The following is a 116,364-nucleotide window of genomic DNA, read 5'->3' as shown; positions in this document are numbered from 1 at the left end:
AGGTGTGGGTCCCCTGCTCCCTACCCCCTCCCCTCCCCCAGCTTAGAAACTGCGAAGTCATTCTACCACCCCTGTCTCCCCAGGTAGGCACCGCCCAGACCACGGGCCTTGCCCTGTGGCATGAAGCCAACCTCCTGAGGGCCACCAGGAGCTGCACTGCGTTCGATGTTCAGCAACTTCCAGGCCTGACCCTGCCGGGAAGGGGAGCAGATGATCTCTGACCTCTGCGTAGGGCAAGCCCGGCCCAGGAGACCGCCCCTCCTCTGTCCCCTGTCCAGGATGCACAAGGCTCCTTTTACCCTGTTGAGACAGGCCTATAGATCAAGACAGGGAGCAGGAGCAGGCAAAGATAGTGGGGGCCTGGTGGAGGGGAGGGGCCCTGAAGGGCCTCTGTCTACACTTCCTTCTTCCCTGCTTGCCAGCCCTGGGGGGCGGGCCAGGCTGGCACCAGGCAGTGGTCCTCTGTGTCCCCCTCCTCACCAATGTCTCACCAACACCCCACAGCTACTTGCTCATGAGGCCTGTCAGGGGCCTCTGGACTTGTCCCCACTTCCCTTCAAGGCCTCCCGGCTCTCCACTTTGCTGCACTCACAGAGGTGCTGGGGGCTGCAGTTAGAAGGGGCTGGGCACAGGTGGCCAGCAGCTTAGTTCTCAAACTAGGAGCAGGAGGCCAGGGAGGGTGAGCTGCCCTGCATATGCAACAGTGACTACTCTACAGCACCTTCAAAAAATAGTTAAGACAAACACAGGAGGAGGAGGACTAGCATAGCAAACCCATGTGACATTCTAGGTAAAATGAATCTTATGCAGGTGGCTTGGCAGGATGCCCTTTTGGATCTTATTTGCCCTCAGATGTTTGGGGGTGGCGGGTTGGGGGAAAGGTCTGAGACCCGCCCCCATGGTGAGAATTGGTATCCCCTCCTCTCCCAGACACCTGTGCTAGCACATGATCACCAATCACTGCAGGCACGGTTCTGTCTCCTGCCAAGGGATTTCAGGGCTGGGCAGAGTGGTATTGAGCAGTGAGACTCTGGATGAGCCCGAGGTCACGGATCTGTTCTCTGAACCCCCCCCCCCTTCTCGCCAGGTGGGTCTGGGCGAGCTGCAGGGCTCTGGGTCCCTGGCATAAGCCAGCCCTCGGCACAGTGACTCCCGTGGGCTTGACTTAGCACAGGCGTGCTTGGGGCATGGTCTCTCTATGCTGCACAGCAACTCCAAGTACATCCCTCGTGGTCTTGGGCAAACAAGAATATCTGGCCAGGCCTAATGACAGAAATATTGTGAGAAATTAAGCATCTGTCATTTAGATATTAGACTCTATTTTAAGTTGAACCTGTTTAAGGATTATGTTTCTTTCATCCTCAGTGTGCTCTCGAAGATACTTTAAAGCTTTTGGGACAAGCTCTGGGGGTCTTGTCTGAGATTCCAGGGAACAGGCTGAGACCCCTACTCAGCTGATGCTTACAGCTCCCAGTGCCCAGCTAGTCCCAGAGAATTTCCTCCATTTCTTGGTACCTCCCCTCCACATGCCCGCTCGCCCCTGCTTCCATTGTCCACCTAGGTCCGAGGGCTAATGATGCTCAGAGCCTTCTGATTTTGCCTTGACAGTGGGTGTTGTAAGGGAGGGAGGTGCTGGAGGCTTCTCCACTCTTGTCTGACAGAGAAGATCCTGGGACCCCACACCAATGAGTCTGAGAAACAAGGGCTCTCCATCTCACCTCTGGGCCGGGGACTGAGCAGGAGCACCAACCCTGAACCAGGCTGAAGAGGCTGAGGCCACCCTAGCACATGGCATAGCCCCCTCGAGGCTGGTCAAAACCTGTCCTTCCACAGCCCGCATCCCCCACCCGCCACCCCCCGGTGTCCAACACACTGCACCCCCCTTCACGGGGTGGCCTGGTGGCCTCATATTCCCAGAAAAGATCCAGTGACTTGACTGGCCCAGGGACCTCGCACCTCACATGCTTTGTGCGTGACTTGCTCTCTGCTGCACAGTTGAGAAAGGACAGGTGAACTGTGCCTTCCCTGGCCATTTCCCAGTCCCTGACCTCAGCCATTCCTCTAGCCTCGAGTAGGTACTCGAGTAGCCACACCTGTAACCATAAGTGTCCCGCTCTGGGGAAAAGTCCCGGAGGCCTGCTCTGCGGAAGCTCCTTCCTGGTGAGCCGGACTCAGGGCTGGGTTGAGGGGCACCCGTGACTCTCCAGCGAGGCTGCACATGGCACTGGGCACGATGAACCATGTCTCCTAGCCCTCACACACCCTGTTGCCCAGTCTGGATGGATAACACAGCCCCTGGACATCCTTTTCCTTTCCTGGTGGCTTGCGGTGCCCTTCCGCTCTCCCAGCAACCTGTGCGCCATGTGGCTGTGTTTATTCATTTGTCCACAGAGCTTCCTACTAAAGCCGTGAACTTCTTGGGGTGCAACACGGCTGCAAGGGGCCCAGCCCCGAGCTCACAACATCCGCTGTGGCCTGCCCACAGCCTCTGCTCCACAGTGTCCCTCACCCCACATCAAGCGCATAGAAAGACCCAGACTAGGTATTGGTGGGGGTGGGAGGGGGGCTGGGGAGGGTAAGACAATTTCCAAGCCCAGAAGCCGCTCTTGCTTTCCCTTTCCCTGAATAGGGAGGCAGCCACTGTGAGTTCCCGTGGAGCCCCGGTGAGAGGGGGATAGGTGAGAGGGGGATAGGCTAAGCTTCAGGAGCCCTCAATGGGGGCCTCTCTGCGCTGCTCTGGGCACATCCCCTTCAGTCACCATTACCACCCTTATCCACAGACTTGAAAAGGGTTAAAATCTTGGGAGAATCAGGCCCAGTTAGAAAGGCCTTCTGGTGTTTTTTTGTTTTGTTTTGTTTTTTAAAGCTTAATGGAAATCCAACTCGAAGAGAAAACAAACCTATTGGAGAGTATTTTTTTCCTAAATTAATTAATTAAATTGCTGCGTCATTCAAAAAGAAGAACCAAAACAGACATCCCCCAGCATTTGTTTCTTAAACACTTTAGTGAATGAAAAGCATTGTTCCTGCTAGGCCTTTTTAGGGATAACCCCACACTCTGGATGTTCCTTCCAAATAGCCTAATCTGGTAGGGGCTAGCTCAGGCCTGGGAGAACCACTCACCGGGTCTGGAGGTCAGTCAGGTCCCCGCAGAGCCCTGTGACGGGGGGTCTCCGGCTGCAGGGGCCCAGAAGGATTCCACAGCTGGGCAGCAGCAGCAGATGGACTGTCCCCTCCTGTCCACACCGAGCGGCCACCCCCACCAGGCAGCGGATTGTCTGTGCCTTCGGGCTGAGGGGCCCCTGCTTCCCTCAGGTCAGGCTGAGTTACTCCGACGAGATGCATCTCCCTTCCCCCCACAACACTCAGGCGAGTCCCCAGGTAAAGACCCCCCAGTACCACCTTATCCTCCAAGGGAAGAACTGAAGAGGGGTCTCCCCGTCCAGGGTCACAGCTCATCCTGGCTCCCAACTCTGGCCTGACTCCCCCACTCTGTTCACCCAGGCTAGAGGAGACCAGGCTGTGCAGGAGGCATGCGAGGCTGACAAGGGTAGGCGTGAATGGGAGGACATGACCTTCCCCTCTGGGCACACACTTCACCATACCTTGCTCAGTGATTCAGTCCGAAGCGAGGCACCTCATCTGTCAGTACTCTCCTCAGTCCAGAGGGGAGAAGGCCCTGGGTGGAGGGAAACCCCTTCTCCAGTGCCAGCTTCTGGAAACTCTGGAGCATCTCACACTGGGAGGCCTCCCACAGCGGTCCAACGGCTCACCAAGCGCCCTTTGGCAAGACCCCAGCCAGCCCCAGCCAGCACTGTAATGTCAGCATTTGGGGGCTTCATGAAACAACTCTGTGTTGAAGAGGGATGAAGATAGGGTTGCTAATTTTTTATTTTTATTTTTTATTTTAGTGTGTCTACTATATAATCATTTCATTAAAAAAAAAAAAAAAGGATGTTTTAATGTCAGGAGAAAACCTTCTGTTACAAACCGGATACATTCAGCTTTATAAAAATCGACCAGGCTGCTCTGGTTGTCCTGTTATATCTGAGACCGGGGGCTCTATTGTGCACCCCAAGGTACGCCCTGCGAGTCTGGGGGGACTGATGGCCAGGCATCCGTTGCAGGTTGCCTCTTCCCCAGACACAGCCCCCAGGGTCCCAGGTGTCATTAGGAGCAGCCCGACCAGCCCAGGTGTTTCCTGGAGAGCCGCTGGCCTAGGGCCCTGGAGGCTTGAACTGGGCGCATCCTTCCTCCCAGGCAACTCCGGCCTCACGGCGGGCCCCACCGGCTGGCCAGGGCTCCCCAGACACGCGGCGCCCGTTCTGAGCCAGCGGCCGCACAAGGCTGCATTGTGGGCCTCCGCCTGGCTGGCGAGCACGTGACCGCAGAGGGTGGGCGTGGGGCCGGATGGGTGTGCTCCGTCGCCTTCCTTCTGATCAGGACTCTGCATCCTCGCATCTGACCCCGCGCAGCTGGAGCCGGGCCAGGCAGGGTTCGGGGGACCATGGAAACAGAAGAAAACACAGACTTGTGAAACAAGAAAGGGCCTCTTGTCCAGGGTGCGCTGACGGGGCTCCTTCTGGGGTCTGCCTGGCACCTAGGTCCGGACTTGACCCCAGCCACATCCTTTTGTCTCTGTCATGGGCCCCTTCTCTGTGAGAGGGCCTCTGAGCCCTGTGCTCTCAGAAACTGTGCCCTAAGGCACAGTGAAGGGCTGTGAGGTCGCCTTAGCCCCGGGTGTCAGGACCAGGGCCTGCCGCCTTCCCGGAACTCCCACACACTCCCTTTTCCCTCCCAGTCCACAGGTGGTCTTGACCTAGGGCCACCAGCCTGGGCCACAGTTGACTACAGTGAGGACAGGAGGAAAGGGAGCCCCTGAACCCAGGGCTCCAGCCACCCACAGCGACCCCTAGGAGTGTGGCTTTTATATAGAAAAGAGCAAGAATGCTCTGCCCATGTCCATGGACTCCTTTCCTGCCTACACAGATCCACTCGAGACTCTCACAATTGAGAAACAAAACAAAACAAAATATCCAGACAAAAGACCAGAGGCTCTCCCCTGGGCCCAGTGTACATATGCCCACCACTGTGTTCCTCTCCTTCCCAAATCCCAGACTAATGGGGAAATGGTTGGTGAGTCAAGGCACGTTCTGCAAAATGTGATACGAGGCTGTCTAAAAAGATCCCCCCCAAAAATGTGGAAAGCATGTACCCCAGCTGTTTCCCTAAAGAGTTCCATCTTGGTGAAGGAACTACCATCCTCTTCGTGGCCCAGAGCAGACCCCAGGGTGTCCCTCTAGAGTCCTTCCTTCCCTCATTCCCTGGATCCCTATATCACACTGTTCAGGGACCCCTGCCCCCTTCAGAGCCCACGGGAGAAACCCTGTTCCAGAGCCTTCCTCCAGCTGTGCCCCTCCCCACAGGCCAGGGATCTGGAGACCCAGAGGACATGCTCACTCAGAGCCCCTGTCCCTTACAGGCCACGTAGCACATACCAGAGACCTGGAAGTTCCCTGGCAAATGCCCCCACTGCCTCCTGAGCCTTCCCGGGCCTTCCCACCATCACTTCTCCAATAGCTGTCCATACTTGGGGGCCCAGGGTTTCCAGTGAAGGAAGGAGTGTGCCAGGTGGGGAGCAGGAACAAAGGGGAACAGGCCAGGATTACTTCCTTGGGTTTATAAGGGAGTCTAGGAGGCTGCATTGGAGCCTGGCTTCCAGGTGGTTGTGAAGATGTGAGCACGTCCAGGTGAACAGATAGAAAGCGTGTCATCAGTAAAGCATCTGCTGGACCCATCACTTCCCCCATCAGGAGGTAGAGCAGGTAGGCTTTCCCTGATGCTCTGCCCTGCAGGCATGAAGGGCACCTTGGCCCTGTAGATTTCAGATCTGTCCCCCGCTTTGCTGGCGTTGTTGCCTGAGCTGGGGGCCATATGCCTCCCGCCTCCTTCTACTTGTGCTAACACAGGGGACAGGCCCTGCTCCGTGCCTGAGGCTCTGCATGCAACCAGAACAGCTCCAGCCAGGAGGAACCTTGGGGCCTGGTTCCCACCATGCACCCTTCCCCTCATTTTCAAGGCACATTAATTTCTCTTGGTGGTCTCCACCCCGTACCCTTACACGCCCCCACCCCCGCCAGGTTTGCGAAATGACCTTCCCTCTTTGTCCCCACCACTCCCTTCTCCCTGCCCCTGGAGAGCACAATGGGTTGCTTACCCCCCAACTGTCCCCCTTTCCTTGCTGTTTGGGGTCTATTTTGATCCAGGTCCTCCTCTCCTGGCCAATGACTCTGGGCTCCGTCCGCTGGGCCCTGGCTAGCCATTCTGCCCTGACCCCCCTGGCCAGGGGACCGATGACCTGGGGTAAGGTTTCCTCTCTGATAAACTAGACGCACTGAGAGAAATGGTCTAGCACGTTCTGCTGGGCTTTGCCATGTCAGGATGTCCCATCTTTTACCAGCTGAGGGAGAAGCCACACCCCGAGGAGGGCTGTGTGGGGCATATGGCGCTTCCCATTGTGAGCTGCTCTGGTCTGGATGCTGTACCCCGCTTGAGCCTTGGGTCTTTGCCACTCACAGCCCAGTGCACCTGTCACCCCTGTAGAGTCTCCCCCTCCCTGGGGACCCTAGCAGGGGCAGTCTGCCATGTGACACACTCAGCACCCCACAGTGTGTCTCTGGAGAGTGGGGGTTATCTCTTACCCAGTGCCACGCCCTGCTCCCTGCCACCCTGTCCCCACATGCTGGCTGCAGACCAGACACATCTGAGACTGTTCCACAGAGCTGGCTGAAACAATGCATTTCTTATAAAACGTCCACGGGTGAACCCGCCTGTTTCATTGTGCAATATTCTTCAGGTCCATGAGGTATTAGATTTCTGAACTAGGAAAACATTTCTCCCTCCCTTGAGATTAATTAACGGCTTCTATTACAGGCCTCTAGTCTCTTATGCACCGTTCCAGAAATCTAAATATTTCTGAAAACGAAGACTTTTTCCATAAGTGAGTGGTAAACGCATTTGGTGGCAAAACCTGACCTGGTCAGATAGAAGGATAATTCAAGTCTCAGAGTGAATATTTATATGTTTCACTGCAGAAAAGTGAATATGCTTGGTAATGGGTTGTTGCCCCCAATCCTGTTAGAGTATAACTTAATATATAGTACAGACACACTACTAATGTTCTGAATTCAGAAAAACATCCCCCTCCAAGGGCTTCTGATAAGGAGTCATGGGACAGGGTTAGAAAGCAAGAGCTTTGCAATATACTTTCTTTTCTTTTCTTTTTTTTTTTTGTCCTGGCTGCCAGGAAACTAAAATTTAAATAATTAAACTTATTCACAGCAACTAGCTTTTGTCTAAAATTTCTTCTTTTTAAAAGATTTTATTTATTTATTTATTTGACAGAGAGAGAGAACACAAGTAGGCAGAGAGGCAGGCAGAGAAAGAGGGGGAAGCGGGCTCCCTGCTGAGCAGAGAGCCCGATGCGGGGCTCGATCCCAGGACCATGACCAGAGCCAAAGGCAGAGGCTTAACCCACTGAGCCACCCAGGTGCCCCTAAAGTTTCTTAATACAACTAGTCTGTCCTTTTGTAACTTGTCTTTAAAAAATTATCTGAGCCCGATAATAGCTTTCTTGAATTTGTGTCTTTTATTTTAGCTGACTTCACATTATTATTTTTAACGTGAAATGGATATAAATTTATTGTGAATGAGTGATTCCAGAGGATTCTGTGGACTAATGGGACAGATGGTCCATAATGTCCGTGTCTGCATCCTGCCTCCCAGGGGGTATGGATGGGGATGGGGCTGACATGCTTATGGATTCTCTCTGTGTCTCACCACATGCCCAGAGGAGACAACAGACACTCCCTTGCCATCCCCGATGACCTCCATCCTTGGTGGCTTCTCACTCAATCCATTCACTCTTGACATACATCCAGCCACCACCCAGATGCAGGGACAGCCCACTCAAATCAGTGCAGCAGAGAGCTTGCTTGCAGATTTGCATTGTGACAAGCTTCTCCCGCATATTCCCATCAGATTCCCCCTACATGGGAACCTCAGAAGTAATGTTTGCACAAGTCATATATTAGGAGTCGATTTTCATATAAAATTATTTGTGTGGACATACAGGTCATAGAATACACATGCTTATTTATTGCAATAATAAGAAGATAATTGCTAAATGATGGGAATTATGGGTGATTCTTTTCTTTTTACTTGTCATATCCTAAATTTTCAATGATGAGTATTCCTTTTGTAATAACAATAAGAACTACAAGTTTGCTTTTAATCCCCTTTGCAGATACTACTATAGAGCAGTTTCTTAGAGTATGGTAGTTTTTTCCTAATCAAAAGCTTCACGGGACTTTCATAAAGCACATTCACAGGAATATGCCAGAAATCTATCTTAAAAGGAAATCCAACCACACAAAAATTACTATAGTTCAAGTTTCTAGAACTGTCTCCTTTAGGAGGTAACATTTTTAAAAACTGGCAAGAGCTTTGTCGAAATGATGTCAAAGCAGTCAGATAATTCAATATTCCAGTGGAAATAAGCAGACTTGTACTTCCGGATATGACAGAGTGACTGGCAGCAGACGAGCCCTCCTGATGTAAACACTTTGAAAACCAGGGCAAAAACCACAGAATGACTATTTGCAGACATTGGACAACAGGCAGTATAGCAGTGTGATTCCACAGAGAAGCTAAACAAGTAACAAGATCCCTGTAATCTACCTGGCCTCCTGCCTACAGGCATTTACCCGACCCTGGTCAGAGAAGGAACCCCAGTAGAGAAGAGCAGTCTCGCTGAGCTGAGAAGACAAAACTGTGGTTTAGGGAGGTTGAAGAAGCTGGACTCTGTGGGGGTAGAGAATTCAATAGGAGGGATCCAACCAGGAAAAGGGCATGGGGATCTGCAGAGGGTCCTTTTGAGTCTTTGGATGAATAGTAACATGACTTACATAAGGTGAATGGGACAGAACAGAGACCAAGTCCAGGTGCAGTTGCCAGAACTCACATAGAGTTGGGAGGCACTTCCGTTCTGACTGGTTAGAGCAGGGAGTCCTCACTGAACACCAAATTAATTCAACAAAAACCCCAGAGAGGCCACATCTTAAGAATACAGGTGAAATGACCCTGGGTAAAGGCTTAGCAAAGTTTAAAAACAAATCCTGAAAGGTTCAAGTTGGTACACAAAGGAACTAAATGCTTGTCAGAACAAAATGCCAGAAAACTCTGTAAAGGAAGACAACAAAATCCAGGCATTCAACAATATAATCATCTCAAGTTTAACATTAAATAAAAATTATTAGCCGTGCAAAAAGGTGGGGGATTATAACCCAAAAGCAAAAGAAAAATGTGTCAATAGTAACAGACTGAAAAATAACAGAGATGATGGAATTAGAAGTCAGTAATGTTTTAAAAAGCCCTTATAAACATACTCAAGGATTTAAAGAGAAATGAAAACAATGACAGGAGATATTGAAATCATAAAGAGACAGAAACAAATGAAAAATCCGGGAGGGGGTGGAGATCTGGAATGAAAAATTTACTGGGTGGGGATTCCTGATCTGGGGCAGATGGAATACTTACATTTCATCTTGTCTCTCCACGGAACAAAACTAGGATCCCTGGACAGAAGGCATGGAGCAGTTATCTGGGGAGTCTGGAAAGCAAATGGTAAGCAGAAGGAGAATGAGCCCAAAATTTGAAATGCCAAGCAAATTGGTGGTAGGCTGCCTGTTTACTTTTCCTCCATTGTTGCCCAGCCTGGACTCAAAGGCACTCAAGAACCTGGAAGGGCACAGTGGGAGTAGATAAAAACAACTCCATGAAAAACCCTCTCTTCCTAGTCTAAAGAGCAGGAAAGGGGACTCCTGTCAGAGAGTAAGGACAATATCCTGGTCATCTTTCTTTTTTCTCTTTCTCCAGAGCCAAGTGGTAATTGTGGCAGTAGTGACAACAGCAGCAGTGGCTATAGGGAGGGTGCCCAAAGCTCTAAATGAGGCAAAACCTTCTCTGTGACCAGAAGAGCTGTGGTGTCAAGAGTGTGGGACAAAGTCTTAACTGCTTTTTCTCTAGCTGTGCCCTCCCATAAATTGGTCCTATGCACTGTTGCAGTCATGGGAAGTGTGTAGCAGAGTGGAAAACTAAACCCTGGCTTTCTGGCCACAAGATGAGAAAGGGAGACTCTAGAGGTCTGGAGATAATGAGGAGGAAGGAGCTCAAGAAAGCAATCCCAAGGAGTTATGTGTGAATTCCTGGTTCACCTATGAGCTGCATATGCATGACTCTCTCCATAAATAGGCTTTGAGAAATGAGCTAAAATGTAGACCACCACCCAGATCCTACAGGATGATCTGAAGGATGTATAGGAAGAGCAGATCCAAATAACATTGCAAAGTCCTTAAAAACACTGAGGTGGCTTTGGAACCAAAGCCCACAGAGGGTGGGTCAGAACTTGCAGCCCGAATCTAACTGGGTCAGTGGTCTGCTAAAACAAAAATATCAACATTCTATTTCAGATTAAAGAAGTCACAGAGTAATATAACATAATATTCAAAATGTTCAGGATGTAACACAAAATGCTTTGTATTAAAGAACTGGAAAAATCTCAACCTGAAAGGAAAAAGAGACAATCAAAACACATCAACCTATTAACACAGACATTGGAATTACCAAAGACTTAAAGCAGTTATTATAACCAGGGCTCAATAAATAAGGGGAAATTCCCTTGAGATAAAAGGGAAGATAGAAAATTTCAGCAAAGAAATAGAAAATATAAACAAAAACCAAATGAAAATTTTAGAACTGAGAGCTACAATAAGTGAAATTAAAATTCACAGGGTGGGCTCAATATCAGAATGAAGAACAGAGGAAGGAGTCAGTAAACATAAAGATAGAGCAGTGGAAATAATCTAATCTGAACAACAGAGAGGAAAAATTAATTAACAGAGCATCAGAATTGTGTGGGGTAATACCAAAAGATCCAACGTTTATACCAGTAGAGTTTCAGAAGGAGAAGATAAAGACTGTGGTATTAAAACAATATTTGGTTGAAAACTCCCCAAATTGGTATAAGATAGAAACATACAGATTCAAGAATCTCAGTGAACCCCAAGCAGATAAAACTCAAACAAAAAATCCATGACTAAATGTCATAATCAAAGTGCTAAATATAAACAAAGAAAAAATCTTGAACACATCCAGAGAAAAATGATACCTAAGTAGGGGCACACATTTAAATGACAGCGGATTTTTCATCAGAAACCATAGAAAATAGAAGGACATGCTACAAAGTTTTATAGTGCTGAAAGAAAGAAAAAAAATGTACTGTCCATCTAGAATTCTGTATCTAGTGAAAACATCCTTCAAAAATGAAAGTGAAATAAAGACATTGTAAGGTGAAGCAAAAACTAAGAAAATTTATTACCAGTAGATCAGCCCTAAAAAAAGAAAAAATTCTGAAGGAAAATTTTTAGATGGGAGGGAAATGATGCTGGAGAACACTTGAAGGATCAGGATTGAGGAAAAATACATATCTGAGGAAATTTAAAAGACTACTTTGATCTCCTTAAATTCTTTAAATATGGCCTATTTCACATACATACATACATACATACATACAAACATACAAGTTTAACACTGTCTGATGGATTTTTAATGTAGGCAGATGTAATACATATTACAACTACAGCATTAAGAGAGAAAGGTAAAGAGACCTATATGATGGTAAGATTTTAAAATTCCACTCAAAGTGGTAAAATATTAATTCTATGTAGAGTTTGAAAAGTTAAGAATATGCATTGTTCTTGGAACACTGCATCAAAACTAATGATGTATTTTATGGTGACTAACATAACACAATAAAAAGAAAAGAATATGCATTGTAATGCATAGTGTAAGCCACTTTCTACAAGTTCAAGAGATAGAGTAAAAAACTCAAAATTAAAATGAAATATTATATACTAAAATACATTCAAATAATCCAAATGAAAGAAGAAAAGGAGAAACACAAAAACAACACAAAACAACAGCAACAACAACAAGCAACCAAAAAGAACAAACAGAAGATAAATAATGAAATGTAGGCCTCAAAAACAAGTGTGTCAGACAATTCCATTAATTGTAAATGGTCTAAAACACACAAAGAGATCAGAATGGAATAAAAAAAAAACCCACGAAGAACCAATTCTATGCTACTAATAAGAAACCATCTTTAAATATGATGCTATAATAAGATAAAAGTAAATGGATGCAAAGTGATATACCACGCAAATATTAATAATAAAAATGGAGTGGATATACAAGTATCAGAAAAAGTAGACATCATAACAATGATAAAAGGTCATTACACCAAGAAAATATGAGTCTTAACAATGTACGCATCTAACAAGAGAGTTTTGAATACATGGAGCAAAAATGGATAAAACTAAAGGAAGAAATGGACATACATAATTATAATTTGAGACCACAAGATCCCTCTCTCAGTAATCAATATAACAAGTAGAACAGAAAATCAGTAAGGATTTAGAAGAATTGAACATCACTATTTACCAAAGGGATCTAAATGACATTTATAGAATATTCCATCCAACAATATCGGGACATAAATTCTTTTTTCTTTTAATGTACTTAGAAGATTTGCCAAAATCATGTCTTGTGTCATAAGACAACCTTAACAAACTTAAAAGAATTTAAATAATTCAAAGCATATTATCTGACAATAACAGAGTAAAACTGGAAATCAATAACAAAAAGATAACTAGAAAATCAACAAACACTTTTAAATTAACACTTCCAAATAACCCATGTGACAAGAAAATGTCTCAAGGGAAATTAGAAAAATACTTTTAAAAGAAATTGAAAATACAGTATGTCCAAATTTGGAGGATACACCTAAAGCACTGGTTAGAGGAAATTTTTTAGCATTTAATGCTTTTATTAGAAAAGAAAAAATATTCACGTCAAAAATCTAAGTTTCTACCTTAGTAAAGTGACAAAGTAGAGGAAAATATATGAAAAGCAAGCAGAAGGAAATAAAATAAATCAGTGAAACCGAAAAGAGAAAAACAATAGAGAAAAATCAATGAACAGAGAGATGATTCTTTTAAAAGAGTCAATAATTCATTAATATGGCTAATAATTCATTAGCCTCTAACCAAACTCTTTCTCTCTCTCTCTCTCTCTCTCTCACACACACACACACACACACAGAGAACAAGTACTGTATCAGTACTTAAAGAGGGGATACCTCTACAGTCCCCACAGACATTACAAGGGAATTCTAGGAACAGCTCTATGCATCTAAATTTGATAATTTAGACAAAATGAACAAACTCTTTGGAAGCTACAAACTAACAAAACCCACCAAAGGAGAAACAGACAACCTGAATAGTTCTAAGTCATTTGAAGAAATTGAATTTTCAGTTAAAATTTTTTTTTGGAAAAGAAATCTTCAGATCTAAAAGTTTTCATTGGTAAATTCTACTAAACTTTACAGAAGAAATAAAAAATGTTACATAATCTCTTACCAAAAGAATAATATAATAGGAGGAGAAATTTTTCAATTTATAAGGCCAGTATTACTTTGATACTAAAACCAAACAATAATACAGGAAAAGCAAACTACAGATTACAATACCTCACAAAAATAGACACAAATAATCTCAAGAAAATATTGACAAATAGCATCCAAAAGTATATTTTTAAAATTACTTCATGCATAAGAGGGGAGGATTATCCCAGGAGTACAAGGCTGGTTCAATGTTTGGAAATCAATCAGTATAATTTACCATACTAACATATTAAGGAAGAAAAACTGTATGATCATATCAATTGTTGCAGAAAATATTTTAAAATTTCTTTTTTTTAAAGATTTTATTTATTTATTTATTTATTTAACAGAGAGAGAGAAAGAGAGAGAGAGAGAGATCACAAGTAGGCAGAGAGAGAGGGGGAAGCGGGATCCCTGCTGAACAGAGAGCCTGATGTGGGGCTCAATCCCAGGACCCTGAGATCATGACCTGAGTCGAAAGCAGAGGCTTAACCCACTGAGCCATCCAGGTGCCCAATAATATTTTAGAATTTCTAACAGCCATTCAGTTTTCACAAACTACTAATATGGGGGAACTTCCCTAATTAGATAGTATTTAAAAAACTACAGGTAACTTCATATTTAATAGTAAAAGACTGAATGCATCCTCTTAAGATCAGGAATAAGTCAAAGATCTGCTCTTACTACTCCTATTCAACACTATATTGGAATTAATAGCCAGTGCACTTAGGCAAGAAAAAGATGTGAAACCATACAGATTTTATAAGAAGATATAAAGCTGTCCTTATTCACAGGCAGCATGTTTGTCTGTGAACAAAATTCTAATGACTACATGCAAAAGAGATCCTAGAATTAATAAATTAGTTTTTCAGGGTTTCAGGATAAAAGATCAACATGTAAAAATAAATAGTATGTTTTTATATAGTGGCAATGAACAATTAACAACAAAAATATTTTTTTAAGATTTTATTTACTGAGGGCACGTGGGTGGCTCAGTGGGTTAAGCCTCTGCTTTTGGCTCAGGTCATGATCTCAGAGTCCTGGGATCCAGCCCCATATGGGGCTCTCTGCTCAACAGGGAGCCTGCTTCCCCTTCTCTCTCTCTGCCTGCCTCTCTGCCTACTTGTGATTTCTGTCAAATAAATAAATAAAATATTTCAAAAACATTTTATTTACTGAGAGAGAGGGAGTGAGAGAGAAAAAGCTGAATGGGGGAGGTGCAGGGAGAGAAGCAGCCTCCCTACTGAGCAGGAAACCCAATGCAGGAATCTTTCCTGGGACTCCAGGATCATGACTTGAGCCAAAGGCAGACACTTAACCAACTGAGCTACCCAGCTGCTCCAACAACAAAATTTTTTTTTTCAACAACAAAATTTTTTAAAAACATACATTGTAGCTCCAAAAATGAAATACATACTATAAATATACAAAACATTTGTATCTATATGCTGACAATTAAAATATTGGTAAAGGAAATAAAATATTTCTACATATAGGTATATAAGGATATACCATCCTCATGAATTACAAGACTCAATAATGTAATTTACATGTCAATTTTCCCAGAATTGACCTATAGATCCAATGCCATTCCAATAAAAATCCCAGCAAGAGATTAAATAAAGATCAAATATCTTTATTTTACAGATAAGTGAAATATAATATATTTCAAATATTTTATATATGTATATGTAGACAAGATAATTCTAAAATTTATATGGAAATGAAAAGAAGCTATGATACCCCCAAAAAATTTTTGAGAAAGAGGAATAAAGTTCAAGGATTTGCACTACTCAGTTTTGAATCTTCCTATAAAGATATAGCAGTCAAGATGGTATTTATTAGGGAAGGGATAGAAACACAGATCAGTGGTATGGATTCTGGAGTCCAGAAATAAACGCACATAAGTTTGGCCAATTGATTTGCTAAATTATTTCTCAATTTTAAAAACGGAGATATAATTCACATAGCATAAAATCTACCATTTTATTTTATTATTTTAGTTACTATTTTATTTCTTTATTTGAGAGAGAGAAAGTGAGCACAGGGAGGAGCAGAGGAAGAGAGACAAGCAGACTCCACACTGAGCACAGAACCTAATGTCGGGCTCAATCTCACATCACCGAGATCATGACTGAGATCAAGAGTTGGATGCTTAACTGACTAAGCCACACAGGCACCCCCAAATCCACCATTTTAAAGCATCATTTGTTTTTAGCGTATTAACAAGTTTATGCAAACATCATCATTCTTTTGTTCCAGAACATTTTCATCATCCCTAGAAAAAGCTGCACTCCCCATTCCTTCACCCACCAGTCCCCGGAAATCTCAAATTTCCCTTTTGTCGCTATGGATTTGCCTATTCTGGATATTTCATATAAATGGAAACATAATACATAATACATAAGCTAGATTCCTTCACTTTTCTAACTTTTTTCAAGATTCATCCGTGTTGTCACATGTATCAGTACTTAATTCCTTTTTATGGTTGAATAATAATCCATCGTATAGATATACCACATTTCGTGTATCCATTCATCAGCTGGTGGATGTTTGGGTGATTTCTACTTTGGCTCCTTGAGTAATGCTGCTATAAACATCAGTGTACACTTTTTTTTTTTTAAAGAGTTTATTTATTTATTTGACAGAGAGAAATCACAAGTAGGCAGAGAGGCAGGCAGAGAGAGAGGAGGAAGCAGGCTCCCTGATGAGCAGAAAGCCCGATGTGGGGCTCGAACCCAGGACCTGGGATCATGACCTGAGCCGAAGGCAGCGGCCCAACCCACTGAACCACCCAGGCGCCCCCAGTGTACAAGTTTTCGTGTGGACATATGTTTTCATTTTTCTTGGGACTATATTTATCAGTGTAATTGTTGGATTATATGGTAGCTCTATGTTTAACTGTTTGAGAAACTGCCAGACAGTTTTCTAAGGCAGCTGCACCACCCAACACTCCCACTAGCAGTGATGAAAGCTCTCATATCTCAACATCGTTGCCACTACTTATTATTTACCGAGATATTTGATTATAGCACCCTAGTGGGCATGAAGTGGTATCTCATTGTGGTTTTGATTTACATTTCCCTAATGACTAATGAAGCTGAGTATTTTTACTGATCATTTTAGTATATTTTATATGTTTGTATATTTGGGAAAATGCTTAAATCCTTTCCCATAGTTTAATTACTTGGGTTTCTTTCTTTCGTTGAGCTGTAAGAGTACATGACACACATATTCTAGACAGTTGATGCTTACCCGTATATGGTGTGCAATTTTTTCTCCAATTCTGCAGGCTGCCTTTTCACTTTGTGTTAATGTCTTATGAAACACAGTAGTTTTACATTTTGATAAGGTCCAATTTATCTAATTTTTCTTTTGTCATTTGTGCTTTACATGTTTTCATATCTAAGAAACCATTGTCTAATCCAAAGTGATAAGGATTTACATCTATGGTTTCTTCCAAGAGTTTTATAGTTTTAGCCATGACATTTAGATATTTGATACATTTAGATATTTGATACATTTAGATATTTGATAGTTAATTTTTGTAAATGGTATGAGATAGGCATACAAATTCATTCTTCTGTCTATGAATATGCAGTTGTCACAGCACATTCACTGAAAAAATAATTTTTCCCCACTAAGTTGTCTTGGAATCCTTGTTGAAAATGAATTGCTCATAAATGTGTAGGTTTATTTCTGGACAATCAATTCTATTACATTAATCTATGCATCTATCGCTATTCCAGGCCTGCAAAGTGTTGGTTACTAGCTTTAAAATAGGTTTTGAAATTGGAAATTGGAATTCCCTTAACTTTATTATTTATGAAATTGTTTTATATATTTTGGGTTTCTTGTATTTTCCTATGAATTTTAGGACTAGCACATCAATTTTTGCAGAAAAACCAGCTGGGATTTTGATAAGGACTGTGATGGATTTGCAGATCAGGAGAGTATTGCCCTCTTAATAACATCAAGTCTTCCATCAATGAATATGTGGTATCTTTTCACTTATTTATGCCTTCTTTAATGTCTTTCAATGATGTTTTGTAATTTTCAGTGAAGAAATATTGCACTTCCATCATTAAACGTATTCCTAAGTATTTTTTATATATAATCATAAGTTGAATTGTTTTTATTAACTTTCTTTTTAGAGTATACAGGAATGCAATTGATTTGGTATATTGATCTCATATCTTACAAACTTGCTGAGCTCATTATTAGTTGTTATAGTTTTTTAGTGAATTTCTTATGATTTTCTATATATAAGATCATATGCAAATAGAGATAGTTTAACTTTTTTCTTTTCAGTCTGGATGTCTTTCGTTTTCATTTCCTTGGTTTATTTCTCTGGCTAGAACCCAGATTATAATGTTGAATAGAGGGGGTCAGAGTATACATCCTTGCTTTGTCCCTCATCTTAAGAGGTAAGCATTCAGTCTTCCATCACTAAACGTGATGTTAGCTGTGTTTTTAAAAGACTTGTTTATTTATTTTAGAGTGTGGGGAGGGGCAGAGGGAGAGAATCTTCAAGCAGACTCCCTGCTGAGCACAGAGCCAGATGCGGTGGCTTCATCTCACAACTCATGAGATCATGACCTGAGCTGAATCCAAAAGTCAGATGTCAACCGAATGAGGCACACAGGTGTCCCAGCTGTGGGTTTTATTAGTGGAGGAAGATCCTTATAGTCTTAGTTTGTTGACTGGTTTCTTTTTTTAATCATGGAAATGTGTCAGATTTTGTCAAATGCTCTTTCTCTATCTATTGAGATCACATGGGCTTTGTCTTTTATTCTATTACATGGTATACAATATAATATTTACATATACACTAATTGATTTTATATGGTGGACCAACCTTGCATCCCTGGGATAGATCCAATTTTGTCATGGTGCAAAGTTTTTTACATGTTGCTACTTTTGATTTATTCGTATTTTGTTAAGAATTTTTGCATCTATATTCATAAGGTATACCGGCCTATCCTTTTCTTGTGATGTCTTTGGTTTCAGAATCAGAGTAATCCTGGCTTCATAGAATGAGTTGGAAAGTGTTTTCACTTCTTCTATTTTTTGGACAAGTTTGTAAAAATTACTATTAATTTTCTTTAAAAGGTGTGGCAGAGTTCACCAGTGTAAGCATCTAGTCTGGACTTTTCTTTGTGGAAGGTTTTTGGTTACCAGTTCAATTTCTCCACTTGGCATAGGTAAGTCTATACAGATTTCCTATTTCTTACTGCATTTGTTTCAGTAGTTCACCCCTTTCTAGTAACTTGTCTATTTCATCTGGGTTATTTAGTTTATTGCCATGCAATTGTTCGTAACATTTCCTTATAATCCTTTCTACTTCCGTATGATAGTAAAGTCTCTTTTCATTCCTGACTTAGTCATTTGAATCCTCTTTTTTTTTCTTTTTTCAGCTTATCTAAAAGTGTGTTGATTCTGTTGGTCTTTTCAAACAATCAACTTGTGTTTTTCTGTACTGTTTTTCTATTATCGCTTTCATTTTTTTCAGCTCTAGTCTTCATTATTTCCTTCCTCTGCTTGATTTGTGTTTAGTTTTCTTTTCCTATATTCTTAAGGTGGAAGTTTAGGTTTTCCAACTTGAGATCTTTCTTCTTCTTCAATATGGTGTTTATAGCTATACATTTCCCTCTAAATTCTGGTTTCATTGCATCTATAAGTTTGGGTATCATTTGTTTTCATTTGACTGATCTCAAGGAATTTTCTAATATTCTTTTGATGTCTTTTTTAACACTTTGGTTATTTAGGAGTGTTTTGTTTTGTTTCCATTATTTGTGATTTTATCAAATTTTCTTCCAAATATTTTTGACAACTGTACAAAGGCAATTCAGTGAAGAAAAGATAGTTGTTTCAACAAACAGTAATGTAACAATGGGACATTAATATACACAAAAATAAACCTAAACCTAATCTTTACATGTTATAAAAATTTATCCAACATTGATCATGAATCTAAGTGTAAACTGCATTACTGTAAGCTTTTAGGTGTAAATAAAGGAAAACATCTCCCTGACCTGTCATTTAGGTAGAAAGTTCTTGGACTTGACACTCAAAATACATTAAAAAAAATCCAGAAATTAAAGTGTGCCAAAATTTAAAACTTTTACTCTACATAAGGCACTAAAAAAAATTGTCCTTTAGAAAGGATAGTTTAGAAACTATTCTCAGTCCTTTCTGCATCAAGAATTTCAATCATTGATTCTATTCAAGTTAGAACTTTACTGTAAGCTCACAAGTTATTCTTCAACTTGTGTGTCATTTTTTTCATCTGCTATAGTCAGTAGCTGAGCCAAACAGTGCCTTGAGATGACTTCCCTAAGCCATCCTAGATAAATACACAACCTAAATAAAAATAAGTTTTTATGGGGCGCCTGTGTGGCTCAGTGGGTTAAAGCCTCTGCCTTCGGCTCAGGTCATGATCCCAGGGTCCTGGGATCGAGCCCCACGTCCAGCTCTCTGCTCAGCGGGGAGCCTGCTTCCTTCCTCTCTCTCTGCCTGCCTCTCTGCCTACTTGTGATCTCTGTCTGCCAAATAAATAAATAAAATCTTAAAAAAAAAAAAAGTTCTTACTATTCTCAATCAGCTTCAAGACAATTTCCCCAGCATCTACTTCCAACAGATTGTCAACCCCCAGGGTCTGCCTGTACAGAAAGACTTGAATTGCCCCAGGTTCCTTGGAGGTCTTAGAGGACATGCCGTGGAGTACTGTAAGGTATTGTTAAGAGAATTAAAAGACAAGCTACCTAATGATAGAAAATTGCAACTCACATATCTGACCTACATCTAGAATATATGAAGAACTCAAAACTCAACATGGTGAAACTGAACACTAAGAAACCAACAGCTCGGTTTTTAAAAATGGGTATTACCAGTATTGGTGAGTAAGTAGAGCAACAGGAACTCTCATTCACTGCTGGTGGGAATGTGAAGTGGGCCAACCACTGTGAGGAGCAGGCTAGTCTATTTATATAAATTTAAGTCTTTACATTTACCATATGACCCAGTAATTCCACTTGTAGGTATTTTCTAGAGAAGAAAACCTTATGCTTACACCTCTACACAAATGGCTGTAGCATGCTTTTTCATAGTCATCCGAAACTAGAAACAACCAAATGTCCTTCAGTGCATGAAAGGGTAGGCATCTATACAATGGAATACTTCTCAACAATGAAAAGGTAGAAATCCTGGTACATGCAAGAGTCCTGGGATTGAGCCCTGCAGGGAGCCTGCTTCTCCCTCTCCCTCTGCCTGCTGCTCTCCCCATTTGTGCTTTCTCTCTCTCAAATAAATACATAAAATCTTAAAAAAAAAAAAAGAAAGAAAACTAAGAAGAATAACACAAAGACAACCACATCAAAGATCATTTTACTCAAATCACGAAAACTCCGTGATGAAGAGAAAATCTTAAAATCAGACCATCAGAAACAATGCAGGGGAGAAGACAGTCAAAGGGATGTCTTTAAAATGCTGGAGAGGGAGTGTTCCACTTTTGGCCTCAAAATATTTCTTCAGAAGAAAATTGGCTGTTTACGACAACAATTATCAATGTATAATGGGATTTGTTACTTATGGGAAAGCCACATATCTGATGACAATAGACTGGAAAGATATCAACAACAGGATGACAGAATAGAGGAGGGAAAAAAAGTAGACAGTTGTAAGGTTTACATTTATGTGAGTAAGTATACTATTATTTGCTAAATTAATTTTGTAAATCCAAAGCAACTAGTGAAAGGATAAAGATAACAGATAATAGCTAGTAAGCCAATAGAGGAGATAAAAATGGAATATTTAAAAATATATAATTCCAAAAACGGCAAGAAGAGGAAAAAAAGAACAGACAAAAAAAGGATAAATAGCAAGATGGCAAATTTTAAGCCAACCATATCAGTCATTTTTTTTTAAAGATTTTATTTATTTATTTGAGAAAGAGAGAGAGACAGAGTGAGAGAGCATGAGAGGCGAGGTCAGAGGGAGAAGCAGACTCCCCATGGAGCTGGGAGGCTGATGTGGGACCTGATCCCAGGACTCCGGGATCATGACCTGAGCTGAAGGCAGTCATTTAACCAACTGAGCCACCCAGGCACCCCCATATCAATAACTTAAAAAAAAAAAAAATAAGGCAATCCACAAGGCAAATTAAAAGGCAGACAACATTGTGTTGAATTTTTAAAAATACCCAAATAGGGGCGCCTGTGTGGCTCAGTGGGGTAAAGCCTGCTTCCTCCTCTCTCTCTGCCTGCCTCTCTGCCTACTTGTGATCTCTCTCTGTCAAATAAATAAATAAAATCTTTAAAAAAAAAAAAAAACCCATGCAACATGGGGGGTTAAGGGGGTAGGAAAAGAGTAAACGAAACAAGATGGGATTGGGAAGGAGACAAACCATAAGTGACTCTTAATCTCACAAAACAAACTGAGGGGTGATGGGGGAGGGGGGTTGGGAGAGGGGGGTGGGGTTATGGACATTGGGGAGGGTATGTGCTGTGGTGAGTGCTGTGAAGTGTGTAAACCTGGCGATTCACAGACCTCTACCCCTGGGGATAAAAATATATTATATGTTTATAAAAAAATAAAATAAAATAGAAAAAAAAACCCCAAATAATACGTTATCTATAAAAGGTGCACTTTTAATTTAAATCCCAGAGAGATAAACAGTAAAAGGATAGGAAAATATGTATTATAAACACTAATTATAGATAATATGAATTGATTCATTAATAACAGCCAAAGTAGACTTCAGATAGAGGAATCTTACTACAAGTTAGGAGAAGCATTTCATGATATATGTGCTGCCATATACAGCACAGGAGCATTTCATACTAATAAATGCATCCATTCATCAAAAAGACAATCAACTGCCATGAACTCAATTGTATCTCCCCAAAATTCAGATGTTGAACTCCTAGCCCCCAGTGTGACTGTATCTGGGCATAGGATCTTTAAAAGGCAGTTACGTTTGGGGGCGTCTGGGTGGCTCAGTCGGTTGGGCATCTGCCTTTGGCTAAGGTCATGATCCCTGGGTCCTGGGATCGAGCCCTAGGCTGGGCTTCCCGCTTGGCTGGAGCCTGTTTTTTCCCTGTCCCTCTGACCCTCCTTTCTGCTCATGGTTTTGCTCTCCCTCTCTCTCTGTCAAATAAATAAATAAGAATAAAAATCTACTGCCTGTCCTCCCACACAAGCCATGACTCTCTTGCATTATTGCCACTCTAGTCTCACAGGATTTGCTTGTGACTCCTACTGTGTGAATAAAGCTTCCTGGTTCAGTACCTAGAAAAGAGAAAAAGAAAAAAAAAAAGAACTCTAAAAAAATTTTAAATAAAATAAAATAAAATAATTAAAAATAAAATAAAATTTAAATGATGACATAAAGGTGGGCCCTAATCTAATAGAACCTTATAAGAAGAGAAAGAGACCCCACAGCTCTCTCTCTCCCTCTCTTCATGTGCACAGAGGTAGGACTATGAGTAAACACACTAAGAAGGCAGCCATAAACAAGTCAAGGAGAGAGGCTTCTCCAGAAATCAAACCCTGTTGGGCCTTAATCTTGGACTTTCCAGCCTCCAGAATAAATTTCTATTGCTTAAGCCACCCAGTCTATGGTATTTGTTAGGGCAGCCAGAGCAGACCAAGACACTATCTTAAATGCGTATGTACATAATAAGAAAGCTTCAAAAACCACAAGGCAAAAACAAAACTGAAGAGAGAAGTAGACAAATCCATTATGAGAGTTGGACATTTCAACACACGATATCTAGAAAATCAGTCAGGATACGGAAAACTTGAATGACACTATCAACCAACTTGACCTAATTGACATTTAACCCCACAACTGCTAGCGGCCCATTAGTTTCATGCGCACGTGGAGCATTCACCAAAACAGAACATAATGCTAGATCATAAGACAAACCTCAATACATTTAAAAGGGTTGGAAATACTACAAGGACTGTCCTCTGGCCACAGTGGAATGAAAGATGTCTAGATATTTCCCAAATATTTGGAAGTTAAACAAAAATCCTCCTAGAAATTCCATGGGTCAAAGAAAAAATAACGAGGAGAGTTAGAAAGTCTTCAGAATGGCATGACAGTAAAAACACAACCCTATCAAAAATATTAGGATACAGTTAGCATTTAGACGGAAACTTACGGCTTTAAGTACTTGTATGGAAAGGAGAAAGATGGGTAATAGCTATGTTTGAGGGACACTTTGGGAGAGGCTCTGAGAGGCTCGAAGGCAGTATGTGAAGATGAACATGTGGCATTACAAGGGACAAGTCACGGGGTCCTGAGCAAACAAAGGGAGCCAGAGAAATAAGTCAGTGCCTTGTGGGAGAGCAGGCATGGGAGGCCTGAGCTCCTCCACCCCCAGAGAATTCCCTCGACTGCGCTTTCTGCCTGAAAATGGAGTAAGTACGCTTTCCATTGATTACCACCCCCAAACGTCCAGAGAAGCCTGAACGGCAGTTTGGCTGGTGCAGGAAGAGGGAGGTCGGATCTGATGGGGGATGGGCATGGGCAGTTCTGGAGGTGCAGGCCCTGACACCCAGCCCCAGCGTCTGTCTGAATCTCCATGGCCTCCCTCCTGGAACTGACTCCCTCAGCGTTCCCCTTCTCGGCTCTCTGAGTGGGGGCAGGACGGGCTGCTGTGTTCTGACCTCGCCGTAAAATCTGAATAATTGATGCCCCAGTCTAATGTTTCACCCAATTGTCATAAAGCAAGAAACACAAGCCCAGTGTGTAGCAAACGAGGTTCTGGACAAAGGGCTGTTTTCATCGCCCCCTTTCCCCCTCCCCGGCCTCCAGCACATGATCTGTGACAATCGTCCTGTGTTCTCCCACCCCTCCCCAGGGGAGCTAAGGGAGGAATTATCGGGGAGGTAGCTCCCCCAGGACGTGGAGGAGGGCTGCCTCCCTGCCCCCACCTTGGCGTGTATCATCTGGAGCAAGTGCCCAGCTGTTGCTGGATACCCACTTGGCACCACTTTTGCTTAGAGCTGCTGCAAGGCCTCTATAAACACAGAGCTCTCACCCAAACACACAGTGCCGATGGGCCCCCAGGGGCCTTCAGGCTCCCTGTGCGGCGGTGGGCAGGAATATGGAGAAAGGAGTGGGGACATCCTAGGGACTCCTTGAGTTCCAGGCACAAGGTAGACAGCTCAACCCCGTGCAGATCTCTGGTGCTCAGCGGCTAGGACTCGTCTGTCACACACACCCCGAGGCGGGTAAACCGACGCGGGGGGGGGGGGGGGGGGGGATCAGGTGACAAGGCCATGAATAGCGTGTCTAGGCCACAGTGGGGATTGCCTGGGGTTGTCGATGCCAATCCGGTCACTTTCGCAACTGCGGGAACAGAAGTGGTGGGGTGAGATACGTTTGTGTTCCGCGGAAGGTTTCCCAGATCACTCATATGCGGTATCTTGGGAAAAAAAATCACAGAAATCCTTGGTTAACCCAGGTGAATGGGACCAGGCCGCGAAGTCATTTGTAGGTTTGGGGCACTTCTTCCTGATGAACGTCATTTAGTGGAAGTTAGTATGGTGAGATGCGCTAAGTGTGGGGAACGTGCTGGCCACCACCCTTAGATGTACGGTAGTGAGAAAAATCCTGCAGCCACCAGGAGTGGGGGGCAGACCTGAGGGCAGGGGGCAGGACTAGCAGTCCCCACCCTAAATACAAGTGCAAGGCCCTTTGTTCCAAAAGCAAGGAGAAAGCGCTTTCCTTTCTTTCACAGCCTCTCTCTCTTAACCTGACATAGTTTCTGAGATTTTCTAGTTAATACCACACTCCATTGGGCTCAGGGGAGAAAGGACCCTCACTCAAGCCCAGGGTTCTGTCCTACAAATCAGTGCATGCACCTGACTTCCCCGCACCCACCTGTGTCCCCCACCCTGTGGCCTGGGTCACTGAGCATTGAGCAGGGGAGTGGGTAGTGAGAACCCGTTCAGGGGAGGCAGCTGGAGGCAGAAGCCCCCCCCCCCCCACCCACACACATGCTCCACTATTCCATTGACTTTACTAATAAAACACAAATCCAGGATAAAACTATTAAGAATTTTAAGTGCTGACTGCAGAGCGCTGAACCCCAAGCACGGCCCCATTCTGAGCTCCAGACCTTCTGCACTGGTGACTACACATTGAGCTGGGTGTGTCTGCAAGGTTCTGTCTCCTGCCTTTCTAAGACAAATGGAGGGCTGGGCACCCTGCCCGGGGGGTGCGGTGGGGGTTACTTCAGAACTGGAGGGTCTGGGTTAAGCCTTCACCCCGGTAACCTGAAGCTGCCACACCAATGCAAAGAATTAGATTCAGAGGCAGAGGGAACACCGTGTTGACCTGGAAACCGGAGTGGAGGATGAGGTGCTCTGCCCAGAGAGGACCCCTTCTTCACAGCCTACTTCAAACTGCAGGAAAAGGACCACTAATGGTTCACAGCCAAGTCCCTCCATGGACATTGTCTTTCCCTAAGATGTTGCCCCCCAGGAGACAGTGACTTCCTGATGCCACTGGCACAGAGGTCCACCCTCTCCTCCATTTGGGGACAGCACTGCGGGATCTGCTGAGGCCTCAGACACAATGGCATCCTGGGCCATTCTCCCTTCTGCCCGGTCCTGCTCTCCTCACTTCCTTCCACCTGCCTGGTATGCCTCCCAGGAAGACGACCTTACATGGGATCACTAGCCAACAGCTGGCACCAAGGATCACAAGCGGTACATGGAGTGTGCTGTAGCCCAGGGATGGTAGCCTTCCACACGGGTGGGGGGCTGAGGCACTTCAAGGAATAGGACCTGCCAGCTGGTGGAAGAGAGCTCAGAGTATAAGAGAAAGAAAACGTAGGCACTAATCTCTTTGACATCACCCATAAAAACTTTTTTCCAGGTAAGTCTCCTTTGGCAAGGGAAACAAAAGCAAAATTAAACTATTGGGTCCACATCAAAACAAAAAGCTTTTGCACAGCGAAGGAGACCATCAACAGAATAAAAAGACAACCCACTGGATGGGAGAAGATATTTGCAAATGTTGTATCTGATAGGGAGTTAATAATCCAAATATGTAAAGCACTTCTATAAAACAACACCCAAAAAACCCACCCAAATGTTCCAATTAAAAAATGGGCAGAAGACACGAATAGAACATTTTTCCAAGGAAGACATACATATGGCCGACAGATGCGTGAAAAGATGCTCCACATCACTCATCATCAGGAAATACAAATCAGAACCGTGGTGAGATTTCACCTCACACCTGCCAGAATGGCTAAAATCAACCACCCAAGAAACAACAGGTAGTGGCGAGGATATGGAGAAAAAGGAAAATCTTTGCATTGCTGGCAGGAATGCAGACTGGTACAGCCACTGTGGGAAACAGGATGGAAGTCCCACAAAAAATTAAAAATAGAATTACCCTATGATCCATTAATTCCACTGCTGGGTATTTACCCAAAGAAAATGAAAACACTAATTCGAAGAGATAGATGCACTTTCGTGTTTGTAGCAGCATTATTTACAATAGCCAAGATATGGCTATTGTGTTTGTCAATGGATGAATGGATAAAGAAGATGTGGTATATATACACAGAGGAATATTATTCAGCCATAAAAAGGATGAAATCTTGCCACTTGTAACGACAAGGATAGATCTAGAGAGTATAATGTTAAGTGAAATAAGTCGGAGAATGACAAATATCATGGGATTTCACTTTTATGTGTAATTTAAGGAACAAAGGAAGAAAGAAAGAAAAAAAAAAGACAAAAAAAAACCCGGACTCTTAACTACAGGGAACAAACTGACAGTCATCAGACGGGAAGTGGGTGGGGGATGGGCAAAACAAGTGATGGGGATGAAGGAGGCCCTTCCTGTGATGAGCACTGAGTAATGTATGGAAGTGTTGAATCACTATATTGCAGACCCTAAACTAATATCACTGTTTTTTTTTTTCTTAAAGATTTTGTTTATTTATTTGACAGAGATCACAAGTAGGCAGAGAGGCAGGTGGGGGGGGGGGGGTGGAGAGCAGGTCCCTGTTGAGCAGAGAGCTCAATGCGGGGCTCCATTCCAGGACCCCAGGATCATGACTGAGCCAAAGGCAGAGGCTTAACTCACTGAGCCACCCAGGGCCCCCTAATCTGTCTTTAATTATACTGATGTTAAAAAAAAACAAACTTTACCCCCAGTAAACTCAATCACTATACATTATTAAAAAATTGCCCTTTCTTACGAGTCTTGGAACAGTGACCCACCTGTTTCATACATTATCATTTTATGGAAACAATAGATTTGTAACATAAATTATTTCCCAAGTAATAATTATTCTAACACATAGAAAAAACTATGAGGAAGTACTAAAGATTGATTTTATAAAAAATATTTTTCCCCCCCACGGGAGAAACAAGGTTGTTCCTCACTCATTTTATAGAAAATGATAAATTTTTTTTCCCACAGGAGGAACAGGCTGTTGCTCACACTAAGCATGAGTGAGAATGCATACACCAAAGATTACTTGAGTAATCTTAAGAGCTTAGTAATTGCCAACAGATTTTGCCCCTAATGTATTAGGTAACATATATGATTATATAGACATATATCTCTCTCTCCAAGTCTATGTCTTCAGGAAGTTGAAAATCTAATTTGGATTTGCATTTTATGCAAAAGAGAATTTTTTTTTTATTAAAAAAAGAAAGAAATAAGAGAGGAATATGGGGCTAGGAGGGACAGGCTGCTCTGAACACCACTGGTTGTACAAGAGACAATGACAGACCAATTCTACCCAAAATGTCAAAGGCAGAGGGCCTCCTTGGAGCATTCTGGGAGACCCTAATTCCTGGCAAAGGGATAGAGGAGGGGATGTACAGTGTGGAAGATGAGGCTCAGAAGTTTCTCACAGGAGTGGTGGAGCTCTCAGCCTTGACTTTGATGGGTTTCCTTTGCAAGGCCAAGGTTAGGAACCCTTAGACCTGGGGTGGGGAGATCTGGGTGGGTTCAGATGAAAACCTGCAACTTCAGATACCTGTGAAAATGTGAGCCTGAAGAATGACACCCCCACCCCTCCCCACTTCCATCCTGCTGGGAGATCTCACAACGGACCCAAGCTTGGCTGGTGTCTAACAGACAAATGCTTGCTCCTTCAGGATCTACTTCCACACTCCCTCTGGGCAGCCTGACTGACAGGGTCAAATCCCAGTACAGCCCAACTGGGGAGGTATGGAGGGGAGGGACTTTTTGTCTGAATTCTTCAATTTTTTTGGTAAAATACACAAAACATATAAGTTACCATCTTAACCATTTTTTTTTTAAAGATTTTATTTATTTAACAGAGAGATCACAAGTAGGCAGAGAAGCAGGCAGAGAGAGAGAAGGAAGCAGGCTCCCTGCTAAGCAGAGAGCCCAATGCGGGACTCAATCCCAGGACCCAGGATCATGAACTGAGCTGAAGGCAGAGGCTTTAACCCACTGAGCCACCCAGGCCGCTCCACCATCTTAACCATTTTAAGTACAGAGTTCAGTGGTGTGAGTACATTCCATTGTGCAACGCATCACCACCATCACCTCCAAAACTTTCTTCAGCCTGCAAAGCTGCAACTCTGCAACCATTAAACGCTAACTCCCCATTGTGCCCTCTTCTCAGCCCCTGGCAGCCCCCATTCTACCTTCTGTCCCAATGAATTTGACTACTCCAGTTGCCTCGTATAAATGGGATCATATGCTACTTGCCCTTTTGTGTCTGGCTTGTTTCACTGAGCATCATGCCCTCGGGGCTCGCCCACGCTGAAGCAGATGTCTGAATGGGAGAGGAGGGGGTTTCATGCCAAAGGAGCTGCAGGCGCAGGCTGGACCTGACAGGCCGATAAAAGGTGCCTGGCCTGGTTTCTGAGGGTGCAGGAGCAAGGAGGGCAGAACATGGGAAAAGTGGGAGCCCATCCATCTCTAGATTATGGAACTTCATGCCCTGGCGAGGATCCTAGGAGCCACTGCCACTGTTGCACTGGGATGCTTGTGAAAGGCTGCTGGGGATGATGGCTCAGAGTGTGTGCAGGGAAATACAGAACTGTGTGGATGGAAACCAAAGGCCCAGAGTGAGGCCAGAAAACCCAGGAGGGGCTACAGGACCCAACCCCCAACTTACCAATATGACCAAGACAGTGCTGATGAGGGCCATGAAGCATTGCTGAGCAGCTCAGTGCTGCTGACCTCTGTGCATCAGGGCTGACAGTGAGGGTGCAAGACAGCAAGCGGACAACAGCATCTCAAAGGCATAGAGGACAGATGGCGGGGCTTAACCATCAGCAGCAAGGTGGATACATTTCTCAGTAAATGGCAAGATCAGAGCAGCAGCTGGGGGTCCTGCTGTACAGATAGCCTAAGAGATGGTTCTAGAACACAGCATCCATAGAGGTGAGCTGGATGGTCAGTTAACAAAGGTACTGCTTAATCTGTGCCATAAATAATACCAATGATGATTGACCAGATGGCTAACAGCCATCATGATCGCTTGGCTGGTTTCTGGCCCTGAGCCAGTGGTCAGAGCCAGAATCCAGAATGAGAGAGAGGCCAGTTGTGTGAGGAAGGACCGAACCCCATGGCCAGTGTGTGCAGCAGTGTGACTCCTCCAGCCTCTCACAATGGAATCCCAGCCTTTTACTTGGGTAATTATGCACAAGAGAAAGGGGCCCTCTGGGACTCTTCAGGATTCTTGGACCCAGGGTCTGAATTACTATCAATGAGTGATGACTAGGGGGTCATCACCACACCAGCCAGGGAGGACACAGGTAGGACCAGGTCTCAAGTCTGGCTCAGTGTGGCCCACGGGGTCATTTCTCCACTTCCGGAATGGATCACTGGATGTAGCTTCTTGGCAGTGAGCAGAACCCCCACATGGTTCCTTAATCTGTAAGAACTACCAGAGTGAGTGGGGCCAAGTGAAATTCCCTGAAACTTTCTCCCCTCCCCCAATCAGCCAGGATGGATTAAAAGAGTTCCACCCAAGGGGATGGCAGAAATTTGTGCCACAGTCAGAAAACCCAGGAATTCAGGACTGGTGGTCCCTGTCATACCCTCCTTTCATTCACAAGTCCGAATCCTACAAAAACAAAGTATGATGTTAGATTATGGTGGGTGTATGGACAGAATTGTGTCCATCTTCCCCCCACCCCATGTTGAAGCCCTAACCCTCGGTGTGACTGTATTTGGACATCATCGGGTTTGGAAAGAGATAAAGAGGTCAAATGAGGTCACAAAGGTGGGGCTCTGCTCCAGTAACCCTGGTCTCCTTCTCAGAAGAGGAGGAGACAGCCAAGATTTCTCTCTCTTCACATGGGCATGGAGGAAAGACCCCATGAGGACAGTGAGAAGACAGTCACCTGCCACCCACTGAGACCTTTCCAGAAACTAGTTCTCACAGCACCTTGATTTTGGAGTTCCCATCCTCAGAATGTGAGAAAAGAAATGGGCCATGTGAGCGGACACACCTGCACTCTTCAGTTACGGCGGCCTGAGCAGAACAATATGGTGGGCTCTACAAGCCTCCCCGAGCAGAACCCCAATTGCAGAGGCAGTGTCAGAGGCCACCCCTGGGGTAGAGCAGGGTAATGGGGCCCAGGGTGGGTGATGCCAGGCACCCCTCGGGGAACATCGGCTTTTCCATCCCTGCAGAAAGGGGGATCAGAAGCAGTTGGCACTCAAGTTGAGGGGACAACAATACACATTTATCCAAAGCAGCCTGTGCTGTCTGGTCATTTCGTGAACAGAGAGCTCGTGTACATAGTTCTGCCTACGAACGGTCTGGCTCTGGGCTTGTCAACTCTGATTCAGTAGTTTTGGGCTAGTCTGAAAAAATGGGATAAAGTCACTGAGGCCAAGGTGGTGGAGGGAGGCTGCTGAGAGGGGAGACGTGCTGGGACCACAGGAGGGTCCAGGGGTCCAGACAGGCCAGGAAACTGGGGTCAGGAGAGAGGAATGGTGCGGGAGCGGCCCATGGCCGGCAAGAGCAGGGATCCTGGCCCGGCAGAGGAGCAGTGCACGCACGGGCCCAGGCCTGCTGGCAATGGGATCACTTCGCAGACCAACTGCAGAGACCCATGGAAGTCTCAGGGACAGGCTCGGGTGGGGCAGGTGAGTGTGATTCCTGGGCTAAGCCTCACCAGCCCGTGCAACAACGTTGTGCCCATCAGCAGAGGGGCCCTGCTTCTGGAGCTCCAGAGCCCGATCTCGGAGCACAGGCACTGTTGGGCAGGGTTCTGGAAGGACTCAACCTCCCAGGGGCGTGATCCATTCATGTCCCTTGCCAGCTATGGCAGCCCCGGGAGTGACGTGCATCTTGGTTCCCTGCACCCTGCACACAGATACTCTTGGGCATTCCCAAGGGTGCCCACTTGCTTCTTATTAGGCTTCTGGCTGGTACCCCACCCCGTAAGGTGCAGTGAGGAGCAGAAAGTGTCCAGCCCTCATCTGCCGGATCCGTGAGGGCCATGGAGGGGCCTGGGTCCCCATCTCAGGGCTGGGTGAGATCTGCCAGGGTCTCACAGCCACCAGGAGCTAGGAGAGACCAGGTGGGGGCAGATAGAGGGCAGACCTGCAAACCTTACCAGCCACCTTGCAAATGGAAGTTTCCAGGCCCTGGACCAGGCTGTGCACAGCTTTCAGTTGTTTGTTTTACAAGAGATCTTTCAAAAATTTTTTTCAAGATTTTATTTATTTATTTGAGAGAGCATGAAAAGGGGAGAAGGTCAGAGGGAGAAGCAGAGTCCCCATGGAGCTGGGAGCCTGATGCAGGACTCGATCCCGGGACTCCAGGATCATGACCTGAGCTGAAGGCAGTTGCTTACCCAACTGAGCCCATAGGTCTTTCAAATTTTTTAGTAAAGATTAGGAGAGTGAATAAAGGCATATTTCTTTATTATAGCTTTTCCTCTTTTGCACATTGGTGTGAAGTTCACGTGTCTAAAACTTTGGGAGGCCATGTGAGCCTGTTTTCTCAGCAATGTCCTGGACACCTGAGGCTCAGAGGGTCTGTATGGGGCAGGGAGCAGATCACTAGAGCAGATGAATCTTTGTGGCCTGAGCATCTCTGGAAAGAACAGGCCTAGCGTGATGAGGGAAGGGTCACATACCCGAGGTTGCCAGGGGAAAGACTCCCCAGGTCTGGGCAGCCCTGGGGGCGGAATTAGGTGTGGTTGCAGGCCTCGCATCTGCACAAAGGACAGAATTGTATCCCCAGTGAGGCAAAAGGGGGACAGGACTTGCCTGGGAGGAGAGGGGCCCGTACAGGCCCTGGGCCAACAATCCGGTGATGGCCGAGTGTCCTCTTCCCTCTCTGACTGCATGTGCTTCAGGGGGTGGGACCACCTGGCTTACTTCTCCTCTAAGGTATTATGGGCCTGGCCCAGTGTAGGAGGGAGTCCCACCCCCAAGGAAGCTCATGCTGGAAGCCTGGTCCATCTCACAGGGCGTGGGGTGGGACAGGCGGGTCCCATTCCCCCGTGCAAAGCTGCTAGCCTCAGCTCCTGGGAGGGTTGTATATTGCCTGTAAATTACACTTTCCTGCTTTGGAAAGTGAGATTACAATCAGGTGGACTCCCCAGGGTTGTGTGAGGAGGAAGCCGGGTGATGTAGGTAAGGCTCTCCGCTGCCGAACTAGAGGCTGGATTCTGCCTGGGCGCAGCTGCCCAGGCCCTGTAAAGGGCAGGGCCTCCACGCCCAGTTGGAGGCCATGGTCAGAGCACGCAGGCCCAAGCAGGCCTCCACAGAAGAGCCAAGTGCACGTGGGGCTTGCAGGGATCGTCTGATGAGGCCTGCAGCTGGCGGGCAAGGAGGCCAGCCAGGACCCACGGGGCCACCCGGGAGAAGATGGAGCCCCAGGCTAGCTCGCGGAAGCCGAAACCAGAATCAGTGCAGCCTGGTTCTGAGCCCCAAACCATGTCCTCTCCTTGGGGCTGGAGCAGCACAGCCGCCACTCGGCATGCTTGCCTCCTAGACCAAGGTGAGGCTCCTCTTGGGGCGTGTCCCAGCTCCCTTTTCTGTGGGGGCAGGGCCACAGCAGAGGCCTTGGGGCTTCTCTGGAAACTACCAGAACCAGGGAGGAGAAAGCCCTGGGGCAGGAAGCATGCGACTCCCGAGGCCCAGCCACACCCAAGAAGGTGACCTTTACAGCCTGGCTCCCGTCCAGCCCTCTACCAAAAGCCACCCCTTCCCTAACATTGTGGTTTGTTTTTTCCCTTTAACTGCCAGGAACAGGCCAGTCTTCTGCGGAGGCTTCCTGAAGGCTCCCCTTTCCAACTCCCAAGTCCAAACTCTTTGGCCTTGCAGCAAGGTGTCTTACCATCCGGGCCTGCCTGGCTCTGCCGAGCCGTCCCCTCCCTGCCCATCCCCACACCTCTCTGTGCTGGCGGGTCTCTGCACCACTCCCATACTTCCTAGCCCAGTAGTCTCAGAGCTCCAGGTAGTGCTGGGCTCCTACAAAGGGATGGGAGTCATGGATGCAGCCCAAGCCTCGCAAGCCATGCCCCAACTCACAGCATCCCCACCGTGGCCAGTCTGCCACGTCGTCCTACAAATTGGCCTTGGCATTACTATTAGCTCCACTTTACACTCGAGGTTTCTGAGGGCAAAGCCAATAATCAGGTAGGCTGGAGCTCGGATCGCAACCCAAGCCACCCGGGGCCTTCCCGGTAGCCCGGAGCAGGGAGAACCCATTCTGCCCCTTGCTTTCAGGCCAGCTGTGCCACATTTGGGGCTCCTGACCAAGCTTGACAGCCTGGACAGAGGTCCGTGTGCCTGGGTTTGCCTCCCCTTGCCACATTCTGGGCTGGGTCTGGGGAAGCAGAGACGGGCTGGCTACAACCCTCCACTCCCCTACCCCATTGTGAGCTGAAGTCCTCTGTATGGCAGAGGCAAAGGGGACCAGGGGAAGGGGGCGGCAAGGGGTATCAAAGAGGGCTCCTCCACCATTTGGCATAACAGATGCCTGAGCCAGACACACATTAGGGGCTTTAATATCCATATAACAGATTATCACCAGGAGGAACACACCTAGCTCTCCATGTGGCCACAGATAGTGAAGTGTCCAGCGCTGTCTAGAACATCTCCTTCACTCCACAGCTCCAAGGCCTGAGTGCCCGCCCTCTCTCTTCCTGGGGAGCACCTCAAATACCAGCCCACCGTGTGCTTTCTGGAGCCCCTGTACTGAACTGTCACCCTGAGCAGGCCTTCGGCCTCAGCTAGGTTGTAAACCAGTTTTCTCAGCAGCCTGCTACCCCAAGAATTAAGAACCTTTGAGTTGGTCTGTAAATATGGCTGATTTCTGAACATCAATTCCCGAGACTGAAATGGCGTTAGCATCTCCTGAGGATGGATACACAAGCTTGCTGCCCCCATCAAGTTCAAGTCCCTGCCCCATGAGTTCATTACTATCCCACCGAGGAAGTTACAGCACCATCCTGTGGGGACCCAGATGGAGGGGGCAGGCTCTGCAAGGTCCCAGCACTCAGGGGAACGGGTGACTTCAAGACCACCCCTGCCCTATTCCGACCACGTAAAGTCCCCATGCACACGGAATACAAGCTTACGTATCATCTGTTCTGCTGGGTGGTCCCAGCCGTGGGGTGTTGGCCCTCGCTCCATTCCTGCCCTGCATGCTCTCCCCAGCGGTTCAAGGGTTTAGGAGCCTGAGAACTACATTTCCCAGGAGCCCTTGCAGCAGGTTTCTGATTCAGAGCTGCCAATGGGAGCCCTGGAAGGAGGTGACAAGGTAGGAAACAGAAAGAAGCCACTTTGCAGCTAGCTGTAGCTCCAGTGGTGGCAGTGGGTGACACCCCCTACAGGGACACAGACAGTGGCCCTAGCAGCAAGAGCAACAGAAAGATGGGGGGTTGTGTGGCTCCTGCTCCAGGCTGAGTTGGCCCCTCCCAGAGTTCAAATACAGGAGCATATTAGGAGCAGTTCCAGATCTCTGGGTAACACCCTCTCCCCCTATTTGCTCTTCCAGCCTTCCCATCACTATTATCACCAATGCCTGGCACTAAATCCCCTCTGCCTAAAATAACTGGAGTGGTTTCTGTTTTTCTGGCTGGAAAGTAACTGGCAATAGAGCTGTTTGCCAATTAGGTGTTTTCAGGTCTGGGCATGAAACCAGCTGGCTCCCAGCTGTCCCTGCTGTCACCATACGCTGGGCCTTTCCTTTTTCCTGTCCACTCCTGGAGCTGGACCAAGCCTCCTCCTCTCACCCCAGTAGGAGCCATTTTCCCTTGCCCCACCCCAACCCCGCTCGAAGCACAGACTCACCCCAGCTTGGGAGGCCCTGGGTCAGTAGAAAGGAACACACTCAAGAATGATACTCAGGCACATTCTGGGACAGTCTTCCCGGAGTCACTCTGGGTCTGAAGCCCCGTGTCTATACCTCTCCAGCTTCCTGGGGATCCCAGAGCTCTGCTGACTTCAAGATGGCATGCACTACCATTGTTATGGTCCTTTTCTCTAGACTCCTTTTCCCTCCTGTTAATTCTCCTTGTTCCCCAACTCATCCCTTCTCCTTACAGCTTATTTCTGATTAAAACATCAAGATCACAATGTGGCCCTGAGCGCTGCCACTTCCTCTTCATTGATGATAGAATTTTCTGGAAGGTGACTGGTCACCTTTACTACCTTCCCAGAAACTCAGAGGACACTATCTGATGGACCCCAAATGCTTCTGCTGGGTATTGCCACATGGCCCACCACGCCAAACAGTGAGCTATTATTTCTTGTGATTTTATGAGCGGCATGCGATAGACACATGGAATTGACTGAGATCACTTCTCTGACTGCTTTCAGTTGGTGTTGGCAGCCAGGCTGGGCTGGAAGGTCCAAGAAGGCTTCCTTCCTCTATCTGGTGCCTTGGTGATCTTCTGGATTGCCTGTCTATACAGTTAGCTTGGGCTTCCTCACAGCATGCCAGCCTCAGAGCACTCAGACTTCTTATGGGACCTGGAAAGGTAGGGGTGTGAGCCCCAGGGAACTGAGGGGGTAGGCAAGACTGCAGGTAAAGGGAGAAAGTGCGGTTTTCTTAATTCCTGACCCAGAAGGGGGTCCACACTCTATTCTCAGGGGGTTAGTCTGACACAGGTGCCTGAGAAGGGCTGTCTGAGCTGTCCCCTGATCTCATGGGTTCCTGTGCATCACTATGAGGGGAAAAATGCCCAGCAGATGACCAGCAAGCAGAGATAGCGCCCCCTGGAGGAGAGGAAACCACAGGTCTGACAGAGGCAGAGGTGACAAAGACGCCCCTTGACCAAACCCTAGCCAAGATCCTTTGAGCTCACTTCTCAACTAGGCCTCCACCTTGACCTATAAAAACTGTTTGGGGGCGCCTGGGTGGCTCAGTGGGTTAAAACTCTGCCTTCAGCTCAGGTCACGATCTCAGTGTTCTGGGATTGAGCCCCACTTTCGGGCTCCCTGCTCTGTGGGAAGCCTGCTTCCCCACCCACCCTGCCTGCCTACTTGTGATCTCTCTCTCTCTCTCTCTGTCAAATAAATAAATAAAATCTAAAAAAAAAAAAACCCAAAAAACAAAAGACAGCTTTGTCAGCACAAATGATTTTGTCTGCTCTCCCTCCCCTCCAGTGCCCTCCTCACACACTAAGAGACTTGAACAAAGAGTAGCATACTTTCTAACAGCCCAGGGTCACTTCCCTAAGGATGACAACCCTAAGCTTTCAAGTTTCTGCCCAAAAGCTCAGTGCTGCTGGTAGAATTTTCTATTCATTCCAGCCAAAACTTGATGATGGGCAGATAGACCCCCAACACCCTATCAGAGCCATGATTGCAGAGAGCTTGCAATTGTAAGTTCTTTCTCTGCCCTTTGAGATGTAAACCTTGTACCATCCAGAACCATCTCTTGGAAATGCAAGCATTCAAGAGCTAATTCTCCCTACCGGTTCAGGCCTGGGGGAGGGCAGGGACCAGCCCAGGTGGATGGGTGTCATGCCCAAACTTGCACCACTGTCTCCCCATCACCAAGATAAAAGAAGGTCATTTTCCCCCTGGAAAGCACCAGCTAGCAAACCCAGGCGGCCTAGTCCCTTCCACCAGTACACTCCAGACTTTAATACATCTCCTGCCTGTCATTTCTGGGAAGTTGAGGTTAGTTCACTCTGGGCCCTCTTGCCTATTGCAAAAGTTATTATGAAATAAATTCTTTCTGACTGCTCTGACTAGTACCCAGCTTTGTTTATCTTTGCCAGAGGCAAGAGGCCAGGACTGTGAGGAGAGGGGTCTCACCTTAAATGTTACCTGCGAGGCCTGGGCCATCGAGGCAGATTGAATGCCACCATTTCCATTTTCAAGGAGCCTCTCTGAGGATGAGTGGCACATTAGAATAACGCTATTTTGTCTTTGGTGGTGGTCACAGAAGCAAAGGCATCAGGGTGGACCCAGTCTCCAGATGTGTCTTTTCCTGAGCTTCCTTGAGCTTGGCCTGGCTGAAGTACAGCCTTACCATGGAGCCCTCGTGCTTTTACAAAAGGTTTCTAAGATTAATATGCAATTTTCCAGTTAATACACAACTTTTTTTTTTTGAGAGTAAACCTTTTCAGGACTGGACTCCACCCCTTCAGGACCAGTGAGTGTCCTCCTGAACTGTTCTGAATTGGGTCTGTAACTCAGGGTGTGTTTGGAGTAAGGCCAAGTTCACAAGCACAGCAGCCAGACTCAAGACAAACCTACGTGTGTGAGCTTGGGGGACAGACTACCCCTCCTCCCAACTCCTCCCAGGGGGCTTCAGCCTTAAGGCGCAGAGGAGAGAAGCCTTAAGGGGCAGGTACCAGGTGAGGGCAGAGGGCAGGGGGTTGATCAGAGCAAGTGGGGGTGGAAACCATGGGGCCACCACCCACGTGGACATAGCACAGGTGTCTGTCATCTGAGAAAGGGCTAGGGAGCTGGAGTGACTGAGGACGCTAGATGCATCTGTGGGGACATGGGTACCAGCAACACCAAGCTGAACTCATATGAAGTGGGGACAGAGCTCCAGGGGAGGGAAAGCCCTGTGGGTGTGTGGGTGTGTGCACGTGCACGTGGACATATGCATGTGAGCCTGCATGTCGGTGTGAGTGTGTCAGTGTGGACGCGTGGGAGCATCTGTGTGTGTGTGCAAAGTGCAGCTTCTGCATGGGCGCTGGGCCTTGGGGGTCTGGGAAGGGCAAGAAAGGAAGTATAGAGGCAGGCAGCAACCTTGGGACTAGGGACAGCTGGTCTGGCTACACCTGAGAGGTTGGGGAGGGACAGCAGGGGTCCCTGGAGCTGGGGCCCTTGGGAGCGCCTGGTTCCTCTCTGGCAAGCCTGGAAGTGACCTTTGGCTCTGCCATGGAGGCTAGGCTTTCAACACGTGTCCAGTGGCCCCAAGTTCCTGCCTCCTGAGGAGAACAGGATGCGTCCTGGTCTGAGTGTGGGAGTGACGGGAAGACAGACCAGAAGGCCTTCTGGAAGGAGGGGAACCAGAGCCGGGTCTTCGGCCAGTCGCATGGTCCTTTGACCCCAACAGCGAAGACCTATAGATTCCCCAGGACGCCGGATGGTGGGCTCTGCCCCAAACTGCAAACACAAGACACACATGTCTGCTAAAATGAAAGCAGCTCCGTTCTAGACCCCGGACTTCTGGATGCGGGCTGTGCAGCTGCCCCTCCCCCAGGGGCCTGTCTGCAGGGCTCCCGGCCTCTCCTCCGCGGCCCAGCTCTGCCCTTGAGAGCAGCAGCCTCTGGTCCCCAGTGCGCACCTGAGGGCCTGTGGTGAACAGCTGTGCCCCACGCCTGGGGGGCTGCGCTGCTCTTTGGTGCTAGCCCAGGGCAGGGGCCCCAGGGTAGGTGTGGGACCAAGGCACCCAAAGCCCATGCCCTATTGTCCCTATAAAAGGTCGCTCTTCTCTGTCAGAAGGGAATCTTTGGGGGGACTTTGAAAACAGTCCCCCCTCGGCAAACCTCTCTGTGGCCTTTCACACGAACAGCCCGCCAGGCAGACGGCGAGAAGGCTGAGGGCCAGGCCCAGCTGCATGTTGTTCTCTTCTTGTGGTTTCTCCTTGGGGTTAAGCAATGTTTCGGTTCTCGGCATAACGACCCAGCGGCCTCTCTCTGAGCTGTCAACACAGTCTGATCAGTGGGGGATGGGAGGGGTGTGGGAGGGGAGGGGAGGGGGTCTCTGCGCTAACCTTTGGGTCCCTCGAAATCTGTTAGCAGTGAAGGAATGAGAAGCCCCAGTGTTCCCCAAAGGTGCCTGGATGGAGGGAGAAGCTGCCAAGGGGTGTTCTAGAAAGATTAGGACATACTGAATGTCAAATGCAGCGGGCACCCCTCCTGGGATAGACATTTATCATCAATCACACAAGCACTGGTGTCTTGACGAGAGAAGGCCTCTGGCTCCCCTATGGCTGGGCGGGCTTGGGCCAGAAGCCCCCCTGGTGTCCCGGTTTCCTGGAAGTCAACCCCACCCCAGTTCTTTCTGCCTCTCTTGTTCCCTGCCCCCCGGCACCCCCAGCTGACCCCATTGCCTCCTCGGAGGGCCACCAGGAAGTTCCCCCAGGTGCCAGGTGTCCACCACCCGTTGCCTCACTTCTGAGATGGCGGAGGTCACTGGAAGGCACCAGCAAGCTGTGGAGTGGGACCGGAGCCCAGGAGCCATGCCTCTTTCCTCACACCATCAGAGGGCTACCCCATTCAGCCCAGGGCTGGCTGGCTGGGCTCCCACACGAGGAGAGGGTACCCTTCCTGGCCAGGGCAGCAACTCTCCACCCTGAGGCCCCAGGCCTCCACACAGGGAGGTGCCCACCTGCCGGGCAACCCCACGGGGGTCTCCAGATCCCCAGCCCTCTCCCTGCCTGTCCTACCCCACCCTGCTGGCCGAGGCTCCCCGAAGGGCCTCACTGTGGTTGTCCCCAGCACCCAGCCCATGCCCAGGTGGTGGGCGATGCTGTGCTCTAAATAGATTCTGATAGCCTGCGCTTTTTTTCACAGCTTCCCTGACAGCGTGGGCGGCCTTTTGACCCTAACCGTGGTCTCTGGGGAGTCTTCGGCTCTCCTGACAGGAGCAGAGTGACGAAGCTGGCCAGCCCATGCCCCTTTCCGACTCCTTGACTGCTGGCCCTGGCTGGAGCCGTCCTGGAGAGTCAGGCCCAGAGAATGCAGGAACACAGTGGAACCCCAACCCCTGACCCAGCTCATGTCAGGAGAGGGCAATAGGCAGCTTCCCTAGCCTGTCCCCAAGGGCTGCCTGTCCCTTGCAGCTAGATGAATTCCTGAGGGTCCCTGGGCCCTCAGAGCCCCAGGAGTGCAAGGTTGGGGGCCGGCTCCCTCTGGCTCCCAACTCCCTTGCACCCAAGGCCTGGAGAGTGCAGTTCTCCCCAAGGGATTACACACAGCCCACCAGCTCCCTGCATGGTGTTCTCTCCCCTGTGCCTACGTGGGCCTCCAGAAGCCAGTTTGTCATCCTCCTCTCTGCCAAGGAGAAAAGAGAAAAGAGGGAAGGTTCTCCAGGTGAAAACCTCCAGCCTCCCAGCTCAGATGGACTCTCCAGGAGCAGTTACTCTGGAACTAGGCTAGGTGAGGGGCACCTCCGGAAATAGGCATTCTCTCCCTGTCCCTCTGACCATCTCCCTCCCGCAGTGGCCTAAGTGGGACAGGCTTTGCCTCCCTGCCGGGCTAAGGGGACCAGGATGCGGTGCCCCGCTGGAAGCTAGTGAACTGTCCCATGGGATCCCTGAAGCCACCCTTTCCCTAGGCAGCCCAGGGCTCCGGACCTTACAGCCACCGTCCACAACCTGCTCAAAGCCAAAAGGTTCTGCAACCTATTTCTCAGGGTTCTTGCTCTGGATCCTGAGCCTGTAAGGAAACCTCAGTCTGCTAAGTATATGTGTCCTCAAGTTGGTTATAAGATGGGGGGACAAGGAAGGGGCCACTGGGAGCCTAGGCACTGTTCAGATCGATCCCGTCCATGCCAAGCTTGCAGGGCCCTATCTCCACACGGGCCCTTCTGTGTGGGCCACAGCCCAGGACTGGGAGCTGGAGTGGGAGCAGACGAGAGACCAGCTCAGGAAGCAGCAACCACAGTTGGGTTTCGGTTCAGCCAGTGTTTGAGGAACCCCAGATCTGTATCAGGACCAGTGCTCAACCCTGGGAAGGCACCAAGGGGAATGGCAGGGTGTTCGGGGAGATGCAAGGGGACTGCTCCCCTGCATACCCGTTGGGTGGTGAAGGCTGATTCTCCAGGCAGGTAACACTGCTCCCGGGGAGGAAAGGGTGCAGAGAGGGTGGTGGGGCCGTGGCTGCACACAGGTAAGTGGGGCAGCAGGACAAGGGCTGGGCCAGAGCAGGTCAGAGGTCTGAGCTTATACATTCCACACCCAAGAACGTTGTCAGGTCCCAAAATGAGGAATGAACTGAGGCCGAAGGTTCTGGAAGATGCCGTGGCAGCTTTTGCAGACAGATGGCCATGGCCTTCCAGCAGGATCCATCTGGGCCCCGAGCTGTGGAGTCAGTGCAGCGAGTCCCCTCAAGTGACTCAGGGAATTTCCCAGCTCAAGGCAAGAGATCCTGGATACAGTCAAAACTGGGGAAGGACATATACTCTTACAGGTAGAAATGCAAGCCCTGGGGGTCATGTGCGTCGGGTGACTGTCGAATCACACACTATAGAACGTGTTATGGGATAAAACTTTTTCACAGTCTCCAAGGTCTCCATGCTGACGTCAGATTTTCTAGAGTAAGAGAAATTCTGCAGCCAAGTCACGCACGAGTTAGGTCTTTTGCAAATAGCCAATTCTAGCCGGCTTTATACAAAATAGGAACTGAGGGCAAGAAAGCCACACTGGGGTTTCCAGGAGCCCTAGGGTGGGGAGCAGTGGCCTCTGGAAACAGGGCCTAGAATCACAGTCTGGGGCATTACAGGATGCAGGGGCCTCCTCTGCCTCTCCTCGTGTTCTCTCTGCATTGGCCTGGAGCACCTTTCTCTATAGGTGAGCAGAGTTCACATGTCTGCAGAATGAGCTGGGATCTACACTCCTGGGGGGTGGGGGGGGCTCTGTCTGTGGGGGCTTGAGTCAGATGCCCATCCCTGGACAGATCCAGTGTGGCTGGCTTGGGGGCAAAGCACACTGCAGACCTGGCTCTTTTTACAGCAGAACTGTGTTGTTGTTTTTTTTTCCCCCTCCCAAACAAAATCCTTCCTGAAACTGTTAATATGCCAGAGGCATCCCTGGGAGGGGAGACAGATGGTACAGAAGAGCTCAGTATCCTCCGTGATTACCTTCTCCTTCCCTCGGTGAACCCAGAACAAATCAGAGCTAGTTCAAAAAATCAGCACATCGTCTCACCCCAACACCAGCTCTTCCTCTTACCCGCCTTCTTCTCCCCCAGCACACACCCCCTGAGTCCTAGGGTGCATTCCCGCCTCTCCAAAGTCTCCGAGGACTTTGGGTGCTGGGAGGAGGACTTAGACATCAGTTGCATCTTTCGGCTGCGCATGGAGAGTTTGGGTGGTAAACTGAGTCACGGGTGTGCCCATGGCACTAGCTTACCGTTCCTCCACCCCTGCCCTTCCCAAAAGGGAAAACTGTGCTTCTGCTGTGGATCAGGTTTACATGATCTTATTAATCCCTCCAGTAAGCTGTGTCTTTATAAATGAATAACCAGAACCTCACCAGGCCAAGTCCTCAAGGTCACGTAGTTGGTAGCTATTGGAGCAGGAAGTTCAACCAGATCCTGGAGATTCTGAAGCCCTCACTCTTTCTGCAGCACTATGCTGTCTGGAACAGTATAAACTGTCAGTGGTCAGGGGATGACCAGCGCCCTCGGTCCTGATCTCCCATCTGTGGTCGCCATGCCCACAGGGTGGGCATGTTTTATGGGTTGGCTGATACTGACCGTTTCCCTCCTTGCTTGTAATCCTATGAGAGACCCTGTGCTGTGGAGACGTGTCTGTCTCCTGCCTACGCAGGGAGGTTGGGCTCCTGTCTACTTCATCTGCTGCTTGCCCAAATCCTTCTCATAGCTCATTCCTTGCCTTGGTGCCTTGAACTGTGTCGCACCCACTATCTGCAGCGCCTTCTCCCCTACCCTGCTCGATGAACTCCTCCTCCTCCAAGATTGCACGTCCTAGGGTCTCCGGGTACCTGCAGCTCATAACACTCGCTTCCCAGAGCACCCTCCCCCTCCGCAGCCCCGGCCAGGCCCCACACTCCCCTGGGCTAGCATGATTTTTGGGCCTGCCATAGGCCAAACGGGCTGCTGCGGCCTGAACTGTCCCCATCTCATTCATATGTTGGATGTAGTCTTTTGTGGCTGGCTTCTTTCAGTTGGCACTATGATTTTGAGGTTCACCCATGTCACAGCATGCATCAATACTTCCTTTTAATGGTCAAATACTATTCTATGGTATGGATGTCCCACCTTTCATTTATCCCTTCACCAGCTGAAGGACATTTGAGTTCTTTCTACTTTCTGAATATTAGGAATAATGCTAATATGAACAACCACAAACGAGTTTTTGTGTGAACTTGTATTTTCATTTCTTTTGGGTCTATACCTAGGAGTGGGAATACTTATCTTTTTTATTATAGCCATTCAAATACATGAGAAGTGGTATGTCATTGTGGTTTTGAGGTATTATAGTTTAAATGGTGTTTCCTTGACCACGAATGAGCTTGAGCACCTCATGTGTTTATTAGCAACTAGAACCTATCTTTTATGTAATGTTGACTCAAAACTTTAGCCATTTTTTTGGGTTCTGGGCTGTCTGCCATCTTCTTATTGATTTCTAGGATCTCTTTATATATCCTAGATATGAGTCTTTTGTGTGTTGCAAATATATTCTCCTGGCTGTAGCTTGCCTGTTCACTCTCTTCATGGAATCTTTTGAATGTAAATTATTCATTTTAATTTTCAATTACTTCCATTTCTCTTCTTCCTCTCTCCCTCATTCTCCTCTTCTTTTTCTTCTTCCTCTTTGTCTGCATCTGCCTTTTTGTAATCTCTTTAGGGAAGTCATAAGCTATCCCTACATTCTTCACAGACATCAGTTTTACCATAATGGTTGAATGCAATGGCAATTGCCTGTCTCCAAATCTAATCTTCAACAGTGCTCTCTCCCAAGCAACCATGGCTGCTGACTGAGTAATTGTAATGCCACTGCATACCACAGATCACTAGGGGGCCCATTTTCCACTGGCAATGAACTCATTTCTGCATTCATGCTCGAACAGGTGAACAACCCCACCACAGGAACCCAACTGGGAGAGCTTGTTTTTTGAATCAGTACTGAATCTGCCTGGGTCCAGTCAGGAAAACAGAAACCACTTTAGGTATTTCACACAGAGGGAATTCATACAGAGAACTGGTTACAGAGGTGTTGGAAGGATGCAAGAGTAAAAGGGAGAAAGAAGGATAGAGAACTAAAGGAAGAAGGGGTGGTCCCTAAAGATAAGAAACACTAACATCTTTGGGCTAGAGCTCAGAGCTTGCATTTTCTGCTTCCCCATGGGAGAAGCTGGTGCTGTGGGAGAAGCTGGTGTGGTGAGGAAAGGTGGGAGTTTAGGAGAAATTGGTGCTCCAATTCTGCTGTGGCAGAATTCAGTGTGGTGAGAAAAGGTGGCAGTTTGGGATAAGTTGGTGCTATGGAAGAGGTTGGTGCTGTGGGAAAAGCTGGTGCTATGGGAGAAGCTGAGATTGCTGAAGCTAGATCTGGAATGGGGCACCTTTTCATTCAGGATTGTAATTCTTTTTTTCTTTTTAAAGATTTTTTAAGAAGTGATCTCTACACCCAACATGGGGCTCAAACCCACAATCCTAAGGTTAAGAGTCCTGCTCTACCAACCGACCCAGTCAGACATGCTGGGACTGCAAATTCTGATAAAGGTGTTCCCTCTGCAAGAGCTGCTGAGGTCTACAATCTCCCAGTCCCTGCTGCGGCAACTGCTACCCTATCAGAACAGATACTTTCTCCTTCTGCCTGCTGAGCTCCTGCTCTGCCTCTCATATTAGAGCCTATAGCAGGACCTAACATGGAGGCAGTGGGCACAGGAGCCAGGGAAATGCAGATCACTCAGGAATGCCAGAGAAGCACGCAAGAGGTGGCATGGGCTGGGACCACAGGCTCTCGCCTAGCTCTAGCCCTACTGGCCTGCTTTCAGCTGTGCTGCTGAGACATCTTCTGCAATTCTTCATGCAGCTGCCTCTAGCTCACCCCTATGTGTGGTTCACAAGCTGCTTTCTTGGGGAGGCTTTGCAAAGCCCACAGGTGCTACACTGTCTTGGGCTGCTGGTTTCTGCACATCCCCCTCTCTAGGGGTGAGTTTCCTGAGAGCAGACAGTGTATCTGATTTAGTCCCAGGTCATGAATGCGGCATGTGTTGAGTGCATGAGTGAATGGAGAATGAAGGAGTGACAGTCCTGCCCTTGAGTAAACTGCAGAGAGTAGGTTGAAGGGCTTTTCTCTCTGGACATACCCTTTCCATGCTTCCAAGATCCCAGAGCCCACCTGTCCCCCAGTATCCTACATGTCTGGTCCCCACCCCTGGTGTTTAAGGGTATGTAATTGGTACCATGTTGTCAGGGACACATTCCTGAACATTGTGGCATAACACAGCTCCCTATTTATAGCCAAGGCTATTTAAAGCCAAGGGTTTATGGAAAAATTTATATGTGTTTTAACAAATTTGGAAATTTTGGGTTTAAGCAGATTCAGCATGATTCTTTACCATAGCACTTCTCAGATCCTTAATTCGCTAACGCAGCACTTCAGGAAGAGGACATATTGGCCAAGTTCCCCAAACTTAAATGGCCACAAAGGTCTTTTTAAGGAACACACCAAGCAGAGTTTGGTAACTGGTAAGATAATACTCTAAGTATATTTAATTGATCTATCTTTGAATAGGCAACACACATACACACACATAGTACAAAACTCAATAGACACAGGGCTGCCTGGGTGGCTCAGTGGGTTAAGCCTCTGCCTTCAGCTCAGGTCATGATCTCAGGGTCCTGGGATCGAGTCCCACATCGGGCTCTCTGCTGGGCAGGGAGCCTGCTTCCTCCTCTCTCTCTCTCTCTGCTTGCCTCTCTGCCTACTTGTGATCTCTCTCTGTCAAATAAATAAAATCTAAAAAAAAAAAACCTCAATAGACACAAACAGTTGTTCAGGAAAAATGTGTCTTGCTTTCCCACCTGCCCTTCTGTTCTCCACCTGAGGTAACCATTGTCAGTGATTTCATGGGTTTCCTCCCAGAATGAGACATTGCTAGTCACCCAAGGAGGGGGTGTCCAAGAGGGCTGTGGGTGTCACAGCTGTCCCCAGCTGATTATGAGCTGGCTGTGGTGGCTGTGGTGGCTACTGATGCTCTAGTTCTGTTCAGGATGGACACACACTGCACCGCTTCACCTGCATTTCCAGACCCTGCTGGTGTTTCCCTGTACTCTGTGACAGCAGGGTCCTGTGTGTCTGGCTGCAAGTCTGAGACAACAGCATGGCGTCCCTAGGCATGGCTTCCTCTTGTCACTGCAGCCATTTGGAATGACCTCAGGGATGAAAAATATCAGCAACAGCCCTAGGCTATGGCTGTGAGTAGACTTGGGATCTCTTTGTCCTTTGTAAGGAGGAAGGAGGATATCCCAAGGACTACTTGGTAGATATCCTAAGGACTACTTGGCATGCAGCATGCTGTTGACCAGGAAAGCTACCCCATATTCTCCCTTCTTGATGGAACAGACTCTCCCTGGAGAGGGTAGGAGTGACACCAAACAGATAATGACAGAAGATAATAAAGAACAGGGGGGATGGAATGGGTGTGTTAGTTCGGCATTGCTGCATAACCAATCTGAGCCAAGCCTGGCTGCTTAAACCAACACACTTTTATTATCTCCTACAGTTTCCAGGGTCAGAAATATGGGTGGTTCTTGTTCCAAGACGTGGTCAAGATGTCAGCCAGGGTTGCAATCATGTGAGGGCTTGACTGGGGCCGGAGGGTCTGCTGCCAAGGTTACTCATGTGATTGTTGACTGGAGGCCTTAGCTGAGTATATTTCTCCCTGGGGCTGTCAAGGGTCTTCCTGACATGGCAGCTGGCTTCCTCCAGAGTGAGTGATCCAAGAGAGACTAAGCAAGGAGGGAGCCACATTGCTTTTTATGACCTTGTCTCCAGAATCATACACAGTCCCTCCTGCTACATTCCATTTGTTAGCAGCCAGTTGCTACGCAGTTTACACTCAAGGAGAGGGGATTCAGGTTCTGCAGTCTAATGGGAAGAATGGAAAGAATTTGTGGATATTTTTTAAAATAAATAAATATCTTTTAAAATAAAATTTGTGGATAATTTTTAAAAGCATGCGGCCAAGGAACAGCTGGTAGCTCCTGATCCATTACTAATAGTCCCTGTCATCTTGGCAAGTCACTTACTTTCTGGGCTACAGTCTCTCCCAGGCTATTTGGAGATGGTGACATCATATTCTGTTGAGGGCCAGTGGCCCAACATGACAGGGAGGCAGAGAGCAGCACAGTCAAGGGTGTTGGCTTTGGAATCAAGTCCCTGATGCACCACTTCCCTCTCTGAGCCTCAGCTTTCCCATCTGTATCATTACCTGCCTCCCACAGTGGTGGTAAAATGAACAGAGGCATGTATGTGCAGAGAGCTGGGCCCAGCTGAGCCTAAACTGAGCATCTATTTTCTAGAGGAGCCAAGAGGTATGAGAAGGCTCTGCACATAATCCAACCAATGATGAACAAGCTGTAGGAAAAGGTTCCTCCCCTCCATCACCTGCAGGCTCTGTGACCCATGTGAAGCTGACCTCCATCTTCATTGTTTTCCCCAGCTGGGCTACATTCTGGGGTCATCTAGCAGAAGTATTCATCTAGCGGAAGTATTCAGCTACTCCTATGATTAAAACTATCACCCCAGATGAAAGCCAAGAACATCCTTCATTCATCATGGTCCCCACTGCTCGGTATTATGTGTTATGTGGACACATGGTCTGGCTCCAGCCCTGGTGGCTTAGGGACCATGGAAGCCACATTTAGAGAGCACATGCAAACTGGGGTCCTGCCTTTGGGGAGAATGCCCAGCTCAGGACTGCGTGCCCCAGCCTGAGAAGCAAAGTTCTGTGGTGTTATATGAAATACCAATTGGAAATCAATTGTTAACCCAGCCTTACTGGGCACTCAATTTCATAAGGACCTAGAATTTTTTCTGGAAGAGGAGTAGATGTTAGTGGCAAGAAGGTCTGCCAGGGGCTAGTAAGGTTCTTCCTTCTCTGACAGCCAGCTCTTGGTCTGAGGGCTTCCTCAGAAGCAGTTTTGGAAGCTCAAGTTGTGGGTTCATTACAGCTGGAGATTACAAACATACATAAGAAACTTCCCTTAAGGATGCGCAATTGTGCTCACAGCTCCTTGGACACATTCCCACCAGAGAGTTCGGACTCCCTTTGAACCTCCCAGGACCTGAGTTGACCTTCTCATGGGGAACAGCTGGCTTGAAAGTATGGCTTATCCATTGCATGAGGGCAGATACTCTGAGTTCTGTGTGACCCCTCCCAGAATAAGCAGCACACCTCCTGTGAGGGAGAAGAACATGGAACAGCCTGAAAATTCCTCTTTTCTTTGGAAGAATGCCATTTTGCTTTTACTGTTTTTAAAGCAGAATAGAGAGAAACCCACATCTCAGGGCCCCATTGAACCCAAGGGTTGAAGTTGTCTGTCACCACGGGGCACGACCTCTGCCGAGAAGGAGCAGAGAGAGGTGAGACATTCCTCTCTCTTAGGACCCTGAGGCAGGGTAGGGTGTGGATGTAGGTGGACCCTCTGCCAGTTGGGCCCCAGGCTGCATGGGTGGCCCTGGTCCTGAGCATGGGATGGAGCTGAGGGTAAGAGAGTCCTACCTTCATGCAGAAGGCAGGACAATGTGGCCTGGATCTAGGTGGTACTGGCACACCAGTGGTTAAAGGAAAATAAGGAAAGCCATACCCTGGTGCCTGCCTCTTGGCATTCTTTGAGCTCCGTCTCACTGAATGAACAGAGGAGTCCACTTTGATATGTCAGACCCAGGAGCCCCCCCTCTAAGGGGTCACAGCAGGTATAGGATTGGCCAGAATCATAGGCAAAGAAGCACTGGCATCCAAGTGAGACCTGTCGGGTTCAGCATCCCAACCATAGAGGCCCCATGTGGGACTGGAGAAGGGAGGAGAATGCTGGGCTTGGCCAGATTTCAGAACCACAGCCATTCAAGTGGTGGGTCCGCCACACAAGACCTTCCACCAGGGGGCAGAATAGCAAAGCTGAAAGATTGATGCACCATTGGACCAAGTTCTTCCAAGACCAATTTAGGGCCAGGAAACTTCAAACACCTTGGGTTGCAGGGCATGGTACTGTTGGGGAACAAATCAGAGCTGGGAATGTCAGCCATTGGAACAAGATCAAATATGGCAACACAGCTTAGAGCTGGCAATGTAAGCTTTGGGTGGGGAGAAAAGAGGCTGCAGGTTTTCCTTGGTTTCTTAATATCAAATGCCTCACACAGGGGGTTAGAAACTATACACCCAACAGAGACCCTCTAGCAGCCTGGGACTCTGGGTGGACACTGCATGTCCTAATTTCCTTCTGTCCTGGCTGGTAGATCACAGAGTGGACAGCTATGATTGCTTTTCCTGGTCTAGAACTCTGTGGACCCCAACATGAGTGGGGCAAATTGAAATATCACCCCTAACCTGCCATGACTTGGGGAAGGGTGATTCAGACAGCTTGGGTTGTTGTATTGGTTATCTTTTGCTGCATAACAAATCACCCCAAAGCAGTGGCATAAAATAAAAATATCGCGTATTTTACTACTGAATCTGGGAGCAGATTAGGCTCAGCCAGGCATTCTGAGGCTTCTGCTGATGGCTGCCTATGTGAACACCAAATTTTCCAGTTTTTCCACCAAATATTCCAGTTTTTCTAGACAGGCTAGAAAAACAATTTTTAAAAATTTGAGCTCTAATTTTTAACTTATTAAAAAGAGCTGCAGGGGTACCTGGGTGATTCAGTCAGTTGAGTTTCTGCCTTTGGCTCAGGTCATGATCCTGGGGTCCCTGGGATTGAGCTGCACATTGGGCTCCCTGCTCAGCACAGAGTCTGCTTCTCCCTCTCCCTCTGACCCTCCCTGCTGCTCATGCTCTCAATTGCTTGCTCTCTCTCTCTTTCAAATGAATAAATAATAAATCTTTTTAAAAATAAAAATAAATTTAAAAATGCAGGGTCTCCATAAGAGCAGCCCAGGGATAGCCAGCTTGTGCCTCTGCCTGGCCTTGCAAGGTCAATCTGGAATGGCCTGTGCAGGTCAAGCATTCCAGAAGCTTCTGCTTGGCACACTGGTGCCATGCTTGAGGTGTTCAGGGCCAGGCAGGGGTGAAGAATGTGGTGGTGAAGGAGTGAGGTAAAAAAGAGTAGGACCCACAGTGCACAGAAGCTTTCTGCAGTCCATTCTCTTCTTTTTCCTGTGAAGTCCCACTCTTTGCCAACTTCCCCAGAAAAACACACCTTCATAAAAGATTCTGAGCCCAGCCACACTGAGGGATAAGTAACTGCTAAAGCTTAAGATACCTCAACCACCCTGGGACAGCTCTCCTTTACCAGGAGCAAAACCTGGGGAGTCAAAGTGTAAAATTTTAATAGTAACATCTTAAATTGACAGGTGAGTGTCAGGTAAGGTGTTAGGTGATGGTCTTAACCAAGTCTGTGAATTTCTGCATCATCATCATCATCACCATCATCATCATCATAATCAATAACACTATCATCATTACACTATCATCACCATCACCACCATCATCATTGTCACTACCATCATCACCACCATCCATCATCATCACCATTATGATCACTACCACCATCATCACCATCACCACGACTACCATCATCATCACCATTACCACCACCATCACTACCATCATTACCCACCATCGCCATCACCACCATCACTACCATCCTCATCACCATCATCATCATCATTGCCACCACCATCACCATCACCATCATCATTGTTGCCACTACCATCATCACCCCATGATAGTAATATCCCATCTTAACTTCAAGTGGAAGAAGGACAGTTCCTGCTTCTGCTGTATCTACTTTCCTCTGTGGTCCTAGAGAACATTTATGGACCCCAATGGCCTCTGCAAGGCCCATAGGAGCCATATGATGAAAGGCTCAGAGAGAGACACCAGAGAGTAAGCCAAGTCTATCCATACTGGCCCTGAGTTACCAGGAATCTACTATGTGGAGGCCAGGGGTAGGCTCTGCAGCTTCCTCCTCCAGCTCCCTGCTGAGTCCCAAAAGTGAATCCCCTTTCCTTCTCTTGTTGCCTTGCTTTCTGGAGGACTTGGTCTTCTTTCTCTTCCTTGTTCTACTTGCTCCGCTCAACTCTCAGCTCCCCCCCGCCCAGCAACTGCCTTAGTAGATGCCCAAAACATGTTCATTAAACAAGCAAATGTCCATTGCATATGTGTGACTCCCACAAAATAGGCATCAGGTAGTCGTCTGGCCACCAGTCTTTCTTCTCTCAGCCCAGTGGTGCCACCATCAGTCCCCTTCATTATGGCAAGTGTTAAGGGCACTCACGACACATGCAAGGAAATTCCATGAAGGAGCCTATCTACAGCACTCTTCAGAGGGGATCGTGGCATGAGGCCATGTTGCATGTCATGGATTGTCAAGTTCAACATGACTCAAACAGGCTCAGTGTCCTCAACTGCAGAATGGCTTGTTTGGATTTTTAAATGCAGTTATACATTTAAAATTTATATTTATCCTCTACAAAGAGCTATACAGAGTAGAAGTCATATTTTCTTTCTCAATGTGATGGGGAGGGAACCTGAGGCTCTGGAGGGAGAAAGAAGACACACTCTTATTCCCATTTTCTTGACGACTTGTCATAAGAACTTGGAGATCCTTTGAGCTTCTCCAGAGCACAGATTTCTCAGTTGTACAATGAGGACATTGCTTGGAAAGCATCTAGTGTTCTCTGAGATACGAGGCAGCACCACCATCCTACTGGCACTTCCCTAGTAAAGCCTGCAATGCTGAAGCTTGGTGGTATCTTGAGGACTCACCAGTACAGATGCTCCTTCACTAAATCGCAGTGGATGCAGCCCCCAAACTAAGCATGGACCACAGAGTCCACCCCAGGATGAAGGAGCAAGTTATTTTAGAAATTGTCATAGCTAACCAGCAGCCAGTCTAATGTGCCTGTGTGTCAGGAGTACTGACATATCACTTTACAACATACTGAAATTGTTACATACACCTTATGAGAATGAGGTAAGTTAGATATGGAGGCAATGTTCACTCTGCAGATGAAAAAAAAAGGACCTTCAAAACAATTAAAGGCCATCCTGAGACCCCCCAGGCAATTATGGTGCAGCTGGACTGTGACTCCCCATTCTGTTTTGTTGTGATATAGGCAGTCAACAAGGGCAAGGAGGTGAGGGGTGACTAGGAGACATTTTTTGCCTCCTTAGTCCAACATATCTCTGGACCTAAAGCTACATTCTCTAGAATGCTACTTCTTTCCCATCCTACACAAAAGGGAGAACTCATTAATGGCTATCAGTCCCTCACAACCTACTAAGAATAAAATCTCCACATTGCATTTGACCATGACTAGGTAGTGAGGTTGTGCAGAAAGGAGGGAACGATGCTACCAAAGCATGAATCATTGTCCAAGAAGGGTGAAGTGGGTAGTCTACTGAAGTAAATGGGGTAGAGCCAAAAAAGGAAGACATGAGAAAAACTGCTCATCAATATTCCTTGTATAAGAACACAATTTAGTCTTACACTTTTATGGGGTGAAATGTATGCACCCTAAAATTCATATGTTGAAATCTTAACCCTCAGTACCCAGAATGTGATTGTATTTGGAGATGAGACTTTAAAGAGGTAATTAAGGTAAAACAAGGCCATTAGGGTAGGCCCTAATCATATTTGACTGGTGTCCTTATAAGAAGAGGAGATGAGGACACAGACAGGCACAGAGGAAAGACAATGTGAAGATTCAGGGAGAAAGCAATAATCTACACGCTAAAGAGAGAAGCCTTAGAAGAAACCAATCCTGCTTGAACCTTGATCTTCCAACCTCCAGAACTGTAAGATAATAAATTTCTATTGTCTAAGCTACTCGATGTGTGGCATTTTGTTATGGCAGCCCAAGCAAACTGATACACACACCAATGAAGTTTGTCTTTTCTGATTAACTCAGCGACATAAGTCACCGAGTTTCTATCATTGCCACGGATGCCAGGAAGCTCAGAGCCAAGTGATTGGTTATAGTGACTATATAGCCTAGACTGAGTCCACACATTTTGGGGACGTGTGCCCTGCCCAGTAAAACCAACTGAGGAATACTCAGGAGTGAGGGTGTGATGAGTCTGCTGTGGGTCGGGATGATCTTCTCACTTCAGAATTGACTGTGCCATAGCTTAGAACTGTTTATTCCGTTAGGCCATTTTGCCTAACCTGTGCCTCATTTTGCGACTTGCAGAGAGGTATGTATTGACCCAGTACAGAGCTCCAGTCTGCAGCTTATCCTGTTGCACATGTTGATACCTGGCTGACTTCAACCGTAACCAAAATTGAAGAGGTACACATCTGGAAGCCCCACGTGGAAGTGTTCTTGGATCCCCAGCTGAAGGAAGCCCCTGGATATAGTCTGTGTCTGCTCTACATACATCCCAACCCAATAGCAGGCCTTCTGGCAGGACCAGCCTCAAGTTCAAACAGGGTAAGAAGTACCCCTCCCCCAACTCCATTCCCCACTATGGGGTGATTCCAAGGGTGCTGAGAAGGGTTTGGCATTTTGCCCCATCCCTATGTACCTATTGGCTAGATTCCCACATTGCAACAGTAAGGCTTTACTCCTCTGGAGGAAGTCTGGGATGGTCTTACTGAATAGAAAATTTCCCCGAGGGCCATAATCTAAAATATTGGCATTGCCAATATGTGTGTGCTCTGACGACAGATCTGAGGGAAGAGCCCAGCATCCCTACCCATGTCCTTCTCACGCAGCAGGTAAGGCACAATTATCTTTACCTGACCATGACCTGAAACTCCTCCTGTGTTGGCAAAGAATCCCCCATGGTGGGAATCTGGGGGGAGGTGACTTCTGAAAGCCAAAGTACCAACACCATCCTTCCTCACTTCCCCACCTACCCAGCAGGGGACAGGCCAGTCACTTGGGTTCAGGCACCAGGATGGTCCTGCATGGGCTTAGACTCACAGTGAGAGGTGAGATCATGAAGGAATGGCCAGAATTTATGCCCAGAGAGGGCAGTGGGCTGCTCCAGAAGCAGCAGCACCCCAACTGGCTATTCTGGTGGCGTGGCTTTGAACGTGGTGCCTGCTCCAATGCCCCCTTGGTTCCTGGGTATTTTCCAAGCTTGGTTCTGCAGTCTTACTGCCCAATGTCCTACTAGTAAAGTCCTCTTCTGCTGAGTCATCCCAGTTGGTTTGTATTGCCTGCCATTAGGCTCTAGTTAATGGTCTGGAGCCAGCAGGGGAGGTAGAACTAGTCCCCAAGGAGAGCCACCGTGGTCTTAAAAGGCACTTGTTTCATGTGAGGACTGTGCAGTCTTCAAGCAATGGATGAGGGCTCTATCTTCAACAAAAGGGAGTGAAACCCTAGAGACCCCTACGTTTGGGGGAATCTGGGGGCTCAAAGCCCTCAAGTTCAAACATCTCTATCCCAAGTGTGAGGGCCCCAGCTCTTCCTTCCCTTGGACCCTGACTTTTGTTGACATGCTCAGGAAGGAGAGGAATTATACACCAAAGGAGGTCTTGAACCTACCTAATGTGTACTAGCAGGAATGGGAGTGTGCCTGGGAGTTGATCCTGAGGGTGCTGGACCAAGGCGGATAGCAAAATAAGTTGGGAAAGAGAAATTTGTTGATATTAGGGCATTCAGCCATAGCCCAGAGTATAACATTGAGGAACATGTCCTAGGATGATTCCCTCTGGGTTGGCTCTTGGAAACTTGAAAAGAAAAGAAACAATGGCCCACTTTTAAAGAGAGCAGTGATTGGGAAACAATTCCAGAACTTTGAGGCAGACTGCAGAGGAAGGGTCAAAAAGCTCAGAGAAGTAGCCTCTAAGAATTGGTCTGCTCTGTGAGACTGGAAAACCCAGAATCTTGTAAGGCTGGAGGACACTCTCCAAGGTGATAAGGCATTCCTGGTGATGGGAGCACTAACATTCTTGAGAAGCTCAGTGGTGACTGTCCTCTGCAGGCCAGGCTGAAGCTAGGGAACACTGTCATACAGTGGGGCTTCCAGGAGCAGTGCAGATGAGGACCCTGGAATAGCCAAGGCCAACGGTACGGCACTTCCTTCTTCAAGGTGGGTGAGGTTATCATAACTACCACAATGGACTGTAAGGTCAGAACGAGGGGGGAAGGGGTGAGCGTTCTAGTTTTCAGAGACACAGGGAAGGGAGATGGTCTGTAGAATAAGGTGTTCCTAGGGGCAAAATAGATGGGCACTGCTTAACACACATGATCAAAAAGGTTGAGAATGGATTCATAGCCAAATGTCCATCAGCTGACGAATGGATAGACAAATTTGGCACATCCAAACGGTGGAATATTACTCAGCCAACCAAAAGAAGATGTATGGACACTTGCTACAACATGGATGAATCTCAGAAACATCTTGCTGAGTGAGAGAGGACAGTCTTGAAAGGTCATGTGTTGTATGACTCCATTTGTATGAAATGTCCAGTATTTGGGCAAATGCAGAGACAAGTAGATTAACAGCTGCTGGAGGGTGTATGTGGAGGTTGTTGTAAGGGATGAATTGAGCCTGACTGCTAAGAGGTACAGGTTTCTTTCCGGGGGCTGGAGATGTGCTAGAGTTAGATAGTGCTCATGGTTACATAACCTTGTGCATATACTAAAAACCACTGAATTGTGTACTTAAAAAAAAATACTTTATTTATTTATTTGAAAGAGAGAGAGAGTGAGTGAGAGAGAGAGCACAAGTGAGGGGAGGGGCATAGGGAGTGGGAGAAGCAGACTCCCCTGCTGAGCAGGGAGCCCAATACAGGGCTTGATTCCAGGACTAGGGGATCATGACCTGAGCTGAAGGAAGACGCTTACCCAACTAAGCCACCTGGGCACCCCTGAATTGTATACTTTAAAATAGTAAATTTCATGTTATATGAATTATAACTCAAAAAAAGGATGTATTCACGGAAGACTACGGTAAATCATATCCTCTGCCCATTTTCCACACCTGAATCAGTTTTCAGACCCAGAATCCATTGACTGAAGAGGAGACTGAGCCCCACAAGGAAGAACTCTGCAATGCCACAGTGAGGGCCATACATCAAGGGCTCTTCCGGTCTGTCTCTGGAAGAACCTGAGATGTTCTACTTGGATAAACACACCTTGGAAAAGAGAATTAGCCAGATTTTCAAGAGCAGTTGGATATGGTCCAAGCTGATACTGATATTCAAAGTGCCATCGTGCCCCTCCTATTAGGATGTCAGGTAACAAATGTATTCCTGGTCCAGATCCATCTCATAATGGCACAAGGTAAAGATACGCATGTACTCATGGGCACTGGAGAATCTCTCCCCTGGTTGGTCAGGACCCTGTCAAGGACAAGGAGGTCTGGCAAAGAGGCATGTGGTTGGACTTACAGAGTGGCCATAGAGCACAAGGATCTTTGTAACTCAGGAAAGGCATGAAATCATCAAGTGGACAGAATTCGACCAGTGGATGTGCTCTTGAGTGCTCGTTCAGTGGAGGATGGAAAATGGAGGGAGCAGCCACAGGGAGCCATGCATGGCTCAGTCTCAATTTTGCTAGAATCCTTTATCGTCACTCTCATTTCTTTTCATGATACCATAGAGAATGTGCAGTGATATTGAGCCCCTTGTCACGTACCTGTTGGTCATGTGTACATCTTCTTTAGAAAAATGTGTGTTCAGGTCCTTTGCCTGTTTTTAAAACTGAATTAGTTTCTGTGCTGTTGTGTTATGTGTGTATATTTCACATGTTAACACCTTCTAGATATATGGTTTGTCATTATTTTGTCCCATTTCATAGGTTGCCTTTTCCTTTCGTTGGCTTTTTTCCTTGGCTGCACAGAAGCATTCTTATTATTTGATTTTTTAGGCTTTTTGTTTTATTTTTAAAAATTCAACTTACTGAAAACCAAAGTAAAAACAGTTCACCTAAGTGCTGTGAAGTGTGTAAATCTGGCGATTCACAGACCTGTACCCCTGGGGCTAATAATACATTATATGTTTATTTAAAAAATTTAAAAATTAAAAAAAAAAACAGTTCACCTATTTCTTCCATCCCCCCTCCACGCACACAGTCTGCCTCTGGCAACTACGTACCTGTCCTCTGTCTCTGTGACTTTGATTGAATTTGTTAGCTTGTTTACTTTTAGATTCTACATATAAGAGAGATCAGTATTTTTCTCTGACTTATTCCACCTAGCATAATGCCACATTGTCACAAATGACAAGATCTCATGCCTTTTTATGACTAAGTAATATTCCATTGTGTATACGTACCACATTTTCTTTATTCATCCCTCATTGGACACTTAGGTTGTTTCCACATCTTGGTTATTGTAAATAATGCTGCAGTGAGCATGGTGGTACAGACATCTTCTCAAGTTAGTGTTTTTATTTTCTTTGGATGGATACCTAGGGGTGGAACTGCTGGATCATAGAGTAGTTCCATTTGTAATTTTTTTGAGGAAACTTCATACTGTTTTCTATAGCGGCTGCATGAGTTTGTATCCCCACAAATAAGGTATGAAGGTTCCCCTTTCTCCACATCCTTGCCAATACTTGTTATTTCTAGTATTTTTGATAGCAGTCATTCTAACAGGTGTGAGGTGATACCTCATGGTGGTTTTGATTTTGCATTTCCCCGATGATTACTAATGTAGATCACCTTTTCATGTACTTGTTGGTCTTCTTTAGAAAAATGTCTATTCAGATCTTCGGCCCATATTTCAGTCACATTGTTTGTGTTTTTTTGCTATTAAGTTGAATGAGTTCATTATATATTTTGGATATTAGCCCCTTATCAGATATACAGTTTGCAAATACTTTCTCCCATTCAATAGGTTGTCTTTTCATTTTCTTGATGGTATCCTTTGCTGTGCAGAGCTTTTTAGTTTGATGTAGTCCCACTAGTTTGTTTTTGCTTTTGTTGCTTTTGATTTTGTTTTCAGACTCAAAAAGTTACTGCTAAGACCTATATCAAAGAGCTTAGTGTCTATGTTTTTTTCTAGTTTTATGGTTTCAGATATTAAATTTAAGCCTTTAATCCATCTTAAATTAATGTTTGCATATGGCATACGAAAGTGGTCCAGTTTCATTCTTATGCATGTGGCTGTCCAGTTTCCTTAACACTATTTGGCGAAGAGAACGTCTTTCCCCATTGTATATTCTTGGTCCTTTGTTGTAGATTAACTGACCCTGTGATTATGGGTTTATTTCAGGGCTCATTATTCTGTTTCATTGATCTACGTGTCTGTTTTTATGCCAGTACTACACTGTTTTAATTACTGTAGCTTTGTAATACAGTTTGAAACCAGGGAGCATGATGCTTTCTGCTTTGTTCTTCTTTTTCAAGACTGCTTTGGCTTTCAAGACTGTGGAGCCCTTTATGATTCTATACAAAGTTTAGAAGTGCTTGCCTTATTTCTGTGAAAAATGCCACTGGAATTTTGATAGAAATTGCATTGAATACTGTATATTGTTTTGGGTACTATGGACATTTTAAAGATATGAATTCTTCTAATCCATGAGCACAGAATATCTTTCCATCTCTTTGTGTCTTTTTAAATTTTTTTCATTAATGTCTTGTAGTTTTCAATATATAGGTCTTTTACCAACTAGGTTAAGTTTATTCGTAGACATTGTATTCTTTATGTTGCAACTGTAAATTATTTTCCTAGTTTCTCCTTCTGACAGTTCATTATTAGTGTGTAAAAATGCAACAGGCTTTTGTGTGTTGATTTTGTATCCTGCAATTTGACTGAATTCATGCATTAGTTCTAGCAGTTTTCTGATGGAGACTCTATGGTTTTCTACATGTGTCATCTGCAAAGAGTGACGGTTTTACTTCTTCCTTGTCACTTTGGATGCTTTTTATTTTTCCTTCTTGCCTGACTGCTATGGCTGGGACTTCCAAAACTATGTTTAAAAAAAGTGGCGAGGGGGTTGCCTGGGTGGCTCAGTGGGTTAAAGCCTCTGCCTTCGGCTCAGGTCATGATCCCAGGGTCCTGGGATTGAGTCCCGCATCGGGCTCTCTGCTCAGCCGGGAGCCTGCTTCCCTCTCCTCTCTCTCTCTCTCTGCCTGCCTTTCTGCCTACTTGTGATCTCTGTCAAATAAATAAATAAAATCTTAAAAAAAAAAAAGTGGCGAGGGTGGGCATCCTTTTCTTGTTCCTGACCTAAGAGAAAACACGTTCAGGTTTCCACCATTGAACATGATGTTAACAGTGGGTTTGTCATATATGGCCTTTACTACACTGAGGTAAATTCCCTCTATATTTGCTTTGTTGAGAGTTTTTATCATAAATGGATGCTAAATTTTATCAAATGTCTTTTCTACATCTATTGAAATGGTTATGATTTTATCCTTCATTTTGTTAATATGGTGTATCAGATTGACAGGATTGAAGATGTTAAACCATCCTTGCATCTCTGGAAAATATCCCTCTTGACCATGGTGTGTGATCTTTTTCATGTATTCTTGACAGCAGTTTGCTAATATTTTGTTGAGGATTTTTGCATCTAGTTTATCAGGGATATTGGCCGGTAACTTTCTTTCCTTATAGAATCTTTTTCTGGTTTTGGTATCAGGGTAATGCTGGCCTTGAAAATGAGTTTGGAGGAGTTCCCCTTCTATTTTTTGGAAGAGTTTGAGAAGACTGGTATTAATGTGTCTATGAATAGTGAAGCCGTATGGTCCTGGACTTTTGTTTTTTGGCAAGTTTTGGATTACTGATTCAACCAGTCTGTCTAAATTTTCTACTTCATCATGATTCAGTCTTGATAGATTTCATTTTTTTCTAGGAATTTATCCATTTTTTTTAGGTTGTCACTATTCTCATTCCCAAAAGATATTTTCTCTGGGTAGAAATATTAGTTCAGGCAATTTTCCCACGAAAATTCTCCCCCCCCCCACCCAAATCTTACATAGTAGTCCATGATTCTTTTTGTTCAACCTGTTCCCCACCATAATCAACCTTAAGTTCGTCCTAGGAAGGACATTGTTACAAATTAAATTACAAAACAACTTAATCAACACTGCCCAGGCCCTAAGGAAATCCAAAGGGTTTTATCCAAATTGGTAGTTTCCGTCATGCTCCATTCAGGGTAAGTAGTCCCTGAGTCAGAGGTAGGGGCTCTTCTGGCTCAAAGAGGCCAGTGGTACTTTAGGGGAATAAATGAATTCTTATACCCATGGCAACCACAGTGGGGCATGAACAGTTGTGCAGGTTACTCACTATTCCAAGGCTCCTGGCCCAGGAGGCAAGTGAGTTCTGAAGTCCAGTACATGTCCTGCTCTCCTGACTGGGTCCCTGGGTTAGATTAGGTTACCTTTTTCTAATTCACACAAAGATTCTATACAGGCCAACAGTGACCCTATGACCAGGATGAAATATCATGATCACTCTACCTGCTTTTCTGAGCTCAGTCTCTACATTCCCTGGGCCTCCTTGTGACCTGCAGACTTCATTGTAATTCTGACCCCAAGAAAGGACCCCTTGGATAAGGGACCTGAGTGTTCAGACCTAGAAGGGAAATTCCCCATGGAAAACAAGGAAATTGGTGTCTGGCTTCTATAATTTAGCCTCTTACAAGGCAGTGTGTGTGTGTGTGTGTGTGTGTGTGTGTGTGTGTGTGTGTGATAGAGAGAGAGAGAGAAAGAAAGAGAGAGAGAAAAGAGACAGAGACAGAGAGAGACTCCATGTGTTAGCCTCCCTTGACCCTACAGGATTCTAGGAACTAAAGACCTGACCTTGGGCTCTCAGCCCAGAAATCCCTGAGAGGCTCTTGGGAAATGCACCCAGCTTTCTCCATTCAGACCTCCATCCCATCTTCCACTGCTCCAGTGACAAAGTTCAGGATGAAAACCAGCCAACAAAAGAACACGCTTCCAGGAGGGCTTAATGCTCCCTGTCAGTCTCCAGGGCTGTGGGGAGCCAGCAGGCCGTGGTGATGGGAAAACACACATTGTTTGGGGGCGTTGCGGATACAGTACAGATTATTTTTAGCAAATTGTTCTGACTTAGTGAAAAACCTGAAAGATAGTGTTGATAATCATCCTTACTTTAGTGCCACAGATGGTGCTGCTAGAATTAGACACTTGTTTCTGGGTGATTCTGCTGTTCCTATAAGAAGACACCTTGCCTGGTGCAGAAATAGCTCACTGAAGGTTGTCTTTATTTTTTAATTGAGGGCTCAAGTTTTTACTCTTTACCCTTAAGTATTAACAATATTTGTGAGGAGAAAATAAATTATTCACATGTCTCTCATGCTAATATTAGCCTGAACATAAATGAGAGGTTTGGGCCTTTCTTTTGTTCTCTAATCCTAGTGACAACCAGGAATTATCCCCTGCTGCCTGCCTTTCTCCTCAGAGGTACTTCCTGGGCCCTCAGCCAAGCCAGATTCCCTGTTATCTCCTTTCACCCTGCACTCTCTCTCATATCAGTGTTTTTCAGTTGTAATTATATTTATCTGTGAGACACTTGGACTAATGTCTACCCCCATCCCCCACCCCAGACCCCAAACCACAAGCTCCACAGGGGAGAAACTTAGTCCCTTACCCTGTCCCCAGTACCTTGGACGAAGACATCAGTGAAATGCAAGAATGAATGGGAAAGCCACTACCAGAGACAGGAGTGTGGGAAACCCTCAGCTCCAGCTGTCTTTACTGCTCACCCACCCATGGGATCACCATGCAGGCCAAGCCTTTGGCTGGTATTGGATTTATCTCTGTGCACTTTGATTTTCTTGTCCAATGATTACTAAAGCATGTCCAACTTATACCAAAGAGATATCATGAGACTCTTGGTAAAAAATGTGAATGAGATAAGACTGAAGAGGGTGAAGTAGATAAGAGTTGAGGGTTCTATTATGAAAATTAGAGTTGGGGCATGTGGGAGAGAGAACTGGAATTTCACTAACATAATTCTTTGGGAACGGGTGTCTCCTTCCCAGCCACAGCCAGAAGCACAAGCTCTCCCACACAGTAGGTGCCTAACCAATGCACCTCCCATTATCACCTGTGGAAGGAGACTCCATGATGGCTCCCAAAGACCCCACCTCCTGGCAGGCACACCCTCGTGTAGAGTTCTTCCACACTGCACCAGCGACTGAAAGAACCTGGCAGAAGTGATGCTGTGACATTTGTGAGATTAGATGGTAGATTAGCACTGTGGCTTCCTTCTTGGCTGCCTGTCTGTTTCCATACCTCTGTCTTTCTTTATGTCTGTCTGTCTCTCTCTCTGTGATCACTTGCTCTGGGAGAAGCCTTATTGTGAGCAGCCATTTGAAGATGCGAGTACAGTGAGGAACTGAAACCTCCCACCAACAGCCATGTGTGTGAGTGAGCTGGAGAGCACCTCCTCTAGTCTTCATCAAGCCTTCAGAGACTACTGCTCTGGGCAGCAGCATGACTTCAACCTTGAGAGTCCTTGAACCACAACAGCCATCTGAGCTATTTCCAGAAACCATATTTGATGATGCATGTGTGTTGTTTTAAGCTGTTCAGTTTTGTGGTTATTTGTTATGCAGCAATAGGTAACTATACTCCAGCCAACTACACCTCTGCCTCCTGGCTGTGCTGAGCCGGGGCTGGAAGCTCGGCCTCCCTCATAGCTGCTTCCAGCAGTCTGCCCTTCTTTCTTCTTCCTGTATCTCTGTTCCTCACCAGTCCCCCTTCCGCCTGAAGACCAGCCCTCTGGCCCTGATTCAGCAAAAGTCACCAAGAGGGGCCAGTATAGATTAAGAGAGAGGAAAGGGCAGGGCTACAAGGATCTGGGTGTCAGATAACCCTAGGGAACACCCTATTTCTGACCCTGGCCTGAGAAGGAAACTGGACCTTGCTTCCTCCTCCCCCACACTAGCTTACTCTCACTTCCTATAAAGAGGGAGGGGCTTAGTCAAACTTCTCTCCCCTCCATCCTTCCAATCCCACCCCAAGGGAGCTGGGCCACAACTTGCTTTGTCCACACTACCTGAGGACCATCACTTTCTTAGTCTAGTCATGAAATCCTCCCTCTGTCCCAGCACCAGTGATGGCATTTTTGGGAGGCCAAATATTCCATCAACAAATCCAACTGTTTGTGATTTGACAAGAATTCCTGCAGAAAGGAGAAGTGCTCCCACTGGCTTCTCAGGCCCAGGATTTTTGCCTCCATGGCACTCACCAGATAGAGGTTTCTTCAATTTGTTAAATACCCCAATTCCCTAGCATCTCCTGGATCCTCCTGCTGCTGACCACATCTCACTTCTATCACCACATCCTATAACACACCAACTAAGAGAGTGGTCAGGTGACAGGAGTTTCCTTTTCCTTTTCCAATTAATTTTTTTTAAATGATCTTGGTGTGTGATGTATAATCCAAATAATTAGGCTCACAGTGAAATGCAGCCAATCTCTCCTGGTCTCTCATCCAACAGTCCCACTCCCAGGGGCCCTGCTTTCAATTTTTAAAAAAATTTGCTTCTGAAAAAAATAAGGAAATATGCCTGCTTTCAAATTATATTTTGACAATATTTGTTGGCTTTCTATTATAATTGTGGAAGATCAGACACTCATAGTCCACTGTGCTCTCACTTTCCTCCTTCACCCATCATCCTAATAGATTTTTATATTATAATTTTTGGTTGAATTAACTGTTAGTGTTTCCATTATCAGGACCATCACTAATTGCACAACCAAACAGCATATAATGAATATGCTCCTTTCTCATAATCCACCCCTCCACACCAGAGAGAAATGTCTCTTTTTACTATTTTCATTGCCCTAATGGCTAACTACCCCAAATGCTTCTATGCTTTCATCAAACGCCTATCAACAGTTGTTTCAAATGTCCTAATGCATCAGATAACTTGGCAGATCACCCCCTTCCCTGGATGCCTCCCTCCCAGCCCTTTGACTGGGACCCTTTGACTCCCTGACCCTCTGTTCAGATATGAGCAGTTGGTCTCTTGGTCTGTGGTACAAATTGTTACCTTGGGGATTCTCTTAGCTTTTCTGTCAGGCTGGGTCTCTCACTTCCTGCAGCCCAGGTCCTTCTCTTTCTTGGTTTACATATTTGTTTTGCTGGAGCATATTCTCTAGCATCTTTCTGGGAATGGATATATAAAAGGTGAAAGTTTTAAGATGTTACATGCCTAGAAATACTTTTATACCACTTCATACTTCCAAGATAATTGGGCTAAATGCAGAAATCAAAGTTGAAAATAATTTTCCACCAAAATTTTGAAGGCACAATTCCATTGTCTTCTGTCTTCCAGTGCTGCTGTTATAAAGTCTGCCATCATTCTAATTCTTAAACCTTTGTGTAGTTTATGCACCTTTCCTTTCAATCCCTGTTTCTAGGATTTTCTCTTGATCTTTGATACTTTCATATTTCATGAGGATATACCTTGGTGTGGAATTTTAAAAGTTCACAGTCATGGTATTTGATAAGCTTTTTCTGTTTGAAGGTTTCAGCCTTCATTTGGGAATTTTCTTGTATTATTCCTTTGAAATGTCCTTGTTTTCTCTATTCTCTTTTTTTGTAACTCCAATTAGTAGGACACTGTATCATCTAGACCTAACTTCTAGCTATAGTTCCTCTCCTATCATCAATCTCTTTCCTTTTTTAATTCAATTAATTAATTAAATTTTTATTTATTTTAGAGAGACAGAGAGAGAGATCATGTGGGGAGAGGCAGAGGGAGAGAGAATCTCAAGCAGGTTCCGCCTAGTCATGGACTCAACCCGGGGCTCATTCCCATGACCCTGAGATCAGGACCTGAGCCAAAATCAAGACTCAGATGTTTAACCAACTGAGCTGCCAGGCACCCTTCTTTGCCTTTTTTGAAGAGAGTTCCTTGACTCCAACACTATTTCATCTATTAGAAACTCTATTTTTTATGCTTTGATGACCCCTTCCTTCTAGAATGCTGATCTTGTCTCTCTGAGGCAGGATCTCTGCATCTCCCTGAGAATACTAATGACAGGAGTTTCATTTTGAGCTTCTGTTCTGCTGCCTTCTCTAACTCCTCTGAGCGCCTTTCTTCTGTTTGTTATTTGTTTAACTCCATTCTGGCAGCATCACTCACATGTTCAGGGATCCTTGGCAATCTGTTCATAGCTGAGAGTGAAGCACTGAAGAGCTCTTTGAAGATTTTGGGGGAGGAGGGAATTTTAGACTGGTAGGTGGAGCAGATTTCTTTGTCAGGTAACCTTCACATGTAAGCATCTTTAGGTCATTTCCTAGGGACATATACCCTGCCAAGGGCACATAGATCTGCTGCCAACTTCCCGGGACTAGAGTCAGGGAGTATCTCTTGGAGGTCTTCTTTGTGTAGTCTTTCTTCTTATACCTCAACCCTTTTCCAACCCAGAATCTCACCCCTGCTCCCTGCTATTGTTGGGGTCTCTGAGCTCAGAACCATTCCTCTCCAATTTCTTTAGAAAACAAACCTCCAGGCTTGTCTGGAGATTGTAGTGGAGGATCCTGGGTTCCAACTGGCTTCCTAGACAGAATTTGGATCAGCCCCTCTTTTTGGCCTCCCTACTTCACCCCACTGTCTGTAATGCCAGTTGCCTTCCATTGTTTCTGAGTTCCACTGATTGAACAGGCCTGATTCTTGGCAGCATAGCCCCTGTCTCCACCCTTACAGGTCCTCAGGTCCTGGGTTCCTCCTGTCCCACCCCTTTACATCTCAATCTACTCACCAGGAAAATAGGGATAACAATGGTTCCCATCCCCCAGGTTGCTGCAAGGAAGAAATGAGTTCACAGTGGTGCCATCGCTATTATGATGGGAATTGTCAGAGCAGCCCCTTGGACAAGTTCTGTCCCCCAGGGCATGTTCTCTTTTGCCCACACAGGCCCAGGAAGAGGAGCCAAGCCCAGGGATGCTATGAAGTGCTCGTGCTCAGTGTACAGAGCAGGGAAAGCTGGTCCCCTCCACGTGCTGCCAGCCCCCGCCAATCCACACAGGACCCAGTCACCAGCTAAGCATGGCACCAAGGGGCATATGAACTTGGCTGTTCCAGTCCTCCCCGTGGCTTTGCTCAGCCCCCTCCCTCCAACCCATGAACAGAAATATGCACAAATGCAAAATAACAACGATAATCATATGAGATGGCAGCTGAGGCCCGTTACAGCTGATGACAGTTTGAGAGAAGGATGAGCAGCTCTATGCCATCTGCCCACCTGCTTTTCAAATTACTTTAACCCACCTTTGAAATTACGTCTGACTTTAGTGGGAATAATTACCAGAGTGATAGAGATGTGCGTGTGTACTGTGCGAGGGAAGGTAAGTCTTGCAGCGTGGCCTTTACTGTGCTGCTGGGGGTTTAACCCTTGAAATGAAAAGGGCCTTTCTGCTACAGCAGGCTCCTGGCAGAAGGCAGGCACAGGTGACCCTGACACAAGGCCAAGGAGCCAACCTGGCTGCTGTAATCCAGGTTTGCCCACCTCCTCCTGTCCCTGGCCAGGGCTGTCCGGACATGAAGTCTTGCCTGGAGCCTCAAATGCCCAGAGGTCTGACCAGACACATGGACAGAGCCTCTCTTGTCCCCACAGCTGTGCCCTTTGTAGATTAGGCAGTCATGGTGAGCATGCGTAGAACCACTAGATTTCAGGGAAGCCATTAAGTTTTGGGGCATTTCTTTTGATAATCTGGGCATTGTCAAATGTTTATTATTTAGGAAAATACAAACTTAATGAACATGTGATAAAAGAAAGACATTTGTCAGTTAGAGTCCCCTCCCTCTCCTAAAGGGACAGTATTGTAGAAGGTGGAATAGCAGGGCCTTTGCTTCCAGGCAGGGAATGGATCAGGGAAGCAGGTAGGTGGGTGGGGGGACAAATCTAAAGAAAGAAGAGCTTGAGACTGTTGAGACTGTGCCTGGGGGAAGGGGGCACAGGAGAGCTACAGGGAGAGGTGCCTTCTGGAAGGGAATCCTGGGCTGACCCCCTGTGTGCAGAAGATACAGAGCCCTCCTGGGCACCCTTATGGACTCCTGGATGTCAGAGAGTGAAGAAAGGCCCAATCCTGTTCAGATAGGGCCTGTAAGAACCCCCCATGCAGGGGCTGGACCCCCTCCCGCCCCACACCACCTGTGAAGTAGAGAGCAGCTACCTGGGATAGCATTACTAACCCACTCTGTGTCTTGAGTGGACCCTGGCCCCAGCCATCAGGTTTGGGGACCCATAAGCAATGCTCCAGATAAGTACTTATGGCTAGGAATGGTAAGAAAATGAGTTAAATGTGAGAGTTGTGTGCAATCTGGTAGGCCCTCCCTCAGCTGCTCCTTCCCGATGGGGCACACTGGCCGTGCTGGGCAGCCACATTTCCAGGATGGGCAATGGAGATCCCTGCCCTAGGGAGCAGCAGGGTAGACCCCACTTCCAGCCAGCAGCAGGCATAAGATGAGCTAGGGGTGGGTGGTGGCCTTCCAAAGACATGGCTTTGATGGTTTAAAAAAAACTGAAAATGCACGGTATGCAGGTGTGACCCACTAACATGAATGAAGGAAGGAAGGAAGGATGGGAAATAAGTCTCCCACCACTTGCCCTAGATCCAAGCCCCTTCTCTAGATGTCTTAGTCCACTTGGGCTACAGTAACACAATACACAGTTCTGGAGGCTGGAAGTCAGCGTGGTCTGGCTCTGACAAGGACCTCTTCCGGACTGCAGACAGCCAACTTCTCGCCATGTCCTCACATGGGCAAGTGGCAAGGGAACTTTCTGAGGTCTCTTCTGGAAGGGCACTAATCCCATTCATGACTAATCACCTACCAAAGACCCCACTTCCTAATAACATCATATTGGGGTTCAGCGCCTCAACATATGAATTTTGAGGGGACACAAACATTGAGTCAATGCCACCAGAGGAGGAACACCTGGGTGGCTCAGTCAGTTAAGCGTCTGACTCTTGGTTTCAGCTCAGGTCATGATCTCAGGGTCCTGGGATCGAGCCCCAAATCAGGCTCCATGCTCAGCAGGAAGTCTGCTTGAAATCCTCTCTCTCTCTGCCCCTTCCCGGCCAAGTAAATAAATAAATCTTTAAAATAATACCACCAGAGGAAGCTTATGGTGACAATTTCCATATTTTATGCACCCTTCCAGGAATTAAATTTCATGGTTCTACACACACACACATACATACACATGAGCAGATTCTACGCACACAGTCTCAAGCATCTTCTTTTCCACCAAACGATACACTGTGAAGCTTACTCCACATCATAAACCTAAAAATCTCTGTTTTTAAAAATGCATGTAATTCCACATGAGGGATGTGCTGTGATTAATAATATTACTATTGGGGCGTCTGGGTGGCTCAGCCAGTTAAGTGACTGCCTTCAGCTCAGGTCATGATCTTCGGGTCCTGGGATTTTGTCCCACATTGGGCTCCCTGCTTGGCAGGGAGTCTGCTTCTCCCTCTCCCTCTGCCTCTCCCCTGACTCATGCTCTCTCTTGCTCTCTCTCAAATAAATAAATAAATAAGCTCTTTAAAAAATTAATATTACTATTGATAGTATTTAAGTAGTTTCCGTCCTTTACAATCACAAAGAATGCTTCCATGAGCCTCAGTCATAAACCTAATAATACAGGACAAAGTCCTGATGTGGGATTGCTGGGCTGGAGAATTTCTAATCCTGATGAATGTGCCCAAACTCTCTATCCAAGGGTATGCATACTACTCATTCTCATGGCTGTTACCAAAGGCAACAAGTTTGCCCGCCTTATGGGTGCCAAGCAGGACTTCACTGAGGTTTAGTTCATACTTCTTTTATTGTAAGTGAGAATAAGCATATTTTCCAATGTTTAGAAGCATTTTCATTTCCTGTGGAGGATTTCTACCCATTGCCCATTTTTCAATTAAGTTGTTGGATTTTTTTTTATTGGTTTAAAGATTGATTTTATTTTATTTTTGTGGGGGAGGGGCAGAGGGCAAGGGAGAGAGAGAATCTCAAGCAGACTCCCCACTGAGCATGGAGCAGGAAGTGGGGCTCGATCCCATGACCCTGAGATCAGGACCTGAGCTGAAATCAAGAATTGGATGCTTAACCACTGAGCCACCCAGGTGTCCCCTTCTTACTGATTCATAGCAGCCCTTGGCCTGTGACATAGTTGCGTATATTATGCACACGACGCTATTTTTGTGTCATAGACATAAATAGACCTTGTTCTTTTTCATGACTACATGATAATGCCATATTAAGGATGTGCCATCATTCTATTCTCAGTTTATCACTTGTCTTTTTACTTTAATCAGGATGTTCTCTGCCATCCAGAAATATCTGGCTCTTATCTAGTAGAATAAATCAATTTTGCTGTTTATGTCCTCAGGGTTCTGTAACAAGTGCAAAAAGGTCACCCCCTCCAATATTACAAATGGTTTTCTCATTTTCTTCTGATATTTTTATGGCTTCCATTTTCCCGCATCTAAATCTTCACTCTACCTGGATTGCTCTGGAATATAATTTAGTGGCAGAAGGAACTGGGCCAGTTTTATTTTTTCTGGACGGCTAGCCAGTTGTCCCAGCACAACGTTCCGCAGTGAATGACCTCACAGACTGAGTGTCACCTTCGCCACATCCTGGATTCCCCTGTGTATTTGGCGGCCCTGCACTGTGAATGTCCACCTGACCCCGGCGGACAGGCGAGAAACTGCCCCCGCCTCCCAGCCTTCAGGCTCCCGCGTCCTTCTTCAAGGTGGGCCTCCATTCCCAGAAATCCCCTTTGGAAGTATGACAGTAAGCTAACGTGTCTCCATGAACAGGCATTCCCAAGATGGGAACATCACCACCTGGAAGCGTGTCTGGCCCATAGCTTTGCACCCCATAGTCAGGCCACTGTACCCTGAAGGGAAATTGCCCCCTCACCACAGCCCCACCCTCTCCCATCACATATATGACAGTCCCAGAGCCAGGGCCCAAGACCCAGGCCAGCTTCGAGCTGCCCCTGTAGGCCGAGGGAAGGCTGCAGGCATGGTGAATGGAGGCAGGGCAGTGGGATTACCACACTCGCCCCTGGAAGGCCAGAAGGCAGACAGTGCTGGAGGAGACCCCAGCTTCCTGCCTCCTGGCCTTCCCATCCAAACCTTCCCAGCCTCCCTGCAGGACCCCACCATTCACATTCAAGCAGCTGCTCTGTGCCAGGGCCTGCGCCGGGTGCTGGTGGGTCAGCGAACAGACACACCGCACAGGCCTGTGGAGGCCTGTGTTCCACAGAGGGCTGGTGTCGTGGCCCCGTGAGGGGCGGCGCTCGGTCAGCAGCAGCACCAAGTGAACCTGGGGAGGGAAGGCCCATCGCAGGAGGAGAAGGCCTGTGAGAGCCTGAGGTGGCTGGCACCAGACAGCGCAGGACCCAAGGACAGAAGCCCAGGCTGCTCCCCACCACAGACGCACCAGGAGCCCCAGACCTGGGAAGGCAGGGGTGCCGTCCGGGACCCAGCCAAGCTCTTGCCAGCTGTTGGGCTCAGGCTCCAATTCTGACTTCACAGCTCTGAGACTCCATTTTCACATCTATAAAATGGGCATAATGCTGTGACAGACAGCCCCTGACATTGGTGAGAAGTATCCCCCTAGACCTGTGAATCCTTAGGCCAGCAAACACTATTTATTCAGTGGGTATAGACAGGGGATGGTAAACTGGGCCCATCCACCAGCCGACTCTCTCTCTCACATACACACACACACACACACACACGCTCAGTTGGAATATTTTCTAGGCATTTTACTAATTCAATCATCACAGCAACGCTTCATGAAATCTCCATCACAGATTTCAACACGTCCTGTCCTTCTAGGATTTACCACAGCACAAGATCCCAACGCAACCCCTCTCCTTCTGGGGGATGCTCCAGGATTTGGGGTAAAAAGTCAAATTGCATCTGGTAACCTGGAAAGGTGAGCCCCTTGTTTCTGCTCCCAGGGGAAGTGATGCACGTGTATCAGGCCCTTGACAATTCCTGGCTCCCACGCACTCATTGCTTTTCCTACAGAACCACCCACCTTCTCAGGATGCTGGGGTCCTTGCAAGGAGGGACCTGCCTGCTTGCTCAGGCAGGGAGGCCTGGTGTGTGTGTGGTGGGAGGAGTTAGTGCTGCCCCTCAGGTGCCCCGCCAGCCCCTCTGTGGCCCTAGCAAAGGGTTTGAATTCAGAAGGGCAGGAAGTGGTCGCCTTAAATTATTTCAGCTGCACTGAGGTATTTGAGAGTCAGACCAAATAAACATTTGCATCTAAAAAAGGCAAAACAGGGTCATTTGAAATGGAGAAGAAAGCCTTTCCCATATCCGGAGGGTGTGGCTAGACTTTCCAGAGAAGCAGTACTGGGCCTGCTTTGGTTTTGCGTCTTTGCCAACGCACACAGCTCAGACCCTGCTTCAGGAGGGAAGCATATACTTCTAAATAGAATGTGAACTGATCTAAGTTTCCTTCCCCTGATCTGCTCTAAGGTGAACCCCAGGCCCCTGCAGCTGTGGGGACAACTTTAAAAGGTGTACTTTTCATGGGAGGGTGACCATGACCCACTTGATGTGAGCGACCACTCAGGACCAAGGCAGGGAAGGAGGGCGATGCTCCCCAAGCTCCCAAGACTGCCCACAGCATCTTCCACACACAGTCTGAGGCATCTAACTCCTGCCAAGGACGCCTCCCAGCACCCCCTCCTCACTTGCGCCCAGTACCCAAGAGATGCGCGTCTGCTTTTCCGGAAAGTCTGGATTGGAACAAAATGTGGACATCACATTCTTTTCCTTCTTCCTAGCAATTGTGCCCCCAGGGCTTAAATCCCATCCTGTAAATTAAACCCAAGAGGAGGGACAGCTGCTACAGCACTCTGTGTGCTGTCCCTCCAGACTCCCAGCAGCATCTCCACCAACGCTGAACTCCAGATGACAGCAGGGACAGGTCACCCGGACCTCCCCTGACACACAGGTGCTGTCACACAGGTCGGTCTCCACGTCTAAGGCATCTAGCATCTGACCCTCGCAGCAATCTTGCTTTGGAGGAAGCTGACATGACTGCCCAGCCCCAAGAAGAAGCCTCTCCTGTCTGGGGCATCTCATCATTAAACCCAACTGTGGACAACTGAAAATGCTCTATATGACCAGAAAGGCCATGTATCCAGTCAGCCAGTCCCCAAATGCCCAACCAATTCTGGGATCCAGAATTAAACGTCCCTGTTCTTTATTATTTATCCTGTGAAAGCTTCCTGCCTTCTGCCTCATTTTGTGGTTCTCCGGACCCTTGGCAATAGAGACTGCCTGCTTCCTGAAGTGGTAAATAAAGTTCGTATCCCCTCAATTGTCTTTAATCATTCTTAGCAATACAAACCCTGGCCCCCTTCTTCCCCTTCTGCTCAGGCACCGAGCCCTTGCTCATTCATCCATTCATACATTGTCGACATTGGGCTCAAGATGGCTGATGAGCCATATCCAGGTACTTCTCCATCCTCAGGTCCTCTGAAATACCAGAATAACAGAAGAAGAAGAAGAAGAAGAAGAAGAAGAAGAAGAAGAAGGAGAAAGAAGAAGAAAGAAGAAGAAAGAAGAAGAAAGAAGAAGAAAGAAGAAGAAAGAAGAAAGAAGAAAGAAGGAAGAAGGAAGAAGGAAGAAGGAAGAAGGAAGAAGAAGAAGAAGAAGCTGCAGCCGCTGCCCTGGAAAACTAGGAAAAGTACCACTTGCAGATCAGAACATTGGAGAATTTCTGGAAGATGGAAAGCAGATGGGCTCCCCTAACGCCCATCCTAACCCTGACTGCCCCCCCCAATCTAGAAATGGAAGAAGTAGTGGCATGGAGAAGGAGTCTTGGGACATTGATAAGGTGATTCTGTGGACTGCTCCCTGAACAGCTGGGACAATGCCCCATTTGCCTCCAGGATAAAGTCACAGTGCAGCTTTAAAATTGACAGCAGATTGTTGCTGGGCGGCGGGGGTGGGGTGGGGTGTGTGCCCCCGGAGAGAGAAGCAGGACCCAGCCCAGTAACTGCAGCCAAAGTGAAACAGGGTGCCCCCAGATCAGAGGCCCTGGAAGGCGATTTGCCCTTCCGAGTCCCTGCCTACCTCCATGACACCAAGTGCCTGGGGTACAACAGTGGCTGTAATCTGAGTGGACAGTTCTTTGTAGAGTGAAGGTCTGCATGTGTTCAAGAGATCCTCCACACAGCATGAGTGACCAGTCAAGACCAGCAGTTCCCATATGTACTGTACTCAGGACTCCTTTCCCCTCTTAAAAATGCTTGAGGTCTCCACAAAGGCCTACTTTATGGGGAAAACATATTGATATTTACTGTAACAGAAATTATAGAATACAGAAAAATTTCAAATCTTTATTCCTAAATGATAATGAAGCCAATACATGTTAACACGAATAACATAACATTTATGAAAATAGCTCTCTTTGTCTAAGAATAGCTTCTTTAGTAAGATGAGTGACATGATTTTGTATTTTTGAAAATCTCACCGATGTCTGGCTTAATAGACTGCTGGATTCTCACACCTGCTTCTGATTTCAATCTGTTATGGTATCACACGTTATCTAGATTCTGGAAAATGCTGCTGAACACTCATGAGAGAAAAACATGTCTTTGTATTCCTATTAAAGAGTTTTTACCTTGTGGACCACCTGAAAGAGTCCCAGGAACCCCCTTTAAGAGCCATCATCCTAACACTCATTTATAAATGAGGTCAGACAACCAACAATCCCCACATATTTGAAGGAAACCAACAACTTGCCAAGAAAGAACCAAAAAGAACCCTGGAGAAAACAGGGTAACACAGGAGTCAGAAGAGGACATTAAAATAAGTATAACTAATATCCTCAGAGAGGTTTGAGAGGATATAAGCATCTGTTGGCAGGTGGGCACAGAGCAAACACACACAAAAAAACACACTTTTCCTACATGACCTTAATAACCAGGTAGGAGACAGCATTTGCAATGGCAACAAAAATCATAAATTATCTAGGCACAAACCGAACCAAATTTTGGAGGACCTCCATGAAGGAGATTTTAAATTGTATAAAAGAACATAAACTGAGACACACTGTGGGAATCCTCAGTATTAAAAGGTGGCAGCTACATGAGCTGCTCAGTAAGCACTCCTCCACGTTATACTGGATTGAGTTGGATTTCTATCACAAGCGTCAAGAGTTGTAACCCATATATTCTCTAGGATGAAAGCCACCCAAAAACAAAATGAGGAGACAGGCGATTGACAACAAGAAAATGTTTGGAACACAAATAACAGTCCAAAGGCTAAGGTACCTAATTGACAAAATTCTTGGGGAGGAATAAGAAGAAGACTTAAGGCGCAGGGATGTGTGTGTGTGTGTGTGTGTGTGTGTGTGTGTGTAGGTGTGTGTGCAGAGAGAAAGATTTTAAAAAATTGACTCATGATTGTGAAAGCTAGCAAGTCCAAAATCCTCAAGGAAGGCTGCCAGAGATCCCAGGGAAGAGTTTATGTTGCAGTTTGAGCCCAAAAGCAGTCCACAGGCAGAACTTCATGCTGAGAAGGTGTCTTGCCTTTTTTTCTCTGAAGGCCTTCAACTGGAGAGATGCAGCCCACCCACATTATCTTGGGTAATCTGCTTTCCTCAAGGACAACTAACTGAAATTTAATCTTCCCAACAAAATACCTTCACAGCAACATCCTGAATAATGCTTTACCCAAATATCTGGGCTTTGTAGCCCAGCTAAGTTGATATATAAAATTAATCATCTCAGTTTCTTTTTCAGATTACAGTTCTGGGATGAGTACCTGCTCTGCTCCTCGCGGTTACTTGGGGCCCCAGGCTCCTCTCCTCAAGTCGTCACCCTCCCGCAAGGCCACTACTCCACCACAGCTGGGCTGCGACTACAGCCAGATTCCAGGCAGCGTGGAGAGGACACAGCTACTCTTCGCAGGCCAAAATACAGAAGTGACTTCTATCTCAGATCTCCTCTTACTCTGTTGGTGGGAACCTCATGAGAACACACCTACCTGCAAGGCAACCTGGGAAATGTAGTCCAGCTCAGCAACCTGGGAAATGTAGTCCAGCTCAGTACCTCTGCTCCACTATAGCTCCCGTTATCCTAGAAGGAGAGAATGGATTTTCCCAGGAGAGAATGGATTTTACTTGAAGTGAGTAGTTTCCTCTCCCACCGCCCCATCGTAAGGAAATAGCAATTAAGCCCACGAAACTCTTTTCTTTGCCTTATTTTTTTTTTCCTATCAGACTGACAAAAATTTTAAACTTTACAAATCACTCGTCTTTATGTATCAGGAGGGTTCTTATGCCAGAGCAAGAGCCCCTCTGCATGAAAATGGATTTTATTCTGAAGAGCGCTCCTAGAATCTTAAGGATGTTAGAGCAACTGGCCAGGAAAATGAGCAGGGGTCAAGAGGCCTCTGCAGACCAATGGTAGCAGAAGCAGGCTGGTTCAGACGCTGTGGCCACCATGCGACACTGATGCCACCACAGGACTGGGCCACAGCCAGGCCATGCCTCTAGCCCCGTCCCTGCACACTCTCTTATAGTCCTGGCTCAGGTACCAAGTGCCCCAGAATTCTCTGCCCAAATGGCACCACTCCCACTTCCAGGGCCTGTGAGCATCTTCTCCTGATCTGGGGGCATCCCTCCTCCTTAGGCCCTGGGCTGAGGGGGACCAAGGGTTGGGGTTGGGGAGGTTAAAGTGTGGAGCTTGGACCTACATGCTGGGTGTACTGCCACTTCTGTTTCCAAGCATTTCGCTATTTATCTGTCAGAATCTCAAATGCACAAGGCCAACTGTTCCTCTTCTGAGAATCCTGCATTTGTTGCAGAAAAGAACATAGTCTTAGTGGAAAAGCAAGTCGTGGAACTGCATGCATAGAGAAGGAGGACAGCCCAGTTGTTAACTTGCAGGCCCTAGAGTTGTTAACTTACAGGCCTTGGGCTGAAATTCTGAAACTGTCACTTAGTAGCTGTGTGACCCTGGGCAAGCCACTTGACCTCTATGCCTCAAACTCCTCATCTCCTCAAAGCAGAGATGACAGCAATAAACCTCAGAGGTTCGTGAGGATGAAACGAGATAATACATGTAAAATGCTGAGCCCAATGCTTGGCCTTCGGTGAACATTCATCATCCTTTAGCACCTCTTACGATATCCTGACCTTGTATCTCTACAAAGCAAATTCCTATGGGTCCATGCATGGTGGTGTGTGCCCAGAACTGCACACACTCAACCATCACCTAGAAGGGGTGGGGGTGGGAGGGCGTAGGGAGGAAAGGGTCCACACAGATGTCATCTTGTGATAGGTCCATTTATGAATTCTTTTAGCTTTCACTAGCAAGTAGTTAACACATGTGAGCAGGTAAGAAATAGGGAGTGGGACTAGAGACTAGTGATCAAGAACTAAGCCGAGCTGAGGTTCTGGGACTGGAGGACTCTCCCAGGTGGGGGGCACCCAGAGAGGGGCACCCAGGGGTAGGAGAGAGGTCGGCTAGGGGTACCTCCCAATGCAGGCGGACAGCTAGTGTTCACCACTCTCCTTCCTTCCCTCTGCTTTTGTTGCATTAGCTGGGGGCCAGAAGTTCCCCAAGTAGACACAATCATTTGCTGAACAGCGGTCTCATCTAAAATTAGCCTTGGGTGAGGTCCAGGGTCCATGAACCTAGCTTAGCGTGAACAGCAGTCTAGGAGCTGTGGAGACACAACGGGTGTGCTGAAAGAAGACGGGGGGCGAGAGTCAGGCTCAGGCATGTGGACACAAAGAAAGGGGGAGGCGGTGTTTGTGGAGCCTAAGTCCCAGACCCCTTAGGTCTGGGAGGCAGATGCACGCAAGCTTCACCCATTTCAACTCCTCCGGGGTTGGACTGGGCCCAGGGCACAAGCAGGGATGAGATCCTCCCTCTTCCTGCTCCTCCCTCTCCAAGTCCTCTTGCCCCCCACCACCCCCCATCCGCCGCCTCCCCCTTCTCCTTCCCCTTCCCTCTCCTTCCCAGCTCCTTGTCACTCCTCCCCTCCCCCTCCCTCTATCCCTTCATCTTCCTTTCCTCCTCCTCACTTCTCCCCCGCACCCCGCCCCATATTTCCCCTCCCTTCTCCCTCCTCCCTGCTCCCCGCCCCCCTACCCACCCCCCCGCCCCGCCCCAGCACCCTGCTCCCCTGCCCGGGAAGCCCGGTCGCGGCTGGGGGCAAAGCTGGGTGGGCCTGCGGCTCCTCGCCTCGCACCTGCTGGGTGGCGGCCGCGGGGGTCCCGGGCAGGGCAGGCAGGCGGGAGAGAGAGCGTCGGTGAGTGTGAGGCGTCTTGCGTGGACCACGCAGGGGTTGCGGGAGGTTGCAGAACGGCCCTCCTGCCTGGCTGGGGGACTCGGGCACCATCCGGGGCAGGCGTGCCCCGCATCCTGCCGGAGGGCGCTCCGGAGCCGGCCAGTGTGGAGGGTCCGACCGCGCTGGGGCCAGCGGGGCGGAGACCGCCTTGTCCCGGACGCCTGTTCCGCGTCGCCCACAAAGCCAGCACTTCAGACCCGGGTCCGGGGCGGCTCCCTTCTCCGGAACACCGTCCCCGCCACCACTCCCTGCCCCCTAGTGTCAACCACCTGCCTCCGCATCCTGGAGGCCCCGCCTTAGAGTCCCTCTTCTAGCATTCCTCCCAACACCTACCCGGTCCCCTGACCCCTAGACCACTGCCCATCTGCCTAGATGTGGGAGCCCTGGCTCTGCTCCTGGGGAACTTCCGAGGGCCTGATGCCAGGACGCCCCCTTTCCTCTGTGCTCCTGTGGCAGTCCTCCTGCTGGTGGCCCTGCTGGGGGCTACTCTGAGGCTTACCCAGCGCCCACCTGGCTCCCTAGCCGTCCGGGCATGGCTGCTCCTGTGGGCTGTGCACAGGTCACTGTCCTGGTGCAAGGCCTGGCCAGGGAGCATGGAAGTGACAGGGTCTTCCAGGCATCAGCCCTGGGGTCTCCTCCCAGCAGCATCCTTGCACTGCCACCCCTTGTCCTGTATACCCTGTGAGCCACACAGGTGGGTGTCACACTCTACTGTCCCTTAACGCTGTGAACTCTCCTACTTTGGAGCTACTTCTGGAACTGAACCAGCTTCCTAAAAAGTCCTGTGCTTTGGTCACCTGACCAGTGCTTCCCCTTGTCCCTCCCAGAAGCTTTCTGAGTCCCTCACTGAAATGCTTATCCATCCCCTGGTTCCCACTGCAGGGTCTGAATCCCTCAGTGCTCATGCTGGGCTGCCGCCTGTCTGCTGCCCCTGGGAGGCCGGTGTGTGTGAACGCTGGGGCTGAGGGCATGACCTCCATCACGGCTGGAGCATAACCATGCGTATTCAGTAGCCGCACACCACCACCTGGGCCTGTGTGAGGCAGAGTCCGGATTCCTGGAGCTCAGAGACTGGTCCGCGTTCGCTTCCCACCCCAGGCTTGTAGATGGACTGCCATTAGCTCATGAACCCTCCACAGGGTCACTGCAAAGGACAGTTGGATGCTAGGAAGTCTCTCCCAGTGGCAGGACGTGGAGCCATGGGCGTGGAGAAGTGCGGGCTAGGAGAGGAAACTGGAAAAGGGATATTTTTTAGTATCTGGACAAGAAGGAACTCTGGCAAAGCCAGTCAGATCTCTCCCAGGCATCCAGGCTTCAAGTCAGCCAGAATTACAGATGATGGGGCCATCCTTCCTCTGTCATAACTCTCTCTGGGGTGGGTGGGGACAAGAGGGTCCCACCAGGCTACTCCAGGCAGGCCCTCAGCCAGTCAGCACCCAGGTCAACCAGGCACAGGTGCTCCAGAGTGAAAAGAATCTTAAACCCACTGGGCCCAGGACTCCCAACCTCCTCACCATCCCACCCACAAAACCCCTGTTTGGAAAACTCTTATATATTAATTGAATGGCAATTAAATAGAGAAAAATGACGTGACTTCTGAGTGTGAACATTTGGGAGTTGAGAAGGGGTCCTGGAGGCCCCTCAGAGGAGCAAAATCTGGGGGTCCCCCCATTGCCCCCCAGGACACTCCCATGTATTGGCACCCGCAATGTACATTCCAACACTGTTTACCAATAAAGCAAGGGTTGCCAGTTCCTGCCAATCTCTGCCCTGAGTGACGAGGTGGGCTGCGCAGAGCTCTACAGGCTAGCTCTAAGGCTCGGGGACTTGAGACAAATCCTCAAACACAAACCCTGTGAGTCTCTCAGTAAACTCAAGCTGCTCAAGGAAACGAGGCAGACAGAGGCCCTGCTCTTCTGGTTAAGAGAAAGGCTTCAATCTAGTTTCGCTTTGTTTTTATTTGACTTTTTGGCCACAGGCCCTGTTATCACCTTTTAGAATCTTCCTTCCTCCCTGTAAGTGCCGGCCGAGGTTCAGAAGTTCTCAGGGAAACCAACATTGGATAATAAGACCTGGAAGGGCCTTTTTCATGAAGAAATCCTTCTTTAATGTCTGTTTATGGATGGGCGCAGTCTGCGGCTTTATGTAGCAACATCTGATTAAAAGATGTGCAGCATATCCCGGGGCAGGATCAAATAATTAAAGTGCTTAATTTTCCCACATGATGATTAATGAACGATTTGCTCATTTTGTCTGTGTGGGAAAGAGGCAACATTAATACACTTGGACTTGAACACTTTTCAGAATTGCTGTCCTGACACAGTGTGACACAGGGCTTGCTGTCCCTGCTGTGATTACTCTAGGCGCTGAAAAGCGGAACAAGTTTTTGGTGCTAAACAGCACAGCAGGGCGTGGAAGCAGGTATCCCCAGCGTCTCGGTTGTGTAACCTGACACATATACATGGCAGAACAAATATTTCTTCCCCAAACATTAGATAAACAATGCACCCCACAAATCAAGATCATTTGTCATTAAAGCTCTCACCATTACTAAGGTCTTAGACCTGCTACAAGCCTTTATCTTAGGTAAGAGAAGAAAATATTCCTATCTGTCCTGTATCTCCAGCGGAACTTTTCCTACCTCTGACCTTGTAGGGGGATCAAAATGGCCTGGCCCAGGAGACAGGAGAATGTTTAGCAATGAATTTGGTTATGGCTTGGCTGTGTTACATCACAGAGCTCAGTGTCCCTCTCTGAGTCTCAGTTGCTTTATATGTTAATAGGGAGAAGCATTATTTCCCTTCCTTCTTTCCTTCCTTTGCCTCCTTCTCCCTCCTTCCTTTCTTTTCCCTTCCTTCTTTTTCCTTCAGTTTTTTTTTTATGGAAAACTTTTTTTTTTTAAGATTTTATTTATTTATTTGACAGAGAGAGATCACAAGTAGACAGAGAGGCAGGCAGAGAGAGAGAGAGAGAGAGGGAAGCAGGCTCCCTGCTGAGCAGAGAGCCCGATGCGGGACTCGATCCCAGGACCCTGAGATCATGACCTGAGCCGAAGGCAGCGGCTTAACCCACTGAGCCACCCAGGCACCCCTTTATGGAAAACTTTTATTCCAGACATAAATGTAGAGAGAATAGGAAAATGAATCCTCGTATACTCCTTGCCAACTTCAACAATGATCACTTCTACTCACTCCACTCCCTAAAGCCAATCCCTAAACATCAGTAATTTCATCTGTAAATATTTAAGAATTATATTGCTTATCTATTTCTGCTGTCTAGTTGCTTGAAACAGCAATCATCTATTAGATTATGATTCTATAGTTTGTCCGTTTGGGCTGGGACGAGCCGAATGGTTCTTCTGTTGGTTTTGTCTGGCTCTCTCATGCAGATGCTGGTAGCTTGTGATTTGACAGGGGCTGGACGGTCTTTGATGGCCTCACGCACATGTCTGGCAGTTGGCCAAAGTGCCTCAGTTGTCTACATGGCCTCTCCAGCAGACTAGCTTGGACTTGCCCCCATGGTGGCAACATTCCGAGACTTTCCAGTGGGAAGAGAGGGCAAGCCCCAATGTGTAAGTACTTTTCAAGCCTCTGCTTGTCTCATGTTTGCTAATATCCTATTTTTCCAAAACAAGTCCTGTAGCCAAACCTGCAGTCCGTGTGGGGGAGGGGATAGAAATGTACAAGGACATAGAAACAGGAGGAGAAAATCACTAGGGGTCATTACTGTGGCAATCTACCACAAGAATATATTTCTAAAACAGAAGCCCCTCTTTTTAACATAACCACAATCCCATTATCACAGCCTACAAAATCAACTAGCCATCTTTATTTTGGCAATATCCACTCAGTCTCTAGAGTTCTCCAATTGTCATATAATTATTCTGTTTGTGTTATTATTACTTGTTTATAGTTGGTTTGTTTGAATCAAGATCCAAATAGGCCTATACTTTGCAGTTGGAAAAGTCTCTTAAGTCTCTAAATCTGTAGATTCTCTGTTCTCTCTCTCTTTAATGTTACAATACTTTATTAAAGAACTTGGATTGCTTTTCCTTTTCCTGAAGAATTTCGCATATTCTGGATTATATTGTTTACTTCCCTTGGTGCTGGTTAACATGTTCTTTGGTCCTCTGTACTTCCTGTTAGATGCAGGTCGGTAGATCAAGAGAATCCATCAGACCCCAATGAAAGTTTTTTGGCAATGTTTCATAGGTAATGTGATGCATTTCTACCGGCACATACATAATGTCTGGTTCTATCTTTCCTAGTGATGTTCAGATTAACTAGATGATTCAGCATGTGTTTTCAACAGGACCCACCAGATTCCCGTCAATGATTCTGGTCAGCAGTAATCACGGTCTGCATCCATTACTTTCTTAGCGATTGCAGTGTGAGATTTTCTGGAATATGGACGATATTCCATTCATGAGAGTTTTAATCCAGTTGTGTTGGCATATAGTATAAATTTAAGGTGTGTGGGTTAGTGATTTGACTTACACATATCATGGAATGATTATCACAATATATTTAGTTTTCATCCGTCAACTCATAGCAATACAAAAAAATAAAGAAAAATGTTTTTCTTGTAATAAGAACTCTTAAGATCTACTTTCTTCACAGCTTTTATATACCCCCTTCAGCAACATTAACTATAGTCATTGTGTTGTACATTATGTCCCTCATTCATGAGTTTTGAAATCATTTTAGTAGGGTGTAAGAACCCAAAATGTGACTCCCAAAGCTCAGGAAACTAATGAAAAAATAGACAAATTGGACTATACCAAACTTGAAAACGCCATGTATCTAAGGACACACTTAACAAAGTGAAAAGGTAATGCACAGATGGAAAGAATATTTGTAAGTCATATGTCTGATAAAGGGATGACATCCAGAATGTATAAAGAACTCCTACAACTCAACAACAAAAAAACCAAAGAACCTGATTAAAAAATGGCCAGAAGACTTCAACAGACATTTCTTCACAGAAAATCTACAAATGGTCCATAAGCATGTGAAAGGTGCTCAATATCACTAATCCATAGGAAAATGCAAATCAAAGCCTCACGAGATGCCACCTCATACCCATTAAGATGGTTGCTATCAATAAAACAGAATATAACAGGTGTTGACAAGATGTGGGGAAACTGAAACCTTTATACAGTGTTGGTGGGAATGTAAAAGGGTGCAGCTGCTGTAGAAAATGGAATAAAAGTTAAGTGTTTTTTGTGTGTGTCCATTGTTCAGCTTGATGTGTGATATGTACTCTTTTACAGGGTGAAATATATTTATCATTAAAAAAGTTTTGCAAATCCTGGTTTGGTTGATCCCAAATGTAACTTTGGGTACCAAGATTTTGTAATTCTGTGCACTGTTTAGAGAAACATGCCCTTGGCTTTAGGGACAAGCCCACTTCTTCCAATGGTGAAGTTCTCAAGCATCAGCAACTCACCTTCCTTGGCATTCACTTGTCTCCAAGGCAAGTGACAGTGGAAGAAACAAGACCTAAAAAGCCGCACCCTCTGTTTGGCAGGTCCTTTCATATCAGTGGTTTTATATTAGCATCTGGTTATATCTGTTTCCAGAACTTCCTTCACCTGTGGTGGCTCATAAATACTATTGGGCTACCATCTAAGCATCTCCAGAGAGCCCTGGAAGGCCAGAAGTGTTTACCCTCAGAAACCCCACTCAGCGCTCATTTGGTGGCCACAACGTCCTACTGACTAATCTGAAGTATTTTCAGGATTCTTCAGGGATATATTGGCTGCACCTAGCCATTTATGGAGGCTTAGTCACTCCCACTAGTTTTCATGTGGAACCTGCAAAATTCTTATAACAGTGAGTGATGCCTTTCCCCACACCATTGCCCTTCTGAGACCAGATCCATTGGGAGACCAGGGCCCCCCAAAAAGAGTCAAAAACGGTCTTTGCTGTTGTGCTTTCCTGTGATTGGTTCAGGGTGGGTGTGGCCCAAGAAGAGGCCCAGAAGAAGAACGTTTCAGGAAAAGGTTTCCTTAGTAATGAGAAAAATATACATTTCCTTCCCATGATGGTCCTGTGGAGTGTGGAATATTGAGGGTGCAGCCCCCAGGACCAATGGAGGAGAATTTGGGATGTGTTGACGGGGCCCAGCAGATGATAGGAGAGACCTCACCCCAGATGGCATGGCTGAGTCCTGGAAATCACCTGCAGTCACTCTCTCAAGTTTCTCATGAAGGGGTGTCCCTTCACCAATACCACTCATCACTAGATGTTCTGAGGCTTACAGCCAGTGGCATTTGATAAGAGAGTCCTTCTCTTTGTTTGTAGGGAGACACAAGCAGAGATCATCTTGGAGGCCTCTGGTAGGCCCCACACTCTTCCCACTTTGGGAGCTCCAAGGGTGGTTGAGATTTGGTGCCTGTCAGACACAGGCAAGGAGGAAGGATGTCCTGTCCATTGCAGTGCCCATCACAGCGGGAATGAGAGAGGGTGGTGCAAGCTGCTTATTTTGTAATTAACAGAGGGGAAGAAGCTCTACAGAAACTAGGGCAGTTGTAAGAGTTCCAGCCAACCCCTTGCCTTGGCCTAAACACACATATCCCATCATGATTTTATTGTCATTCATGCTATCACCTGATCAGCTCCAATAAGGCTTTATTGACTTTTATTCTCTCAGGTGCTGTCATTTGTGTAGTAATGATGCTGAAGTCCTTGCAGGAAAATTCAATTGAAATATACAATATTCCTTACATGATATAGGAATTATGCTCTAAAATATAACTTCACTGTCTTAGGTCTTAATGACCACTGAGCCAGGGTGCTTCCAGGTTTTGTAGAGTCTGAAGAATTTACAGTTGTGAGATCCTTTTAAGAATTAAATGATGTCGGGCGCCTGGGTGGCTCAGTGGGTTAAGCCGCTGCCTTCGGCTCAGGTCATGATCTCAGGGTCCTGGGATCGAGTCCCACATCGGGCTCTCTGCTCAGCGAGAAGCCTGCTTCCCTCTCTCTCTCTCTCTCTGCCTTCCTCTCCATCTACTTGTGATCTCTCTCTGTCAAATAAATAAATAAAATCTTAAAAAAAAAAGAATTAAATGATGTAAATACAAAATTCAGTAAAAAGTAAGTATTTAGAATGGGAAAAATTTCACAACATATTACAAACTTGAAAGAGCTGAAAAATACCATGAACATTGTAAATCTAGAAATGTAACATAGAATTTTTTATTAATTAACTGCCTGACATCATTATATATATTTGTTTTCTTACATTTTTGGCTGGACTCTTTGATCACCTTTTTATATGGCAGTTCTTTTGTCATAGTTTCCATAAAGTTTATAAAAGACAACTCAATCTTTTATCTGGCACAGAGGTCAGCAAACTTTTTCTGAAAGGACCAAACAATAACCATATAAGGCTTCCTGGGCAGTAGGATCTTTGCCACAGCTACTCAGCTCTGCAACTGTAGCATGAAAGCAGCTCTAAATGATATGTAAATAAGTGAGCATGCTTGGGTTTTATTACAACTTTATTTACAAAAATGGGTGCCATCCTGGAGGGTGCATTAGCAAGATGGTGGGATAGGAAACTCTAGACTTTGTTCTCCCACAGACACAATAACTTAGCAACAGTATATTGCCCAAAGATTCTTTATTAGAATACCAGAAACCAACTAGGAAGTCATAGCACCCTAGGCAAGCCAAAAACTAAGAACAATTACATTGAAACAACAAGAAAAGCCACTTCATTTAAACCACATTAAGCCCTACCTTAAGGTGACACAGTTCACTGTCAAGCACAAGTGCCCAACTCGAAGTTTCCTAGCTCTCCTACCACAGATAGATACTGACACAGCTTGTTATGATCAGGAGAAAAATGCCTACCTTGTGGCTTCTCCCTTGGAAGAGAAAGAAAAGAGTGAAACATTTCAGCTGTGGGTGGCTTCCCAAGGAACTAGTTTCTGTCTTGGCTGACTCGGAGTGCTGATGGAACTAGTATACCTTAGATGCCTGGGGGTCACAGAGAACAAAAGAAAGATCAGGGACTTGGTGCAACTCCAAAGAACCTGCAGTACTACAGACAGACACCAGAGGAAGCAAAAGACTACAATCTCCTGAAAAATGAAACCAGCAAACCTACCTATTACAAAATTACACACACAAACCTGGAGAGGACACATCCTCACAAAATGCTTGAGAAGCTCTCTGAATGCCTAGCCAGGCTGATTGGTGAAGATCTTCCCCCTCTACAAAGCCAGTTCATAAAGACTGGGAGAGGTGACTGTTCTTTCAAATGCACAAAACACAGCAAAAACTAGCAAGGCACTTGAAGAAACAGGGAAATAGGACCCAATCAAAGGAAAAAACAAATCTCCAGAAATAAACCCTAAAGAATCAGAGATCTATGAATTACTTGACAATTCAAAGTAATTTAAAGAAACTCAGGCAACAGAACAATACAGATAGACAACTCAAAAAAAAAAAAAATCAGGAAAACAATGCATGAACAAAATGAGAATATCAAAAGAGAAACTATTAAAAGGAGCCAAACAGAAATTCTTGCACTAGAGGAGATCAACATCAGATTTGATCAAGCAAAAGGAAGAATTAGCAAACCTGCAGACAGGTCATTTGAAATGATAAGTCAGAGAAAGAAAAAGTGAAGAAAGTGAACAAAACCTAAATGACATATGGGACACCATCGAGTGTCCCAATATTCACATTATAAAAGTCCCAAGAAGAGAAGAGGGAGAGAAAGAGCCAGAAAACTTATTTGAAGAAATAATGGCTGAAAATTTCCCAGATCTGAGGAACAAAATGAACATCCAAATTCAAGAATCTTAAAAGGCTCCAAATAAGATAAATCCAAAAAGGTCCACACCACAACCCCGTATAATCAAACTCTCAAAAGTCAAATACAAAGGATCTTAAAAGCATGAATAGAAAAGGGACTTATTGCAAACAAAGAGCTCCCCCAAAATTATCAGCAGATTTCTTAACAGAAACATAAGCCAGTAGGGAGCTGGGTGACATATTCAAAGTGCTGAAAGGAAAAAAAAAAAAAAAAACCTACAAATTAAAAATCCCAATATTTTTTTTTTCAGAAACAGGAAAAAAAAGCACTCTAAAATTCATATAGAATCTCAAAAGACGGGGCGCCTGGGTGGCTCAGTGGGTTAAAGCCTCTGCCTTCGGCTCAGGTCATGATCCCAGGGTCCTTGGATCGAGCCCCGCGTCGGGCTCTCTGCTCTGCAGGGAGCCTGCTTCCTCCCCACTCTCTCTCTCTGCCTGCCTCTCTGCCTGCTTGTGATCTCTCTCTCTCTGTCAAATAAATAAAATCTTGAAAAAAAAAAAAAAGGATATATTTAGAATCTCAAAAGACCCCAAAAATCCTGAGGGGAAAAAAATTGAGTCCTCCTACTTTCTCATTTCAAAATATATTACAAAGCTGCAACGATCAAAACAGCATAAAAACAGGGGCGCCTGGGTGGCTCAGTGGGTTAAGCAGCTGCCTTCGGCTCAGGTCATGATCCCGGAGTCCTGGGATCGAGCCCCGCATCGGGCTCTCTGCTCAGCGGGGAGCCTGCTTCCTCCTCTCTCTCTGCCTGCCTCTCTGCCTGCTTGTGATCCCTCTGTCAAATAAATAAATAAAATCTTTAAAAAAAAAAAAACAGCATAAAAACAGACATATGGATCAATGGGACAAAATAAACAGCCCACAAATAAATCTTTATACATGTGGTCAAATAGTCTTTACAAGGGCACCAGGACTACAAAATGGGGAAAGAATAGTCTCCGCAACAAACTGTGTTCAGAAAAGTGGATATCCACATGAAAAGGAATGAAGTGGGATCCTTACATGAAGTTGGATCCTTACACCATATAAAAAAGTCAACTTAAAATGGATTAAAGACCTAAATGTAAGTCCTGAAACTGTAGAAATTCTAGCATAAAACATAGGGGAGAAACCTCATGATATTGGATTGGTATTGACTTCTTGGATATGATACCAAAGCATTGACAACAAAAGAAAATTGAACAAATGGGACTATATCAAGCTTAAAAACTTCTGCACAGCTAAGGAAACAATCACCAGAGTGAAAAGATAACCTATATAATGGGAAAATATTTTCAAACCAGGTATCTGATAAGGGTTTAACATCCAGAATATATAAGGAAATCCTACAGCTCAACAGCACCAAAACCAAATAACCCAATTTAAAAATGCACAAAAGACTTGAATAGCTATGTCTGCAAAGAAGATATGCAGATGGCCAGTAAGATGACAAAAAGATATACAGCATCACTGATCGCCAGAGAAAAGCAAATCTAAACCACAATGAGATACCACCTCACACCCATTAGAACGGTCAACATTAAAACAAATTAGAATATAATAACTGTTGGTGAGGATGTGGAGAAATTGGAAACTTTATGTACTGTTGGTGCTAATGTAAAAGGGTGTAACTGCTATGGAAAACATGATGGCATTTCCTCAAATAATTAAAAATAGATTTACCATATGGTTCAGTAATCCCCATTTGGTAGATAGCCAAAAGAATTAAAAATAAGATCTTAAAGAGATGTTTGTCCTCTCATGTTTATTGCAGCATTATTCACACTAGCCAAGAGGTAGAAGCAGCCTAAATACCCACTGATGGATGAATGCATAGAGAAAATGTGGTCTATACATACAATGGAAAATTATTCAGCCTTAAAAGTCAGAAATCCTGTCATATGCTACAATATGGATGAAACTTGAAGACATCATACCAAGTGAAATAAGCCAATCACAAAAGAACAAATATTGCATGATTTCACCCATATGAGGGATCTAAAGTAGTCAGCCTTATAGAAACAGAAAGTATGTGGTTACCAGGGGCTGGAGGTGGGAAAGGGGAGTCGTTGTTCTGTGGGTATAGAGTTTCAGTTTTGCAATATGTAAAAGCTCTAGAAATCTGTTGCACATAGTTAACACTAGCATACCATACACTTAAAAAGGGTTATGATGGTAAATTTTATGTTATGGGTTTTTACCACAATAAAAAAAAAAAAAAAACAGGTAATAGTCTGTGGGCCACAGTTTGTTAGACAGTCTAGCATAAAAAAAGAAAAAGGAGTTTTGTAATTGAAAGTTCAGAATATTCGGGATGTCTGGGTGGCTCAGCCAGTTAAGCATCTGCCTTCAGCTCAGGCCATGATCCCAGGGTCCTAGGGTGAAGCCCTATGTTGGCTTCCCCGCTCAGTGGGGAGTCTACTTCTCCCTCTCCCTCTGCCCTTCCCCCTCACTCATGCTCTCTCTGTCTCTCTCTGAAATAAATAAATAAAATCTTAAAAAAAAAAAAAAAGAAAGTTTAGAGTCTTCATCTTCATAATCCACTGTTGGTAATAGGTACATTTTTTAAGACTCAAATTGCCAGCTCCTGTAGCAGCTTTCTTCCCTGTATGAACTGTAAGATTTCTGGGCATGTCAAATTTTCTTGTGTAGAGATTCGTCTTAGACACTCTTTGAAGTGTGAACTCCTATTTATCAATTTGTCACTATTCCTGGCCTGTCACTGATTTGGTGGCAACTTTACGTGGTGTTTCAACTGGAGGGATCAGACAATGTCAGGACAAGACACATCTAAGACACTAAGACATCCTCCCATACAATGTGATGTATAAATAATGTAACGACACACACAGATAGTCCTCACAGCTAGTGGTAATGCTACAAGCCTGCCCTATGAACCCAGCCGTTCTAATAAATCCTACTTATAATTCCTAGCCCTAGGCCCACCCAGCTTTCAGAGATGGGTGGCTGGGAGAGCCGGGGTCTTGGTGGATGCTGCCCAGTGTGACTGTGATTACTCACCTGCTCCACGAACCTGGGACCTCAGGTAGGAAGGCTCCCTCCTCCTGCCCAGAGCTCCACCACCTCGGCTCTGCGGGGCTCAATGCCCCAGCTCTGAGCCTCCTGCTTGCCCAGAGGTAGCCTTTCCTTGAGGCCAGGCTGAGCAGCCCTTCCCTTACACTCACATGGAAGGAGCCACCAAGGCTTATCAGGGGTTTGAGGAGCCTAGGTTCACAACAATGGGAGGAAAACCACGTAGGGCCAAACCCCAGCATGGAGAGCATAGCACACGCTGTGATTCTGGCTTGATAATGAACCCCCTGAATGAACTACCAATCCCTTTCAACTGGTCTGGTTCCCCTGAACACTCTTCTGATCCATACTTTAAGATGATTTCTCTTCCTTAGTGGACTCACATAGAAGAGACAGGGTCAAGGGCAAGCCTCCGGGACATAGACCACAGATGAACCTCTTGGCCACCCAGAGCTTTGGTTCTCTAGAGACAGTGAGGGCCTGCTCTGTGCTGTTAAGGTGAAGTCAAGACAAGATCACAGATAAGGAAGCCTGTGCCCCACCTTGGGCTCTGGCTTGGGTTTGTGTGGCCCCTTTGAGATGGGCTTCCTGTCCCCTTCTCCCTGCAGCTAAGTCACCTGCGTCCTTCCAGAAACCTCGCTGTTCTCTACAGAAATCCACCCACAGAGGCAGGAAAGCTCATCGCCCTGGGATGCTTGGCCCATGATGGTCCATCCATTTGGTGGGGCCAAGGGCTGGAGTTTCCCCCACCCGTGCCCAACACATCTTCTGGGGTTCCTCACAAGAGGAACGTGGGGGTCACATCTTCCTGACGTCTGCACTAACATTCAAAACACAGGCTTCTCAGTGTGTGGCCTCACTCTGGAAGGGTCCCTGACAATTGTAGGGCTTTCTGTCTCTCACTCCCTCTGCCCTTCTGCAAGGAGATGGAGAGCATGTATTCAGCAAGCCTGGCCTGGGGCAAGGAGGACACAGATTTTTATCACACCATGGGCTGTTATATTTTTGAAAAGGAGGCTTGGTGGTAACACCAGGGAGAATATTGCACTTTATACTTTTATTCAGTAATAAACCACACTGTTTATGAATAACAACCATGGTTCCCCGGTGCTGGCTGAAAAACCTTTGGTAGACTCCAGGCACCCCCAGGCAGTGTCTGACGTCCTTCTCACTCACCTGTGTGTCTCCCGGGCCCTGGGGGCTGGCAAGAAGCATTCGTTGACTAGCACTACATTGTTCTGGACACACAGTAGAATTTGTTGCATAAGATTAGATTACGTTCAAACGTTTGATTCCAATATGGCCATTTCCGCAGTTAGAATCCAGCCGCAGCATGACTTTGTGTGAGGTTGAGAAGAAAGATCTAACCCATAGGATTTAGATTAGGCAGCTCCTCCTTAGGGTCAAAGTCCTTATAACCAGGGAGCCCAAGTGACATCTCCATCACCCGCCAGATGACAGGCCTTCCAGGCGGCCTCCCTTCTCCTGTCCTGGAGGAGAAGCCAGGCAATGTCTCCACCGGGGACCTGGGGTAAAGGATTCCCAGGGGATGCTGGGTATAATGGTCCAGGAACTGAGCAGGGTCTCCGTGGGTGGGCCATGACAAGCAGGCTGACAAATGACCTTTTCCAGGTCTTATGACAGCTGTGTGGTTGGGGCGCAGGTGGCCATCCTGAGAGGCAGAGAGGAGACAAGAGTCAGGTCAGGCTGTCTGGTGACCCGACTCCACTGTTTTCTGGGTAGGTAACCCGGTGAGTTGGTCGGTTGCACAGGGCATTTGTTCTCTCCCCTGTAGAATGGGGGTAATAATAGCATCTCCTTCCTAGCATTATAGCAATGTTTGAATAAATTAATACAGTAAAGCACTTACATATACTCATATTATGTTAATGTGATGCATGACTGATACGAGGTAAGTGTATGTTAGTGCTAGCATTGATATCTGGGCGAAAAGAGGCTAACTTTCAGCTAAAAGCCCCTCATTACTTATGGATAGTACTGACCCCTGTCACGCTGCTCATGGCTGTGAGCAACTTGGAGGGATGGATGTGTGAAAGACACCTGCTCCCAGACCAATATGGCCATCACATAGACTTTGGGGTGTCATCTCTGACCCAAAGGTGAGCCGCAGAGACCTTGGAGTCTTGGGGGGAAATGAGAGGGAGCAAGAGGGACAGCAGGCACATCTCCCAGCCAACCTTCCAGAAGGTTCTGCCATGCACTAGCAAAGAGGTCGCCCCGCAGCATCATCTGCCATTATTTCTAAGTCCATATATCCATGCTCCAGAAAACTATGCAGAAAGTGCACAAAGTTCCTTGCTGAGCGGATCTGGTTCTTCTCAGTGCTTCTTGGTTGGATAACCTCCCTCTCCCTACGTTGACAAATCAAACTGGGCTCTCATCAAGGGATGGCTATCTGGGGTTTCCAGCTTAATGGGGGACAGTCCAGCCAGCCCTCAGCCCACAACCTGTGCCTGGGAGGGAGTGTGTGGGGTGTGGGGTAGAGGAATAGCTGAGAGTAGGGGGAGCCCAGGTCGAAGTAGAGCAAACAGGAATGGGACAGGAATGACATCACGGGGCACCAGGAATGACATCATGGGGCACCTAGGCAGGACCCCCCACCCATTGCCATCCCAGTCCACCATACCCACTTCTCAGACCCTCACAGAGACATGGCAGTACGATCCTGAAGGAGTTGAGGCCTCAGGTGGCCAGGACAGCATTGCCTGGGCTGAGCCCATCGGAGATGTGGCCCAGACACTCAGGCAGCATGGGCGTGGTGGCCGAACAGCCAGATCTGAGACCCAGGTTCTCGGCTGGGCTTTGAAACATTCCTGTTACAGAACACAGAGCAAGCCGTCTACTTCCTTCAGATGGAGGTTGACTAACATATGAAGTCAGAAGGCCCAACGCAGGGCTCCTGGGAACAGAAGCAGAGCCCCAAGGGAAGGCATGGCTGGGGGAGGTGGGGTGAGGGGGCTCCCGGCCAAGCGTAAAGTTGATTTCCAGGCATCCTTCTCCCCAGCCAGCTCTGCACGCACTCTTTCCAGCTGAAACACTGGCTCCTTCTTTCAGGCAAGAAACACCCAGGGCGAGCTTGCCAAGAGACTCTTGTCAGAAAGTGGCTGACAGGCCCCACCTGCTGGTGACGGGGCATGGGGCTGGGAGGCCCTGGCCAAGCAGGAGTGGCTCATCAGGGACAGGGCACCTCCTCATCCACCATGCTGGGGGTTCCTTTCTTTTTCTCCTTTAAATCCTTTTGCTTTACTGATGACAAAAGTCACTTACACACACACACACACACACACACACAAACGTCAAAAGAAACTAAGGTCCATTTTTGCTCAGTTTTAAGTGCTGGTAAGTTATGAGGTCCCTTCATGGAAAGAAAACTCTGAGAAGCGGTAACTGTATGTTCTGAATGTTTCTAAGTGAGCGGGAGGTAGTGAAAGAGGCCCAGAGGACAGGCCGCCCTGCTCTGAGTCTTAGCCCCTGGCGAGGGGCCGGGAGCAGCTGTCCTGCCTCATCCTCAGGGTCTTGGCCAGCAAAAAGAGGGGGGCTACTGTCAGTGGATGATATTCCCCCTCTCCCATTTCTCCTCCGGGACCTTCAACCCTCCTCCCGAGAACCAGGAACCCAGTGAGATCAGGTGGAGAAGCTCACTGTGGGGCCCGTAGCTTCTCCTTGCACTAAGGACGGAGACTAGGATGTCACAGATGTGGATCTGGAGTGAACGGAGGGGAGACAGGGGGGAGAAGGCAGGGGAAATGGATGTCCTCTGATGGTTGCCTCAGGGTGGAGACCAGCAGTGGTGAGGCTGAGGCCCAGGCTCCCTCCATGCCCACAGCTCCAAGCCCACTTCACTTGGAGATACTTGGGAAAAGGGGCTTCTGGGCAAGGCCCTCAGAACCTGGGTCCCCAGTTTCCCTCCTCATGGGACCTCAGGAAAGTCACAGCAAGAACTGGGGAGAATTTCCCATCCTGGCAAGGTAGGGGAGCCTTACATGCTTCCCCAGCTACTGGTGTCCCAAGGACACCAGTCACACTGACGTCTGGGTCTTCACTTTGCTGAAGGAGACTTTATAGCTGAGAGCTAGAGTTAATGGCTTGACCCAAGGAATCAGGTTCTGGGGGCAAAGATGAAAGAAGGGGGTAAGGCAACTGGAAAGCAGAGAAGAGCTTTGAGAGGCACGTCTAATAGGGTCTTCATTAAGGGTTTCCATGAGGCGTGATACCAACTTCACCCACCATCCATGAAGGAGTCAGGAAAACCTGTCCACCTGGGCTTGTCTCAGTGTAAGTGTGTAGTTGGATGTCGGGGAGATGCGCTAAGGAACCAAGAATAATTCAAAGGGTGCGGAGTGAGCACCAGTGGCTGGCTCGTTACAGTGAGACTGTTGTGAGAAGCTCATGAGAAGTGTGTGAATTCCTGAATGCCACTCTCTCGCATACCGGGAGCAGGCGCACCCTTCTGGGCAAACGACAAGTAAGCTCAATGTGAGGGTATATAGGGCAACTGGGAGTCTTGAGGGGACCACTTGGTACACAGCTGTTGATGTAGGAGCTCATGAAGGATCCTGAGGGCTGAGTCAATCAGGACGCGGTAGGCTCAGCTGCAGGAGCGAAAGACTGACATCTCGGACCAGGGTTCAGTATGGTTGGCCGTTGGGGGAGTCACAGAGGGTAAGAAGCTTCCTTGAGTCCACAGTGGGGGCTACTGCCCTGTTAGACCTCCCTCCCTCATCTCCATTTTCAGAGTCATGCCCATTGGATTTGGTCCCAGGAGGTGGTTGATGACTTTGACGAAGAGCTCTCTCTGGGGAGAGATGAATTCAAAAGCTCACTCTAAGCAGGTCAAGGAAAGTTACCAGCAAGAAGCGGAGCTAATAGATGCACAGGGAAGGGAGTAGAGGAAAGGGCAGCTTCTGGAGAATGGCTCAGCATGGGACAAGGCCATGGACATGTGCTCATTGGTTTGTTTGTTTTAAAGGTTGAAGACTCTGAGCCTGTTTGAGCGTAGGTAGAAATGATTTCATAGGGCCAGAGTAATTAAACCATGCAAGGAGGAATAATTGTGGGGGTGAAGCTCTTGAGGAAGGTGAGAGGAAGGGACACAGAGGCACCAGGGAGGGGCTGGTCTTGACGGAAGCAGAGAAGAGAGGATGGTTGATGGCAGGGCAGGTGAAGGGAGACAGATTTCTGGACTCCTCGATCTGCCCTGCCAACCAGAACATAAGGCCACCAGCTGAGAAGTAGCAGGGAAGAGGGTTCTGGGTAGTTAAAGGTAGAAGGCAAGCTAGAAGTCCTTGACTAAGGGAGGAGGGAGGCAAAGGCACCAGGGGAGTGTAGTAGGAGTCCGTGCAAGTGAGTGACTGTGTGAGGCCAACTATAGAAGCAGACTGTATCCACCACCCTTGGCAAACTGCAGCAAAATTCATTAACTCATCACAAATGCTCCCTTGCCTGAGAGGCAAGAGGAGGAGGGAAGGAGGAGGAGGAGAGAAAAGGGAAGGAAACCTACTTTGATCAAGCCTTTATGGGACGCCAGGAGGCAGGCAAAGCCTTCACCATGGCATCCCTGTGAGGTCAGAGTGAAAAGCAGACTTGGAGAGACCAAGAAACTTGCCCCAAGCCACACAGCCCAGGTCAGGGGGCAGATGGGGTAACTGGGTGATGGGCATTAAGGAGGGCACGTGATCTGATGAACACAACTAATGAATCATCAAACACTACGTCAAAAACTAATATTGTACTATACATTGGCTAATCGATTAAAAAATCTCAATTGTGGGGCACCTGGGTGGCTCAGTTGTTAAGTGTCTGCCTTCGGCTCAGGTCATGATCCCTGGGTCATGAGATGGATTCCTGCGTTGGGCTCCTTGCTTCTTCCTCTCCCTCTGCCACTCGCCAGGCTCATGCTCACTCTCTCTTGCCATCTCTCCCTTTCTCTGTCCAATAAATAAATAAAATCCTTAAAAATAAAAAATAAAATGCCATTGCTCTGGTATCCATTTTAGAGAGTCCTATATCCTCGCCTGGAAGTTCCCTCTCCCCTTCAATTCTCAAAAAAATCCCCCCAGACTTGGGCACAAAGCTTCCTTGGTAAGAGGAAGGCAGGTTTCCACCATTGCTGTATCTTGCCAGCAAAGCCCAGTCCAACATAAAGGGCCACTGCTGACCTTGTGTCCCCTACAGGGGCGCCATGGCCCTGAAGGGGGGAGGTCCACACTACTTGAGACCAAGTTTGCCAGGAGCACTGCCCACTGTGCTCCTCACCATTATCCCTCTCTCCACAGTCCCCCTCTTAGAGCTACAGCTTCTGGGGCCCCTTGGCCACGTGTCTAAATATACAAAAAGTCATAAATTGAGCTACTATGTCTAAAACTCTAGCTTTAAGTTACTAAAACCTGGCAAAGTATCACAGATGGCTGAATTTAATTACTGTGCATGTCTGGGTGCACTGCTGATGGATTGGCAATGTTTGCATGAATAATAAAGTGATAATTCATAAACCACTATTTATTCCATAATGTCTATTTTTCGCTCCTTTACTTCAGCAAAATCACTAATTGTATTGATATAACAAGACTCTCACAGATTTTTACATTAAAATGATAGGCTGCCAAATGAGACAACCTTTCCAGAGTCAAATAGCTCTCTTTAATCCACTTCAACTTGGAGACAACTTCGCTCTGCTTGGGTGGTAGCAACTGGAATTATCACTCAAATTCTTAAAGCAATGCTTAGATTTGGAAACCAACTGCAAATTTTACAAATTGTGATAAAATATTGCAGGGGGTCACATGATAAGTTTTTATTAATGTGGAAAACATCACAGAACATTTTTTTAAAGACTTTATTTATTTCTTTGACAGAAAGAGAGAAGGCAAGAGAGGGAACACAAGCAGCAGGCTTCCTGCTGAGCGGGGGGCTCAGTGTGGGACTTGATCCCAGAACCCTGGGATCATGACCTGAGCGGAGGGCAGACACTCCGTGACCGAACCACCAAGGCGCCCCCACAAAACATTTTAGTACTTTAATTTTATAATGAAAGTTGTTATAACTCACATAGTGTTTTTCACTCATTCGTACTGTTCTCTTAAAACAGTATCTAGATCCAGCATCAAGCATACAGTAAGTCACCAGTATTATACATACGCATTCAAGAGGAAAGGTTTTGTTTTATTGTCTCCAGGTTTTGGATGCAATTCTTCCTGGGTTTTTTCCCTAGCAATGCACTTATATGGTGGATAGTATTCCTCTGTGTTTACTTAAAGGCAAAATAAATAAATAAATAAATAAATAAATGAAGGAAAAAGAAAAAGAAATTATTGTGGAAATAGGTTTATTTTTTCTGCGGGAATTTTTCCTTTTGCCTCTGACATGCACTGCAAAGATATCTCCTACCTGAGACCAATTATATGTGAATCTTAGGGATTTCCACAACCCAAGGTGGGAACAAATTTAGACTACAAACCCATGTGTAGCAGGATTTTAAGATGGTCCCCAAGATTCACACCTTCTAGTATAAATCCCCTACTATAAATCTTTCCCCATGACTGTGTGTGCAGAACCTGTGAATACAAGAGGATGTCACTTCCAAGATAGGGTCACTAACAGTTGGCTTTGAGTTTATCTAGAGACAGACTAAAAAAAAAAAATTTTTTTTTTAAATAAGGGAGAATATCAAGATGATTGTAGGTGTGCCTTACCTAATCAGAAGAGGCTTTAAAAGAAGGTGTTGCATCAGAGTCAGAGAGAGAGAGAGAGAGAGAGTCTTCTGCTGGCCTGGAAGAAAGCAAATTGTCAAGCTGTGAACTGCCTTTGGGGTCCATGTGACTAGGACCAAGAGTGACTTTGAGAAGTTGAGACAAGTCTCCAGCTTGCCCATAGTTAGCAAGGAAATGGGAATCTCGGTCTTGCAACCCCAAGGAACTGAATTTTGCCAACAACATGAATATGCTTGGAATAGAGTTAGGATCCGTAATCAAAGGAGCGAGACTGATACAAAGTGAGGTCAAGCAAAGCTTTATTTCACGCCAAGCATCGAGAATCAAACTGACCGGTCGGGGCCATCTCTTGCAAAGAGGCGACCCCTCCCAGCCTCACAGACTTTTTTTTTTTTTTTTCTTTTTTCAGACTAACTTTTATTGAGGTAGTTTAGCCGGGCTATACACAGGTGGCCAATGAGATTGCAATACACAGAGAAAACTGCACAGTCATCTTAGGTCACACATGGGCGGCCAATTGAATTATAATTCACCCTAGTAGGTATATGCACGCTCCACTGATTGGCTGTCTCTACCTGGCCTGACCCGCCCTTGTATCTGGGCTTTGCAAGTAAGTTCCTCTGGGAGGGGCAGGGTCAATCTAAGTTTACTGCATAGGGTCAATCTAAGTTTACTGCATAAACAACAAAATGGCTCCCTCTGATTAAGTAGGCCTGTACAATAGGACCGACCCCAAGCTTTAAATGAGTGAGTGATACTTTGATTACAGCTTATTGAGACCCTGAGCAGAGGACTCATGCTCAGACTCTTGACCCACAAAAACTGAGATAAATTTGTGTTATGTCACTAAATTTGTGGTGCTTTGTGACATCACAATAGAACATTAATCTACTATCTGTGGCACAGGCTGGGGTTTCTGTTTTTTTCTTTGTTTGTTTCCCCAATTCCTTAGTACAAGACTCACTCTCTATGCCAACAAAAGGAATTTCCACCATGTTTCCCTAAGGCTGCAGCCACTAATCAGGGACCTCAGTGAGGGCTTCCTACCTTCTGCATGCCCAGCCCCATCCCCTCATCTGCGGCCATCTCTCAGCCCCAGTACCTTCCCCTTACCCAGCCATGGAGCATCTGTCCCCTGACCTTTCTGGCCCTTGAGGGTTTTACTCTTACTCCTGGCTGCTTCGCACCTTACTTAGGCTGGTTTCATCTCGGTTATCCAGCACTGGCAGTGTGATAGTCACACCGGTGGTTTTCAAGTATGCCCTTGGCCCACACTGGCCTGTGCTAAGCTCTCTTGCCCCATAGTCCTGCCCCTGGGGAGTAGATTCTGGAAAGGTCAGGCAGGTAGTTGTAGGGAAGAAGCCCATGTGTCAATCCCTGGAGAATTCTTCCCAGGCTATTTCCCTGAGAGAAAATAGAATGGAAAATGGATCTCTGGTCTGCAGAAGCCCTGGGCTCCTCTCACTCCCAACATAACCTTAGGGCAAAGTCTCATTCCTGCCAATACCCTTCCTCTGAGATCATCTTACTGAGCCCTCTCGGCTTCCGGGGTCATGGTCTAGAATTACCTGCTAATGTGTCCTGCTGCTCTGGCCTTAGTCAGCAACTCCCATCCTCTGACACCCAACCCTCCTCCTGATGGCAAGCCAATGAAGATGGCTCCATTGGGCTGTGCCAGGCCTGGCTGTGGCTGTGCCCAATCCATCATCCTGCCGAGCAAAAGAGGAAGGGAAGCAGATGTCAGAAGCTGCTTCCAGCCACTGCCTCAGTCTCTCAGGCTCAGTGTAAATGTCCTCTGAGAATTCTTCACAATCCCATTTTCCCTAAACTTCTAAGCCAAATGCCTCAGTTTCAAATTATGGCCTTGTTAGTCTTTCAGAGTACATTTCAAGGGAGGATCCAGGTGTTTAGGTGATTTGTATGTTTCAAAAAATTTGTCCATTTCTTTTAGGTCATCTAATTAGCTGGCATAAGATTGTTCATGGCATTTCTTTGTAGTTACCAAAGGGATTACATTTAATGTGCTAAAGTTATAACAACCTAATTTGAATTTATACCAACAACTTCAATAACATACGAAAACTTTATGCTCTTGTCCTTTCTTTGTGTTACTGATGTCACAAATTACATATTTATACATTGTATCAAGTATGAGTGATGAATAATTGTTCATGCATTTGTCTTTTAAAGCAGGTAAAAACAAAAAATGAGTTACAAACCAAAAATTACAATAATACTAGGTTTTATACCTGACCATGTATTTAACTTTATTACTTCATAAGACTTCAAGCTACTGATATGGGAAAGAAACTGAGGATTAGAGAAGGGAGGTGGTGGGGGATGGGGTAACTGGGTGATGTGCATTAAGGAGGACACGTGTTGTGATGAGCACCAGGTGTTATACACAACTAATGAATCTTTGAACACTACATCAGAAATTAATGATGTACTATACATTGGCTGATTGAACATTAAAAAAAAAAGCCCTTTCACATCAATGTGTAGGACTCCCTTATACATTCTTGCAGAGCAGGTCTAGTGGTAACAAATTCTGGTTTTGTGTCTATGGGAATGTCTTAATTTCTCCCTCATTTCAAGGACAGTTTTTGGTGGATAAAGAATTTTCAGTTGGCAGAGTTTCTTTTTCTTTTTTCTTTCTTTTTCAGCACTTTGAATGCATCAGCCATTGTCTTCTGGCCTCTGAAGTTTCTGATTAGAAATTGGCTAATGATCTTATTGAGCATCACCTGTGTCAAGTCACTTCTTGCTTATTTCGGGTGTGGATTTCATTGAGTTTATCCTACTTGGAAATTTGCTAAGTATCTTGAATTTGCAGATTCACGTCTTTCATCAAATTTGGGAAGTTTTCAGCCATTATTTCCTCAAATATTCTTTCTCTCTGGGACTCCAATAAGGTGTATATTGGTCCTCTTGTGATATCTAATAGCTGCCTAAAGATTAATTCCATTTTTAATCCTTTTTTTATCTTTCTCTTCCTCAGACTTGATAATTTCAGTTTCCTATCATCTGGTTTGCTGATACTTTCTTCTACACACTCAAAACTGGTTTTGTACCCCTCTAGGTGAGTTTTCATTTCAGTTTTGTATTTTTCTGCTTCAGAATTTCTTTTTGGTTCCTTTTTCTAATTCCCATTTCTTGATTTCTATTCTCATTTTGTTCATATCTTTTTCCCCCTTGTCTTTGTGCCTGTCTTCTTTACTATCTGAACATCTTTCAGACAGCTGTTTTAAAGTCTTTGTCTAGTAATGCCTACCATCTGCGCATCCTCATGGACAGTTTCTGTCAATTTCTTTTATTCATTTGGATTGGTCATAATTTCTTGCTTCTTCATATGCCTTGTATTTTTTTGAGCAATATGATTTTTTCTTTTCAAATCTAGACATTTGAATCTTTTTTTTATTGTGTTATTTTTGTCAGCATACAATATATCATTAGTTTTTGATGTAGTGTTCCAAGATTCATTATTTACGTATAACACCCAGTGCTCCATGCACTATGTGCCCTCCTTAATACCAACCACCAGGCTTACCCATCCCCCACCCCTCTCCCCTCTAAAATCCTCAGTTTGTTTCTTGGAGTCCACAGTCTCTCATGGTTTCCCTCTCCCTCTGATTTCCCTCAATTCACTTTTCCTTTCCTTTTCCTAATGTCCTCCGTGCTATTCTTTATGTTCCATAAGTAAGTGAAACTATATGATAATTGACTCTCTCTGTTTGACTTAATTCACTCAGCATAATCTCCTCCAGTCCCAACCATGCTGATGCAAAAGTTGGGTATTCATCCTTTCTGATGGCTAAGTAATATTCTGTTGTATATATGGACCACATCTTCTTTATCCATTCATCTGTTGAAGGATATCTCGGCTCTTTCCACAGTTTGGCTATTATGGACATTGCTGCTATGAACATTGGGGTACAGATGGCCCTTCTTTTCACTACATCTGCATCTTTGGGGTAAATACTCAGTAGTGCAATTCCTGAGTCATAAGGTAGCTCTATTTTTAATTTTGTAAGGAATTTTGTAAGGAATCTCCACACACAATTTCCAAAGTGGCTGCACCAACTTGCATTCCCACCAAAAGTATAAGAGGGTTCCCCTTTCTCCACATCCTCTCCAACATTTGTTTTTTCTTGCCTTGTTAATTTTTGCCATTCTAACTGGTGTAAGATGGTATCTCAATGTGGTTTTGATTTAGATTTCCCCTGATGGCTAATGATGATGAACATTTCTTCATCTGTCTGTTAGCCAATGTATGTCCTCGTTGGAAAAGTGTCTGTTTATTTCTTCCACCACCCCCCCTTTTTAAAAGATTTTATTTATTTATTTGACAGACAGAGATCACAAGTAGACAAAGAGGTAGGCAGAGAGAGAGGAGGAGGCAGTCTCACTGCTCTCAATGAGCAGAGAGACGGATGTGGGGCTTCACCCCAGGACCCTGGGATCATGACCTGAGCCGAAGGCAGAGGCTTTAACCCACTGAGCCACCCAGATGCCCCTCTTCCGCCCATTTTTTGACTTGATTATCTATTGGGTATTGAGTTTGAGAAGTTCTTTATAGATCTTGGGTATCAGCCCTTTGCCTGTAGTGTCATTTGTGAATATCTTCTCCCATTCCGTGGGTTGCCTCTTTCGAATCTTATAATGTGGTAACTCTAGAAATCAGCTCCTTTATCTCTTCCAGGGCTTTCTGTTTGTGTGTGTGCACTTTATGTTATAGGATATCTCTCTCCTGGGGATCAACCTTAGATGAAATCTTAAGATTTTTTCAGGTTTTTTTCTGAGCCTGTGCCTTTCCTTGATTATGCATGGCAAGTTTCTAAACCCCACTCCCCATAGAGTGGTTGTTTTTATCTGTTCTGAGCCTTCAGTGTCTGGATCCCCAAGTGAGAAGAAGAAAAGAAAAAAATCAGGTACTTTTCCTTTAAATCCCCTGAAAACCACTTCAGCTCGTGGGTTTTGAAACAGTGATGGCCAGCCTCCATGCCCACACCTCAGCAATCAAATATATTAGCCATCAGGACACAGAACTCCAATATATGGAGGACAAGGTCCTTATTGCCTACCCTGGCTCTAGCAAGGCACACCAGGAATGCAGGCTGGTTGAAGACTGATATGTACACTAAATGCTGAAATTGACATAAGCTGACCAGAGGTTACTAGCCAAGTTTCTCCTGTAAGCTGCACATGTTCAACTAGACTCCAGAGTTCCAGAAAAGTTACTTCAGAAGTCTTCTGCCAATACAATTATTATGTACTTGGAGAGATGGGTTATTGGTGCCTGTTACTTCACAAACTTCCATTAATCCTTTTCATCCTTTTTTTATAACTTTTATTTCTTTGCTGACATTTTCCACTTTCTCATTTGTTTCACAAGATTTTGTCATTAATTATTGAGTCATCTTTATGATGGCTATTTTTAAATCTCTGTCAAGTAAATCCAATATCTGATTCATCTCAGATGGGCAACAGTTGATTTGTTGTTCTCATTTAAGATCCAGTTTTCCTGATTTTTCACACGACAGGTATTTTCTGTATTCTGGTATTTTCAACATCTTGGCTATTGTGTTAGAAAGCTCTGGGTCCTATTTCCAATTTTCATTTTAGTAGGCAGTCACCCCGTTTAGCAATGCAAGTGTGACCTACTTTTGTGGGCTGTGGTTCCCATGACAATCTGATTTTCAGAGCCTTTGTCATGCTTTTTTAGTCTGCTTGGTTTATCTCATGTGGCTGGGCTCTTACTGGTCCCTACTGGTGCTACTGGAGGAGGTGGGAGGAACTTCCTCAGACCAGACCACCTGGTGCCTCTAGGTGAGGGAAGGGAGTCTCCAACCTGTAGGGCAGGGAGTGTTACCGGGTCTGGACATTTGTGGTGGCTGGGCAGCACTTTCCTTATGCCTGGATTCCCCCTCAACAATACCATCTACTGCCCAGTGTATTTCACTTTGTCTCAGTTTGGAGAGATACAGAGGCTTCCCAGGCTGAGTATTTGTTATGGAGAGATCCTCTTTGATGATGCCTCCAGGTGGCATGGTCTCCAGGTGTAGGATAGGAGTCTTGGATATGGTGGGGGAAAAAGAGTGCTTCTCCTGACCACTTATTATCATCTAAGCTTCTGATCAGTCCCCCTTCCAATTCTGCTGGACTCTCCTTGTACTGGTTGCTGGAATTCCTGTTTGGACCAGGAAGGAAAGAGCCTACCTGGGTCACTTGCTATTGCTATGTTAGTGGTCAGAAACCAGTGGGCCTATGTCATCCTTTTTTGCTGGGAGAAAAGGTCATAAGATGCCTCACCCCTTTGTAATTTGTCCAATCCTGGGGCCTTTGACCAATTTACTTTCATCTCACAGCCATTCAGAATTTTCCTTTGGTTTTCTTTAGTGTTATTTCTGGTGTTTATAATTGTACTTGGTAAGGAGGAAGAGGGACACAAGTTTAAACCATCTTGTCTAGACAGGAAGTCTGGGTCTGTTTATTGTTTTAAGCCACTAACTTTCAGGGCAATTTTTTGCATAGCCAGGGTAACCAGAAATTCTTTAAGAAAAAAAAAATTTCAAAATACCTCACTTATATAGATTTAGTAAGCAAATCCATAGGAATATGGGGCTAGAGCCTTCCCAGGGCCTTGGGAGGGTCATGGGCAGGAGGCGCCATGAAGCTGGAGGTTCATCAGCTTCCTGTGGACCACTGTTCTGTTCCTCATCTTTGAATAGCAGCAGTCGGCCCTTCTTCCCAGGGCCCTTGAGAGGCCTTGCTGATAATATATAGGAAGCATTGGCACATGGATAATGCTTGGCAAGTTATTGCCCTTTCTTTGGCTCCATGCAGTTTTTTAAGTCTCTTAGTTACGCATGTAATTAGGTGTTTTATCCATGGAGTACATTTTACAACTCTCATGTAATTCCCCATTTTCATTAAGTCTCAGTTTAAGCTGAGATCAATATCACTCAGTGAGAAAGATCAGGGGCTCATTTACAGTCAATGTTATGTGCTTCTAGTAGACTTTATATCCCTATTGGGTAACAACATCTTTTGTGAAGAATTTTCCTCAGATTTGGTCAAGCAAATCCCACATGGGGATTATCGACTGGAATTGCATTTGACAGCCTGCATATCAAAGAAAACTGGAAAACAGACATGGCAAGTGGGGATACTTTTTTCAGTAAGTAGAAGCCTGGAGGTACGTGGTCTGGATGGAAATAGTGGCTCTGTGCCAGCCTCAGGGACCCAGGCTCCCACTGACTCTTTGCTCCCACCAGATTTAGTGAATGGCCTGGATTCTCACATTTGAAAATTAGCTTCCCCACCTTCAGGTGGCAGTTTGAGGGTATGCTCTAGGCGACAAAAAGGGAGAGGAAGTAGAGGAAGAAGGGCACCTTATCTGGAAAGCAAGAGTCCCTGCCCACATTCTCCCTTCTCCAGGAGACTTCTCCTTATTTTATATCTCATTGGCCAGAAAGGATTCTGTCACATCATCCCGCTTGAGAGGGGAGCACGTGCTGCTCCAAACGTTTGCTCCCTTCTGTGATAAAAAGAGAAAGGAGAGCAATGCTGGGGAGGTCATCAGTTTTGTGCAGCTGACATTGAATTTCCCTCTTAGGGTCTAATGACTTAGTCAGTCTTGTCCTCCAGGCCAAAGAATCATATAGCTCCTTGCTCCTCAAGTATGGTCCAGGGACCAATAGCATCGATATCCCCAGGAGTTTATTAGAAACTGAATAGGAAGATTCCCCAGGAGACTCACATGCACAGTACAGACTGACACGCACCCATCTACCTCACTTTATCTCTTGCAAAGGATGTTATGGTGGTGGCAGGCATGGTCCCTGAAATCACAGATCAGAAGCCTCCTGCTCCGTGCCTGGTCTCCTGGGGTCCACACTGGTTCTATTGATCCCCATCCGAATCTATCTTGTTGGAGAAGTAGAGTGTAGATGTAAGGGTATAGGCAGTAGGTGTAAATGGTAGAGTGTAAATGGTGGGGCCCAGACAGTCAGTGCAGACAGTAGAGTGTAGATGGTAGGGCACAGGCTGTCGGTGTAGACAACGGGGTGTCAGTGCAGGTGTTACTGTGAGAGCCAATAAGAATGGACTGAATGCTCACAGCGGGCTAAGATGCCAGTGCTGGGCTGTATACTTCACTGCCATTACATTATAATTATAATTATTAAAAATTGAGCCTCTCTACATACTCTGGTATTTGCCTTCATTCTCTATTATATAACCAGTTGAGTAAGTGTGGAATGCCACTGGATTGTAATTGGAGAGCTGACTAATTTTCCAGGGTAATATTGGCTAAGTTCACAACCAAATACTGCTTCCCAGAATAGTAGAATTACCTTCTTTTGTTCTCAATGCCGTCAGTGGGTCTAACCGATGAATATAAAGATTTCAGACGTAGGTACCCCTCTTCCTGCTCCTTAAAGTCACTCCTAAGAGCAACCAGATGCCCTGAGTGTGGGGGCCCAGTTTGGGAACTGGAACTCACCAGTGCTTCTGCGGGCCATGTTCAAGGACCCATGAAAAAGCCAGGGGTGGTTGTAAACAACAGCAACCCAGAGCATCAGTGCTGAGCTTGGGCCCTGATTAAAGTCTGCTGCTCAGACCTACACCTCTGTCACTGGACTTCAAGCCTCTGCACATGGGGGATGGTACCCATGGGCTACCCTGGGCCAGGAGGTACACTTGAGGCAAGGGAGGCGGGGCTCTCAGGATCAGTCCATGATGGATGCCCCCAATTCAAGGCTCACTTGCTACTTCTGTGGAGGGAGAGATTATGGCTCCCCTTGGGTCATTTGCTCAGAAAATGGCCACCTTGATTGCCCAAGAAGAACCCTGCTCCTGGCATGCTTGCAGTTGGGTTTCTTTTCTCTCCTTCTCTCTGGGTTTCTATGTTTTCAAAGACATGATGCTGTTTCTAAAGTTCCAAGTTTTAAAGATTTGGAGTACTCACAGGCACACATGAGGTCCTCGGTGAGTTCAAAGAAGAGAGCCTACGGGCACAGTTTCTTCTGTAAAATGCCCATTTTAAGAACTTTCTGGGATTCTATTTTCTCACCTGATGCAGAACAGGGTACAATGTGCCAACAATCAGATGTCACTTAAATTATGCCATGTTTTTAAAATGAGCTTTTTGAAGGCACCTGGCTGACTCAGTTGGTAGAGCATGTGACTCTCAATCTCGAGGTCATGAGTTCAAGCCCACATTGGGCGTAGAGCCTTCTTAAAGAAAATACATTAAAACATCATCCGAAAAAAAAAAAAAAGAACTGGGTGGGAGGGATGCGGTGGCTGGGTGACGGACACTGGGGATGGTATGTGCTATTGTGAGAAAAATAAATTAAAAGTTCTTTTTTTTTTTTTATTTAAAGAAAGAAGCACCTATACCCCTGAAACAAATACATTATATGTTAACTTAAAAAAAAAAGAAAAAAGAGAAAATGAGCTTTCTTGCTCTTTTCTTAATAGAGCACAATTACTAGGATCTGTCAAAATTCAAAGGGGGTGTTTTCATGGGTTTTTGATGGAAGGAGAGTGCTGTGTTTTTAACTATGCAGACCCCAGGAAGGAGCAGGAGCAAGGAGAGGTGACTGAGCCCTTCCGAATCACTGTAAGTGTCACCGGACGGCTGGATGACCCTGCACTTCCTGACTCAGTGGGACCTGCAGCTCCCTCTTGCCAGGCAACAGAGAAGCCCTTGGGGGCTGTGGGTCACCTCTCAGACTTTTGAGCCCATCCCCCAGCACTGTCTGCGACAGCACACAGCAGGTGCACGGGCAACACTCACTGATGGGTGGAATAAGAAGAGAGGTTGCTTGCTCATTGCCAGAACAAATTTGGGAGGAAGTACAGGAAATTCACCTTGCACTGGGGGCCACGCCCACAACCGTGGGTTTTCTCTGGGACCAACGAAGCTCAAATGCAGGCCGTTCTGCGGTATGGCCCCGGCAAAGACCCTGCACCTAATTAAGCATTTGTGAGGTTTTTAGTCGTTTCCTTCAAGAGGGTCCCCCTAATTGTACAAGCTTTGGGCCTCACTAAGCCCAGACCTGCCCTTATAGATACACCTAGAAACACAGGGAAGGGCGGCTGAGATGAGCGGCGACACTGCTTGGGTCTGATAGGTTGCAGACCTGGATGTCATTGCAAGTGTCCCTGGGACCACTCGGGCCTTGGCTCTCTCAGGACGGGCAGGAAGGAGGATACACTGACTGGTGGAGGACTGTGACAAAAGCGCCTTGCAGAATTCTCAGCTGTGGGTGAGAAAGCGAGAAGAGGGGGTGGGGTGGGGGAGGGGAGTGGCTTAGGATGATTTCACTCCAGCAAACCAGATCCCCAAGCCCCTGCCCAGGGCTTTACCATGGCACCACACACCCACCTGAGCGGCAGCCAAAGGGTCCTGGCAGAGGGCCTGGAAGGGAAATCTCAGTGGCAGCTGGCCTTATTTTCTAGGTCTCATGGCGGCTGGGGGATGTGTGTCCACAGTCCTTGCCATGCTCCATGGCAACAGATGAGCAAGTAAAACAGTAGCCTTGTGGGTTAGTATGAGCAGGAAAATACAACAAGGTATGATCTGAGATGATTTATGATATGGTATGATATGATATATGATATATGACATGATATGATATATAATGTGATGTGATATATTCTTGGACATGAGGTGTTTAGGACAATGGCAATGTCAGCCCCACATGGTCCTTTCCTTTGGGATTACCTCCAGTGCTAATCAACCCACAAACAGACCTGGAATCCAGGGCAAAAGAGATCACTGGAGTGGGCCCCAGTCCAGCGTGTCTGGTGTTCTTATAAGAAAGGAAATTGGAACACACACACACACAAATGCACACACACAGAATGTCATGTGAACATGAATGCAGAGACTGAGGTGATGCTCCTACAAATTAAAGAATCACAAAGACATCCAGCAAACCACAGAAGCTGGGAATGAGGCCTAGAACAGATTCTCCCTCCCAGGTCCCAGAAGAAATTGACTCTGCTGACACCCTGGTCTTGAACTTCCAGTCTCCAGAACTGTCAAGACAACACATTTGCTGTCTAAGCTGCCCAGGTTGCAGTGCTTTGCTACGGGAGCCCCAGGAAACTGAGCAAGATGGGAACACGGCGTAGCAGCTGTCGGCTGTGCTGTCTCAGGTGAGGAGGACACGGGGTCTGGTGCTCCTGCTAGCCCAGCCTCCCACCCCGGTGAACCCACGAGCAGTCGTGAATCATTTTAACACCTTGCCTTCCATCCACACCCGCATGGGCCCAGGAGCAGCCTCTAGGATGCACGGATTGCCTTTCTCCTGACCTTGGTCGAATGCTTTCCCTGGTTGCCGCCCCTGTGCTGGAAGTGGCAGGTGCAAGGTCCGCCCCCTCTTGCAGTCAGGGAGAGAGGACAATGTCCAGTGTCTCGCTCCATGGATGCCAAGCATGCCCTGGGGGAATGCAGGTCCTGGGAAGGGCTGTGAATGGGAACCACGCAGGCCACGTGGGGAGGCGGAGCCCACACCACTGACCCAGCTCAGCCTCTGAGCCGGCAGAATCCGGGCGTCCACCCCCCTTCCCCGTCCCCAGCGGTGACTACCCCCACACCGGCAGGCCCAGGCTCTATCCCCATGACACTCTGCCCCGCTGGAAACAGACTTGGGCAGGGCCTACCTTGAGTTTCCAGCATGTCCTTTCCTTTTGTGGCTCTCCTTTGCCAAAGAAAGGACTTCCCGTGGACAGCAGACCAAACGTTCTCTGCTTTCAAAGCTGATGGGAGTGGCCTCCTTCCCGTACGTTTTCCACACGCGTGCGTCCGAGGTGCTGGCATTTTCATGCTCCTCCTCACGTTTTACAAGCTCAACCACACCGTGGAATTGCACGGGTGCTATTTTGCCCCCAAAGGAGGGCTCCTGCCGAGCTGGGGTGACCGGCAGGCAGGACTCCTCAGCTGCCGCCCCACCCGTGGGCCCTGCTTGTCCTTCCAGGCAAATGCGATTCTGGGCGCGATCTTCCCACCCACTGATGCCTTCACCTGCTCGTTCTGGACACGTTGGTTCTGAGCTCCCCTCGGCCCTAGGCCAGACTACCGACCCCCGGGCGGATGCCACATGGGGTCAATGCACGTCCCTCTGGGGACTCGGGAGGCAGAGTGGCAAGCAGGTAGCATGACAGAGCCGGGCTGGAGGGCTGGCAGGACACGTGGCTCCATAGGGACACACACAGGATGGCTAAGTGAGGAGAGGGGCCCTCCCTGGGGGTGTGCAGGACTGACTTTGTGTCCCTTAAAAATTCATATGTCGAAGCCCTAACCTCCAGGGTCCCAGGACTCAACTGTATTTAGAGACGGGGCCTTTAAAGAAGGGATCGAGTTAACATGAGACCCGTAAGGTGGGCGCCGATCCAATCTGATTGGGGTCCTTGTAAGAAGAGGAGAGTCAAACACACCCAGACACACTGGGCTGCTTGCATGCGGAAGGACACCCGGGGGAGACCCAGCAATCAGAAGGCAACTGTCTGCAAGCCAAGGGATGAGGCCTCAGGAGGGGCCACCCCTGCTGACCCCCTGGTCTGGGACTGTGGCCTCCAGGACGAGGAGAACCACATTTCTCTCGTTTATGCCACGCGGTCTGTGATATTTGTCATGGCAGCCACGCTGACAGACGCGTCGGGTGGTTCTGGAAAGGTCTCGTGCTTCCAGGGAAGGCCTGGTCGGGAGCATGTTCTGGGAGAAGGAAGAGCTGTGGGAGTGAAGCTCACCCCTGGCTCTCTAGACCACTGTGTCCCCGCAGACAGACACGGCTCCCCTTGTGCCAAATGAACCAGTGTTCCTGCCCCTAAGAACTGACCACCTCTCCTCACTCTGGACTCAGTAACCACCTTTGTGCCCTCAGGAGCCAGCAACACCACCTGAAGCTTCCTCTTGGGCACTCCCTGCTCTCACCACCCCAGACACTGCCTAGAAGTCTTGGAGGAAAATGAATTTTTAAATATTTATAGATGATGGGTGGCTCAGTCAATTAAGCATCTGTCTTCAGCTCAGGTCATGATCTCAGGGTCCTGGGATCGAGACCCTCATCGGGCTCCCTGCTCACTGGAGAGTCTGTTTCTCCCTCTCCCTCTGCCCTTCCTCTCTGCTTGTGCTCTCTCTCTCTCACTGTTTCTCTCAAATAAATAAATAAAATCGTAAATATATATGCAGTTGTTTGCAGTACTGGGGCATGGTTACAATTACTTAGTGGGATGCCTCCTTCTAAACACGACCCCCAGCACCTCACACTGAAACCCATCTTGCCCCTGCCTTTGCTTTGAGGAAGCCGTGCCTTTCTGGAGCCGTTCTGCATACTCTCAGGAGTAACCCTCTGTCTGACGGGACTCTTTGCGCCAGGACTTGGGGAGTCCTCAGACAGCACTCCCCAAGGGGGGTGGAAGTCCCCCAAAACATCCCCCCTGGGTCTTGGGTCTTGATGACCCCACAAAAGGGAAACAATATGCACGTGGCATTCCGTCCACCAGGACCCGAGGGAGTGGTGGCTGTCCCAGGGGCTAAGGGCTGAGGGCTGGGGCGGGGGGGCGGGGGTGTACAGTGACCCGGGACCAGAGATACCGGATGTGACCCAGAGCTGCTGGGCCCTGGAGGAAGCTAGAGGGCAGAAGAAGCTTCTTCCAGCTTTACCAATACAACAAGGTACTTATGATGTCTTTCGAAAACCGTGTTCATTCACTGTCGTGTGAATGAGTAAAATCTTTTGAAGGGCGACTGGGAATATCTACAAAATACGCAAGGACAGGCCAATAAACCCAGCAGCCCCGATGTTTACCTTGCAGATATATCATCACACGAGTAATCAGAGAATTGTACACCTACATGGATTAACGGGAGAAAGATGTTCGAGACATCAGGTTAAGCGAAGAAAGCTGATATCCTCTAGCAGCTCCCAAGCCCGTGTGGGCAGATCGGGGAGTGAAAGTTATGAAGGCGCAGAAAACATTTCTTGTGGGATTCCCAGGAAACTAGTGAACACTGGATATAGCTCGGGGCAGGAGTTCTTTCTGTCTGAAATTCTTTTTCTCTGATTATTTACTGGTTCATGAGGTGTTTTTGCTTTTTTTTTTTTTTTAAGATTTTATTTATTTATTTGACAGAGAGAGATCACAAGTAGGCAGAGAGGCAGGCAGAGAGAGAGAGGAGGAAGCAGGCTCCCCACTGAGCAGAGAGCCCGATGCGGGGCTCCATCCCAGGACCCCGGGACCATGACCTGAGCCGAAGGCAGAGGCTTTAACCCACTGAGCCACCCGGGCGCCCCACGTTTTTGCTTTTTAAAAAATCCACATTTATTGGAAAAACTTAAAAGCAGGAAGATACAAAAGAGAAGGTATGATTCCTACCACCCAGAGACTAAGTGCCACTATCGGTTTGGAATTGATCGGTTAATTCATTGGCAAATTAACTAACATATATTAATTAATGACTTAACCAATTTTTAAAAATCAATTAATATGCATCCATGTACTTGAGCCCTGACCCACTCTCTGGACCAGGAATTCACGCACAGCCCCAGCAGAGTGCTGTTGTTGATGACCTTGATCGATCGGCCTGCCCTCCCATTGCTGAGGCTGTCCAGGGGCCTCGTCCATGTTCAGTACAGACCTGCCATCAGGCTCCTGCCTGGCTCCGCGTCACCTTCCCCCCCCAGGCCCAGGCGTGGACCGGGGACCACAGTGCTGAGTTCTGTTCCAGCTTTGCCTCTGCTGCTCCCACAGACACTCCCACCCCCACAGACACCCAGCAAAACCCTCTGTTCTTCGCAAACATCACACTCCACAAATAAATGTTGAAAACGTTAGAATGAAGTGGCCCACGCTTGTCGCCGTGGAGACAGCCACATGCCGGCCTCAAAGCCTTGATGGTAGCAATGATTCATATGGGCCTGAAACTATGGAGTGGTGCACCGTTTACAAGAGACCTCCAAGCATATTCTGAGGGCCTCTCACTCCCACTGGGGGCTACTCGGGCTTTTCGGGCTATGGGAAACCAACGAGCCCAGAGTCCCCAAGCTACCAGGTGGGTTGACCCCAGGTTGGCTGGCACCGAGCAGGAAAGGCTCTCTGAGCAGGGGCACCTGTCTCTGGTCCTATGCCAGGGGCAAGTGGGTGGCCAGATGTGCCCGGGATGACCGAAGCCTCTCCTGCCCCCTCAAGCCACTCTCTGATACAGGTGATGATCCCCAGCTTTCATTTAGGCGCTCAGCTCTGGCCTGGCCCCACATGCTTGCCTTTAATCCTGATTTAGGATGCTCCAAAATGCAGCACGTTTAAGCCTGGGGAATGGGGTTGAAATAATAACATTTGGGCTTAGCGTGAAGTTAATTCTTTCCACTCTTTGGGGTCTGGAGACACTCAGCGAACGCAGGTTTCTAATGGCACATTTAATGGCATGAGCTCTCATGCTCTCAGTGTTTGCAGTGCGTTCCCAGGGCATTCACCTTCTGATGCATCCTGCTCTCCGCCCTGGGGGGAGAACCCTCCTGCCAAGCTCTCCCAGCCTCCAGCTGGCTCCTGGGGCTTCTGCAACGAGACCTTTCTCTTCATTGGTCCCAAGCCAGCAAAGACCTTCTACACATCCTGACAAACTAATGTATACGCTTTTAAGGAACAAACTAAAATAATCTAGAGAGGGAGAAGAAAGGAGAAGGCACAGAGAAGCATGAAAGAGAAAATAATAGAAAGACACAGAGATAGAAAATAATAGAGAGATAGAAAGACACGGAGATAAAGGGATTCAGACACACGAATGATGTCCTGAAAATTAGAGGCTGCTGCTAACACCAGACACCCAGACATGATGAACAGGTGAATACACAGCAGACATTGCTGATCGATTACACCGTTCGTCTTAGTCCCTGGTTTATTTCAGGTGTCTTTCCAACATAGACCGGGTACTCATGACCATCTATTTGGCAGGAAATTCTATCAGAGCAGGGATTTTATTCTGCCTGGTAAATCTTTCCATTTACTTCCCTGCTGGCAAGAAGGCAAACTCCTTGAGGGCAGGGATCATGTCTTCAGGAATGAAATTGAGCTAGTAGTTTCTAAAATTGGAAGACATCCATCATGAAGGCTCATTCTTTCTGAACCAAACCCTCTTGTCCCCACCCTAAGTTCAGCAGCTCTGCCCACAGATTCCTGGAACATAAAGGTGAGACTGGGGGGCCATGAGTGAGCAGGGAGGCAGTTAGAGGCAGCCCCATACAGGCCAGCGAGGATTTGGGTCAGTCCTAAGCTCTGAGGGGCTTTAAGCAGAAGCATTACATGACCAGATCTGCATTTTTAAAAGATTACTCTTTCTCGCATAGGTGTAGATGGAAGCGGGGGCAGGAGTGATCCAAGAGACTCAAGAGGGGCTGTTTGCCACGTGAGGCTTTATGGAGTTTGGACCTGGTGTTGGGGTGGAGAGGAGGGCACGGACCCATGTGTCCAGGAGACCACAGTGTGGGGCCCCAGGGAACGAAGGCGTCCCAGACGTCTGGCTTTGGATCTTGCTGGTGAGGTGCCATCACTGGGCAGGAAACTTGGAGGAAGAGAGATAGATCTGAGAGCCGCAGGGGAGACACTGGGCTGAGCTGCGTGTCTTGGAGCTACGCAAATGGGGAGTCGGCTGGGAAGCTGGGCACAAGGTGCAGAGCCCCTCTGGGTGGCCAGGGTTCCAGGGCACCCTTTGGGGATTATCCTACAGGAAGGAAGCTGAGGGCCAGGATGAACCTCCCTGGAGCTAGAGGTTGAAGGGAGGAGTGGGCAGCATAGGCCTGGGGAATGTATCAACCGGGTTGCCAGATCCCATGATCAGGGCATTGAGGATTTGCCTAAGGATGAGGACAAAGTAGGACAACGTGGGGAAGCGGCCTCCAGTCCTTCCCCAGTCAGGTTTAGTGGCAAGGGTGCTCTCCCCTAACCAGCTCCACCATCGGCTTTCGCACGTCACTCCAGACATCTCGACTCTTCCAGCAGCCCCGGCCCAAAGCCTCGCACTGCCCCGACTTCTGTCCCCGTCCTCCACATCCTGTCCTACAGCACACCCTGTCGGTCTTACCTGCACTGTCTCCCCAGGTCAGCGCATACACCTCTCTGTGGCCACCGTCCCACTGGCTGGGCTCTCTGCTTCTGCCCTGGCACCCCTGGCTAGTGACCCCAAGGACCACGATGGTCCCTTAAAACGGCATGTGAGGGGGGCGCCTGGGTGGCTCAGTCGGTTGAGCATCTGACTCTTGCTTCAGCTCAGACCATGATCTCGGGTCCTGGGATCGAGCCCCGTGTCAGGCTCTGCACCCAGTGGAGTCTGCTTCAGATTCTCTCTCTCGCCCTGCATCTCCCCCTGCTCACTTTAAAGATATATATGTTGAAAATATCCATAAATATACTTTATATATGTGTGTGTATATATATAACCTTTATCTAAAACTACTGTCTATCAGATCATGGGCTGGGCAAATCATGGGCTGGACAAAATGAAGTCCCCCACCCCACCCCTTCTCCCTGTTCTGTTTTGCTCCCTGATGCTTACTGTGTCTGCCTCCCCCCCGCCATGAGGACAGCTCTAGGAGTGCGGGGCCTCTCCCCTGCCTGTTCACTGTTGTGTCTCTGGCATCTGGTGTGCACAGTACACAGCCCATGGTAGAGGCTCAGACAACATCAGTTAAATGATTGAGAGGGGGTAAGAGGTGAAGGGTGGGAGCAGAGGGCTGGCCCAGCTGTGCAAGGGGCAAGGGCTATGTTGGAGAGAGGCCAGAGCTGGGACTCCAAGAGGTCCTAAGCCAGACCCCGATAGGTGCCGATGGTGTATCTGGGGTCATACAGCCTCCTGAGGCAAGAAGCCAGAAAGCTACGGGAACTCCAGTAGCTTCTCTTTTGTTTGATTGACTCAGAGCCTGTGTGTCCTTAAAAAAATTCACGCATGACCTTGGGAATGCATCACTGTTCTCTCTGAGACTCCATCTTTGGGTGCAAGAGGCCAGACCACCCAGTCTTGTAGGTTGCAGGTGACGCCTACCCATGAAGGAGGCAGGAAGCTGGGTGACAGCGATGGCAGGCTCGGCATCGACACGTGAGGACAGGGAGCAGAGCCACACAGAGCAGCCCTTCAGGGAGCACCCGTCATGTGCCCACAACAGAGCAGCAGGCCAGGACCTCGGACCCCACCTCCCTGAAGGAAGGGAATCCTTTCGCAGCGGGGAGAGGCAGACACTCTGGAAACAGAAATGACAAAGCTGCACACATGGAATGTCTGTGTGTGTGTGAATGTCTGCATGGAACCGACAGGCCATCCGACACAGGAGCGACACGAGACACCTACTAACCAGGGAGGCCATATACACGGACAGCCTGGGGGAAGGAGTCGTGACCCAACGGGCCGGGGCTTTGGTGCCGATTTTGCTCCCGGACTCAGGGGCGTGCCCAAGTGGACACAGGGCCTCTGAGAGTCTAGGTGCTGCTCTCCCAGGGGACTAAGATGCCAGCTGTGGGGTCTGCTCTCGAAATGTGCCTGTCCGGATGCCCAAATCCTTCCCATTTGACTACCCTTTGCAGCCACCACTTTCTCAAAGGAGATTTACTTTCAATCACCATTTGCTAAATCTGCCCCCATAAACCATGGGGGATGGAGGGATTAAGCCTGATTCCA

General features: G+C 46.9%; 1 long non-coding RNA gene across 1 annotated transcript; it reads right to left on the bottom strand.

The window, feature by feature from the left end:
* Positions 1-3,888: 3,888 nt before the first annotated feature.
* On the bottom strand, positions 3,889-78,324 carry LOC125105663 (uncharacterized). The gene is made up of 5 exons (XR_007128976.1): positions 78,010-78,324; positions 76,507-76,602; positions 75,796-75,887; positions 9,598-9,670; positions 3,889-4,475 (listed from the first exon to the last, which is right to left on the bottom strand). It is a non-coding gene; the product is annotated as an uncharacterized LOC125105663 (long non-coding RNA).
* Between the last annotated feature and the right edge of the window lie 38,040 nt (positions 78,325-116,364).

The sequence above is a fragment of the Lutra lutra genome, chromosome 7 (genome assembly GCF_902655055.1).
Source record: "Lutra lutra chromosome 7, mLutLut1.2, whole genome shotgun sequence".
Classification (NCBI taxonomy): domain Eukaryota; kingdom Metazoa; phylum Chordata; class Mammalia; order Carnivora; family Mustelidae; genus Lutra; species Lutra lutra.
The sequence above is the reverse complement of the archived record's forward strand: the minus strand, read 5'-3'. Positions and strand labels throughout refer to the sequence as shown.